Source organism: Pantherophis guttatus, chromosome 3 (assembly GCF_059756535.1).
Source record: "Pantherophis guttatus breed Tessera chromosome 3, ASM5975653v1, whole genome shotgun sequence".
NCBI lineage: Eukaryota > Metazoa > Chordata > Lepidosauria > Squamata > Colubridae > Pantherophis > Pantherophis guttatus.
Window position 1 is genome coordinate 65,551,491 of NC_142065.1, and position 131,385 is coordinate 65,682,875.

The 131,385-nt window shown below is 38.6% G+C and overlaps 1 protein-coding gene and 1 long non-coding RNA gene across 4 annotated transcripts; both read right to left on the minus strand.

Moving 5' to 3' along the window:
• Positions 1–3,521: 3,521 nt before the first annotated feature.
• On the minus strand, positions 3,522–13,848 carry LOC148114620 (uncharacterized). 3 transcript variants are annotated; one of them, XR_015733112.1, is made up of 3 exons: positions 6,286–6,415; positions 5,150–6,185; positions 3,522–3,844 (listed from the first exon to the last, which is right to left on the minus strand). It is a non-coding gene; the product is annotated as an uncharacterized LOC148114620 (long non-coding RNA). The 3 variants fall into 3 exon arrangements; XR_015733111.1 differs by lacking the exons at positions 3,522–3,844; positions 6,286–6,415 and adding an exon at positions 13,662–13,848 and having other exon boundaries at positions 4,059–6,185; XR_015733110.1 differs by lacking the exon at positions 3,522–3,844 and having other exon boundaries at positions 4,059–6,185.
• A 20,016-nt stretch (positions 13,849–33,864) lies between these two features.
• PLPP3 (phospholipid phosphatase 3) lies at positions 33,865–118,486 on the minus strand. Its single transcript, XM_034415168.3, has 6 exons — positions 117,633–118,486; positions 74,676–74,833; positions 58,906–59,189; positions 57,719–57,776; positions 45,705–45,881; positions 33,865–35,827 (listed from the first exon to the last, which is right to left on the minus strand). Exons 1-6 carry the CDS (start codon positions 117,769–117,771, stop codon positions 35,705–35,707), a joined length of 939 nt encoding a protein of 312 aa, XP_034271059.1. The 5' UTR covers positions 117,772–118,486; the 3' UTR covers positions 33,865–35,704.
• Positions 118,487–131,385: the final 12,899 nt, after the last annotated feature.

Below are 131,385 nucleotides of genomic sequence, written 5' to 3' on the forward strand. Positions count from 1 at the left end.
AATATAATAGGATAATGATCAGAAATTATTACTGATTGAATATTAGAATTTTTTAAAAAAAACTTTGAGAAGAGAAGCATATTAAATTCAACCAACTCTTCAGCAGAACATTTTCTCACTTCATGTGTACTATAATGAACATGTTTTATCTCTACTTAGTGCAGTTTTATATTATTTTACAAAGTTTATGATCTATTTTATTTCTTTTTTTACCATAAACCACTTTGATGCACTTCAGCATTGTATAAATATATTAAATAGTAAAAAATAGATGTCAGATAAATTACACCTTCATTTATTTTCATTGTTAACATTGACTATCATCAGGATTTTAGATGATTTCCTTTTCTTGCCTTCTCTTGTAAAAGAAAATGAAATGAATAGTACAATTAACAGCTGTCAAAATCCTTTTATGATATCCTTTTATGAAAGAAGTATTATCTTCAAGTTTCTTATTCTGGAACAGGCATTATCTAATAAATTCATGGGACAATGATATGCATATTCAGTTGCTTTCCCTAAGATTTACAGAGTTTGGAAAATAAAATAGCTTGACTTTCATAGACTGCTGGTACACGTAGTTACACTTGGTAACTGGTTGGTACACTTAGCATTTGTTATATAAAATGAGGACTCTAAAAGGAAAATCCCAGTTGGGTCAACAGACTGCCACTCTGATTTTACTATATATAACCCTAACCTTAACCCTAACCCTAAACCCAAAGAATATTAACCGGTGGAATAATTTGGGTCTCAGTAATATATAACACATGTGGCGATATCATAAGGCTATTCAGAGAAATGGGAACCTTAATTCAATATATGGTAACTCAGTTCTCATGATAATTGGGCATCTGGAACTCAGGGCATAGTTTGGTAAATGAAGTAATGAGAAATGTAGTTATGGCTCTGCTGAAGTCTAAGTTTTATTTTTAGTACTGACAGCTTTAATACAACAATGAATTACATTATACTATCTTTACATCTTCCATTTCAAGGGAGACCCCAAAAGTCTGAGGCTCCGTGAACCAGAAACTATGTTGTTAACCCATGTTTTCACTGATTGAAAATTTAATCCCTTGGTTAATTGCAAAAATGGATTTATTATTATTATTATTATTATTATTATTATTATTATTATTATTATTATTATTTTATTTCTATACCGCCCCTCTCCCGAAGGACTCGGGGTGGTGTACAGCCTATTAAAACAAAAAATATACAAATATCAAAATTTAAAATTATTAAAAATATTACACAATTTTGGCCCAGATTAAAACCCCCAATTTAAAACTCCCAATTTAAAATAATTACATAGTTAGCCCTGCCTGGCGAAACAGTAGGGTCTTAAGGGCACAGTGAAACACATGGAGGTCGGAGATCTTGCGTATTTCCGGGGGCAGTTCGTTCCAAAGGGCAGGAGCTCCCACAGAGAAGGGTCTCCCCCTGGGTGTCGCCAGCCAACATTGCTTGGCCGATGGCACCCTGAGGAGTCCCTCTCTGTGTGAGTGGTCTGGCCGGTGGGAAGCTATTTGTGGCAGAATTCGGTCTCACAAGTACCCGGGTCCTAAGCCATGGAGTGCACCAACACCTTGAATCACACCCGGAAGATGACTGGGAGCCAGTGCAGCTCACTCAGGAGAGGTGTCACATGAGTGCAACGAGTCACGCCCATAACCACCCGCGTGGCCGCATTCTGGACCAGTTGGAGCCTCCGAGTGCTCTTCAAGGGGAGACCCATGTAGAGAGCATTACAGTAGTCCAGTCATGAGGTGACAAGGGCATGAGTGACCGTGCGCAAGGCATCCCGATCCAGAAAGGGCCGCAACTGGCATACCAGGTGAACCTGATAAAAAGCCCCCCTGGCCACGGCCATCACATGCTCTTCTAAAGACAGCCGTGCATCCAGGAGGACAGAGCCCTCTCTGTGGGGGGCAAAGATTCACCTCCAATAGTCAGCGATGGCACCAGCTGACTATACCAGGACGCCAGAAGCCACAGCCACTCGGTCTTGGAAGGGTTGAGCCTGAGCTTATTTCTCCCCATCCAGACCCGCACGGCCTCCAGGCAGCAGGACATCACATCAAGGGCATCATTGGGGTGGTCTGGGGTGGAAATGTACAGTGGGTGTCATCAGCGTACTGATGGACTCTCACCCCAAAACCACAGATGATCTCACCAAGCGGCTTCACATAAATGTTGAACAGAAGGGGCGAGAGGACCGACCCTTGTGGCACTCCCCAAGCGAGGCGCCTCAAGGTCGACCTTTGCCCCCCTGCCAACACAAACTGCGAACGGTCGGAGAGGAAGGAGGAGAACCACCGCAGCATGGTGCCTCCTATTCCTAACCCCCTCAACCGCTGCAGCATGATACCATGGTTGATGGTATCAAAAGCCGCTGAGAGATCTAATAGGACTAGGACAGACGAGCAACCCCTGTCCTGAACCCTCCAGAGATCATCCACCAATGCAACCAATACCGTTTCTGTGCTGTACCCCTGCCTGAAGCCCGACTGGTACGGGTCTAGATAGACAGCTTCATCCAGGTGCTGGGGAAGCTGTCGTGCCACCACACTCTCAACAACCTTCGCCACAAAACGAAGGTTGGAGACCGGACGGTAGTTTGCTAGTACAGCCGGGTCCAGGGAGGGCTTCTTGAGGAGGGGCCTCACCACTGCCTCTTTCAAGTTGGCGGGAAAGGCACCCTCACTAAAGGATTAAGGAGCAATGTTCTTGTATGTCAGTGAGAACATTCCATTTCAACTTTAATCACAGAGCATTTTAAAACATATTTAATGGACAACTTTTTAAATAGTTTCTGGAGATTGCTAAATGACTATAGCTCATTAATTTTCAAGAAGGTCAATAAGACAAAGAGAATAAAGAATGTTCTGTTCAGCAAGACATTGTGGTGCTTGTATCTGACCATGTACAAAGATGGAAAATGAATATAGCCATTTGGTATCCCATATTTGTCAACCCCCTTCTATATCCATGAACACTGCACTGTTAACATATACAAGGAATAATATAAATATATATAAGTAAAACAAATAGATTAGAGACATTCTTTGTGCCCATTTCTTTACTGCAATTTTGCAACGTTTTACCACATTTTATTGTTTTTATATTGTTGCACTCCTTACACCTTAAATCATCTATTACTAATCTGCTGTCTCATAATCTAATAATTTCTTATCTGTTGTTTAGTAAAAACCAGTGCAATTCCCATTCATCAAAGCAAAATAATTTTTTACAGTCTTTCCCCACTTTTTAAAAAAATTTAAAATGATATTTCTGAATGTACAGCATTTGTATTTGGCAATCCTAAGTATTAGACTACATTTTCTGACTTGCCTCTCATAATAGCCATAACCAATTCCCACAAATAAGAATGATGTTATTTGTGCATGTATGTGTCAAATCATGAATTTCTGCTGGCTAACTCAAATTATCTAGAAAGTGGGTTCTGATTCAGATTCTGATGTAATAGGTCACTCAGTTTGTTTGCTGTTCCAAGATTTATATTTTTGTAAAAGTCTTTCAGAGAAGTATTTTTAATAAATCCAGAGAAGTAGTTTCAGTGTGATTTTTAAAGCATTAAAATTTTTATGAAATTAAATAATAATCAACCAGCAGCATTTTAGTTCTGAGAGTAAATTATACAATAATACCGGTTATTGAATACAGAGACAAACCCTTTGAAATCAATATAACTGTATATAAATGTTCTAAAACCCAAAAGGGTCTCAAACTCTCTGGGTCACGTTGCCGTCCCGTGACATTTCACGATGTTTTTCCCATTTGTGGAGCTGGGGTGGGCATGGCCGCCAGTTCGATACCCCTATTTTAAAATAAGGATATGCAGGGAGTGAATTGTCTCAATGTTTTTTTGTTCTTCTTTCCACTCCATACTCTAAGCATGCATACTATCTCTCAAACGTTAAAGAAAAAGATCAAACAGAGAAAGGCATTAATAATGTGAGCTGGAACATGTCTCCCTCTGTACAAACAATCTTCTCCAAATTGAAATATAGGTCCAAATAATGAGTAAAAGCTAGAGTTAACATTTTTTTTTAATTCATCAAAGTTCAACATTGACATCATTCCTCTTCTACAATATTTATGAAATAAATAGTTTTAAGCAGGAAGCATACGTTGGAAATAAATAGGGTGCTTGGCTATTGCTTATGTTATAACACTGGAGGGGATCCAAGTAATCTGGGCCTGCCAGATTAAATGTCATCCATCATGAAATAAAGAAGAAGGGAGCTGATTTTTGGTAATTACCCTTTCCATTCTAACTCTTCCTCAATTGAGGGGGTCCTTGGTGTTTTCTGAGCTTGTTTGTTTTCTTGCAGATGTTTCATTACCCAAAGTAAGTAACATCATCAATGCATGATAGGACTAGCAGTGATGATGTTACCTAATTTGGATAATGAAACATCTTGGGGAAAAAAAAAAAAAGCAAGCTCAGGACCCCTTGTGTCAACCTTGAACTACAAATATTCTCCTTTATTGGTCTTCTTCCATTTCTGCTCCAAAGAGGGTCCCAATTCTCCAGAAGATATTTGAAGAGGTTATAAGGACTGCAGGAAGTCACAGGAAATGTTAAAAGTCATCCTTCCTTCTCTTCCTTTTAAATAGTATTTTTTTTATTAAGAATTAAAATTTAAAAAGATTTTAAAAAAACTAATACAAACAACATAAAATAAAAGAATAAAATGGAAAATAGAAACAGAAAGAAAAGGAAAATAGAAAATAAAGAAAAAGTAAGAACATACAAAAGAAAATCAATATACAATTATTTCCCCCCTCATCACAAGTATAAACAATTGTAGTAATTTAATCATTTCTTAAAATACAACAAATATGGCGTACTTGTTCTATATACCATCTCTTTATCTATAAACAAATTCTTAACGTCTCATCATTCAGTTCTGGTCAGCAAAAGGCCATTAAGGATTACCAGAAACAACAATATAAACTTGATCAAATAAACCAACTTACCTTCCTTTTACCTTCAACAATTTAGATCTTTAATATATTTAAATAATGTCCTATAATTTAATATCTCTTCATTTTCTCTTTGATCCTTATCATAAAATTTTTCAAAACTATAACAAGTTTTCCAGCACAATATAGTTACCTTTTTGGATCACTCTTCTGGTTTGTTCTTTGTATATTCATTTAATTATTAAGACATCAGCTGGTTTCATTTGCATATCCAGTATAGCACCTTTTTCCATATCGTTCTTGCAGCCTGTCATTTTTAAATCCAATTTCAGATGAGTCTCAGTCTTGTCCTGTAAAACTTGTTCCTCTTCCATAACATTTTTTAAACACAGTTGATCTATAGAGCAAACATTTTTTAAAATTAACTTCTGGTATATTGTTCCAAAATAATATTCAATATATTCAGAGTTAAGATATTTTGCTTCATTCTGTATTATTATCCATCTCTCTAAGGAAGATGGGTGGTTAAGGAATTTAAAATATAAATAAAATAAATAAATTAGTAAATCAGATTTAAGTGTTCCTTACCTTTAATTTAAATCTTTAGTTTCTTATGGTTCCCTCTAGTGTCCAACCTTCTAAGACCCATTCCATCATAGTTTCTTTTTAAGAATTTAAAACAACAGCATTTTTCCACAGGAAGAATTCTTATAATGAATTACAAAATCTTATTTCAAATCTATCTGAACCCAAAAACAAAGATCTAATCACCATTTGTCTGTTTATTCCAAAAGAATTTTTTGTAATGTCCTTAAACTTGTTTTTAAAACTTCTTTCACTAAGGATTGAACAAAACTTACCTGGTGCTATAAAATGTATCAACCCAAAAGTTCCTAATAGCTGAAATGCATTTAACAAGCAATTTCTGAAAATGATTAGGCAGGGAAGTATGAGAATCCAGTGTCTTTTTAAAAGATACTGACTGCAGTTTGAATGGAAAGAATTTTTCGTAGACCTGCCAGAGACCTCTGTTCTGAGGTCTTCTCATTAGAAGCAACTGTATAGACTACTTATGGGCAATCTCAGATCCTCTCCTTGTTTGGAGAGGAATTATGAAGAGCTGGTTCACTTGTGCTGGTTCCTCATTCCATTACAGTCTTTGGCTCAATTGTTAGCAGAGCCATGTTCAGTTCTTCATTTCTTCCCCAGAAGTCATTCCTCCTTGTATCCTGTTGAAAAATGTAGAGAGAACTACTCATGTATCATATTATTATAATAAAAGAGTATTCTAATTATTCTGATTGCTTGAAAATTATTTTGTTATCTTACGTTGATTTTGTAAAGAATTGCTTCAGCATGGATTGTGCACCATAATTATAGATACTGTATAGCCAGAAACCAGATTAATATCCATCCACACAATGTGCTTTGGGCCAACTGAATATACAACACACCTTTGTTAGATTTCTCAATTGCAGCCACACCTACCTCTTCAGCTGCTCTAACTTGACAAGACAAAGACTTGCTAAAGGTAGTCAAAACCAAAAGAATGCAGTGTGGTTATTCAAACTGCCAAATCCAAGATTCCCAGAAAAGAAACTGCAAGAATTTCAGTTATTATTGAGCAAAGTGAAAGAGATATTCAAGAAATCCTATGAATCTTTCATAGGCTTCATAAAAGGATTCTATGACTTGTTAATTACACATATATAAGAAAGTTTTCATACATTAAAAGTCTATCAATGCAATCCCTTATATGTCTCCTCAAATATAAACCTATTGAATCCAGTACATACAGTGGAATCGTATCAATATTCACAACATGAGAAAAAACCCCATATTGATAACCCAGATTAATCAATAAGAGTGGGTTAACTCTTGTTCCTACCAGTATAAACAAGATGGGCAGTCATAAGAGATGATGGAAATTGCAATATGGCAATAGCTTGAGAATCAGAAGTGATTCAGAACTGATCCCTTCTTTCAAAAATTATAATCAAGGATGTTTTGAGGTAATATAACTAATAGAGGTAGTTATATGATAATATAATAATACCTAGTTAAAAAGCAATAGCAACTGTCCCTTTTAAGGTGATAGGATGGTTAAACATATTTAGCTTAGAATTTATTTTCAGTGCCACTGGCTCAATCATAAACTATTCAGACAGTCCACAATTATCTGTGATTTAAGAAAGTTGTATGACTGGATTTAATTAGATGCTGCTGTCATTGAAACACAGAGAATCCTGACCAAAACTCATTCTTTTCCTCCACCACTAAAATATCTCATTCCCACAAAATAGGAAGTGAAGATTTCTTAAAGGGGGGGAGGGGAGTAGTTTGCATGAAAATCCAAGTTAAACATGACAATATCTATGCCTTACAAAGAATCATTCCCAAACTTTATGATGTACACATTTAAGTTTTATTCAACACAATAAACTGTAATGCCTGTGAAGTGAATCACAGTAAGAAGCATATTCTAAAACTTTCTGGAGAAAATCACCCTTTTACCAACCAGATGGTTTCCTCCCTTCAAAGAAAAATGAAGAAAAACAGTACCCATTTAATGATAATTACTAGCCTTTCACAACCTGGTAATCAGATTTAGGCTACTTCTATTATTCCACTCAACATGTTTACATGATTTAGGATGATGGGAACCTCAATCTAACACTTTTCATTCATACTTTGTTGGGGGAACCTGGTCACTAATGGGCACTGGGAAACCTATAGTAAATCATGTACTAATCCCACATTAATCTGGATTACTATTGCTATTTATTGCAAAGCCACAAGTTTTGTCTGTTCTTGCTACAATTCTCTGTGAGACACTAAGCTGTCCACAGGCATGACCACCAGTGCCAAATTTGCCACAGATCTTAATAACACAATATACCTTATCCATCTTGTGTAACTACTGTAATCTTTCAGGTGACAATCCTACTCACCCTAAAGGCTGCTGCCACAGCTGCTCCCAATATCCACTTTCTTTTCTTTCATAATGTAAAAGAAAATGCCCCTTTCCTACATTCTCTGTTCTTACATGGTATAGTTTTGGGTTTAATTTTCCTTCCCTTCCCTTTACCTTACCTGGTAGAGTTGGCCGATGTTGAAGATGGGAAAGCAAGTAGATCTTACAAATGGCTGGTTTCATTCACCAAGAAACACAAAACCGAAGAGATGTCTTGGGAAAACTATATGTACTTTATGAACTGTAAATTTCAGGTGGCCTTTCTCATTTGCTTCTTACATTAAGTAGCCTTTATATAATGAAGGCCAGAAAAAGCAGGGTTATGTGCATGCGTATCAAGAAAGATTTGAGTCTACTTTCCAGTTCTTTGAATTTGGGGGTTGAGATTAAGACGGATTATTACTTTCAACATCTTATTGTCATCCATGGATTCTTGCTGAATTCTGTATTCTAGAGGCAATATGCAGATGTCAAAACAAGCTTGTATATCTGCACACTGCTCCTTTGATGATGCTTCACGGGCACTTGCTGGAGTTCTATGCAACATGAAGGCATATTGTCACTGTGTTATTCTGTCATCTCAAAAAAGAACATTTTGTAGTGTTTGGAACCAAGTCTTCTTACGGTATTTAGATTTAAACCTTCAAAACTCAGTTAAAAAATAGCCCATCCTCAATATGTTTTTGTTCTTTTACTGAAGGAAATCATAGGCAAACTTACTATCTTTTGAGTTGTCTCAAAAGCCAGAAGGCTTCTGTCCAAAATGCTCTAAATTTAAACTAGGCCAATAGACAAAGTATTATATTCTCATTTGAAACAGTATACATCATTTTAGATCTTTACAGATATATCTTATAATTTTATCCTACAGTATGTTCCAAACAATTTTGGAAACTAATTCTATATGCTGTAATGCCATATTGACTTCATAAAATTGTGTTGACCAAATGACTGCTACTGTTTTTATTTCCATCTGTCCTCAAAAGGCATAATTTATATTAAGCTTTTTTTTTTAATGCTTCAATTTCTTAAGATATTCACAAAGGAAGAAGAGAAATTTTTTTGTTAAGATTCTCATTGGGAAAAAGTAGAAAAAAGTATATGGCACAGAATGGCTTGGATTATTTTTCTGCGTCTGATGTACATATACAATAGCTGATACTTTTCTACACTTTCTCCAAGTGGTGGACAATTTCAATTCCAATATATATTGGACTCCATTAATCCAAAAACTAATATACTCTTTTGCAATATCCAGTTTTCACAGCTGTATATTAAGGGAAAAGTCAGTGTTTGAATCATTCTGATCTATGATGCTGTTACCATGTCCTTATTATTTACTATCTTATCTAAACTCTTCCCTAGGGTTAATGTCTTTACTTCTCCTGCCTTTACTTTCCATGTTTATTATTTACTTTAACTGAGCTCAAGAAAACAAAATTGCTGCATTCACTTCTTTGTCATCAATGAATTCATTCAGACTTTTGTCACTTTCCATGTTAAATTTCATATTGAGCTCTTTTAAATTTTCTTTACTTTTGGCTTACAAAGTAACTTATTTTATTTTTATTTTATTTATTTATTTTATTTATTTTATTTTATTATTTTATTAACTGCTTGGTTCTTGAAGGACTGCTCTTAACCTTCTTTATGCAATTCATTTTTTTCCCTTTTTCATTGGTTCTTAATTATCTTGGTATTTTCTCATTATAGATTTATATATAGTATTAATTAATGCTAAAATAAAAAATGAGCAAAGATATTTATGATTTGGTTAGGTATAATTTGCTTTTATGAAGCTGCCTTCATGCCTCAATGCTAAATGTTCAAATAGCTATGGACTCCACTATACTCATTCAATCACTTGCAAGTGGACTGTGATCTAGGCTGCTGTGCACCTCCCTATTAAATTTTCAAGGGAAGTATTGCTTTCTATAAGCAAGACTTAAGGAATTGATAGAATTCCATAGAGTTGGAAGGGACCTAGAGTGTCTTTTAGTTCAACCCCATTTTGGGTGTGACTCTTAAAAGATTTTCCATATGGCCCATCCAGATACTAAATACACACATACACACACGCAGGGAGGGAGGGAGGGAGGAAAGGAGGGGGGGAGGGAACTGAATTTTCATGAAATCTCTTACAAACTCTGAATTCCTGTGAAGTTCCATAGGGTGAAGAAGCCATCTGTGCTTTGTATACACTTGATCCAACAAAACGACACAATGTGAAAAGCTCTTTTCTCTTGTTGGCAATGAACGGTAAAAGTAATGTTAGTAATAGCTTCTGCAGGCTGAGGAATGACATAATTGTCACTCGCTTATAGCACAGGCATCAGATACCACCATTTGTCAAAAGCTTTGTTTTGATTCATATCTTCATTTTTAAAAGTAGACCATAACGGTTGGGGGGCTTTCTTAAAAACCAGGTTCCTGCTAGCACAAAGGGGGTTTCTAGATTGCTGTGGAAGAATTTTTTTAAAAAAATCATAATTATTCCATATTATGCAACTCTCTTTTACTAGAAGAAAACATTTGCTTTAGCCATAAGTGCTTGAATTTCAAATTGTTTCAAAATCTTATTGCATGGCTTGCCTCTCAATCATAATCTGTAGCAACTTGACCCGGTATCTGTTATTTAACACAGAGCCGTAGCCATGAAAGACTGGGCTGTAAGCCATTATGCACATATGTTTTTTGAAAGCCTGATATTTTCATTTTGCTTCAGATGACCTTAACTTTAAGGAGCATCCATTTATAGTATCCAGATTTTTCCCCCCGGTAAATATTGTTTTTCATTCTCATTCCATCTTTTCCATTGACTGACTGCAAAGATCTAGAACTTGGTAAAAGAAAGCTTGTTTTAATAAATTCTTTGCTGTGCAGTTTAAGATCTCAATGGGGCCATGCACTTTTGAAAGACTGCCTGCTTACTGGAGCAAATGTTTAGAAAAATAACACCTAACTCCAGCTAGATTCCTTTTTCCACTTCTCCTAGCCTACTGTTTTTATAAATAGGCTGAGCTGAAATGCAGAAGCATGTCATAGTTTGTTTAGGTAAGTACGTGGCAAAACAAATTGGCCCAGTTTCTATATGCTTTATGTATGCTTTGCTCCTTTTTCTTCTACTTGGATGTCACTGGGAATATATATACTAGTTTATGCTACAATGGAATCTGGCTTTACTAGTAATTACTTCATCTAGAAAATCAAGACACCATAATTCATTTGTGAGTGTAGAAAATTCCATTCTATTCATCACATAGAATGAGAATTTCTAGTTATTTCATTAGCAAAACTCAAAATTAGTTTATATGTCTAGCTTTGGCTCAAATCTTAGTTTGTGGTTCATGATTACTAAACTGAAGTCAATTAAAATTCCAATAATCTTATCAAATCAATTAAATGTTTTCATCCCTCTTCAACATGTGAAATTCTATGAATGATCTGGAATATCTTAGAGTTTTGTTTGAGAAATGGGTGGGTCTTCTCCTTCAGATTCTTTTTCAAGGAAGAGAGGAAGGATAACACAGAGACATCAATTGTAGCTTTTCTAGGAAGTAGTAGCTTAAGGTTCTTGGAAGATAATACACATAAGTCCATATGTCATTGTATTGGCAGAAGGGTCAGTAACACGATATTTCTGAAATTGATGTTTATGGTTTTTCTTTTTGCATCAAAGGAGACAATTGGCCAACTTCCACTGGTAACTGGAGGTGCCTAGAAAAACACCACAAAATCCTGCACATGTTAATTTACAAGTTTCATTGACTCAGTAGGAATTATTGCTAAATTGGCTAGATTTATAGATTGTAACCTATGTTCCTTGAAATTATTGCTATATCACATATTATCATTTTGCAATATTCATTCACAGAACAAGACTAACGAATGCTTCCCCAAAAGATCTAGATGGTTTGATCTTTTGGCATTCTTTTCTTCCAGATGCTGGGCTTGCTTTATGTTATTTTATTGTATTACAATTATTTTAATTCAGCTTTTTCTTTTAATGACAGTGGTTCTTTTCCTCTTGTTCATTTCATTTGCTCGGCAATGAGGCTCCATGGATGTGTGCATGTACATTTATCTAAAGAACAAGTGCTTTTTTATATTCAGAGCCAGAAGAAGGAAAAAAGCTCACAATGTTAATGAATTCAGAACTCTTCAGACAGATCCTCATACCATTGATGGTTGAACAAAAGAAAGTCTGTTTTGTTTTCTTCCTTGAGCAAAATTTGGGTCACTTTGCTGATGAAACCGAGTGAAAAGAATAACCAAAGCAGAGACATTTAATTAGGATTTCATTAATATGCACAGAATTCTCTAGAAGTCCTTGAGAGGCAGGCAAATACTTGCAAATGCAGTGGATCCATCCCAGGGGAGGTGGTCACCCTTCCAGTTTTCAATTACTTACTTGCTGAAATGAATGTTTATTTTTCTCTTTACATTCATCTGAAATTATGTACTTTTGCTGTTGCTGCTGCTGACTGACATTTAATCAAGGAGCACAGAATTTGTCTTCGTTTGTTTATTTGCATCTCCCTGGAGTTAAAACCATCATGTATAATCCTCCCTGACTATCTTACCCGCTTAATAACTCTACAAGGAAGTTTTTATATAAAGAGTTAGTGACTAATCCAAGAGCACTCAGTGATTTTAATGGTTCAGTGAAGTTCTGAATCGGGATTTCCCCGAATGTCCTTTGACAGCACATTTGCTGGTTTTTAGATTGCTTGCCATTTATGTAGGCTATATCAATCAAACATCCCTCCATATAGTCACTTCCACTACTGTTTTTAAATTGACATTCTCTGATCCAGTAATCCAGGAAAAAGATCTGATGGCATATTTTTGAAATATAGAGTAAATTAAAGTAAAATGAAACTATGGGTTTTGTTCCACTGTAATGATCATTGTGGTATATATTTTCACCAGCAATTTACTATGCCAGTGGATTACTTGTAAAAACAAATGTCATATTGCTCTCTGGGCTTGCTGTTTTCTTGCAGACGTTTCATTACCCAAATTAGGTAACATCATCAGTGCTAGTTAGGAGTAGGCTGTGCTCTCAGTTTATATTCTAGTAACCTGAGAGCAAATCCCACTCCATACTAGCACTGATGATGTTACCTAATTTGGGTAATGAAACGTCTGCAAGAAAACAATCACGCTCAGACAGCACCAAGGACCTTCCATTTCAACTGTGAGCTACAAATATTCTCCTTTATTGGTAAAAACAAATGCATCAATATATACCAAATAAAGAGAAAAGAAGGGGGAAAGCAAATTACTTTAAAAAACAAAAATAAAATGAAACCAACAACATCATAAACAAAAATTGAGAAAATTAATCCTTCAAGCGGGCAAGATAAGTGATGAGACAATATTTCCACTTGCTGCTCCTTTAGGTACAGAATTCTTCCCTAATATCCTAGGTAATAATTTTATCCTCACTTTATAAAGCTTCTCAGTTTGAACAAACAATGGATATTTGTAAAATAGTAATTTTGAGTGCAAAATAGTAATTTTAATGTTATTGAGGAATGCCAATGTCTTTTTCAGAGGTTTTCCAACTGCATGTTTTCCAGTACGCATATTAATTCAGGAAGCATATATTACTTCAGCTTGTATTAAAATGAGAGAGAAAAAAACACCAACCTAGTCCATCTTTACCTCAGGAGGCTTCACCAGCAATTTATTATGGCTTCAGTGTTGGCTTTTCCCCACATCCTACCTTTCGTTATATTTTTAACTTTTACAGCCGTCTTCATTTTCCTGAGAAGCATTTCAGCAGAGCTTATAAATGGAACTTTCCTTTTCTTTGTGTTGTGGGAGTTCACATCCTCTACCTTTTCCTTCTCACAGATCTATTCTCTGAAAATTCCAAGCCATATGAAAACAGCATTACAAAGAAAGAAGAGAGAATTTTTCACCTAAGGTGTTTTTTTTTTTTTTAAATGTACTAATGGAAGGAAGCTGCTGGCATCAAGGCAGATAATGAAAATCACACATTTCATTAAAACTAATGTAAGCATGCCTTCCTACAGCCAGCCCTCTTCTTAAAAGATCACCTAAACCAGGGGTCTCCAACCTTGGCAACTTTAAGCCTTGGCGTACTTCAACTTTCAAGGTGTTGGTTATCACCTTTAAAGCGCTCCATGGCATAGGGCCTAGCTATCTCCAAGACTGCCTGCTGCTACCGACGACCTCCCATCGACCCGTGCGCTCCCACAGAGAGGGCCTCCTCAGGGTGCCATCAGCCAAACAATGTAGGCTGGTGGCCCCCAGGGGGAGGGCCTTCTCTGTGGGGGCTCCCACCCTCTGGAATTAGTTGGCCCCGGAGATAAGAAGAATCCATGACCTCAATGCCTTCCGTCGTTCCCTGAAAACCTATCTTTTTCAGCAAGCCGGGTTGGCTTAGAAGAAATTTTTAAATTCTTTTAATTAGTTTGTGATTCTTAACTTTCGGGCCAAAATTTATATATATTTTAAAATGTTTTAATATTTGTATTCTATGTTTTTTATCTTGGCTGTACACCGCCCTGAGTCCTCAGGGAGAAGGGCGGTATATAAATTGGAAATTAAATTAAATTAAATTAAATTAAAACTCCCAGAATTCCCCAGCCAGCAAAGCTTGTTATTATTATTATTTTATTATTATTATAATTTATTTTGTATACTGCCCTTCTCCCGAAGGACTCGGGGCGGTGAACAGCCAGCAGATAAAATACAGAAAATACAAAAATTAAAATAATATTAAAAACCAATTTAAATTAATTTGGCCCACAGTTAAAACACCCCCATATTAAAAAACCCATAATTGTTGTTGTTTACCTGCCATTTATTTTCTGGATTTTTTTTAAAAAAGGACAAAAACATTGTTTTCAGACTCTCCTGCTAAGATTCTGAATCTGGAAATTGTAAATGTGCACATGAATATGCAAACTGTTTGTATTTTTATATATAATTTCCACTCTTTCTAAAATCTAAGCATGAATAAGGCAGCAGTTGGTTTAATCAATGGGCTCCTTCAAAGCATTACCATGAAGCAAGCAACATCTCCTTGTCAAGGGGATTCAACCCGGCCACTTCATTTTCCTCAAAAAGCCATCGTTAACAAAGTCAAAGTCAAGTGGCCAAATAAAGGAGATCAGTCCCACGTTGGCTTTGTGCCCATAGAACCCCATCCATCCAGAAGGCATGTGGTCCCAGCAAAGTGATACATCTCCATGATACAAAGATCTTGTTGAAGCGGATCATAGGCCACATATTCATTCCTACAGGGAGGGATGAGTGAATTCTTCAACTCTGTTTCACTCAGCTATTCATATAATCTTCAGTCTATTCCATTCCACTTTCACATATAATTATGTTTTTCTTTTTAAATCTGCACCTCTGCATTTCCCTTAAGATATGCATTTGAATAGACATTTTTCCTCTATAAAAATACATATTTTTATGCTATGTCTTAAAAATAATGCATTGTGCCTGGACCTCCCCAGTGCACGCATTGTTGAATTGGAGAGGGCATTGCAACTTTAGATATCAATGTGCAATGCTTCCTAGTTTGCACATAGGTTTGGGAAATTGGAAATATTTGCAGAAAAAGGTGAATCTAGTAAGATTGGGATCAAATGTCCCACCGTATGTAATTTCTTGCTCCATGTGAATGTACATATGGGAAGCAGCCCTGAAAGGTTTAATTCTTTCCCCAATGAAATTTTTTCTCACACGAAATTATATAGTCATGTGAAAATCTGCTGTTCACTCCAGTCACTTTCATTGTGTGTGTGTCTCAGTAATTTCAGTGGGAAGACAATAAAAGGAAAAGACTGTCAGTTTTTCAATCAAATGATCTTTTCTCTTCCATACGGCTGCTCCCCATAACACCTTTCCCATCATGCAAAACTTGTCCTTGTTGTGTTTGTTTCTTATCTGTACTTTTTATTTATTTAATTATTAAATTTGTAAGGGATGCTCCCCATTGGGGCCCCAAGCCAGTTGGCAAAGCCAGGCTCACAGGTTCTTTTGGTAGGTTAAGAGAGTGGTGGCTGATCTCATTTGGGGGGGGGGCACTTCCATTTCTGTTGCAAAGACAGAGATTTACTGTAACAAAGAGTAATTGATAAATTACTATTAATAATAATAATAATTGATATTAATTAATTAATAATAATTAATTAATAATAATAGTAATAAAACCAATTAAGTATGTACAAGTTTTTTCACATGTATTCCGCATCTTAATTTTCTTCCTTTAACTCAGTTCTTGAACATGCTACTTTATTGCCTCTTTAGCTTTTCTGCCCTTCCAACCAGTGCTATCCTTTCCTAAATAATAATAATAATAATAATAATAATAATAATAATAATAATAATAATAATAATAATAATTTAGGACAACAACAGCTTACGCTTAAATGCCGCCCAACTCTCAAGAACTGTGGGCAGTTTTACAATCACTCTAAGCATCTCACTTTTAACTCATTATCATTTTGTTCCTTTATATCTCATTATTTTCATTTCTTCCTATGTAATCCAACATTATATTTTCTGCTCATTTTATTCTCCTTATTACTTCCTTCGTCCAGTCCCCAGACTTCCTTAAACTCGACTTCATTTTTATTCATTTATTTTACTTCTATCCCATCCACTGGAAATATTTTCTGTGCAATTCTTTAATTTTATTTTATTTTCAATGAAAACCTTCAAATGATACATTCATCTTAATCTGCTTTCCCCCCACTATGACCTCCTTATTTGCAATATATTTGTGATTATTATAATCTTTCATTCAGTTTTTAAAACTCTCAAGACATAAAGGGGTTTGTGAGAGTGAGCTCAGCAGATATACCTCTGTTAATATTATCCCAGTAAGAAATCAAACAAGAAGAACTTGCGTTTTTAGCAGACTATAAAAAAGTTGTGGGTGTTAAATTTGTTTTACCCTAGTAGTGACCTCAACAATGAACACCCATAATAGTCCACCTCCTGATTCCTGGTTTCTGACACCAAGTATTCACTGCCAACTCTTGATTGGTAAGCTCAGGTCTCCCTGGTCTGAGAGAGAAAAAAATAAAATAAAATAATGTGCTCAGCTAGTCCTTTTTTCTCATACATAACCCAAAGAGAAATCCTGGCTACTCATCAATAAGTTCTTATCTCTACTATGTTACAGTAGAGTATATTTATATGGAACAGCTTTATGGTTCAGCTTTCTCTCTTTCTCTCTGTATCTGAAAGCAATTTATAAAGTAAAACAGCAAAACAATAAAAGTATTCCAGTTTCAAATTTCCACTACAGTTTTGTCTACATTCTTTTATAAGATTTTGATTTCATCAGAGAGATGTTATCAACAGATTTTGACTCAGAACTCTTACAGTAGTGGAGGAGATAGAGTTAAACAAATGGGAGAGGAGAATGGAGGTCTACAGTAGCACAAAAAAAAAAAAAAATAGACAGATGTCCAACACATATTGTTCATGGGGCCCAGATTGCACAAAAATTATCCACAAATTATCTATAGCTCATGGTTCTTCAGATTCAAGTGTTTCCAATTATTCTTTTAAAAGTTTACTGAGTAACTTTCAATCGTCAAAATGCCAATCCCAGTTTGTGGATAGAGAAAGGAATGACTGCAAAACAGCACCCTCTGAAAGTTCTATAAGCCAGATCTTTTTCTCAAGCATTTCTCAACAGGCAAGCAAGAGTAGAGCCAGCATTGGAGTCAACTGTGGCTGGTATCCATCACTTTACACCAACGCTCAGAAACTTGCGCAAAACTCCAAAACTTTCTTTAACTTTTTTTTTACCATGGCTACTTATCAAAACAGCCTGTTTCTCGGCTTTTAGCACTGATTGAATCCAGCAGTCCCCAACTGGCATTGTCTAGAGATCTTGCAACTGGACCAATCAGAAAGATCGCAATGGGTGGAAATTTTAGGATTTTTAATCCTCCTATATCTTGGTAGAGCCAGTTTGGAAAAACTGATTTAGTGCTGGTTCTACTTAAGGAGGCTTAAAGCATGCAATATTCATTGTATCGTAGCACATATGATCTTTTTCATTTTGTACAGCCTACATTGTTAAAGTAATTATTGGTGCACAGCAGCTTACAGCAGTATTTGGAGGACCAGGAACTCAGATTCCTGTAGTACTTTGTTAAATCATTTCTGGTACACTGCAAATGCCAAACTATTTACAGAAAAGGAATGCTCACTGGAATCACTGGAATCACTGATGAAGAAAATAAAAATTCACTCCATTATAAAACTTCAGAAAGATGAGAACGTTCAGATGGAAATGGCTGAAAACATGGTTCCTGTCAAGCTAACGTTCACATGTTTTAAAAGAGGATAGGAATTCCATGTGGATTTCAAATTGTGTAATTATGGAAAGAATTCCTCACCATACTTTTATCCACATGTGTGCGAATCAACTTTTCTATTGTTTCCTATTTCATTTTAAGAAAACTGCTCCTCCCAAGGCAATTACAAATGTAAGTCTGTTCTTTGTTAATACATCCTCAGGGCTGAAAGTTTAAAATAGGCAACAGACTGAAAGTTGTGGCTCAGTCTATCATGTTAGGGATTGTACATCAGGGATATAATAATTAGCATGATCTATAGCTACCTTCTCCAATTTAGCATCCTTCAGAAATAGTTTAGTTAGTACAACACACTATTTAGAATGGAGGTAGTACCTATGGAAGAAGATGGGCATGATTGTTCAACATTTAAGAAGGTAATGGTTAAAGAACCTTCTCTGACACAGAGGACTACTGTACATAAAATGCAATAGTGAATAGCACTAGCAATAGCACTTAGACTTATATACCGCTTCATAGTGCTCTACAGCCCTCTCTAAGCGGTTTACAGAGTCAGCACATTGCCCCAAACAATCTGGGTCCTCATTTTACCCACCTCAGAAGGATGGAAGGCTGAATCAACCTTGAGCCTGGTGAGATTACATCTGCCAAACTGCTGGCAGCCAGTGATCAGCAGAAGTAGTCTGCAATACTGCACTCTAACCACTGCACCACCGTGGCTCATGATACAGAAATAACTGTGTTGAATTTACACTTATCTGTAATTTCTTAAGTCTGTGAAGAGATTGTTAAAAACAATAAAATGGATTAACAGCCTATTTGTAAACTGCATTTCTGACCCATATGGAGACTGGGCATTAACTATGTCTTCTTACTCTACTTATAGTAAATGGATATGTATCACGAGGAGCTTGCAAGGAATAATGTACAAAAAAGAACCAAAGAGCATCCAATGGGCATCCATTTTTTGCCCTTCTCTTAAATGAAGAATTCATCTCATTCAAAATGGAAGAAAATTGAGAAAATGCTGCCATGATTTACTTCCCCATTTTTGACTGAGAAAAGATGAAATGAAGTTGGCTTCTCATAGCTAAGTCACTGTGTTGGTGAATTGGCAGGAGGAATTAAAAAGTGAGCTCAACTCATGCAAGCACATGTCTTTTAATAAAATTTATTACCAAATTCCTGAGGTGTTGGTGAAGAAACAGTTTTTCATTCTATTTCTATTTCATTCAATCCTGGCTCTTTGTATCAACATTTTTATATACCTAATTACGTATTTGTGTCCACAAGTCAGCCTTGACTCCTTACAATTGCCTGAACTAACATCTATAGTTTTCTTGCCAATATTTCAGAAATGGTTTGCCATTCTGTTTCCCAGATTTGAGACAGGAGATTGAGGGACCCAAGGTCTCTCAGCTGACTATGTGCCCAAGGAAGGATTAAAACTCTCTGATTCCCAATTTCTAGTCTCTTGACCATCCCAAATGGGCTTAGAACCTAAAACACAGAATCATAGAACTGTAAGGAACTCAGAAGTCTTCTAAACCAACTTCCTGCTCAAGGCAGGAGATTTATACTATCCCAGTCAAATGGTCGTCCAGTATATTTTTGAAAACCTCCAGAGATGGACTACCCACAACTCCATTGATCAATTGTTCTCACTGTCAGAAAATGTCTCTTTACTTCTAGATTGGATCTATCTTTAATAAGCTTCCACCCATTATTTCTCATCTAGCCCTCTGGTGCTTTGGAGAATAAGTCAATCAAGATAGCCTCTCAATTATTGGAAGATACTTATCATGCCCCTCAGTCCTTCTCTTCAATAGACTAGACATACCTAGCTCCCTCAACCATTAATTACATGATATAGCCTCCAGAGTCCAGACCCTTTCTTACCTTTGTTGCTCTTCTCTGCATGGTTTCCAGGGTCTCAATATTTTTTTTGTATCATGGTGACCGAAAAAAATGTTGAGGTCCTGGAAAGTGTGCAGAGAAGGCTTCCAGTCTTCAATAATGCTGACCAATAATTCATTCAAAATAAACATCAGGATAACTGAATGTGAGTTATAACTGAATCAGCTAATTCTAAGTGGTAAAGGTTCATAGTTAGCACCTATTGACATGTTGATCCTTGTTCTTCTTTTGGCCTAGATAACTGATGTTTGACCCATACCGCTGTATTGTTCGCTTTTCCTTATGCCATGAAATATAAATTCCAACTTATATCCAAGCTGAGAGCCACATATAGAGACAATCTTCAAAACATGGATTGAGTTAGAATAAGAACTTGATTTGTACATGTAATTAAGATTAGAAGCTTAATTTTAAAACTAATTAAAATGATTGCAAAAGTTCTTGTGATAGATCTTCCCTACTGGTACATCAATACTTACAGTTTAATGATAATTTTTGGAGGAAGAGGTCACCTTTAGTGCAAAAGGGAGGAAGGGGCATATTCCATCCCAGAAACTCAAACTGTGCACTTTTTCTTAGTAACTGATTGCTCCTGATGTCTTCCCTACATTCCATACAAACAGATGATTTCTTCTAGCTGATGTTGTGCTCTCAAAACATTTTTATTTCAGCAGGCTGGCTTGGCCTAACTCTCCCTTTTAAATTTTTAAATCGTTTAATTTGTTTTATAAATTGGGTGTTTTAAATTTGTTTTCGGCCAAAATATTTAATAATTTTAATGGACTTTTAATGTTTGTATTATCTGTATTTTATCTTGGCTGTTCACCGCCCTGAGTCCTTCAGGAGTAGGGCGGTATAGAAATTTAATAAATAAATAAATAAATAAATAAATAAATAAACAAACAAACAAACAAACAAACAAACAAACAAACAAACAAATAAATAAATAAATGTCAAGAATGCTAATCTTCCATGGGTTACTTCACTAAACCTTGCCTTTTTCTTTCAAACCATCTCCTACTCCCCATATCTCCACTACTGCAAAAGATGTTACAATTGGACTTGGAGATTATAAACTCCCTGTATCAATTCTATGCTGGAGTTTTAAATCTAATTTTTCCTCTTACTGCAGGTCACCGAAAATAGCTACCATTTCTGGATGGCCACAGGAAATGGTCTTTCCTCAACTGTTATAAATATTACTTCCTTGCGTATGTATTTCCCAGTAATGGAAACAGAAGAAGAAATCTTCCCAGGCCTAACTTGATTGGCTTTTTTTGTTTTCCTGAAGTCAGGCTACACCCAGTTTCCTTTCGACTGATCTGATCTGTTTACAGAAGATAGAAGACTATAGAATAGTCGCCTACTCCATATATCCAGGCATGTGAAAAGACAATTAAAAGAGGAAGAATGTCATATGGCAAAAATGAACTTCCAAATCAGGGAGGCTCTCAAAATATATGATAGATAGATAGATAGATAGATAGATAGATAGATAGATAGATAGATAGATGACAGACAGACAGACATATTTTTATTTATATATCAAACTAGAGACCATCTATCTCATTCATAGAGCTGTTCTAGGCAGTGTACAATTAAAGACAAACAGATGGATATTAATATTGAGGCATTGCAACAATCTGTAATTCCATAATGCACATTTATCATGTTCCACAAATGTTTCCAAATTCAGTAATCTCAGTAAGGTCGTATGATTAGATCTTACTTTATAACATTTTTATGGTTCTTGCTCTTAGACAATGGGCAACTGCACACAGCGGCCTTAAATCTCCTGGGCTGACACTAGCTAGAATTGAAGCTGCCTTAAGGAACTGCTTTCTGGATACAAACTTTTATAGTGATGCTAGCCAGGGGGTTTCTATGATTGGTGGATTCCCTTGGTGTTTTTTTTGTTTTGTTTTGTTTTTTTTTACATCTTGGTCAATTACCAAGGGTGATGATTGTGTGAGAATGGCAGAATGATGTAATAGTCAAAAGATGTTGACCAATATTAAGCTTCCTTTGTAGGAAAAAATAGAAGGGAGAAGTGGTGGGAGAAAGGATAGTAGAGTTTTCCAGATCATCAGGATCCATCCTAAGGGAGATGGAAGAGTGATTTCACAATAAACAACTTGTTTGAAAGCACTCTATTTTTCTGAAAAACTAGCTGTTAAATTGGAGATTAAAGAAGAGGTGTACACTGTGCACCCTAAGGACTACAAGCAGATCCCAAATCCTTATTCATGCCTCCCAACCCTCCTTCAAATATGTTGTTAAAATTAAGCAGTGTGATTGTTGAGAATTGGCAAGCGGATGAGAAAAATTGTAACATAATCCATAAATTATAGGGCTTTATGAACCCTATAGTTCATAAAGTAGTTTGCTTAGGGATATGGCTGAGTCCCTTGCTTTGCAGATCTGAGGTACTGCGTCATCTTGAGGGCTTCTGCAGCCATTTCAATGGCTTTCTTGCATTGTGTAAGCTATGTATAGCCACTCATAGAAGATACTTCTTCTGGGATTGTCACTGATGTACTGTTCCTTGACAGCTTTGTCAAGCATCCTTTCAAATGTTGGCAAATAAAATTAGCCAACACAGTCTGAGATTGCCTTTCAATGTTCAAAGATGACTTTTATCTCAACCTATATGGCATAACAAAAGGGATGCGGTGGCTCAGTGGCTAAGACATTGAGCTTGTCGTTTGAAAAGTCGGCAGTTTGGCGGTTCGAATCCCTAGCGCCGCGTAACAGGGAAAGCTCCTGTTACTTGTCCCAGCTTCTGCCAACCTAGCAGTTCGAAAGCATATGAAAAATGCAAGTAGAAAAATAGGGACCACCTTTGGTGGGACGGTAACAACGTTTCGTGCACCTTTGGTGTTTAGTCATGCCGGCCACATGACCATGGAGACATCTTCGGACAGTGCTGGCTCTTCGGCTTTGAAACAGAGATGAGCACCGCCTCCTAGAGTCGGGAACGACTAGCACATATGTGTGAGGGGAACCTGTACCTTTATATGGCATAACACAGTCGTCTTCCATTCTTGTCCTCTGTATTTTGGGCTCCCTACAAAATACCAAGCACCGTCTCTAGGCCCAGCAAGGTTGTTGATCCTTAGGCCACAATTAGTACACGTTTATGGACATGAAAGGATGAAAGAAATCCAAAGAGTGGCTCTGTTCATGTAGACACTTTATAATTAACAGATTGGCATTTACATTTAGGAATAGTTCTAACTTCTTTAGTCCTGGAATAAAGATGCCAATATATATAGTCCTCTCTTACATTTACCCGTGCTACAATTTATCGTCAGTCAAGGATCTCTGCATACAAAAACATCACATCTCTGGAATCTCTAGATAAATTTCAAACTTCCTGGAATGCCATGTATTTTACGAGACATACAAAATTCTTCAAGGAAGTTAGGTAACAATGCATTTTGTAAAGCTAAATTTTATAGGGATAGGAGGCCAGAACAGGACAGTATCTGCCTAGTCATGTTAATAATGCAAAAGAAATGGGGAGAAATGCCATCAGCGTTTATTAGAAATTTTGTCTTAACTAATAAAGAACCAAGATCTGACAAATGTTTCCAGAATAAATATTGAATCTTGGTCTTTTAATCTAAAATGATTTATCTTCTAAACATACTTTTAGGCCGGTATGTTTAGAAGATAAATGAAAAATGCAATGCTCAGAACATAATCAAAATTTAAATATCCTTTCCATCATTTTAGATTGCTCCAAGAAAAATCTATCCCTGCTACATTGCAAATATTGATAGATTTCTGAACTGCTGTTTCTTGGGATATTTGGAGGAGGGTTGGGTTTTTTGGGGGGAAGGGGGGTTGCATTTTTATTATATGTGCAGCTGTGTTTATACTGATTTTTAATCATTCTTACTTACCCTTTTCTTTATTTTCACTGCTGAAATTTACATCCTTACAGGAAAAAAATCCTCAAGGTACATTAATAACAAGAATGAAATTTAATACATTATACTATGCTAAGTATCTTAAAGGTCTATTCCTTACCAATGAATATTTCCCACAGCAGAGTGCAAATGTCCTCAATGTTTGTTAATGGAAATCGGATCTGAATATAATTTTATTGCTCTAATTAATCTGCTATATTCTTTGGCACAATGAGGAATTAGAATCACTCTGTGCTTGCAGGCTTCTTTTAAATATACAGCAGTATTAGATAGGGATCAATGACAAAAATATTATGGATGCAAGGCAAATACTTGTAAATGTAGAGGACCTGAAAAAAAATCACCTTTGGTGTTGACTCCATGTCCCGTTGCCTTCCCCAAGTCTGATGGCATGGGGTAGTTGGCAGCCAATAGAGTTTTCACCATCTAGGCTGACACCAGCCAGACAATAGAACAACTCAAAGAAGTAGTGCAAGATTGAAAGACATGGACAGACCTGGCCAATAGAATTGCCAAGAGTCGCATATGCCAAGTTAATGAATGGATATCATCATCATTATTACTTAAAGTTTTATGTATCTCTGTAGAGAGCCAGGGTGGCACTGTGGTTAGATTGCTCCTGAAAATAATTCTAAATGAGATAAATGAGGATTTGGCCATAAAATCAACCAAACAGCAATTGAGGTGGGAGTTAAAAGAAATTGCTGAGGAATCTTGTTGCAACTTTTTCTGAATAGCATCTTGATAAAGATGCTTTTTCAAATACAGGTCGATCACAATTGGCTCCAAAATTTCTGTTGCTAAGTGAGACAGTTATTAAGTGAATTTTGACCCACTTTATAACATTTCTTGCCACAGTTGTTAAGTGAATAACTACAATTGTTAAATTACTAGTGTGGTTGTTAAATGAGCCTGGCTTCTTCACTGACTTTGCTTGCCAGAAGATGATACCATGACCTCAGGACTCTGAAAGGGTCATAAATATGACCCAGTTGCCAAGCGTTTGAATTTTGATCATATGATCATGGGGATGCTGTAACAGTTGTAAGAGTGAAAAACAGTCATAGGTCACTTTTTTTCAGTGCCATTGTAATAGTCACTAAATGAACTGTTGTAAGTCAGGGACTACCTGTAACATCAAGAGCCACTTTAGTGAGTTGCAATACAGTATTTACAGTGTGGTACAATTTACAGCAGGGGTGTCAAACTCACGTTGTCACGGCGGCATCACGTGACGTATCGGGACTGAAGAACTATAACGGAATTGTTTTGCAAATTGCAACTATTAAAACTATCTGCTACACAATTTTAGTAAGTCAATGATTTGTTCAATAATTTGAAAATTGCCCAGAGTCACTTTGTAGGGGAGATGGCAGCATAGATATTTAATAAATAAAGTCATTTTATGGACATTTCCCTCTTTTCCCCCCACCTCTTCTTTTGGGAAGTGGGGTGAGGGATACATGGACATTTCATTGTACTGATCTTTCCCAGAAATGTCTATCCCAGGGATGGCTAACCTTTTTGCCATTGTGCGCCAAGAGCGGGGGGGGGGGAATAGGGGTAGCGCACACATATGCCTACACCCATAATTCTATGTGCCCTGCCCCCGCGCATGCGCGCGCGACCCCCTCAATTCCCCCCACTCCTGGTATGCGATGGCACGGTGGGCCCAATAGGCCTGTTTTTCTCTCTTCCCTAGGCTCCAGAGCCTTTCTAGGAGCTTGGGGAGGGCGAAAATGGCCTTCCCCACCCCCCCCACCCCCAGAGACCGGAAATGGCCCATTTGCCAACTTCTGGTGGGCCCAGAAGGCCCGAAAATCAGCTGGCCGGCACGCACATGCACAACTGATGTGAGCTCATGTGCCCTCCGATATGGCTACGCGTGCCAGCGTGCCATAGGTTCGCTATCACAGGTCTATCCACTCACCCACCTCTTGCACAACCAGACCACTTGCATGGAAAACAGGCTGTTGGCAACAAATGTTTAATGACAATCCATATGTTTTGTATGCAGAAGATAGCCAGTTCAGTCTGCATCTCTAAGTATGTCTGGGAAAGTTAACAGTCTGAGAGTTTAGAAAGCTGCTGCCAATTAAGGTAGCCAGTTTGAAATGAGATGAAGCAATGATATGTCTGTATAAGATTGCTAAATTCTCTGTGATCTGGGAAGCAAGAGAGCCCACTTACTGTAATATTTATTTGTTTGCACAAAAATAATTTTCAGCCAAAGCCATTTGAAGACAGCTGTGTCGTTTGCTATTTAAGCCCTAAGCAACAGCATCAAGTGGCAAGAATTCTCATTGGGTTAATATTCTTGCACATAGTAGTATGGTTTGCAGTGAGAGGAGAATCTTGTTTCACATTTGTAAATTCCTTGGTGAAAGGGCAGGTCAAACTTTTGATGGCGGTGCAATTTTAGACAAGAGAGACTTTGTAGCCTTAGTAAAATTGTACAATGGAGGAAATCTACAACCTTTTTGTAGGTATCTTCAGGGTAGCAAGGTGGGGAAAATGACAAGATATTCATGTGACTTCATTTTACAAATGGTGTAACTTATGGACTTCCACAAGATGATGGAGCACAAATTCACAATGCATGATTTGCATGATAGCAATAGCAGTTAGATTTATATACCGCTTTGTAGTGCTTTACAGCCCTCTCTAAGTAGTTTACAGAGTCAGTATATTGTCCCCAACAATCTGGCTCCTCATTTTATCGACCTCGGAAGGATGGAAGGCTGAGTCAATCTTGAGCCGGTTAAGATCAAACTGCTGGCAGTTGGCAGACTTAGCCTGCAATATGGCATTCTAAGCACTGCACCACCATGGATATTATAATTGCCCAGGTGTTACTTTGGCATCAACAGGATTTGCTAGAAATAGAATTCCTAATGTCAGATTTCGCTGTTGATTGGAATTACAATCAAAACAACTAAAGAACTCCGGACTGCTTTTCCCTATGTTATAGTCATAAACTTGCCTTAAGAAGGCATATACTGGCATGGTATAGGGCAGTGATGGTTAACCTTTTTGCCATTGTGTGCCAGGAGCAGGGGGAGAAGGGGGGGTAGGGCACACACATGCCCACACTCATAATTCTATGCGCCCCACTCCCATGCATGCGTGCGTGACCCCCTTGCTTCCCCCCGCTCCTGGTGAGCCCGATAGGCCTGTTTTTCTCTCTCCCTAGGCTCCAGAGCCTTTCTAGGAGCTTGGGGAGGGTGAAAATGTCTTTCCCCACCCCCCCCGGAGACCGGAAATGGCCCATTTTCCAACTTCTGGTGGGCCCAGAAGGCCTGAAAATCAGATGGCCGGCGCACACATGCACAACTGATCTAAACTCATATGCCCTCCAATATGGCTACACGTGCCAGCTGTGGCACACGTGCCATAGGTTTGCCATCAAGGGGCATAGGGCATGGTTACTTGAGGGGCCACCTCCCTCCCTTAGTATCTACTCAGCTGAACCTGGCAGGGATGGCATGCTCTGTGTTCCATCAATTAAACATTGCCCTCTATCTGGACCCCAGAAGCACATCTTCTCTGGAGGGGTGCCTGCCCTCTGAAATGAGGGTTCCCCTCCCAAGATTCAAATGGCCCCTAAACTATTGGTATTTTAAAACAGGGATCCCCAACCCCTGTGGCTGTGGCCCATTTGGAACCGGGCCATGCAAGCAGTTGGCAAGCACATGTGTACGCACACTTTACTTGTGTGAGTGGTGGGCAGGCGTGCTCGTGCACTTGCCTGCTGCTCGCAAGTTGCCTCTTTCCTTATTCTCCTCCGGTTTGGGGTTTTGTTTTTGCCATTGTTCTTTTGTCTTGGGCTATTTTTGTGTTTTTGTATTGTTCTTTGTTTTTACATGCTTTTAATAATCATAAATTGCCTGGAGTCATTGGGAGTTGAGCAAGCATGTAAGTTTAATAAATTATTATTATTATTTGGGGGAGGGGCGTCATTTGGATGGGGAGGAACAGGCTCAGGCTCAACCCTTCCAAGACTGAGTGGCTGTGGCTCCCGGCATCCCGATATAGTCAGTTGATTCCATCACTGACTATTGGGGGCGAGTCTTTGGCCCCCACTGAAAGGGCTCGCAATCTGGGAGTCCTCCTGGATAGGCAGCTGTCTTTGGAGGAACATCTGACGGCTGTTACCAGGGGGACCTTTTATCAGGTTCGCCTGATTCGCCAGTTGCGGCCCTTTCTTGATCGGGATTCCCTGTGCACAGTCACTCATGCCCTCGTCACCTCTCGCCTTGACTACTGTAACGCTCTCTACATGGGGCTCCCCTTGAAGAGCACCCGGAGGCTCCAGCTGGTCCAGAATGCAGCAGCGCGGGTAGTGATGGGAGCAACATGGCGCTCCCATGTAACACCACTCCTGCGCGAGCTGCACTGGCTCCCGGTGGTCTTCCGGGTGCGCTTCAAGGTGTTGGTTATCACCTTTAAAGCGCTCCATGGCATAGGGCCTAGCTATCTCCGAGACCGCCTGCTGCTACCGATGACCTCCCATCGACCCGTGCGCTCCCACAGAGAGGGCCTCCTCAGGGTGCCATCAGCCAAACAATGTAGGCTGGTGGCCCCCAGGGGGAGGGCTTTCTCTGTGGGGGCTCCCACCCTCTGGAATCAGTTGCCCCCGGAGATAAGAAGAATCCAGGACCTCAATGCCTTCCGTTGTTCCCTGAAAACCTATCTTTTTCAGCAAGCCGGGTTGGCTTAAGAAGAAATTTTAAAATTTTTAAATCCTTTTAATTAGTCTGTGATTTTTAATTTTTTGGGCCAAATTTTATATATATTTTTAAATGTTTTAATATTTGTATTCTATGTTTTTTATCTTGGCTGTACACCGCCCTGAGTCCTCAGGGAGAAGGGCGGTATATAAATTTGAAATTAAATTAAAATTAAATTAAATTTATCCTATTCTATTTTTTAAAAATATTACAACTAACTCGCCTTTTGAATTATTTACAGCTAACCTTCTGTCCGTCTTTTATTTTTAAGCTATCTTTAAAAAAATCGTTTTCTCCTCTTAGAATTTTGCCAGATGTTAGCCTTTGCTCTGCTAAACAGGTCCAAAAGGGCATTCAACGTCTCTAGCGTTGTTGTTTTTTTTACTCCTAAGCAACTACGACTGATGTATAGGATGTGACAATCCTGTTTGCAAAAGTAAACAATTTATGAAACTCTTTAGTGATAATGGCATAATCCATCATTAGCCAGAAGCTCTGTCTCCAAATGGATCTGCTGATTCTTGGACAGCTTCCTTGATAGGTATTTACAGAGTACTTTAAAGTTCATCTCAATTTCCTCCAGCTTTGGTTGTCATTCTCACTTCTTTACTTTTATTTAAGAACATGGCACATTTTCAAGGTTATTGATAGAAAGGGAAATCAACAAGGATTCATGTCATGGGAAAAGTAGGTGTAATCATTTCACAAATAGCTAAGTAAAAAATACCAGCTCACTAAAAAGATCAGCTCATGTGTGCAACTGAATTCCATGTTGGGGTTATTAAAAAGAAAAGAAAAGATAAAAATACAGCCAAGTTAATATTGTAATTCTTTACAGAAATCTATTTCGTGGTCACACTAAAATAAGGTGCACAGTTTCTGTTTTTAGACAGCAGGAAGAAAATTAAAACAGAAAAGAGCAAACGAAATGATCAAGGAAACGAAAGAACATCTCTTTGAGGTTAAGCTACAATGTTTAGAGCATTTTAACTTTGGGCATATAAATAGGAACATATAAATGATTCCACATAAGGTTACTGAGTAATGCTTTGAGATCTGGAAGTCTGGAAGTCCATTGTAAGCAATGAAGAAAAGATGGACAATGCATGTATTAAAAGTCAGGAGGACAGTAATTTGGCACAAGTAGAGATTAATATTCAAATATGAAAAATTTTCTCCACTAGAAAGAATATGGCTATTCTGTAATGTTATTAACAATGCTAACATCTACGAATAGTAGTAGTTCCTCCAACAACACCTTGTTTCACTAGCAGTAATGCAATATAAAATTCTAATAGTGTAATGCAAAAAATTGCATTATGTGTACCTGATGAAAGAAATGTCTGGACAACAGCGGAAAAATAAAATCCACTCCAAATCTGAGGGGGTTGGAGTACCAATAAAGGAGAATATTTATAGAAGTCCTTGGTGCTCTCTGAGCTTGCTGTTTTCTCGCAGACATTTCATTACTTAAACTAGGTAACAGCAGTGCTAATTTGAGTAATGAAATGTCTGCAAGAAAACAAGCAGTCTCGGAGAGCACCAAAGACCTCTCATTTCAACCCTGAGCTACAAATATTCTCCTTTATTGGTACTCCAAATTCTGCTGAATTATAGCCATTGCTGCCCATTCCCGCTGCAAGGCCAGTCCTCCCCCATAAAACCCAGCTGCAATTCTGTATAGCCCTATCCTAGGCCCCTGATATTTCCACATAGCTCAGTATGGAATCTTCTGCTTATTATTTCATTCCATAAGTGTAACCCCATTGCGGTGATAGATACTGTAATGCTGAAAATTTATATGTAAATTAGCATCCATGGGATTATTCAACCCTCTAAATCTATTGGCAGACCGTACTTCGTAACATGGGTTTCAGCTTTTTCTCGGTTTACCGTTTTTATTAAGAGAATGTATGGATGACTGGCAATGAAGGTACCTAAGACTTTAAAAAGAGTCCCGCTGGCTTATAAAAAGCCCCGTGTCAGTTTTCAAATAGTGGCCACTGAGAAGCTTTTAGGAAGCTGAGCATTAGAGCATGAAGCCATCTGCATCTGGCCTTCTCAAACTGTGGATCAGGGTTATGGGCAATTTAGAGGGGATTCATATTTTTTAAAAATCTGATCACACGGCAGTCCTGTCAAAACATGCTCTGAGCTTTGCGCCCCCTTTTTTGCCGTGGAAACAAAAAGTGGGGTAAGTTTAGACAGCTCTTCTCCTTTGGTTGCATAGGAAAAATGTGAATCTCGACAAACATCCTTCCAGGATTTGCTCCTCACTTGTTTCACTGTGTAAAACAAATGGCTGGGATTCTGTGAAATATGGGAATCCCTAAGACCATGATGGTGAACCTATGGCATGCGTGCCACATGTGGCACGTGGAGCCATCTCTGCGGGCATGCGAGCTGACGCCCAGGTCAGCTCCACTGTGCATGCCTGCACGCCGCCAGCCAGCTGATTTTCGGGTCTCTGCCGGGAAACGCGCATGCATGCGCGGGTGGGTGGGTGGCTCACGCATGCTTGTGCAGGGGCTGGGGGGTTGCGGCGTGCCCCCCACCCCTGTATGTTGTTCCAGGAGGCTTCAGGGAGGCCTGCTAGCATAAAAACGGGGCTGGGGGTGCTGTGGCCCTCCCACTCTGTTTTTAGTTCCAAGAGGCTTCATGGAGGCCTGCTAGCACAAAAATGGGGGAGGGGTGCGACATGCCCCCACCCCCAGTTTTTGGTTCCAGGCAGCTTCAGGGAGGCCTGCTAACACCAAAACGGGGGTTGCACACACACATGCATGGGGGGGAAGGGAAGTCGCGTGCGCATGCACAGGGCCTGCAGGGGGGCATTGCATTATGGGTGTCAGCACGCACGCACACTAACACCCGAGGGAAAAAAGGTTCGCCATCATTGCCCTAAGATATATAGGTGGGCCTTGACTTACAGCCGTTTGTTTAGTGACCATTCGAATGACCACACCAATGAAAAAAAAGACTTCTGGTAATTTTTCACATGTATGACTGTGGCAGCATCACCATGGTCACATGATCAAAATTCAGCAGCTTGGCAACTGGCATGTATTTATGTCAGTTGCAATGTCCCAGGGTCATGCAATCACCTTTTGCTATTTTCTGACAAGCCAAGCCAATGGGGAAGCCAGATTTGCTTAACAACCTTGTCACTAATTTAACAACTGCAATGATTCACTTAGCAACTATAACAAGAAAAAATGTAAAATGAGACAACACTCACTTAATATGTCTTGCTTTCCTCAGGTGTGGTCATATGTTGAGGACTATCTGGATAAATTAAATTTTAATTTAAGGGTTTTTTTTCTTTTTGGCCATGTCTTATTCCCTATGAAATAATTAGTTTTCTTCATGCAAGTTGAGTTACGATTTCACACATTTTTCATTTTAGGCAGTTATGGCATCATAGCATTTGAGATCCTCTGAATTATTCGTTTTTAAACTATTCTCTATCACTTTAGGGAATTGGGAGGTGTCTATATTGTCTGCTCTTCATGTTTCTTTCAGATTTCAATTTCAAAGTAGTTTTCAATTTACAATTTTAAAACAGATTCTGCCACAAATCTACGTTGCGGGAATGGCAGGGACCTCGGCTCCTGAGATAACCGGAGAGACGGCTAACTAACAGACCGGATAGCCACCTTGATCGCTTTTCTGTGATCTCTAAAAAGATTCCCCTTTTTCTTACAGTTTTTGAAGAGAATCCAGGAATTAATGGTGCTGTGAAGCCGTTTCTTTTTGAACATCTCTACTGGCTGAAGACTGAGCCTATCTGGGAGGTCACCAGGTAAGGGAGGCATCACCAAAAAAGATGACAGGCTCAGTCTCCAGGCAGAAGAGAGAGTAACAGCCATTCCTGGATTCTCTCCTCAGCACAATGGAGAACTGGGTAAAATAGGTAACAGAAAATCATCAAGCTTCTGGTATTATTTGTTGCAGTTTTCACCGATTAGCGTCTGGTGCTCAGTGCTCTTCTTTAAACCTCCTTTTCTGCACTGACCAAGTGATAATTGCCTGTGAACTCCAATAAATGATTGATACGTAAATGAAATTCACTTTGATTTGCTTCACTTGTCTGTGCATAGAGCAACTGGATTTGGGTGGCTTGTCCATGAAGTAAAACATGCAAGTCTGATCTGGAAACAGAGTGACATGAAGCTTTTGTCTTCCAAAAAATGAACTAATATGCAGGTATTCCAGGAAGAAATAAGTTGAAAGCTGAGGTGTGTCCTTGATAATACCATGAGTAACATGTTAAAAGTTTTGGAAAAGGCAATAATTTTATCATACTTTTTCATTAACATTGAGACATAGATACCATGGTTTAAACAAAATCAAAAATTAAACTGGTTAACAAAAATTAACCAGTAATTGTATTTTTCTGATGCAAGATTAATGTAAAGCAAGGATGAAGAATCTGCAGCACTAAAGCTTTATGGGAGCCTCAGAATGATTTCCCAACTGCTCAATTCAGATCTCAATTAAGCATGAATGATCCCTATTCCTATTCATTTCCTGTCTGGCTGCAGGATTGGGAGGAAGGAAGAGATAAAGTAGTGGATTACAATAACTAAGAAAGAAAAGCAGAATTATTCTGTCAGAGGGAGACAGAATAGATCCTGTCCCATTGGGCCCAGTATGTCCTACTGCTCTATTCCTGTAGGAGATGACCAGGCTGAGCCTGAGGGAGGGGTCAAATGCATAATAAGTCATGAGTCCCTGTGCACCCGCAAGAGATCCAAGTCCAGTCCAGATTGAATGTATCTCTTATATCCCGCTCATTTCCCTTGACTTTCAGTTGATCAGGTTCTTGTAGAGAGCTTAAGCTTGCAATAAATCTTTATACTCATTTGAACTGCCTGAATTTCCTGATGCTTGACAATTCCACCATCAACATCTGTCCCTTGCACAAGGCCAGCAGCTCCTAACAATGTAGCCCTTAATAGGAATGTAGCCCTTGATTATTTTCCCAAGAAATTGTTATTCTTTCTATAAAGCACATTTATACAATAATATTTTTGCAAATACAAACTTTAATTCTGTACTCTACAAAAAGTCTTGCATATTCTTCTTTTTACAAAAAAAGGAGAAAGAAACATTACAAAAATACAGACAATTTAATACAATTTTATATAATTGCCTTTAGTTGTTATTTTCATTAAAATATTGCTACCAAAGAACTACAATATTTTAATCGACTATATAAAAAAAAATTAAACCAATGCTTTCCTTTTAAGCAGCAACATGTAAATAAACACAGGTCAAAACACAGTTTATGATCATAGTGGATATATCTAACATTGTTTGGAAATAATATTTTACATAGTTAATTTGTAATGTTTTATACATTATTTATATAATATTTATATATTTATATATATATATATATAAAAACATAGCTTGCTAGAATTGAAATGATAGGACGGATTTTGCATGGCAAAGATGTGCAAAGGCCAGTCTGCTTAGTTAGCCTGCTCGGTTTACTTTTTAAAATAAATTTTAAACATCTGTCTTTCAGAATTTCCCCCCAAAGGGCAGAAATTAGTTCTGCTCTCATTCATCTCTTTTTGCCTGCCCTTAGTTTTCTTGAAAGCTGCACCCCAACCTGGTGCCCTCAGTACATATCCTACAACTCCCTCAATTTCATTCAGCTCTGCTAATCATAACGGGAATTGCGGTCCAGTTCACCCCAACAGCGACGAAATGGAGAAAATGGGTGTAATGAATAGCTACAAATCTCCTGTTTTCTTCAGGGCATGGGAAATTCAAGAAGAATTTTAACTGAATATCAGGATAAGACGGCTCTGCCCAGCAGTCCGTCACCCGCCTGGAGGATTAGTGTTCTGAGTTTCAACCCCAGACCTCATAGTGCTAACATACATCAACAAGACTGTCCACACAAAAAATCTTTTATGAGTGGGGACTGTTCAAAATACAGTTCCACCATTAGTGGTAGTGGATAGGAAGATTTACTGGGCCATTGAGTAAACACAGGCCAGAGATACCAAACAGGATTATGGACAATACCTATTAAAGGTATTTCATTCTGGATATCTTGAATGTCCTATAGTTGATTAATCCTATCTATTCTCCAATGTTTAGAGATGTATCACTTGCGAGAACAAATACTGAATGAATCTTACAAACAGGGGAATCAGCTGAGTTCTGTTTACCAAGTCAATTTTGTTTTATGTCTCATCAGATAGAAAGTGGTATTATTGTTCAGGGGAATGTACAATAAGAAAAAAATATTTTCTAATATTTTACAGGGCATGCTTCATCTAAACCAAAGTCACAGTATGGAATGGAAAGAACACAAAATATATAGATATATATAAGAGATTATCCTTAAAAAGTGACCACAATCGATGTCAGTGCTTATTTCTTGTACATAGTGCTATAATTTAGTTAGTGAGGGTTTGTCTCTCTACACCCCCGTCCCACTTTCCTAACAGAAAATTACAAATCTTCATAGGAAGGAAGAAAGGAAGGATGGAAAACCAAAGAAAACAGAGATGGCCAGTTTCCTAACAATTATTTAGTGTTCATTACAGTATGAACAATTTAGCATTCACTACAACATGAACACTCAGCCAATTGCACATTTAGAAATTCCTGCATGTGTTGACTTGTTTTGTGATTGTTGCCTCTGACTTGGCTGAACAACATCCATTTTATGCAAATGTTGTAAAGAGTAAAAAGGCCACAGAGTAAGACCTTGCGGTCAGGCAAAAATCTCTCCCTACATTCTACTGTCAGATGAGATTGAGAGCAGCAGGTAGTTGCTGTCAGCAGTCATTTTGCAAAAAACAAAATAATAAAAAAATAAAAATAAAATAAAAAGAAGACAAATGTCTACACCATGTTGTGATGGTTGTTCCTGTCAATGATGTCCACAGGTGATAAGATCTCCCTCCGAATGGGAGGAGGCTGCAACACCTTGGTTTTCTGCTTGAAGAGGTCTGAGACATAAAAGACCTGTCAATAAAAATAAATATATTTAAAATGAGGGCTTACAAGTTTTACTCCTACTGCATTTGGCTTCAGTCAAGTCTCTCATTCATAAAGTGATGATACCGCAAAAAAATTCCCCAGCCTGGTACCTCTTTCAGGTATGTGAAGTGAATGTTGTTAAAAGAGGCGAAAATAGCTGTTCAGACGTTATAGTGTCCCCAGTTATGTTAGAGAACTGAATTTGTGTAATGGAGAACAAGCAAGATACTTACACAAAACATACAGAAAATACATTTTTGGCAACTGTATTCAACACTGCTCCCTTCTCTATGAGAATTTCCCTTTTCATTCTTGATTTTTTTTTCTCCTTCTATTGGATTAGCCTTTCTTCACAATATAATTTACTATTCTAATTTGCTGCGTGGAAATACCTAGGCAGAGAGTGTACTAAAGTAAGGAATTTTTGGGAAAAGGGTTGGTAATGTGGAAATAGTCCAATTTCAACTTTTACTTTTCTAAATCATCACACAAAATCACAGCCTGTTGCATTCCTTCTGATAATCCAAACTCTGCTATTAATAAATTTTCTTTAAGAGTCAGTTGTCTGCAATTATTAGTCAGGGACTAGTCTGATGTTTCTTCACTTTCCTCTCCCCACTGCTTCCTTTCCTTCACCATCTTTTCCTCTCCATTAATATATTAACACTTACTTAGGATGACTGTTCAGTATTTATAGGGCAGCATTAAGAGAGATTCCCAGCCACTTTTCCCTGAAATAGCCAATGAGGTAAGCATCGTTACGGATGTGAAAAAGTCTTCGTTTAGCTATTCACAGAGGCAGCCGCACAATGAAAAATCCCAGAGAGGAAACTTTAACATCCTCCTCTAATATAGTAGTTGAACATCTTATCAGGCTAACATAATGGGCGTGCTTTTTCTCTTGCAAAATATTATTCTGAGGCCAGAAAGGAAGAGATCCAGACAGCGCCTGGTTCTACAAACAGCAGAATAATCTCTCTTGTACAGTAATATTCCAGTCATCAAAATCTTCGTCATATGGATGCATATGTGCACTTATTTATACACTTCTGCTGAAAGTAGAACTTTTTCTACCTTCTAATTTATGGGAGAATTAGACTGATATTGCTCATCAAATACTATGAGGTCAATAAAGGATCAGAAGCTACAATCCAAGAAGTGACAATGACTTATACTATACATATTTAAAAAATGGCATACAAGATTGACTGGAGTAGAATAAGACAGGAAGAGTCAATTTTGTTCAGATTATATAACTTCTTTCAGGACTAGCTTCAAGCTCTGCCATCCTCAGTATGCCAGCAAAGTACCATTCAATGCTTTCCCAGAATGAAGAGTCACCAAGCACATTATAGATTTAATAAATGATTCATTTTATGGATTCAAATGTTAAATTGAGACTTCCAATGGTCTTACAATATTTCTGCATCTAAATATTGCACTGAAGCATAGTTACTTCACTGAGGAATTACACTTTGTTGAGAAAAAGAAGTAATACAAAGAAAAACCATAGTTAGATTGTAAATTCTTTCTTTCTCACTGTCATCCTAAAACTTGCTTGAAAATTAAGTCAAATGAAAGACCAACTGGACTTCCCCTTTTGCTTTTGAGAAATACGTTTGCTCACAATATTCTAAATGCCATTAAAGAGAGCATGAGCGAGTTCAGTGGCAGAGAAACCCTGTAAGAAAAAGATCTGTGAACAACTCATAGTCAGAATCAATCACAAAAGTTAGCTCTGACTAAATTCTATTGAAATCAAAGCACTTACATAATCATGACCACACCTGCCTACTTACTTTCATTAGTCCATATGCTATTCAGTATTTACACATATATATCCTGCCATTCATTCAAGTTGCTTGTGCTAGACAACTCTGATAGATCTGCATTCTGTTTCCTCCTAAAGTTGTTAGAGCATGAACTGAAGTTAGTGTAGGCATATATTCAAAGAGTAAGCAACTCTCACTATTGGTAACTTCTAAAGAGAACCTTGGTACTAGGTAATTAATGAGGCCAAATGCTCTTTATTGTTCTATTTATTTTTTTTATGCTGTGGCATATTTTGTTTTCTCTAGATTTGCAATTGGAAAAGGTAGATTTCAATCAAATTATAACACAACTGTATTGTATATTTGTACTGTATGTACACAACAGTGGTGGGTTTCAAATTTTTTTTACTACCGGTTCTGTGGGTGTGGCTTGGTGGGCGTGGCAGGGGAAGGATACTGTAAAATCTCCATTCCTACCCCACTTCAGGAGAAGGATACTGTAAAATCTCCATTCTGTCCCCAATCCAGGGGAAGGTTACTGCAAAATCCCCATTTCCTCCCGATCAGCTGGAATTTGGGAGGCAAAGAATAGATGGGGGTGGGGCCCGTCAGAATTTTTACTACCGGTTCTCTGAACTACTCAAAATTTCTGCTACCAGTTCTCCAGAACTGGTCAGAACCTGCTGAAACCCACCTCTGGTACACAACTGTAAGAACCCTGTTGGAGCAGTGGTTAGAATGTAGTATTGTAGGAGAACTCTTACCACAATTTGGAGTTCAATTCTGACAGGGCTCAAGGTTGATTTAGCCTTCCAGCTTTCCAAAGTCAGTAAAATGAGAACCCAGATTGTTGGGGGCAATATGCTAACACTGTAAACACCCAGAGAGTCTGTATAACAATATGGAGCAGCATATAAGTCTAAGTACTATTGGTATTGCTATTTATATTCCAGATCAAATGCTGCTGTAGCTTTTTTGCAGTAGACAGCTGAAGGCCTGCCAAGACTTCATTTAATCTCAGCTATATCCACATTATATATTGAAAACTCCATGACAGATCAATCTGTGGCAGGAGGAATGGTGGTCATGCAGTATAAATGACCGATGGAGAGATTAGATTCTATCTGGCCCAAATTTTATAAATGTGTAAATTATGGAAGGGATATCATCTTGGCTTCCTTAGCCTTTGTTCTGCTGCTCATGGTTTTGTGTGGCTTTAAATTAGATACCGGGTAGCAATAGCATTGATTCTCTTTTAAACTGTATTTTGCTTTAGTGAAGACTTGAGGTTATGCAGACACATACAGAAAGTTTATGTAAGGTCAAACATGACCTTCCAAGGTCATGGAAAAGTTCATACTTTGTATGTGGAGTGCAAAAAACGTAAGATAAATCCACAAGGTATTTTGGATTGGACTTCCATTTCCTGTGGAAGGTGTTCTTTGACCATAAAAAATTGCTATACAAAGTCATTTGAAATAATCAGTAGATATTTTAAAAACTTTTATTGAGTCAACAGTACTTAAAGAAATATCTGAAAATAGTCTGAGATGGAAAGGGAAATGTATTTAGATTCATGACCTCCCTAATTTTGTAACTACATGGGTAATACTGTCTGAATCTAAACTGTATGTTGATTTTAGCAAATTTCAGTATATTTATGTTACAGAGAATTCAAGTATGTTTTAGCTGTTGAAATACAAATTTTATATTGTTTTTCTTTTTCAGTTGTGGAAATCAATCAAACAATCAATTTCACCTATTACTAGAATGTTTGAATACCAACGAGACAAATTCAAATGCTAGGACATCACAACCTTCTTGTTGAAAAACATTACATAACAAGTAATAAATCAGGAGACCGTATCCTATTTATTGGCTTAGCAACATGTGCATAGAGACTGATTTGCATGTGATTGACTGATGGATGAACTGATTACATGCCATCATTATTTTTAAAACTTACCTACCACATAGATTGATTTTCTCCATACCAATCAGCCCCTAAACCTGTTCTTTTAGGTTTCCCAACAGTGTACTAGTCATTGCTACTTTCATTGTATCTATCCACCTTGCTGCTGGCTATCATTTTCTTTTTCCTTCCGCTTTTCCTACTTTTAAAGCCTTATAAATGATCAAATCAGACTTTCAGTGAAGAGACTGCAGTGTGTATTGTCTCAAAGCTCCTACTGTTAAAGTGGCTTCACAAGCCAAGAGCTTACCATCAAGCTGTTTATATTAAGATTCTTGACTTGTTCCTCCAAAACATGCTAGAAATCCAAAGCGGAAAGAATCTGTTTATTTTTTTACTTTAGAAGATAAGTCAAAGAATTTCCGTCTGGATGTAAAATTTAGCTTTTGCTTGAGGGTGATTCTTGGGAGGGGGGGGTGTTAGTTAAGCAACTAAATTTCATTTTATTAAATTTTATTTTAATAAAATAAAATTTTAAATAAAAGTTAATTCGATGTGCATAGTGCAGCAGGGCACTGTAATATTTTATTTTATTTTTTTATTATTCATATTTCTATGCCGCTCACTCTCCGAGGACTCTGGGCGGCTTACACCAAAGACAGTATACTAAATAGCATATTGCCCCCTAACAATCTGGGTCCTCATTTTACCCACCTCAGAAGGATGGAAGGCTGAATCAATCTTGAGCCGATGAGATCTGATCCGCTGAACTAGCAGTCAGCTGAAGTAGCTGCAATACTGCACCCTAACCACTGCGCCACCTCAGCTCTTATACAAGCAACAGCCCAGAATTCTTAAGGTGACCAGAATTCTTAAGGATCATCAATGAAAGTTCCGGTTCAGGTCATAGATCTGATTCTCTATGTAGCTGAACAATAATAACTACAACAAATCTATTCCAAATGACACAAAAACTCTTTTCCATCAAACCCACCCTATCATAAAGGGTTATGGAACAGTAACCCCATATATCTGGATGACACCAGACTGCCAATGTCCAACACTGGTAATGAGATAATTAAGAGTGTCAGATTTTACTTTACTGATTCATTTAGAAAAATAGAGAGAAGTTCTCGAGTTCATAAATCTTCTTCTGCAAAACATTTTGCGTATCAATTTCAGACTGGGAGCAGGGTGAGAGGGAGAGAAGAAAAACAGGGCAAGCAAGAAGTAGTTTGGCTGTACAGACATTTACCAACAGGAGGGAGAAACAGCAAGACAGCCAGTTTTGTACGTGTGTCTCACTCCCACTCAGAATTAAAAAGAATTATAATTGTAATTCTGTATAATTCTATTTTATAGAAGCTAAAGCAGACCAAGAGTAGAGTCACAATCTGGAACTAGAAAAAACCATTTTAAGGCATAAATAAATAAACATACAATGAAGGAAGTAATAATCAGTCTTCAATAAACATTGATGAGATGGGTGGCACATAAATCAAATAAATATATGAATAAAACATTATTCCTACAACAATTACATATTCTGTATCCATGAAATCGGGCGGGGGGGGGGGGGCTAGAAAATTGCTGACCATTCCTCTTCTCAGTTTCCTTTTCTTTGGTCATTCCTGTCATTGCAAGGCTGGGCAAATGGTGTAAATGCTTTCTCCGTATCCTGGCTCAGGCCTGATGTATATAGAAGAGGAGCTGGCGGGGTAAAAAATGATTGGGGTGAAAAAGGAAAGAGCCATACATGTGCTTGATATTGAGCAGACAGCTGTTTCCTCCGGCCTCTACCTCGTCACAGGAAAGTCAAGGCAAAGCAGCCAAACCCTCTTCTGCCTCAGTAAACCAGGCCATCTGTTAATTGCTCAGGAAAAGTATGTTGGATTTGTAACTTGTCCCTGCACAGGAAACAGTGAAACTGTCCATCTCTTCTATTGTCTGCCTAAAGCTGGTTCACTTCTGTGCCATGAGATGATCAATAATTTGATACACCTTGAATTCTATGCTTCATCTACAGCAGAGAACAAAACTATGATTACAAAAAAAAATAAATAAAAATGCCACCTTTTGGTGATATCCCAAATCTGCTGCCTTACAGCGATACTGATAAGGGGCCCTAGGCCCCTGTTTCCCTTCTAGAGGACAATTGGTATCTATTAAACAGAGGATTATTACTACCCTTAGTTACAAATTTCTGGTTCATAAATGCAAAATGGTGGTTCTTCAACTCTTAGTTAACACAATAAACTCCAGAGAGGAAAGAATTAACACATGGAGAGGATGATGATGCACACACTTGTTAATCAGAGTTCTTGATTTAGTGTGTCATATGAACTCAGCCTGGTTCAACTATTTAAATAATAATAATGAAAAAGCCTGAAATTAGTTCAGTGACACAGACAATGCTATCAATTACAAACATGATGTGAATGCTTACACAGCTGCATTCCTTCATAAACAGCTATGGAAAATGGGAATCAAATCATTTCGGGATTGTTGTGTCTGTGAGGAAATTGAATATTTAAATAAATAATTGCAGGGAACTAGAAGCTGAGTTAATGAAGAATGGTGAACAAAGCAAGGCATATTAGTCTTGATAGGAAAAAAAACCTGAGACATATAATGTAATTTTCAAGTATTTGAAAGGATGCTACATGAAATGAGCTACCCCCAGGGATACGACTGATCCCGGACCTCCGGACCTTCCGCCGGGCCCTGAAGACTTTTTTATTTCAGCAAGCCGGGCTGGGTTAAAAATCTTTTAATTGGGGAATTTTATGGTAAGGTGTTTTAAATTGGGGAAGCCAAAGATAAATTTAATTTTGTTTTAAAGTATTTTAATATTTGTATTGTGTGTTTTTAATTTTGGCTGTTCACCACCCCGAGTCCTTCGGGAGAGGGGGCGGTATAAAAATTTAAAAAATAAATAAATAAATAAATACCAAATAAGAGCCTTGGTAGTACAGTGGTCTAAAGCACCCTGTTATTAAAACCAGCTGCCTGCAATTACTGCAGGTTCAAATCTCGCCAGGCTCAAGGTTGACTCAGCCTTCCATCCTTTCTAAGGTAGGTAAATTGAGGACCCAGTTGTGGGGGCAATAAGCTGACTTTGTATAAATATACAAAAGGATGAAGGCTATTGCTTAGTGCATTGTAAGCCGCCCTGAGTCTCTGGAGAAGGGCGTCATATAAATCAAATTTAAAAAAAAAAGTGGTAGACTCCTTTCAAGCAGAGCTAAAAGAAATATCATGGCATAAAATGCTACTTCATTAGCCTTCTTATTTCCTGCTCAAAGCAGCTAGAACAAAAAACCAAAACCAAACAAGTTTTATTCAGCAAAGTTGTTCTGCCTATATGACACACGAGCGGAAAGAAGGAGAAAAAAAGAGCCTCTGTAATCCTTTATGGATTCATCTAGGTGAATTATGGCATGGGTTGTTTGAGCGACCGGCTCTCCCCAATTATCTGTCCCACCAGATCCAGCAGAACAGATATACTATGGACCTCATCTGCTAGTGGGACCCAGGAGACGGGCCTTTTCTGCCATGGCGCTCATCTTATGAAACATCCTCCTCCCTGAAGTGAGGCTGGATCCCTGTTTTCCAAAAGGAAGACCCTCAAAATCTGGTAATGCCAGCAGGCCTGGAGGGTCCCAGCGGCCCCAATGAAGTACTGAGGCTCCATTGTTTTGACATCTGCTGTCCTCTCTGACTGCATAATCACAATTTTGGATAATAATTGTTTGTTATATAATACTGTTTTATGGTTTTTATTCAACTCTCCTCAGAGTCATTTTTTCATGAGATATTAATTTGATGAATAAATGAATAAATAAATAAAATAAACTATGCTGGTAATATGCCCAGTTTGGCACAAATTCAAAGAAAGTTTTTTCCCCCAAACACTAAACATGCCAAACCTCGATCTTTGGAGGGAAATGCAGAAAACAGCTGTTTCACATGAGTTTCAGCATTACACCTGAAAGACTAGAGGTCACTTGGCATTTATATTTCCATTTTCCCAGAATTATATAAAGAAACCCTACATTTGTTTTCTTGGCTTAAGAGTGTCCTTGCCTTTCTTACTTGGTTTTACTAACGCCAACCTAATCCAATCTATTGACAATCTCCTCCCTTTCCCCAAATCCATTCCTGGCTGCTAATGTGTTCAGCTAATATAATAGCTCAATAGTAGTAAGTGCAAGAGAGATCTTGGAGTCCTAGTGGACAGTTACTTAAATATGAGCCAGCAGTGTGCCGCCACTGCCAAAAAAGCCAACGCAGCCCTAGGCTGCATTAACAGAGGAATAATATCAAGATCATGTGAAATGTTAATATCACTTTATAATGCCTTGGTAAGACTACACTTGGAATATTTTGGTGGCCATGATGTAAAAAAAGATATTGCAAATATAGAAAGAGTGCAGACAAAAGCAACAAAGATGATTAGGGGACTGAAGGCTAAAACATACGAAGAACCGTTACAGGAACTGGATATCCTAGTCTAATGAAAAGAAGGACCAGGGGGGGATATGATAGCACTGTTACAATATCTGAAGAGCTCCTATAAAGACAAGAGGGATCAAACTATTTTCCAAAGCACCAAAAGGCAAGACAAGAAACAATGGTTGGAAAGTAGAAGAGAAGCAACCTAGAATTAAGGATTAATGAATTAATTTCCTAAGGGTAACAGCAATTAATCAATAGAACAGCTTGCCTTCAGATGCTCCATCACTGAAGGCTTTCAAAAAGAGACTGGACAACCATTTGTCTGAAATGATATAGGGTCTCCTGCTTGATGAGGGGATCGGACTAGAAGACCTTCAAGATCCCTTCCAACTCTGTTATTCTGTTTGTATTCTTATAATGATATTTGTACCAAGTTTAAAAAAAACAGTACATTGTTTTTCAGTCTGTGCTACTGCTGCTTGATAGTATCTAGGTGTCTCTCCTCATGCAATTCACCATGAACTTCTAAGATTGGGATGCTGTCTATTATCCCAAATTTAGTTGGCAGCAGTATTAATACAAGTAGGCTTATCCCACATTAAAATGAACATGTAACATTTAGATCGGACAAAACAAAAATCCAATTTCAATACTTCATCACTTGAAATGTTGTGCTCTGTTATAATTTTAGCATTTCAACAAATTTAAGTAAACCAATTCTCAACAATCAATCAACACTTTGCGAGAATGTGAATCTAAGATTTTCAGTTTCTTTATAGGAGGGCTGTTCTACCCGGAGTTCACGTCAAGCTTCCAAAAGCCACAAGAATGGCTCTGAGCCCTTCCAAAAGTTGCAACTGAATTACAATTTTAATTTAATGTCAAATTCGTAGGAAGTAATTATGTTAATTGCATTTAATTAATGAAGTTAAATTAAGTAGGTTCCATGTTTTAAAAATGCATCCTAGATTTACACAGAGAAAAGTAGTATTACAAAAGCTAATTTTGAAAGATTCTACCTCTGGGATCCCTTCAAGTGTATGGTGGCAGACACTTTTAAAAACATAAAACAACTTGCAATATAGGTGTCAAAGGGAACACTTTTCCTTACACAAGCATGCTCAAATGATAAGGTTATATGCTGTACTTGCTTCCAGGTACCATCATGATCAGAGATAAGAAAGATAATATCTAGGAGATGGAAAAATCCTGTCCAGGAACATTTGCCAAGAGCTAACTTTATTATTATGTAAAACATGTTCTAATTTCCCGGTCCTTCTAGCTTTGTGTATTTATCTTAGAAATATTTTAAGAAATCTTGTTGGTCACTTCCTTGTTTGCAGATTTTAATCTATTCCATTTCTAAGTGTTATTACTGTTTAGTTTATTTTACTGCTTAGATTGTTAGTGTTTTACTGAGATTCTCAGATGTAGTATAGTATAAAAATCTTCTATATACACAAACAAACCAAGTGTCTCGCTAGCAGCGTCTCCCTCCCTGTTGGATATATATTCCACACACTGTGATGGAGATAAAATTCTTATATATATGGTGCTTGAAGAGAAATGTTTGTTTTATGTGCCAAATTACAATTTGTGGATGTTTTAAGTTAAATGAAGTCCTATCGCAGTCTCTACCATGGAACGGAGTACAATTTTGTTACATGTGACATTTATAGACATTTACTGAAATAATAAGCTGGTAAAATAGAAGACTTACTATGCAATATGCCACCAGGGCTCCTTGTGTAAAACCTGCCAGTACATCTGTGGGGTGATGTTTGTGGTCGGATACACGAGAAAGTCCTGTGTAAAATGCCATCATGATCAGTGTGAACTGGAGCAACGGGCGCAACAGGCGGGCTCCTCTCCAAGTAAATCTGGCTTGCAGGTACAACTGTAATGACAAAGAAAGTAACAGAAAAGCACAATGATACTGTCCTCAAAGCAAATGAGACTGTCAACTTTCTCCAACATGAAGCTTCCAAAATCCTGGTTCAGTGCTATGCTAATGATGGCGGATTAACCAACCTCTGGGCAACCTTCTTCAATTTAGCCAGTTCTCCATGTACAAAAGCTAGTACTAAATATTAGGGTACCAATTTCATCTTGCTACTGATTTCAGGGTGCCTGACCAATTTCATTTTGGGCATATTAGACTATGACTCCCATTGAACCTAGCAAATGTAACATTGGAGAAAGCTGATACAGATGAGCAAAAATACAAGACTGATAGTTTTTTTTCCATTTTCTGTGTGAGGGGTATCTATGCCACTAAGTATCACATCACATGGCAGAGAATTCTTTAACTCGGGGGTTTTCACTTCTGGGTTATGTCAGCCATTGGGAACTGTAGGCCGCAACACCTGGAAAATGACAGGCTCTCCCAATCTTTATGAAAGTTAATTAGTCTTGGAGGGGGGAGAATTGCTTTCCAGAGGCACATTTCATCCTGCTCCAATTTAGATTAAAAATCTGAATGTTCAAACCGTTTATAGCAAATTATCTTGGCTTTCCTGGATCGATGCTAATAAACTTCACTGTGTAACCCTGAATCTCATTCTGATAATTACAAGGATACTGTCTCGCTTTTTCCAGGTTATAATATTTCCTTTTTGTCATTTTTCCTCTTGGACTAAATAAATATTCCACACTTAAGAGCTTCTTCGTAAGAAAGGTGCCCTAATCCTTTTGGCTTCCCTTTTTCTGTGCTCTGTAAAAATCTACAAAGCTCTTTCAAAACTGGCTGCTGGATATCTTAAAATACTATGTAGTCTCTTACACTGTGAAGTCATATGTTTGAATTTCACCTCTTTTCTAGTTTTGCCTGAAATTCAAGTTCTGTTGAGTTGCTTTCGACTTTTAAGGCTTCTTAAATATAAAATTTAGAGTGAAAAATGACATTCCTCCCCACTTATCCTGATCCAGTTTCCTCTCAAAAGCTGAGGGCAAAGCCTATTTCTCAGGTTCCTGTGGGAACCAGGGAGGCGAAAAGGGAAAGAGGCTGCAGGAAACACATAGACGTCTACTCACAAATCAAAGGAGCTGGTAGCTGACCCAACCCAAAAGTCAGGGTGTGGAGAATGTAGGCCCGACTGAATACCTCATCAACTACTGCCTTCCTGTGCATAGGAAGCAAGGAATGGGATGTGACAAGGTCACAGAAATGTCCCATGTAGGATCTGAGCTGTAATACTGATTGGAGGAATTGAACTGTTACGTTACACCTACAAAGAGTGCATTAAAAAATCCTACATATTGCTGAATTGAGAGCTTACAATTAATAAGAAAATATCCAACAAAAGTTTCTAATTCCCTGAACATGAAATGCAATCAGATTCTTTGCTGGAACGTAATTACTGAATGACATGCTTAAATCTTGAGGTTGCACTTGTTTTTTTGTGACTAGGGATCCCTTGTCTGAATCCCAAGCCTCTCAAACTTTCCTTAGAAGAATTCTCTCATTTGATACAATTTTCTGTATCTAAAACTTATTCATATTCAGTCCTGATCAAAGTATCTGTAGTTGAATGCAGTGGGTGTAATTTCCGGGTGTGTGTACAGAATTCAAAACCTTCCCACCCAAGTTCATCTCCTAGATCAGAGGTGTCAAACTCATGGTTGTCACGGCGATGTCACGTGATGTATTGGGACTTTTTCCCCCTTCGCTAAATCAGGCGGGGGCGGGGCTAGCACGTGACGTATCCAGCCCACAGGCTGCGAGTTCGACACCCCTGTCCTAGATTAATGAACATGGTCCCATATCTCTAGAGCAGAGTTGCCCACAGCTGCCCCAAATACTCTCTCCCTGGATTATTTCTATCAACACAATGGGTCCAATTTTATGCCCTCCTCTGACTGCCATGCATTCTCACACTGAAAAGTTATTTCAGCTAAGCCCAGTCCTATATTAGATCTTGTTTTTCTTTGATAATGTTAGTGTGATTAAGAGTGCATTAGCGCTATAAAAAAATGGGAAGAAAGTGCTTAAAAACTTTTTCTAGCAATAACCCAAATGTACATGTCTGACTGACAAAGTCAGGCAGGTTGACCAGCTTGAGGACAAGCCGTGTCTAAATCCCATTTTTGCCAGTTCTTATCTGGCATATTAGAACTGTTTTTGGAACAGACAACATCTACCTATTGTTGCTGGAAAATGGGAATAGTTCATTAATAGCCCTTCCCTGAAATGTTACCGTCTAGTGGGACCTAGGAAGTGTGACTTTTTTTGTAGCAGCTGCTATCTTGGGAAACCCCCTTTCCTTGGGGAGCCATCAGACCTTCACCCTGTTCTCCTTCCAGAAGGCTGTAAAGAGCTGGATATGCCCCCTGGCACTGGGATAGAGTAAGATAGAAAACTGAAGGTGGTTTAGTTGCAGGCAACAAAGGAGAATGACTGAAATGTGTTTTTAAGATGATTTTTACCATTTCTTGGTTTTACCATTATTGTGAACCATTCAGAGTTGTATTCTAAGATGTGAGGTCCTATGTTTCTTTTAGATAAATAGAACCACAGTATTCCACCCATAAGGGCAATTTTGCTACTTAAGTGCTCTGAAAGAGAAAGCTAAAGCCAGTGAAATTTTACTCTTGATGTGTCTTTTAAAATTAAGCTTTAAGTTGAATTTTAAAATTTTAATCAGTATATGCATATCCTTTTATGATGAAAAGATAATGTCTGACTTGTAACCAGCACTTTTTGTATAAGAGTGATACATATACCCATAGAATCAAATTCCCCTCAAAAAATTTAGATATGTCTCAAAATATGACATGGTAACAAATTTGCAAAAAGCCCTCCTAAGAAAACAGAAACAGAAGCTGGCTTTATCACAGATGAATTCAGGCTAAAATCTGCATTTAAATTTGTTATGATCAAATGCTGTAAAAACAGCAGGTTTGTCCAAGACTTTTACTAAACATGAAGGGTTAATTAAATGAGTTCTTGCTAACCAAATCTTCCCGTCTCATTCATGATCCATTTTGACATTGCCATCCTATCCTTACTTCTTAAAGGCTTTCATTATAAAGTGAAACCAAGCTAAAGAAAACAAAACTTTATTTTTTTTAAAAAAAATACTAGTTGTTTTTGTAGCGAATTATATATGGTTTTTTAGTAAAGTCTCCAACTGCTGCAAACTCAATCATAGGAGGTTTACAGAGGCGCCAAGGTGGTGTTTGGATAGTAACAAAACATTGAGCAACTACAGCGCCAGACCAATGGGCTGCCATGGGAAAAACAGCCACCAATAGCATGGACTAGAAAAGTGTGACAAAACCAAAGAGGGAGGGAAGAAAGCAATGACCCAGTGACCATCGAGTGTGAGAGTTGCTGAAAAACCATACAAGTATTAAAATTCTGGCAAGAGCTGCACCACCACATAACCAACAGCTCTGGGGGAATATGCAGCACCGCCATTGCCAGGGGACTTCCAGTGATGTCAGCGGGAATAGACTGTGGTCAGCCAGAAATCCTAAGCAAATAAAAATGAGGTATCCATGTTTCTTCAGCAAGTTACAGAACAGCAGGAGAAAACTATTAATAGTTGCTTATATTTTTACTTTTCGGAATACTTTGTAAAAAAAAATAAAAAGGAGGCTCATTCCAGCCTGTAACCCAAGCCCTGTTTCTAATTTCACCTCCTAAATGTCATTTTTTGCTATTTCCAGTAGTATTAGTGAACACACATTATGAAGCTTGTGCACGTCATATTAACTTTCAGCTTATTTGTCCTGGCTGAGCCAAAGCATTTTTAGATACTCCGTATTATTAAACAGAGATGAATTTGTGCCATTTAAAATTGCTAAGAAGGACAGAGGGACTCAACCCAAACTGGACATCCTCCTTTGACTTGATAACTGAAAATGTGTTGGAACTACAGCTTTTAATCATAATCCATCTGGAGAGTATCAGTTTGGAGCTGGTTAGGAAAAGGAAAAGAAAGATACAACCAACTACAAAGAATAAATACTTTGTGGGCTGAACACTTGAAATTCATATATACCATATCATATATATACTTATTTACACACACACATACAAAAATTAATCATGAGGCTGATGAGGTGGTTTAGTATACAATGTAATGTTGTTTTTGGAGATAAATAAGAAGGCATGTAAAATACTACTTGACTAATTGAAAAGTGGCTATAAAATTGATTCATAGCTTTTTATGATAGTAAAGATTAACATCTTACAAGTGAGTGAGTAGCAGAATTTGGCCTTGCTCAGATCAGTTAGAAAATGCAAGAGGGAAAGACTAAAGTATTTCCTTTGTTGAATTTGCACTTTGAAATCAGACACCAATGTTTATCTAATGAATAATACGCTGGCCATCATCCTACTGAAATATAGTTTTAGGTCTGCTCCGGTAGCTAAGAATAAATATCAAGCAATCCTAGAAATTCAACTATTAAATATTAAAGATATGTAAGAGTTGATGTTCTAATTCATCATGGCACAATTAAAGTTATGTCAGCAAGGCTACATAAGAAAACAATCCAATGACTGTTGGCGCATGCATGGTCTCTGTGGGCAACATTATATACTTGACTTACAGTAGCAAAACTCTGGCAAACATTAAGGCAGTAATTGATATTAAGGAAGACAAAGGGAATATGTAGTGTTTGAAGACTGATACAGTAGTATCAGAACAGGACATTAAGGGTAAAATAAGCTTTGGTCTAACAAATTCTAATATAGAGGTAGGCAACCTATTGATAATTTGCCATATTTCTAATTGTTGAGAGTGCTAAATACCACAATGGCAGAATCTCATTATATGTATGGACATAACTGGAAGTATTTTCCTAAAATATTGAGGGGATTCTCTTTTTCTCTTTATTTTATCAACTATGTTATATCCAACTGGGGATTATATTAATTTCTTTTTTTTTTTTTTTGCTCCACTAAAAAATGACAAGGAACTGTGGGGCAATTATCAGCAACCAGGTTCTGAAAAAGGGGGAACGGGATCAAGGGTTATGTGGTCCTGGAACTTCAGGTTACCCTGTTCTCATTTTTTTCCTCCTTGCTGAGGTAAACCTACAGAAGTTGAGATTTTGAACTCACTGCAGAACTACTGATTTATATAAAGGCACAATGCAACATTCTTTCACGTATATACAGTAGCTAATTGTCACATAATAGGTCTACCATATTTAATCAGTGATGCCTCTGAAAATGAAATTAAGATATTATTCTCTGTAAGAAAAAGTACAATGCTTACAATATGGAGCTGATTCATATTGAGCTAAAGGCACCAGGTTAGCAAAGTTGGCTTATATTGAACCGATCATGGGGAACCATCACATCTGATTCTTCAATCACTGTTCTGTTGTTGAGTTTAGAAAGGTAGTTTCAATTTACAAGTCCCAGATGTAGAAGTCTATTTGCCAAATATTTCCAGTGCATCTATTTACAAGTTTAATATAGACATCCTGGCATGAAATTCTGCAAAAACAGCTAATTTTATCAGATAATGTCTACTTTTTACTTTAGACCATTGCTTTTTTACCATGAAGATAAAGCAAAATCCATGCACCCAACTAAAATGAATTGCAAAGGTCCAAGTGCTGAAAGTACATAATCTTTCAGCGTCTCCTTAGCAACAGTACTGTATCTTTTTTAAAAAAAAGAAAGGATCAAAGAAAGGAATGAATTATCTGTTAGTTGTTGCAGCGGCTGATCGCCTTTCACCTCGCTGTCTTCAGGCTTTCCCTCTATTCCGCGTGGCTCTCCAGGCTCACCGCGCGCCGAGGGGGTCCCCAAACGTGAAAAACTTGGGAACTTAGGAACTGAGACCATTCTCTTTCCCTGCTATGACATCACCACTGGAACTCATCACTATTTGAAAATCTTTTTAAAAATTAGTGTTTTGAGACCACTTCATACATTCCATATTATTAAGTACCATTACAGACCACTGTCATATTTTCCCTAAACTTTTACATATACATATGTAATATGCTCGTTGTTATACTAACTGTGATATATTACATGTATCACAATACATGTCATCTATTCTAAACATGAGATGAATAGCAGAGGCAAAATCTGAATCTTCAAACTATATGCAAACATTTCTTTGAATTTTAAAAATTTAACAGGAACTAAATATGAATTAATAAATACAGAAGCTTTAAAAATTTTAATGTGTCAAGGGCTCTGGGGAACACAGTTTTAATCTTGGTGGAATTTAAAATAAAACAGCCACAATCAGCAACCTTGGCAAATTTCATGAAGATCCATTTCCTGGAGGCCTAGAATGTAGACAAAAGAATTCTTTAAGGAAAATGGCCTCAATAGTAGCTCCTTCCTCACTTTGAGAATGAAGGAAGATTAGTACCTTATGGGAAAGTTTGCCATTAGTCAGCGCTTCAAGTTTCATTTTTTTCAAAATTCTAACAAATGAAAGTAGTATAACAGGTTGCATTTAATTATATGATCAGCTGGGCCAGAAAGTTCTCAGCAGGTTGAAAACCAGCAAGGGCCTTGATTATATGTACTACATATAATAGGGCGGAGGGAGGAAAACATTTAGCAGCACTTTTGTATGAGACAAAACATGCAAAGACAGACCCCAGTACAGCAGCAATAAAATACTTGTTTGAGCATGCCAGTATTTTTAAAAAGAATCCAAACTGAGAGTGACTAATTTAAACCAAAGGTGAATTTTAAAACTTCCTTGCACCTATTTTTTTTACCCATCTATTTCCACAGGCAGCAATTCCAGGATTTACTCTGGAGATTTTCAATGCTGAATCAAACAAGGCGGTACATTTCACAAATTGCTATGCTTCCATTAAATGTGCTTCTGCCTTGGCTTATCAGTACAGTGTGAAAGAATTTACAGATCTTGAGCCTTTTCAGGTACAATCAGCCTGATACCAGTTCAAATCAAAGCTTCATCCCCCTAAGACCCTTTAGACACTAGCAGTGGCAATCCCACTCTCATAAATCCAATGCGATTCTTCAAATAGCTATTTGCTCTTATTAAACTTTTATCAGACTTTTCCCTCCAATGAGATTGTCACATAGGCACTGCCCAGTTACTGGGTTCATACAATGTGCTAATCCTTAGTATAGATCAGGTCTCACAACAGGCTGCAAACAGCCTGCCAAACAGCCTTGTAAGACCCACCAATTTTTTTTTTTAAAGTAATAAATTTAGAGCCACCACTGCTAGATCCAATGTTCCTGCTCCACCATTAGCCACAGAATAGCTGATGGACAATTCCAGTATTTTTTTCTGGCCCTTGAGAGTTTTTAGTTTATCAATGTGGCTCTTTCACCATGATGAGTTGTGCAGGCCAGGTATAGGCTGATTTTCACTTTGTACGTCTAGACCTAGGCACTGTGATTTGCAAACATGGCTTATGGCTTAGCATTTGTGTTTGCACCTAGATCTTTTCGGTTTTTTAAAAAACAAAGAATGGCTTTTTTAAAAAGCATATTTTAATTTGATGTGCAAAGCCAAATTTTAAGAACTTTTCTCCATGCTCCAGTTCTAGGAAGGACCATTAATTTCTTCTGATTAAACAAGTGAAACAAACAAACAAACAAAACAATTCTGAGTATATTCTAAGGATAAGAGGATAATTTAAGAATAATTTAACTGTAGACTGAAGACTGCAAACAATAAATTTTACATTTTCATAAAATCTGCATACCCCAGCACATCTATATCTGGAGATGACTACAGTATTATGATCTGAGTAGAGAAACACCATGCCCTCCTGACTAGAAGATTGTGACCTGCATGCCTCTGCTATGTCACATTAAGATGACCTTTTCTACATACCAATACTGTTGGATTGTCTAACCCAGTGGTTCCCAACCTTTTTTTGGCCATGCCCCACCTAAGCATCTCTAAAATTCTGATGTCCCCCCTGTGACATATAATTATTTGAGTCTTGTCTATGCAAATATTAAAAAGTGTTGCTAAGGTCTAGAGTCTAAACTCTAGACACCACATATTTTCGAATTGCCCCATTAAAAATCAAATTGCCCCCCTGTGGGGCGTGGGCCCCACATTGGGAACCACTGGTCCAACCCTTTAAACAAAAAGGATTCAAAACCATGTGGCTTTCCAGAAGCTGTTGGCACTCCTCTCCATTATTCTAGTTAAGGAAATTAGAAATGAGGGTCTCTCCAGCTCTCAATTAAATAATAATACTACTCTCCAGTTCTCAATTAAATAATGTCTTTAAATAAAGATTTGTTTTCTGACCATTCTTTACATGCAAGGCTGCCTTTTTTTTTTTAATAAAGCAGGATAAAATCTTAAGTTGAAAAAATAGTGCCACGTTGTCCCAGCAATGGTAGTGGTGATGAGTGGTGATGAACACAAATCATTTATCCAAACGTCCAAGAGACGAGCTTCATTGCTAATAACTAAAAGCCAAATTATAAAACACTCCATCTATGCATTGCTGGGAACAAAATCAAGTTCTAACCATTTTTGCATTGCATGCTCGTCCCTCTGGTTCATTGGCCATGTTATTTTAGCATTTCTGAGAGGAAATGGTATAAATGTTTACGGAGTAACTTTGAAATCCTTACAGGATGAAAAAAAAAAAACAGAGAGGAAAATATGAGGAAATAAATTCACATAGTCTATCAAAAAGCCTGGATGTATGGTAATTAAATTACAAAGATTGCTACCAACTTGAAGAGGAAAGAGGAAAGGAGGAGGAGGAGGAACAGCAGTAGGGAGTTGTCCTAATTTATCTTTTCAGGCAGCAACAAGAAGGAATTGTAATAGGAAAGGCCTATTCATAGATATAGTTAATGTTTTTATACCATCATGTCTGCATCCCTCCTTGGTAACCCTATTCCTATTTCATACCTAAGAATATGGCAGATATGAGACCTACGGATCACTGGAAAGTCTCAAAAAGGGGGAAAAAAGGGGCCTTTCCCATGTTATATTTTAATCACAAATCACTCGTTAAATCTCTCCTTCTTCCTTCCAAAGAGTTTAGGGCTGCTCCACCCATAATTGACCTATGCAAGGTTTCTTTCAGGAGTTCTACCCAGCTTACTTCCAGCCAGGAAACACTTTCGCATAACAAGCGGAGGAAAGGAAGGGCAGAGCCATTTTTCATTGACAAAGAAAAACAAGGCCAGAGCCAGAAATTTTGAGTGAAACTATGTGGGCAAGTTAAATCCACCTGCCCTGCTTCCTGGAGTGCTTCCGGGTAAAGGATTTTTTTTTAATTTTTTCCCCTTTTCGCCTAATGAAAGAGATAATTATAATATTCACTCAATGTATGCAAATGCCAGATAAGCAGCCTAACATTATCTCATTATGTTTTCTGTATGTGTAAGGGGTGCCTTTTTTTTTTTTTTTTGCTCTCCCTGTTTTCTACGCTCTTGGTGCTGTTGTAATAAAGCTAGGAATGGAACATCTATGCAGATAAGGATTTCCAAGCATTCCAATCCTTCTGAAGAACGAATGACATCCAAACCAATGGACCCATTTCAAGGATTTAATTTCTCTATCCATTTCTGTCTGATGTCACACAAAAGCCCACGTTGGACACAAAATGTGGGACCAGAGATACTCCTGAAAGCAAAGGATTTTTAGTGATCTTTCAGAGGATTCAAGTTTTGTCTGATGCAGACAAGAGGCTGAGTTGCTGCTTTAGGCTACAACAATGTTTTTAAAGTTAAAATAAAGAGCTTTCATTTTTTTTCTTCAAAAAATGTCTTCCCTTTTCCTAGAAGCTTGAAATTATGCTGTCTTCCTTAACAATTTTTCTGGGCTAATAAATGACAGTTGATGATCAAGATCGACCAACCATAGTTCGTAGATAGTATTAGTTAACCTGGATTTGTTTTAATGCTGGCTAGATAGCCAACTAGGCTGTTTAACAAGGAGCAGAATCTAGTTAATGTATTAAAATCTTGCATCCAGTTAATTAGAGACTTAAAAAATTTTTATTGTCACTTTAAATGTACACTAATCGGCATACATTAAAATGAAATTTCATTACATACGACTCTCAAAGGGTCACCACCTCCAATATACCTTACACAAACGTGACAAAAATATAAATAACTAAACAAAAAGTTTTATATTAAATTTAATTTATATTAAAAAGTTAATATATTAAAATTAGAGTAGAGTTTCTCTTTTAGAATTGAAAGACAAGTCTAATTGAAGACAAATTCATTCATTCATTCATTCATTTTATCCAAATATTCTCTTCTACATTGTAGGAAAGCCTTTCTTGTGTTAACTTTACTAAACATTTTTTATATCAAAAGCAACTTTCACTTTTCCATAGTGAAAGTTTGGGTACACATGATACTTAACCAAACATTACATCTCAAAGTGGAGCTTAGCAATTTTGAGTGGATTTTCATTTAATTTCCTCAGGGGAAGCAGATTCTGGCACTAATTACAGTTCTAATGCCAATCTATTTATTTGTGGTTAGCGGTCACCTTGCTGTAGAGAGTAAGGAAGATGACCTTGATGGAGATATGCAGGGTCCATTGCTAAATCAACAAAGGTAAAACACTGTTAAGTCCAGAATGAGATAACATTCAAAAGCATCTCAGCAGATGCCTTCCGAATTCACAGGACTATAAGGAAGTGGAATTGCAGTACAACTTGCAAGATTCTGGTATTACAGCTAATCTCAATCTCTGCCATCTTTCCAGTGGAGTTGATTTTCTGGTCTGATCTACCTAGTGAGGCTGACACAAGGAGGAGGGACTACACACCTTTTCCACATGGCTTTGTGTTATTACTCCACCTGAACTGAGATATGGTGTTCTTTTTTAAGTGCATCAAGCAACTAATCTGGGCTATCAATTGATATATTCTATGTAGGATTATTGAATCCTTCTTCATTAACTCTTCTTCCATTCTGTCCAATTCATTCTTAATATAGCTTTTTCCACTTTTTAATTTCCAAACATAGTGATTTATCTGCTTCACTTCTTTGATAACAAGAACTTGTACCACATTCATGAACAAACAACATTATTTTTGGACCATCAAACTCATGGTAGTCTACCACTGAAATTCAGAGATCTTCCAGTATTTCAGTCCTTCCTAACACTATCCCACAAGTTGAATTCTGGATCTTCTAGACAAAAAACCTGTATCTCCCTGATTTGAATCTAAGATCTCCTGGATGCAAAACAACTATCAGAAACTCTTAATAGTAAAGAGAGAAACCAGTATTGCAAGATCCGTGCTACATTGTTTTATATGGAAATGACGGCTGGAAGCCAAAATAACATTGTTCACATGACTGCATTTCTTCATGTTTACACTGCTGCATTTTCCAAGCAATTTTATATGTGGATGGATGAACTTGTAAAAGTCAAGTTAGTTTCAAACATATATTCTATGAACTAATAGAATCTAAATTATTGTGTCTATGCTTCTTCATAAATAACAGGATTTTTTTTAACCATAGATTTATTCTTGCATAAACAACACCATAAAGGACCTTGACTGTGTAAACTACACGATTAAGAGACAAGCCCTTGAAGTTATATTTTAGGTTTTAATAAATAAAGCTTTAATCTATGATTCTATTACCTAAAATATATGTAGTAGTGATCTTTTACTTTTTCTGGTTCATAATATTCATTCATTTCCCATTATAAACCTGAGAGAGAGAGGGGGGGAGGGAGGGGGAGAGAGAGAAAGAGAAACAGAAAGAAAGAAATATTACACATGATTTGCTAAGTAAAATAACTTTAGACTTACCACCAAATAAAGCATGGTATAGAGTGAGAAGGAAGCATGTCCAGAGAAAAATGATTTCCTGAAAAGGAAAAAAAATATGAAGCATTGCATTCAATCTGTTATTTGAATAAGTGGTCAGTTACTCTGCTTTCTCATCTCTTAAGGTGAAAAATCCACAGAACTAAAACTTCTCTTTATTCTATCCAAATTCATTTGTAACTATTAATTCAGGATTGAATAATTGTCACAGAGACAGCAGACATCTAAGATGAAATATTAACTGATCTACCACAAATCAACAGGATAACTAGATATCAAATGCTTGTCACTGCAAACATTTATACAGCCACTCCATCTCACACAAGGTGATTCTGGGTAACTTTCAATAATTGATTGAATATCTGTGTTTGGTTTTACTAAACAACTATTGTGAGCCGTGGTGACGCAGTGATTAGAATGCAATATTGCAACCTAACTCACTGCTCACTGCCAGGAGTTCGATCCTGACAGGGTTCAAGGTTGACTCAGTCTCCCAAGGTCGGTAAAATGAGGACCCAGATTTTTGGGGGACATATGCTGACTCTGTAAGCCACCAGAGAGTGCTGCAAAACACTATGGAGCGGTATATAAGTCTAAGTGCTATTGCTATGAAGTCCATTCACATACTATTGAGATGTAGAAAATGGAAACAATGCAATTATCATTGTGCCCAGCATGAGGAAGCACACTTCTGCTTATACAGCATATAATAGGTATTTAGTATGCCATATAGATTCACAGATGGTGTCTTCCTGAGAGAATCTGTCCAATTCACTTTTACAGTTGAATTAAACTGGTATGTATAATCCTATCTAAAATCCTGACTATGAATGGTATGAGTACTCCCTTTCTCCAGTTTCTAGTACAGTTTCTAGTAATAGAGACAGACCAAATATATATATATTTTCATGTATTCTCATGCTGGGTAGATGATCTTCAAGCTCACCTTTGATCACTATATTCTATGCTTTTAGAAAAATAACTCCTTCCGATACATCAATCATACCGCTTCTTAATTGGTTTTTTTAACTTTGATTTCCCAACAATGTTAAATTTCTTTTGCATTCTTCTTTCACATATTTTTTAGCAAGATTTATGAAATCTACATAGACAAAAGGATATCATTTTGGTTGAGCTACAGATGTCTTTTGGAAAAAAAAGACTCTTACCTTGCTTCTTGGACTTTGCTTTCATCAGGATTAAGGCACTGATATTCTTGTATATAACCCTGGGAGCAGTTGATTCTTGTAAAGTCTGGCATACACACTGCAATGAAATTAGGTCTCAGCCGTCCCACCGACACTTTGGCAATATCAGTAAAGGATTGACTGATAGCACAGCCAAATGCAAAGCAGCCCACTTGCTTGTATAATGCTGCAATGTATGGGTTCTGGATAAAAGACCGAGATTTCTCCTTAAGGCAGTGGATCCGATAGAACTCTCCTATAATAATCTGCAAAAAAGAAAAGTGTATCTTTTTTTAAAGGATATTCAGTCATATTGAAGATGGTATAGCTTTAAAACAATAGCTGATCACAGTGTAACTGCTGAAATCTATTCACTAAATGATTTATTAGTAATGAACTATTGGCAGCAACTAGTTGAATTTGGCGGATATCAAAAAAGTAATTTGGACTGGATCCGATATATTTTTGGGGAGGTTACATGGAAATATCAGGCTGTGGAGTTGAGAAAGCATCCAGAAAATGGAAATGGCATATTGTTGCCAAGAAAACAACAGACTGTCTATTTTCACCTCTACTGAAGTTGTCTTGAAGGATATTTTAACTTCACTTTAAAAAAGATGATATGCCTCTTCTATTAAACCACAATTCTACATTTAATATAGTCAATAAAGTGGGAAATATAGTCAATAAAGTGAGGATCATCATAGGCAGAAAAGTAGATAGTAAAAGTAGATTAACTCAAATTAAGGGGTTTGAACTGTTCATTTTGAAATTGGTAGTATATTTCAGAATGTTAAAATGTGCTCATGCACTTTTTTCCCATATAAATTTGCTTTTGAAATATATCATTAATGCTGAGTAGAATTCAATCAAGCCTCACAATGTGGTTTTGAGTCCTTATTCTTGCAGATATTGACACCATAAGCTCACGCTCGTTGCTCAAAAATCTACTTGTATACCAAATAATTCCATGTTACTGCCAGGGTCTGGGATAGTGATGTCTTTGCCTGAACATCTGATGGTTTATCTAATAAGGTCTTTCGAAATGATTTGCATTTACATACCCACTAGTCTAATCTAACCAAAGAGTACTCAATGCCTCAGGCATGATGCACACTTACTACTAATTTTCCAGTTGGCCTACCAGCCAACACAAGAGGGTATTCAGAGCAACAAATTAGCCGCAGTATTTTACAACTTCATAATGAAGCAGCTGTTTTGGGTAGTAGTTTGGAATAGCAGCAGATAATCCTGATCCACTGACAAACCAACTCAATTCCAATAATAGTACCAGTCCATCTGAAATTAAATCCAAACCTTCACCCTGTATATTATAATACATATTATTATGTATATTTTCTAGCTGATATTGAAGGGAAGATGATGTGAAGTGAAGTAACAACAGTTATGGAAGAAGATGAAGATTAACAGATACTTATGTTCACTTCTCAGATATTAATTTATAAATGGGAGTGTCTATTGGCACATGCGTTTGCTCCTCTGATTTTGCGGATTAAACTTGCCTGTATTAGTTACTCTTAAATGCCTTGAGTATCTAACTAGTTGTAGCAGGTAGCTTATGTTTATTAATGTACTGCCAAGCTATCCTATCATATCATCCTTTCTATGAATAAACACAATGTTTTGTTTTTCTCTTCTATGAATCAGATTTTCTCTCTGTTTCTCCCTCTAAGATCTTATATGGCTTTTTTTAATGTATTGACAAAAAGATGTGATTTTAAAAAAATGTTTCTAATTCCATTAAATACTGCTCATATATCAGAAAAAGGGTAACTCATTCAGAGGAACTAGTGTATTGTACTTTGGGCCGCCTATTTCAGCTTCAATATACTTGAACAAATTAACAAGGGGTTACTGTAGTTCACAAGACATACTTTTTTTATTGCTTTCCAAAGGAGTCTGTATGGGACAAGCAATAAAGATCTGCTTAAATGAGTTACTGTCATGCTAGCTTTATATCATCTTGAAGAACAAATCTGTGCTCTATTGACCGATGACATGACAGATCTCCATATTCTTCATATTCGGACTTGCTAAGGCCATTTTTCTCTATGACGATGTGATTATTCTGAATAATAAAATGGAATCCTCCACTCTACCTCTGTAGCTCTAAGTGTGGTTAAAGATGCTACAGGTGTGGTTTGTGGTACACATCATCCAATAGCTGGAATTCTTACATCTACTTCATTTTTGCTGTACCAAAGATTTCTGTGCAACCTAAAACTGTGTGTGTGGGGGGGGGCAGTTGTTCTGTTTTTATATTTCAGGTGTTTATACATTTGAAGAAAAGAGTTCACATGATACAAATGTGGTTGGGTTATTTCCCAGTCACTGAATCTGATCTTGAAAAAAGAACATACATATCAGGATACAGACATACAATACTTCAGAGCAATTTATTGATCCCCAAACAACAAATATGTGGGTTTAATATTAAATCAGAAGGTTGTGTAAGTTACTGTTTTAAGAGTTGCAAACTTTAGGATTATCCTGATATCTTTGTTCCAGGTCTTACCCTACAAGCGATGACAACCCTGGAGACATAATTAGAAAAACTAGTCCAGCTGGTTTCATTTGAACATGCCATGTACTGCCTATTACCCGAAAGCAACCAAATAAAATAAAATCAAAAAGCTGTGGGCGTTTCTGGCATCATTACACCACTTATTGGACAATTGCTCTTCAGACATTGCAAAATATAAGCTTCAGGTGTAGTCGAGAACTGCAAGTAATTCCACAGATACAACAGTTCCTAAACTAATCCTCTGAGTTCAAGCTTGCCTTCTGGATGGAAAGCTTTTAAAGTGCTACTACTATAACTGCACCCATATGTCTAAGCCAGTGTTTCTCAATCTTGGCAGCTTGAAGATGCATGGACTTCAACTCCCAGAATTCCTCAACAATGCCAAGGTTGAAAAACAACAGTCGAAGTCAGAGGTGGGCAACTATGACAACTGTATGACCTGTGGACTTCCCAGAATTCTTGAACCAGCCATATTGATGTAGAAATTTGGGGAATTGAAGTCTACAGATCATAAAGATGCTATTGTTACCCACCCTGGTCTAAGCCACAGGAGATTTATCTTCCATGTATGCCCACGAATGTCATTTATCTTATCTTCCTGTTTAAGAATGTTATGAGTGGTGGCTGTCCTCTCATCTAAAATTTTATTTTACAGTGTTTACAGAAGCACTTTCTTTATAGCTCGTAAATATCTTTAGGTTTACTTTTAATTGATTGTTTTATCACACAACTTATCTAAGGCAAAATTGCAAACTATGCCGAAAAAGACTTCATGGCTGAGTCTCACTTTATTACCACAGGGTAATGGGCCTATTATACCACAGGCCCATTATTATAATGGGAAAAAAATACTCCTGAATTGTTAAAAATGATCGCTCTTAACAATAGTATTGTTTATACTGATTCTGCTTATAAGTATTCTGCCAGCTGAGATAATGGGGATTATAATAATTTAATAATAAACACTAACTTGTATGCGCCCAACCTTAAATGATCATAGGGTGATCCCAACCATCGAAGAAATCACAATAAAGCATAAAAATAAAGATGGAAAGTATGATAAAACAAGAGATCTCACTTTCCCTTGTCAAAGGGCTGGGTGAAGAGTTAGGTATTCACAGCTCATCTAAATAACAGCAGGGTGAAGGCCATCTGACTCTTGGAGGGAACCTTGTTCCAGAAGATAGGCACCAAACTGTCTTGGGAGTACCAGATTAAGGACATTTAAAACAAAACATAGTCATGCTGAATATCGGTGACCTTTTGCTTACCCTGTAATGTACAAGGCTATATGAGTATTTACTCAAACTATCAACAGTAATTTTCTACTAAAAGCATCATTATATGGAGTCATGACATTTAGAAAGGCCATTTCAAAAAGAAATTTGTTTCATGGCATTATTTAGAAAGCACAGTGAAATTAATCAGGCAAGGGCTTCATTTTTTTGAGTGCTATAAATCAGCATTTATAGCTTGCCTCCAAATTATATGCTTATGTCATCCAGTTGCTATATAGTTCTAGATGGAAGACTGGAAATGAAGAGAGGGTCACAAATCTGCAATTTCCTGGAAGTATATAGACAGAAGAGGGAATAGTTACATCAGGGCACATGCTTCAAGATAAGATGACATGATCAATGCAAATGATTGTGCATAAGGATCAAGCAAGCAAGCAAGCAAGCACAGAAATGATGCTAAAATATTTTATAATACAATAAATATGTATTATAACTTGAAATGTAATCAGCATAGGCATATTTGAATAAGAGTTTTCAGGAGCACCTCTTGATTGTATTTACATTCAATTATTAGTGCAATGGTCCTTACAATAATGGATGAGTTCATACTTGCTCATATTTTTCTGTTGCTTCTGATATGTAGCATGCTTTTACTAGCACAATTCACAAGCTTCAGCTAGCTTATTTCCACATCTACCGGAAATGCCTTGGACTTGATAGTAATAGTACATCATCTGTATAAACATGCTTGCCTAGCATCTTCTAATCTCAAAACCTGAAGACAATGTAATGAAAATACACAATTTAATCAAGTCCAAATGTTTATGCTCACTGAAAGAGAAATGTGAGTTTAATTACTTTTTGCCATATTTTCAAAATTGGTTCTCGGAACTCCAATTTTACTAATTGCTTCTAATGAAATTAAAAATAGAACTAAAGAACTAAAACTTTTTAAAAAGTCTCAAGCAAAAGAGAAAGATAATTTTCAAGAACTAAGTCTACTTTCTAGATACAAGTAATGGAATCTATAGATTCCATTACTTCTAGGAAACTATCTGTTTACTATCTGTTATTTCTGAAGGAAACCTATGATTTGGTTTTCAATGTCTTAATTTATAAAGCAAAATTCCAAATATTCAATCATGAAAGAAGAAAAATCAATATAGCACAGAATGATAAAATGAAAATTTTATGCCATTATGCCAAAGCCACAAAAGCCTAAAAGAAACAGAGGAAATAAAACCAAATGTAAAATCTTAAGGCAAATGGAAACAACTTGATGCAAATGAGGACATCATATTGCTCAATAGAGCTCCCAAATTTTCTTTTTAATGCTTAGCACATTGCCTCTACATTCATACCTAAGAACAAAAAAAAATATCCTTCAAAAATCCATTGCTGGTTTTGAGCAGGCTCTGAGCTTAGTGATTGTTGGTTAAGAGTGTCTAATAAGAAACAATTATGGGTCAAAGCAAAAGAAGATTCTTTCTACGATAGCAGTCAGTATACACAGATATAATTCATAGAAGATTATTCTGCCCCGCAAACCCAGTTTGCAGGAGACAAGAGAAGGTTTCAAAAAAGATGGAAGTAAGATTCTAGATTTCTTAGTTTGAGAAACTGCACTGAGGAAAACAGAAGCTGAATCAAGCAATGGATTACCGGTATGTAAACTACAGAATAAGGATGTGAAAGAGAAGACGGGGAAATGGATTAATTTAATTCTGGAGCATTCATGGCTACCTCATGGTATAAAATTTAAGAAAAACATAAAGGTATTTTTAGTTTATAAATAAAACTCCATGCATTATTTGGAGTGCAAAACTGCAGTACTTTCCCAAATGTAAATTGATATGAAAGCTGTGGAGCTTCACGAAAGCTACCTAGGTTTAGGACCTGGCGTGTTCCAAAATCTGCTGGAAATCCTTGAGATACAAGTGCTTCCCAGCTGATGACTTGTCTATTTGCTGGACTACCTTCAAATGCAGGCAGAAAGCCAAGAACTAGATTTGCATACAGGATAAATAAAGGCATCTCTGTCTCAATCTCTTTTTCTTTGGAAGAATGCAATTAATTGCCAGATGGTCTATTGCAGTTATTTACAGGCAACTGAAACATTGTTCCTTTACTGGAAGATGAATCGCTTACAAATCCTCTGTGGTTTCTGTGGACACTTTGGAATGTATTTCCACCACATATGCACAAATATGGCCTGTAGTAAGCCTATATTCAATATATTTGATTAAATACAAGGAAAATATACAAATGTAAGTTGATCCATATGACTGTTTCAAATCCTTCCCTGGGGTATGTATGGGTGAATGGTTAGTGCATAAAAACATGACAAAGCAAAACAAAAAAAAAACATTGAAGTTTACAGTGATTGATACTTCTACCCAATATATCTTATATAAGTCCATTTGTCCTCTGCAGAACTTTGAAGGGGTTATCTTATTGCTTAACGCATTGTAAGCCGCCCTGAGTCTCCGGAGAAGGGCAGCATATAAAAATAAATAAATAAATAAATAAATAAATAAATAAATAAATAAATAAATAAATAAATAAATCTGCTTTGAAGAAAATCTAACTGAATTATTTGAACAAGTCAAATAATCAAATCAATTCAGGGCATCAGATCAGTGGTGGGTTTCAATTTTTTTTACTACTGGTTCTGTGGGTGTGGCTTGATGGGCGCGCCGTGGCTTGGTGGGTGTGGCAGGGGAAGGATACTGTAAAATCTTCATTCCCACCCCACTCCAAGGGAAGGATACTGTAAAATCTCCATTCCCTCCCCAATCCGGGGGAAGGTTACTGCAAAATCCCCATTTCTTCCCGATCAGCTGGGACTTGGGAAGCAGAGAATAGATGGGGGTGGGGCCAGTCAGAGGTGGTATTTACTGGTTCTCCGAACTACTCAAAATTTCCGCTACTGGTTCTCCAGAACTGGTCAGAGCCTGCTGAAACCCACCTCTGCATCAGATCAAATCAGGACCTTTCAAATAACTTCAGAGAGACTTGAAGGCAATGTTGAGATTCAGTTGGCTTTCTGGTTGGCAAGACCCAAAACACTATTGCTGGTTTCTACCCAAGTAGGGGTGGCAGAAGGAGGAGGAGGAAGAAGAATGGTTGAGTTCCCCAACCAATGAATTTGGTCATCTTTGCACAATACCTGATTCTCACAGTGGTCTTGGAAGTATGCTCCTGCTGTTTGGACTTACTTTTCTGATAGACAGTGGGTAAGGGAAGAAAAATAGGGTCTCAGATTTTTTTAATTTTTTAACTCCTCTTTCCTTTATGATACTTTATCTTTTCCCAATCTATTCTGTGATCTTCCATTTTTCTCCAATCACACATACACAATATTTTCAGACTTATTTGTCCTTAATTCTTAAACTTTATCTCAGTCTCTTTCCCCAAACTGCTTGCAGTTCCTAAATCCCTATTTTATCCCCCCCCCTCAAAAATAAACAAAAGTAATTTCTGTTTCCATTCTGCAACTTTTTGTGGCATGGCTTATTTTGATAAATTTATCTTTTTGTCTGCATGGGTGAATTGAGACTGCTTAGCTGTTGTTTCAACTACAGTATATGAACGATACTATTTTTATATTATAGATTTCATAATAATAGGCAGTAGTGATATTAACACTTATCTGCCATTTTTTAAAAGTTTGCACAAAGAATATATAATACATTGTTCCTCCATTGTCAATTAGTTGTGCCAAAGGTAAACAGTTAGGCGGTAGAAACCTTTTTAGGAAAAGTTTTAATTTGGAAATTTTTTATTGTGAAGGAGGATACTTTCTATACTGATAAGGAAAGCTTACTAATATGCCACACAATTCGGGAGCTATCAGTTCCACACACGTACTAACTTTACCTTAAAAGAGGTTCAAAAATTATTTCAGCAAATCCTTGAGCTTAAAATTAAAAATCTCTTCTATGTGTGCTCTTTTCAACTTCACTCTGCCAAACAAATTAAAGCAGCTGCAGAAATGTTGATTTCTCCCATTATAGCCTAGGGTCTAATTTTTTTTAGAGATCAGTTGAAATCAAATATTGATGCCTTAAAATTTCTAATCACAAACTGTAATTGAAACTTTCGACCTTCATTTCTCATTATTTTGCATACACCACCAAAGATACAGAAATAAATTCTGCCTGATATAGCAAAACATCGTAAGATTTAAAATTTACAACACAGACTGGGCACAATCAAACTTAATCTTATGTAACCAGGACAGCTGAATTAGAAGAGAGAAAAAAACAGCAACTACAGAATGATTCTATCTTTGGCTTATACAAAAATATGCACCCTTTAAAAAACTATTAATAACTTGCCTAAGGGACATGTGTGAGTATTTGACAAGATTAATGTTTTCTTTTAAACTGCTGGTGGTCTTGATAATTGCACTAATATAGCATTTTGAAAATTGGAGAGTTTGCCTCCCCAACAGCATGCTATTACATAGCCATGACCCATCGTCCTATAGCCAAAATTGTGGCAAAACTCTTAATAAATTGAAGTAGGAGAATCTTGTTCTTTTGGCAAATGCTGACCCCGGGTATTGTTGTTGTTTTTTTTTTAGTAAGAAGAAAAAAAAAAAAAGAAAGAATGCTCCGGCAACTAATTCAGTACAGATGTGCAAAAGCTGAAACTTCATCCTGAATAAACAAGTTTTAAAGATATTAAGCTCTTCTTCTGACTTGTGTCTCCAGCAAAGAGGATGCATGTGGTGTGAACTGCTGGAAATGTTTAAAGGGGAGAAGTGATGTTAAGAACAAAGTGCACAGCATTTCACTATGCTGAAAACAGGACTGAAAACGGTTTTTAGCAAATACTTGGAAAGACTCTAACAGAACTTGCCTCTCTGATTCCGTCAAGTCACCTTTGCAATTGTCCCTTCCTGAGTAGGAATCTTTAATTTTCAAGTTACTATATAGGTAGTTCTCCATTTACGACCATTCATTTAGTGACCACTTAAAGTAACAACAGCACTAAAAAAAGGTGGTTTAGGATCAAAATTCAACTGCTAGCTTAACCGGCTTTTATGTACAAGGATTACAGCATTCTGTGATCACCATTTGCAACCTACCCAGCCAGTTTCCAATGAGCAAAACCAAGGAAGGAAGTTGGACTTGCTTAACAACTGCAGGGATGGCAAAAAGGTTGTAAAATTGGCCATGACTCACTTAACAATCTCCTTGCTTAGCAACAGAAATTCTGACCCCAACTGTGGTGGTAAATCAAGGACTACCTATATTTTTAAGGATCTAATCAGATAGAAAATTGTAGGATTTCAGTTGAATACAGGTAATCCTCAGTTAAGAATGATAATTGGGATCAGAATTTCTGTTGTTAAGTGATGCAGCCATCATTAAACAAGAATTAACGTGCTCAATTAAGCACGTTCCAGGCAGCTCACAGGCAAGATGGCAGGGAGTTAAGGCACAGTGATAGCACAGCAGGGCCAGGATTGGCTGCTACCGGGAAGAGGAAGATGCAAATGATTTATGATTCGTCATTTACTTTCCTTGTGGGAAGCCAGCAGCGAAAGTCACAAATGGCTATCATGTGGCTGTGGGACACTGCAACCATTGTGTGAGCTGGGTGTCAAATGCCCAGATCACACTTATATGTTTGAGGGGGTGCTGGGACAGCTGGAATGTTGAGGACCAGGCTTAAATCTTGTTTTTCAGCACCGTCATAACTCTGAACAGTCACTGAATGAATGGTTGGTAAGCATGGACTACTAGCACACATATTTATTTTATTTTTAATGCTACCTTTTTATAAATATAACTGTTTCTCTTTCGCTCCCCCCAAATATACTATATTCTGCCAGACTTTGTAGCTAAATATGGGTATATCTAAATGACCGAACTAGCATATGAATAATTGGAGGTGCTATTTTCCTATCCTCTTAAGAACTTCAGTGTAATCTACCATCTAAAAAGACAATTTAAAATCCTGTCCAAGAACGTGCAACATAATTATGTCTATGTATGTTTATTCAGAAGCAAAGACTATAGCAGTGATGGCTAACCTTTTCCAGATCGAGTGCCCAAAGCATGTATGCGAATGCGTGTGCATGCACCTGAACCCCCAAAATGCAATGCGTGCACAGTCCCCGTGCATGCACCGTACCCCCTGCACATGCACACCTGGCCCCCTGCATGCACCCCATCCCCTAGGCATGCGTGGCAGAGACCTGAGAACCAGCTGGCCAGTGGGAGGCGCTTGCACATGCATGGTGGACCTGAGCTGGGGCGACGGCTCACGTGCCCACAGAGAGGGCGCTGCGTGCCACCTCTGGCACGCGTGCCATAGGTTCGCCATCACAGGACTATGCATGTGATCACAAATATGCGTGTGATCTTTACTTCATCTGTGCATCAACTGTCTTTTCTAAAGGTGTCAAACACAGAAGTCAAGAAATGAATAACCCTAGTTACTCAAATATGGAAAGATGAGCCGAGGTGGTGCAGTGGTTAGAGTGCAGTACTGCAGCTACTTCAGCTGACTGCTAGTTCAGCAGATCAGCGGATCAAATCTCACTGGCTCAAGGTTGACTCAGCCTTCCATCCTTCCGAGGTGGATAAAATGAGGACCCAGATTGTTGGGGGCAATATGCTATTTAGTAAACTGTCTTTGGTGTAAGCCGCCCAGAGTCCTCGGAGAGTGGGCGGCATAGAAATATGACTAATAAAATAAATAAATAAAGAGAAAGTCTTTTGTTACAACTGAGACATTTAAGACAGGGTGAAATGCTACCAGTTCAGGCTGGTTCGCCTGAAGCAGTAGTAAAAACTGCTTTAAAAAAAGTTCCGACAATCAGCTGAGCGACGCGCGATTGTCGGAACTTTTTTTTTTTACTACCTAACTACTAACTATTTAGGCATGTTTTTACTACCGGTTCGGGCGAATAGGTAGTAAAAAATGCTTTAAAAAAGTAAAAAAAAGGCTCCGATGATCACAGCTGTGCTGTACGATTGTCGGAGCCTTTTTTTTTTTTTTTTACTTTTTTAAAGCATTTTTTACTACCTATTCGGCCTAGCCGGTAGTAAAAAAATGCTTTTAAAAAGTTTTTTAAAAGATTCCATGCGCGCCACAGGTGATAATCCCCCCCCCCCGCTGTTCTACTTACCTTACCAAGCCTCCTTTAGGCACGCACTGCATGTGTGCACAGCTTGTGTTTGGTGCATGCTGCGCATGTGCAGTGTGCATTTGGTGTATGGCGCATATGCACAACCAGTGAACCGATAGTAAACCTGTTCAGATTTCACCACTGCTTTAAGGGAAACTTTTACAAATCATGACCAGGACTAGTGGATACAATGAGAACCTCAAAAGTTAAGCTGTATCTTCTAAGGTGAAAGAAATACAGACTGGGATAATCTCTGGGAATATATAGGGGAGGTCTGGAAGCATGGTCCCTAAGGCAATTAGTATCTCAAGTGCCTTGTACATTCATATCCTCTCATGCACCATAGGAGACAAAGGTCATAACCTCCAAAGTTTACTTAACAAGAACTTTGTGGATCCTGGAAGCTTCATAAAACATGACCTAGACCCGTGATGGCGAACCTATGGCACGGGTGCCACAGGTGGCACATGGAGCCATATTGGTGGGCACGCGAGCTCAGCTCTGGCACGCATGCGTGCGCCGGTCAGTTGATTTTCAGGCCTTCTGGGCCCACCAGAAGTTTGTTTTGTTTTGTTTGTTTTATTAGATTTATATACTGCCCTACTCCCGAAGGACTCAGGGCAGTGAACAGGCACAAAATAAAATACATAGATACAAAAGTTAAGAACACAGTTAAAACCAGATTAAATAATTTAGCCCGAGACAATTAAAAATCCCATAATTTAAAACAGATTAAAATTTCGATTTAAAAGAATTTTAGAACAGGGAAGAAAATTAGGCCAGGCCGGTTTGCTGGAATAGGAGAGTCTTAAGAGCACGGCGGAAAGTGCGCAGATCCGGGATCCTATGTATCTCTGGGGGGAGCTCGTTCCAGATAGTGGGTGCCCCCACAGAGAAGGCCCTCCCCCTGGGGGCCACCAGTCGACATTGTTTAGCTGACGGCACTTGGAGGAGCCCCTCTCTATGACAGCGTACTGGCCGGTGGGAGGCTGCTTGTGGTAGTAGGCGGTCCCGTAAATAACCAGGTCCTAAGCCATGGAGCGCTCTAAAGCTGGTAACCAAAACCTTGAAGCGCACCCGGAAGACCACCGGGAGCCAGTGCAGCTCGTGCAGGAGAGGTGTCACACGGGAGCGCCATGTTGCTCCCATAACCACCCACGCGGCCGCACTCTGCGCCAGTTGGAGTCTCTGGGTGCTCCTCAAAGGGAGCCCCATGTAGAGAGCGTTACAGTAGTCCAGGCAGGAAGTGACGAGGGCATGAGTGACTGTGTGTAGGGAGTCCTGATCCAGAAAGGGACGCAACTGGCGAATCAGCCGAACCTGATGAAAAATCCTCCCGGTCACGGCCATCAAGTGCTCTTCTAAAGACAGCCGTGAATCAAGGAGGACACCCAAGTTGCGAGCCCTCTCTGTGGGGGCCAGTGATTCGCCCCCAATAGTCAGCGATGGCATCAACTGACTATATCGGGACGTCGGAAACCACAGCCACTCGGTCTTGGAAGACCGGAAGTGGAAACACGCTGTTTCCAGCCTCCGGACGGCTCTGGGGGGATGGGGAAGGCCGTGTTTGCCCTCCCCAGGCTCCTAGAAAGGCTCTGGAGCCTGGGGAGAGCGAAAAATGGGCCTACCGGGCCCACCGTGCCATCACGTGCCAAAAGCAGGGGGAGCATGGGAGGGCGGGGCACATAGAATTATGGATGTGGGCACACGTGTGTGTGACCCCCCCACTCACCCCGCCTTTAGCACGCGATGGCAAAAAAGTTAGCCATCACTGACCTAGACCTTTCACAGATATTCTGTGTTGATAAAAAAAACCAAAACCCACCCATAAAAAGTTCTAGCAATAAAACTGAATGCTTATTTTTCCTCAACCTTTCTATGTTGTTTGAAAACAGAACAATCATTATGAGTAAGAAAAGAATAGGGATGCTGTATATTTCTGAAGAATTTGTATTCTACTCAAATACTCCTGGAACCAAAATTATATCTTTTGAAGGAAACATGTATTTGTCTTTTGGATAGCTGTCTGCAAGTCTAAAATATGGAAACAATGAAATATACCATAATTTGTCAATTTGCCTGGGATTACAGCTACTATGGCTCTATCAGCTATGTAGATCATGTTTATATAAATAAAATTAATACAGAATAGAAATTGTAATCTAAACACATATCTTCTTTTTGTCACTGGGTTATTCATCAATCATTACCTTTTTAAATAAGTAGGTTATGTACACAATAGCAATGTTGCAATGCTTTATTTAGTTGAATTGTTAACAAGACTAGTACAGGGAGTATTAAGCTGTAAATATAGCTGCATTAACTAGAATGAACTTAATAAGAAATGCTGTTTTTAAATTTTGCAGTAACTATTTTATTTGTATCATCTCTGTCTCTACCATCTCTATTTTTTTTAAGGAAGAGTCAGAATTGTATCTCTATTTCGGTGTAACGAATAAAGCTTTCTTCGCTCTCGATAAGTAGTGCAATCATGTGGTTTTTCAACTGATCATCAGGTCACTTAATGGGGTTTCCAATCCCAATTATGTGGCTAAGCAAATACTATCTGAAAAGCATGCAAGAAATCAGAAGCAGATCTTGTTTAGTCTATTAAACTAACTTCTTATAAAATAATTTTCACGCCCAAACTTTCTACCTGAAAATCAACTTGTGGTTTATGGTTGAGATTCTTTAAGCACTGCTCCTCAGTGGCCATTTTGATTTTCATCCCTATCCCACTGCTGTAACCGCTGAGACAAGTGGGGTAGTGAGTAAGGTTTCCAAATGTGTTAAAACTTAGGGGCTGATGACAATTAGATCATATTTTTTTAAAAAAAAAATCTGGAGAAAAAAAAAACAACTGAAAAGGAAAAAGTGAGGAAAGGACAGCCTCTCAGTTAGAAGACTAAAAATATGGCATCTGACCGACCAGTCCAGTCATTCTGTTGGCATTCAAAAATGAATGAATTGCCTGGGAGAGGAAATAACAAAGTTGGCCATTCATGTGAACAAAAAATTCTTCTCATAAGATTATTTATGTAAATAGTTACTGCAATTGTCCTGAAATATGGAAATTCCATTTGTCTACAAATCAGTGGTTTTGTGTAGCCCATCATGTGTAGCCCTGCACTTAAATCTCCTGGTATAATCTGAAACATAACCCAACTTTCCAGCATTTATCGGAATGACTTACTTCATAAGCATATCAAAATATTATTTGTTACTATAAAAATTACCCTTGACTTCATGGACTCTCTCCTCCTTCTTCTTTCTCTTAAGCATTTCAAGGAATTAGTTGCTACTTATTTTAACAAACTAAAGTTTCATCTACTTTGTAGAGCAAATGTAAATCGTAGCTTGTGGGATGACATGTAATAACAAACTATGGTTTAAAAAACATAGCCAAAGAATTATTCTTGTTGCATGTAGTAATTACTTTGGCATCCCATAGGTTGAGGTTGAGGCTCTTGGTGGTTAGTAAAATTCAATTATAAAACCAGTTCCATTTATGTGTCTGTGCATAAAATAGTGTCCATTTACTGCCTATGGTATACTGAGTTCACTCCTTCCAAGATCAAAAATCTTAATGTTTGCAGAAATATCTCCAAGCAAAGGAATATCAAGCTAATTATTATTTCAGAACTGTGATAGGATAGACCCATAGACCCTATATAATATAGACTCTAATTCTCTTCATTTTTTTCAATTTCACATTTAATTTCAAATTATACTTCTTTATTTTTTATCTCTGAAGCCAATAGAGCCAACTGTTGTAACTGACTTACAACAGTTCGTTTACTGGCCATTCAAAATTACAATGGCACTGAAAAAAATGACTTATAACCATTTTTCACACTTATGACCATTAATGACTATTGGTCATGTGATTTACATTCGAATGTTTGACAACTGGTTCACATTTATGACAGTTGCATTGTCCTGGGATCATGTGGTCATCTTTTAAGAACTTCACGTCAATGGGGAAGACAGATTCACTTTAACAATCATGTTATTAATTTAGCAGCTGCAGTGATTCACTTAACAAATGTGGCAAGAAAGTCATAAAATGAGGCAAAACTCACTTAACAAATTTCTCACTTAGCAACATAAATTCAGCACTCAATTGTGGTTGTAAGTCGAGGACTACTTGTACGATGTGAGATCTATTGACATACAATGGCTAATTCCAACAAAGAATATTCTTCATGATTCGTCATGAAATATAGATAAGATACCAAGTAAGAAAACAAAACCCTATCAATCTAGGGATACTGAGCACCAGAATCTTCGAAACTCCTAGCTGCACGTTACTGAAATGTAAAAATGGTATGAACTAAATTTTGTGGGATTTATCTTGTTTGCCTGTTTCTTCTGAAAGGCCATCATGTCCTTACTTTGAGATTATTTGTATATGCTTTGATTCATAAAGTTCTCCAAGTGCTACGTTTTAATCATCTAGTTCCATCCTCAGATATAGGACAATGATACCCTAACTTCATTTACATTATTTTGATCCGTATAGTAGCCAGATATTAAAATATATCAAAGTCAGTTACTCCACAACTTTTTTTTCAAAAGGTAGCTTAATGACTAGCTATTTATGAATAGTACCAAAAGACAGGTACAGTATTTTGTTTACGATCCAGTTGTTGAGTTTAATTTAAGCCCTGGTGTTTAAAAACCAATCGTGGCTGAAATCATGAAGCATGTCAAACCAAAAAGCCAACATTATGGCTTTGCCAATTGTTCTGCTTAAAGACAGAAAACATTTTATTGCAAATATGGTTACAAGATGCCAATTTCTGTTATTTGTCTTACTTACAGCAAGTATGGCAATAAGAATGCCTGCAGCACACAGAACAGCATCGTTGATGGTCTCTCCACTTTTCATAGGATAACGGATGCTTTCATCATTACAGTAAAATCCCCGTGGATAGGGTGCGATTGTGCTCGTTTCAATGATCAAAAATGGCAATCCAGCTAATAGGAGAAAAGCAAAAGAAGAAAAAGTTGTAAGAAACAGAAAACTCGGCCAAATAATCAAGAAATCTTCATTACTAAGAATTCAGTGAAAGCCTGCAACTTCATCTTAAACCAGATCCACAACAGCACAATCTAGCAAAATTATCATCTTTAAAGCAATTTTATTTCAAGACTCATCTACCTTGTAGTAATAGAAAACAAAGGTGGGATGGACATAGTTCTTTTTTTTTCTGCTCAGCAAAAGCTACAGAAATTATGTGCTGCCCAACCACAAATAATCAGAATGAACTTCCTGGTGAGTTCATAAGATTAAACTGAAGATTTTGAATAAAGTTTACATTACCAATAACAAATGTAATCATCTCTAAAACATACTTGGAAAGTTGCCAATCAGAAATATGGTTTCTATTAGTCCATCTATATGAATTACTATGAAATAAGCAACATATCGCTTGATGAAAGAAACCACTGTGCTTAGGAAATGCCCCTTTAACAAAACATAGGGGCCCACAAGTCTTTGGCTTATTTGACAGCCAACCAACATCAACTTTTTCTAACTCAGGGGAAAGGATAGAATTTTGTCTCTTTTGCTTCAGAAATACTAAATTTCAATTGCAGGCATGGGCAACTTTGGCCCCTTTATGACCTGTAGACTTCAACTCCCAGAATTCCATCTGTCTCCGGAATTTTGGGAGTTGAAGTCCATAGATGTAAAGGGGATATAATTGCTTACCCCTGCTCAAAGGGATACTTCAGGAATTACAGGAGAAGTAACTTTTTTTTTCCTCTTTGAAGTGTATATGCATATTCTCCAATGCTCTTGCCAATTTGTTGTCTCAGTGCTCCTCTCCCTTAGAATTGGCAAATTAAAAACCTCCCCATCACCCTGGAACTTGCTAATGGTACAGATTTGATGGCTGCAGCTGGTGCTATTATTGTGCCAGGGCCGACAGTGGGGATTGATATAAAAGGAGAGATCCAGCACTAACATAATTGGCATTAAGAAAGGTGCCGCTTCTCTGTGGATCTAGCAATCAGCAAGATCAGCATTTTATCAGCTTATTTACTTCACTTACATTGTGGTATATGGACTGGGACATATTCTGACATCTGCTGAACCTTGCCCAGTGAGCCAGACTGAGATTGACAAAAGAACTAAATAGGGTCAGAGATAGAATACTACCATTGTGGCTAGTTGGGAATCAAAAGTTCAAGTACTCAAGGCCTTTTATTTACCAAGATCTCACTTAGTCACCCTGGCTTGTGAGCATGTGGATTTCTCAGGACAACTGGTCTTTTTCAAAGCCCTACTTTTGGCTTTTGATGGGAGAGTTTGCTCATATTACATTGTTTATTATCAGCTTCATACAGCTCTTTCATGAACCTGGTGGAAGGGCCTCTCAACTGTGCTTCTAGATGCCAACACTGTACATGGACCTTTCCTGATTTGCTCTAATGGCTGCACACTGCTTGTGATTGGCACAGTTCTCTTACCCATAAAGCTTCTGAGCCTTCTGACTATAGAGTTGGTAAACTTATATAAGCAGGAAGAAAGTACCCATGTTTGGAAGAAAGCACTAGGATCTAAATCCTAATTCCCACAGAATTAGGGTTTCAGTGTGTTAGCCATCATTTATCGGGACACAAGATGGCCGTATCCCTTCAATTTACTGTATTTTAATAAACATATGTTAAAAATGATAATGGAAATTACAATCAGGAAATTTTTGACCTGGAATTTTATCAAGCAGCTTTGTTTATGGAGCTATCTATTTTACAACACATTCATAATTACTGAGCAGCAATATTCTTGTCAATTGAGCCTTCATTTTGCAATCTAAAACTTAGTGTATGCAGACATCCTCTTTCCACAACCTAAATTATGTTGGGAGACAGCCAATGTGGAGACAGAGTTCGGCTTCTGAGCCAAAAGTATGTGATACTAATAATCTTTTTTTTTTAAGAAAAACCCTTTGCATCCCAATATAAATTTACTGCTGAAAAGCTAACACAGCATGATGTGATCTGGCTTCATATGCATAAGCAATAGTTTAATAGTCAAACTTCAGCGATTAAATGCACAATGGTTACGTGGCTTATTGTTATTGCTCTAGTTCCTCTTTTTAACAGTTTTCACATGACAGATCTGTAAAACATATGTTCCATCAAACAATAAACCTATCTGAGAATTAAATAAAGCTTTAACAAAAAGGCAAGCAAATTCTCAAGGAGAATTATATTATATTTTCTTTTCATTAAGGGAACAATTTGGGGGCTTCATTTTTCTTTTTCACTCAGTCAATCATAATAGAAATGGAAGGGACCTTGGAGGTCTTCTAACCCAACGCCCTGCTCAAGCAGGAGACCCTATCCATTTCAGACAGGTTGATATCCAGTCTTTTCTTAAAATCCTCCAGTGATGAAGCACCTACAACTTCTGAAGGCAAGCTGTTTAATTATCCTCACTGTTTAGGAAGTTTCTCCTTAATTCCAGCTTGCTTCTCTCCTTGATTAGTTTCCATCCATTGTTTCTTGTCTTCCCTTCTAGTAAGTTAACTCCCTCCTCTTTGTGGTGGCCCCTCAAATACTGGAATACTGCTATCATGCCACCCATAGTCCTTCTTTTCTCTAGAATAGCCAAACCCAAATCCTACAACTGTTCTTCATATGTTTTAGTTTCTTCATATCTTTTAGTCTTTTCAATTATTCTCATTACACGTGTGTACACACAGAGATAAAAACACACATACATATATACACACACAGAGAGAGAGAGAGATACACACAAGTATACAGGCATGGTTTTAGAAATTCAAGGGTTTTGTTTTTGTCTCCTGCAAACGTGTGGTTTGGTGGGATATTGCCAATTGAGTCTTGACATTTTTCCAACACAGCAGTAACCTCAGATTGCCTATTTTCATATGAGAAACATAAACACACCCACAGAAGCTGAACGGATATTGCTCACAGAACCCATGACATGCCCAGACTCTGAGGCCTGGGCAGAAGCCATGTTTAGAAAGGTTACATCTAGGCCTAGCCACACATTGCCCTCTGAAAGAACATGGTGGTGCCAATGTGCTGGGAAAGGTAATCTTGCTTCTAAAGATTATCTTTTGGAGCCCAGATTGTTTGAAGAGTTGGGTGTCAGTCACCACCCACAATGTCTGGCATCCACCCCATCTTATGGGAATGGTTAGCACTGAGGTTCCAGCATGGATTTAGGCCACCCTGAAAATAAATGTACAGATGAAGCTCTCCTTGGGCCCTAGGGAGAGGCAATTGTGGGGTCACCACAGATGAAAATCACAGAGAAAAAAGAACACAAAGACACTGGAGTGTGAATGTTTTCAGGAAAGGCCCCCAACCAATCTCTGCTTTCAGTTAAACCAGGAATATTAACTGCTTTGCTACTTCTCTATTCCACTCTGTTCTAAATAGACTCCATTCATGGGGCTTTCAGCTGGACTTTAAAGGTTCCCTGCACTGCAGTCTTGATTGTCATCTGGGTGTGAATTAGGTAAAATGAAGCCAGCTTCAGAAATCCCACCCACAGTAATAACTAAATATTTTCTCTGGACTATGGTTAATATGGCTTGCGACTGGTGGGTTCCCGTTTCTTTCCCCTTCTTACTTATTCCAGGGTATCAATCAACAATTCCTTTCCATTCTCTGACTTGGGAGAAAACAACTGTTGTACAGTTCATCTTAACACTTAGACTGGAAGGAGAAATATGATAGAACTTTTGTTAATTCACCAAGTCAAAACAAAATACAACAAAATAAAGAAAAGTCCATCATTTCCCTTTCCACAAAATAAACAGCAACAAACTAAACAACACTAACAACTAATTTCAGGATGGGGGACAAGGGAAGCACCAACTAAAGCACACCCTAACCAACAGGAATGGAGGCATTCACGTAGAATGGAATGAAGCATGGCAGGTTGATTTGAGCTAGCAGATGGGGAAAAATACAGTACTACTCTGTGTATGGAACAAAGAAACTGAGGTAGGGGCCATTTTCCAGCAGGATAGTGCTGAGCATGACAGCACCAATTCCTCTGTTCCCTAAAATGCTAGGTAGTCCCATCCATGGGCTGGGGCAATGCAGAGATGGGTTTGTTCAACCTTCATAATGCTGAAGATATCCACTAACAAGAGCTGAATTACTGAGTTATGATGTTAATTTTGTTGTATACAAAAATCCAAACTGGAGATGATCCAACTCCTTGATGAAGTCTTTGTGAAAGAGAAAGAGCAAGAAAGAGCAGCAAACATAACTTGGCATCAACATCTGAATCAGCTACTAATGCTAATGTTGGTCACTGCATAGATCACTTCCTTGTTCTTCCCCTTCATCTTAAGATTGTGAGGTGCTGGACTCTGAGTAAGAAACTGAGCTTCTATTTCATCCTCTGCCATGAAAGAATCCCATTGGGAGACTCTTGAATTCATGACAATATATTGGCTATTCTTCATTCTTCCATTCTTTAATTGGAGATTCAGCCCTAAAATATTAAGTAACGTGACACAAATCTCTTTCTTTCCAGAATACAATGAAACCCTCTCTGCTTGCAGTGCTGGTTGAAACAAGTGTGAATATTCATGGGTCCAGTTAAGACCTAGAAGAGGTTTTCCAATGGTTAAAGATGAAAGACAAAGAAAATCAATGTCCCTACTGCATGGAGGGAAGTCACAATGACTTTTTGACTCCTCTCCGCTGGTGCTGTCTTATTTGCAAAGGGGCTTTAATGAAAAAAAAAGTTTAAGCTGTTTTCTATATTACATTTTAATTCCGAGTAGTAGAGTTTGGATGAATCCTGGTGGGTTTGAGGCACCAAATGGATCATTTTATCAACATTTTGCTCCACAACCAATTAATTTTTTTACTCTACCTCTGCAAATGCTAACAACCCCAGAACCATAGGAGGTGATTTCTTTTTAAAAAGCATGACATTTTAGGACAGCACGCACTGGGGAGAAAAATCAAAGGACTCATCTGTTAGATTCAATGCTTTGAAATATCAAACGTTTGAAAACTTAACACTTGGGCAGGTTGGGAGGGAATGGGGACTGTGAGAGGATAAACTTTCACTGGCCACCCATCGATGGACTCTCTGTGGTGACCCAGCCAAGTAGCTCTGATCTTCCCAGCTGAAATTTCACCTTTGCACTAAATTAAACACAGTTGCTTTCCCCACCTTTCAAATTCTTCCCTTTGCTTTGTTTTCATACCACCCTCTTCAATTCCCTGTTGATGTTACAAGAGAGAAAGAAGTTTGGGAAAGCACCTGAGTTGATTTCCAGTAACTGTTACAAAAGCTTATTCTCCAGTATATTTATTTATTATTCATGCAACCTATCAACTCTTCATGGACTCTGGGCAGGTTAGTTATTAAAAGAACAAAAGGAATAACATTACATGTTAAGACCTTCAACAACGTCAAGTGAAAAGAAAAGTACTCAAATACTTGGTATGTGAATGTGAATCTTATACATTTACCCAACCACACAATGTCAAATGTCATTCTAGAAGGCCATGAATATAGTTTTACAAACTCTAGTTTTGTTTAGTCAAGCATTTCATTCATGGGTAGATAAACTTGTACACTCTGGATTTTGAGACTAGAATTCTTATTGGATCTAAGCCACAAGACCATTAGAATATTAAGGAAATATGATAAGAAGATGGAATTTTCTTTTTCTGTTTTTAGGTGGCCAACAGTGTCACCATCAAACTGAAGTCCAGAATGAGAAAAGAGGCAAAGCCTAATAAATTTGATACAAATGTGCACTTGGATTTAATAGCATTAATGCAATACAATTAGTATGATTATTCCTCATGCATTTAATAACTTTTCATTTTGTTTCATTAAAAATTAGGTTTGATGGCAACATTTGGAAGGCTAAATCACACTCATAGCTTTAGGAGATTACATACCAAGTTACACAATAAACTTGAATACTGTGCAAAACATCTGGAAGTCATCGGGCAACCTATTCATGATTTAATCTAAAATGGTGATACCTTCCTTTGTTTGGTTTAAAAATCAATAGATTAGATTTCATACAAAAAATAGAAAACTTTTTTGCCCCTTCTGTTTTTAGCTTACAATGACTAGAGAGACAAAGGGTGAAAGAGAGAGCCCGGAATAGCTAGAATTGCGCAAATCCTCTTATTTGCACTATCAAATCTCTCAAGTTGGGATAAGAAGCCAAAATTCCTATTGTTCCTATGTTTGACTCAAGAAAAAGATAAAAGAGGGGAAAAAACCAAAATATTTTGGAGTGTTTTGCATATGGGGTCAATGAACTCTAATTTTCAAATCTTGCTATCTAGATTCACATGTCATACTAGGTAAAACCAAGCTACTAATTTGTGAATCCAGTCATTATGAAATGCTATTGGATAAGAACCATACTATACAGGTAGTCCTTGACTTACGACCACAACATTGCTAAGCAAGAGAGTTATTAAGTGAATTTTGTCCCATTTTATGACCTTTCTTGCCAGAGTTTTTAAGTGAATCACTGCAGTTGTTAAGTGAATAACAAGGTTCTTAAGTGAATCTGGCTTCTCCATTGACTTTGCTTGTCAGGTCACATGATCCCGAGATACTGAACTATCATAAATATGAACCAGTTGCCAAGTGTTCATATGACCATGGGGATGCTCCAACAGTCGTAAGTGTGAAAAATGGTGATTTTTCACCACTTTTTTCAGCGGTGTTGTAACTTCAAACAGTCACTAAATGAACTGTTGTAAGATGAGAATTACAAAAATGTGGCAATCCTGTTTTTGGAGCTGGCTCCCTGACATTCTATCTTGTTTGTTTGTTTTAAAAAGTACTGATTTTAAGGAAACAACTGGATCCCATTTTAGAATTTGTTAAATAAATAAACTTTTTAAGTCAAGGCTAAAATTTAACATTTCTTTCTCTTTCTCCCTAGTCTGTGATGGGAAAATCCCAAAGAAAAATGACAGCAACATAGGTATTCATCCAATTGTACACCTTCCCTTCCTTTCATTTTCACTTCCTGGTGTTTTAAAAAGCAAGAAAAATTAAATAAACTTTTCTTAGTTCAGTATTAGTCACTTTCAAAGAACCTTTCTTGGTTCTACAAATCCACAAACCTGGAGCAAAGCTGTCAAATTCAATTGATAGATTTGACTGAATCTCTCTCAAATTCCATTCTTGTTACAATTTCAATATTAGGTATAGTGTTCTACTACAGGACCATCAAATCAATCTTTATTACAGTTACAGTCCAGCATAAACAAAGAAGAAAATCACTATATTTTATAATATAGATGCAGCAGTATCATTCTACTTCGGTGGTATGGTTGAGTTGTTGAGTAAGAAAAGATCTTCCAGATTGATTGCTTTGGTGCAGTAGAAACTGAAAAAATAAACATGACACTAATACACTCACAGTTTCAAATAATTCTGCATTTAAGGTATCATCTTTTTGTCTCCAGCCTTTATGTTAAAAGGCAAAACAGGATCACAGCAAAAAAGTTGCAGTGCAGGAAGAGCTATTCAAAACTATACTGGCCTTCTAACAATCCTCACTAACATGGACTCTGCATCAAAGCTTGCTCTAGGCTACCAAACACAAAAGTTTATAAGATACTTCAGAAACATTGAACAGGTGGTCCTCGATTTACGTCCATAATTGAATTTGGAATTCGTCGTAAGTCATACTGGTTATTAAGTGGATCACCATGTAACAACCCACATCCAATTTTTCAACCATTTTGTGGTAGTTGTTAAGAGAACATGGAGGTCATAAAGAGAATGCTATGGTCATTAAGAGAATGTGACAGTCATTAAATGAATCAATCTAAGTGAATCTATTGTCCGCAATGTTTTGAGCTGGAAATGGGAAGCAAACAGCAATTTCTGGCAAAAAAAAAAAAGTCATAAATTGAGGTTACATGACTGTGGGATGCTGCAAATACAGGCTGATTGCCGAGCACCCAAAATGTGATGATATGGTTATGGGGACGGGGCCATCAATGCTTCAAATCTGGGTCATAAGTAGCTTTTGGAAAGTCTGTCATAACTTTAAATAGTCACTAAATGACCGGTCGTAAATCAAGAACTACTCATAAACTGGTTCAGTGTTCTAATCTGATTCTTCTAACATTCTCCCGAGACCTTCTTACTTTTGAAATCTCACCTTATAGAATGTTCTCATATTAATGAGGGAAGTCTAAAACATTGCAACTGTGTTCCAGTTAGGAACGTCTCATATTCCTGATGGCACAGATCTCCATATCTCTCATATTTATGAGGTTTGTCACCCACTCAACCTTAAGGATTAATATAAGAAACTATATAGTTAATGAAACCATTAAGTATGCTAAAGGGAATCAATCTAGAAGGAGCAAAAAAAAAATGGAATCAAAATATAGTATTTTAGAAAACCATGCTTTCCCATCAAATTCCAAAGAAGACATATCATAGCAAGTAGTATTTCAAACTGCTAAAGCTCCAGAAGCAAATTACATGCAGCTGACCTTGATTGACCCAGCTGAGACGAGAAAGTTGTAATTCTGAAATTCTAACTGATTGAAGCTTACATAATAATCACATCTGAATTACTGTCTACAGATTTATACACAATGGTTTATGAAGCTGTGGAAAAGTGCACTGGGCACACACTCTTCCCTGTTTTGCTTTAGGGTCCCCCCCTCCCCCCCTCCCCACACACACACACACACACAATCAAAGGGGGGAGCCAGGCTGCCTATTGCAACCAAACTGTGCAATTCTGATTTAGTGTTGATTCAAAACAAGAAAAATATATCTAACTCTAAACACCGGGACTAGACATAGAGGAGGAATTTTTTTTCCATCATTCATATTGGCATTTTTAAAAAAAAACTTTGGCAGCAATATAGGTTGCGAGCTACATGAATATTGTACGTGGAACGTCTCCACAAATCTTAAAAACAGGTACCGTGTTTCCCCGAAAATAAGATCCTGTCTTATTTTTTTTAAAACCCCAAAATAAGTGCTTGGACTTATTTTTGGGGAGGTCTTATTATTTTGGGGCGCGTGGAACAAGATAGGGCTCCTCTTGCCATCTTACCTGATTTCTAGCTCTGCGTTTAAATATTTTCAGGGAGGGCTTATTTTCGGAAGGAGGCTTATTTTAGGGCATACACTCAAAAGCCTGACTGGGCTTATTATCAGGGGATGTCTTATTTTTGGGGAAACAGGGTAATACTCCAAGTATGACCAGAATTGAACATATTCCTGTTGCTAAGCAAGAGTTATCGAGTTGTGCCCAATTTTACAACCTTTTTTGCCACAGCAAATTACTGCAGATTTAAGTGAATCTGGCTTTCCCCCCTTGACTTTTAATTGTCAGAAGCTAGCTGGGAAGGTTACAAATGGTAATCATAGGACCCCAGGATGCTACAACCATCATAAATATATGTTAGTTGCCAAATGCCCGAATTTCAATGGGGATGAGGCAACTGTCATGTGAAAACCAATCATAAATCACTTTTCTCAGTTCTGTTGTAACTCTGAACAGTTACTAAATGAATGGTGTTAAGTCAAAGACTACCTGTATAAATCTTTATGAGCCGTGTATGTGTGTGGGGGGGGGGGGATTTTACATTAGCCCCGTTGTCCACAGTACTATACAGTCACAATAACTTCATGTTGGTCCTTCATCTGCCTTTTATAACACCACTTTTTTGCAGTTTTAGGAAGATTTCTTTTCTTCTTCACTTAATTATGAAAACCTGCTAGCCTAAAAAGTTCATTGTCTATTCTTGCTTTCTGTTCATAAAACAAAATATTCTAATATTCACCTCTTAGTCCTAAAAGACCATTTCTCTGCTCTTGATTCTTCACTTCCCCTTCTAGCAGAATCACCTTTCCCTTTTTCTTAAAAAAAGTTTTCTGCATATGTTGCTCATTTAGATTAGGAATGTACCCTAATCTCTTTGCTGCCAATTACAATTTGCTTGCTTTCGCTAGCTTTCATTGTAGGGAATTCTTACCCTGAAAGTATAGAAAGCTGTCCAAGGGGCTTTCGTTAAGGCCAACCCTTCATTAGGCAAAAGAAAGCAGTCACCCTAAGTGACAGAGGCGGGATCCTCTGATCATTGTGAAACCTACTGTCATTCCTTCTGGTGGAAACATTGCTTATTCTACTGCTCTAAACCTTCTGCTGCCATGGATTCAGTGATGAATGTTACCCCACTGCCAATAGTTTAAAAATAAGATTCAACTGCCAATCCAGTCAGCTTTTGTATAGGAAATGAAGAACACATCCTTTTGCAAAATTTGGTTTTAAGTTTTGGTAGCACAATGTCTTGGTAAGTCTTGACTGACCTACAAAGCAACTAGCAATCAAGATTAAATTCATATATACCTGTGACATTAAAAACCTTCCAGTTAAACAGAATCAGATGCAAAAACACACAATGGCATTCACCGTATTAGGCCCAGATTTGCTACTATGCATCCCTTTTGCTGCATTTGAACAAAGATTGCTAAAGACCATTCCCTCTCGGTCGATTTCTTTCATTCTGGAGTAAGAGAACCCAGATTGGAACAATTCAAAACCTCCAACTCTCATCTCTACTTTCGGGTTTGACTTTGAGCCATGATGTTTTATCCTGTACAATTCATTGATCAAGAACTTTGTCTAAATGGAATTTTCCCAATGATTCCAGAATAATGACAATTTTTTAAAGTTCAATCAGATGTTTAGAGCAAGTTTTAATGTGAGGCTGAAAATACTTCTACTTGCATTTCCAGGGTAGGGTTTCTATAGAATCACTATAGAATGTAATTTCACACAGAATCATGATTGAATGGTTTTAATGGAGGACTTCTCGTTCCGCTGAACATCTTGCGTTCAGAGGAGGGAAAGATGGATAGCTCTGAATCTTCAAAACAGACTGAACAGCCTCACAGACAAGAAATTATTCTGTACATATGCTTCTCATATTCTGCAGTCGAAATCTGAAGCTTGTTCCTAAATCCCCACTGGAACAGATAGTAACAGAGCTACAATTCGCTTGTCCTCTTGGGTCATGCTATATACATGTTCTACAAATAAAAAAAGGATAATGTCCAACTTTCCTGTTCAGACCTCCTGTAACAATGTGGTGCCCTGCGGTCAGGCAATGTGTGAATAAATTGGAGGAGAAAAAAGTGAAAAAAGCCCTTGGGGAATAGCAACCTCTTTTTCTCATTTTTTTTTTTCATTTTATTGCGGTACATGTTAGACAAAGGCTTCTCTGTTCTCAGCACTTTCCGCTCCCCTTAAGGGCTCCGTGCCAAATAATGTTATTCCCTTTCACCATGGCACTGCCATGAGAGCAGGCTGGTATGATTGCCTGAAAATCGTAGGCTTTTCATGGAAAATCCTTTTGCTCAACAACCGCCTTTGTCAAATTAGACATGAAAAGGGAAAAGCAAAAAAGGAGAAGCACCCCGATGAAATCTAATCATTGGGATTGGGAACAAAGCTAGAAGAAAATGCCACAATCACAAAGGGATGGATGAGGGAGGGCGACGCACACACACATACACACACAGCCCCCCAAACAGCAACTAAATTTGGTAGTACTCAATAGAGTACTACCGCAGTCTATTAAAGGAAGGCCATTCCTGCTGTTTATAGAGGAGACAACTCCTCTATAGATAGCAGCATTACCGAACTTTTTTGTAATGTTGCTGTACAGTAATATATCAAGGATAAATGTAATCTAAACAATAGATATAATACAACAGTAGAGCCGAGGTGGCGCAGTGGTTAGAGTGCAGTACTGCAGCTACTTCAGCTGACTGCTAGTTCAGCAGACCAGCGGATCAAATCTCACCGGCTCAAGGTTGACTCAGACTTCCATTCTCCCGAGGTTGGTAAAATGAGGACCCAGATTGTTGGGGGCAATATGCTATTTAGTATACTGTCTTTGGTGTAAGCCGCCCAGAGTCCTCAGAGAGTGGGCGGCATAGAAATATGAATAATAAAATAAAATAAAAATAAAAATAAATAGAGTGTTTCTCAATCCTCATGTGTATCCTTCATCCCTCAGAATTTCATTCTGGAAAGTTCAGTTCCTTTCTTGTCCCCCACTAAATGACACAGGTTCTTCGAAAGGTTGGCTTTAACAATTAAAATCTTATTCCCAATCATTCTTAGAAACAGATGTGCTTAAAAGCTGCAAAAAAATGTTTCTGATGGTTGAGAAAATTGAAGCTTAAAAAAAAAAAACCAGTCCAAAGTCTCCTTCTCTCTTTTCCTACTTTTCTTATACAGGCATTTGAAAAGGCTTGTCAAACTACCCCAACCAGAAATCTATTTCTCTACAGGAATGTATAAACAGACTGCATCTTTCCTGTTGCTAGATTAAAATCTACAAAAAGTTGCCAAGTCTGCTCATTCAGAGATTCATGAATGGAAAAACTTATGAAGTAACCTGCACAGCAAACATATAGTACAAAAGTTTCAGAAACAAATCGGTAGTGTTCCAAAGGAATGTGTGGATATGTGTGCATGTGCACATGTAAGTAGCCCATATATCAGTATTGCAGTATTGCAAGATAGTGGATTTCAGTATCTTGGATATGGTCCTGTTTCAGGCCCACCAGAGTCAAGCTATTCTCAAAGACCGTTCTTTGAGTCGTAAATCTCTAATCCTCAACTTACATGCACAACTGAGCCCAAAATTTATTGCCAAGCAAGACAGTTGTTGAGTTTTTTCCTATTTTGCGATCTTTCTTCCCACAGTTGTCACTGCTGTTGTTAAGGTAGCAACATGGTTGTTAAGTGAATCTGGTTTCCTTATTGACTTTGCTTGTCAAAAGGTGGCAAAAGGTGATCACATCACCCTGGGGCACTGCAACCGTCATAAATACATGCCAGTTGCCAAGCATCTCAATTTTGATCATGTGACCATTGGGATGCAACAACAGTTGGATGAAAAATGGTCATAAGTCACTTTTTTCAGTGCCATTATAACTTTGAACAGTCAAAACGAATGGCTCTAGGTCAAGGACTACCTGTAAATGAAATTTACCTTTGAAGATAAGAGACCAGAGAATGAAAGCATGATAAACTATATTTGACTGCTCTTGCTATGGACAGATGCTTGGATTGGCTGAGGGCTTTAATAGTTTTGGGATTTAGCAGTTTAATGAAGGCTCAACATAGATTGTAATGTTTGCCAACCTTAATCTTAAGCAAATAGTTTAAACAATAGGCCATATGATTCAGGATAAGGGGATTGTAAATGAAACAAACAAAATGTTAAAAAGTTATGTATTTATTTATGTAGTTACTGACCAAGCACATCTAAATTATATTAAAGTAACCAAAGTATCTTTATAATCCGCAAGGTATGTCACAACTTTTGATAAGACGCAATGTTTGGAAATTGAAAGTTGAAAAATTTGACACGCCCTATCAGGCAGACAATTAAATGACTCTAGTTTTAAAGGAATGGCAAATATTAAATAGTCAAGACACGTTTAATTTTTTTTTCAGAAGAAAAATTTAATTATGTTCTTATTTTACCAAAAGGTAATACACATATTGCATATACTTATAGAACTGGGAAATAGCAATGATTTTTTTTCTTCAAATGTGCCTTAAATCCACTGGCTTGCACTAGGCATGTACAACTATTAAACTATAGGTACAATATATTAAGTCCTACAGCACTGCTATTGTGTCTTTGATCAAGGTCTTTTAGTGATCATACCCTGCAGTCCTCTATTCCATATTCTACAAGCAACAGAAGCCAGATTATTATAGTACAAATCGCATCTCAATCACTATCTCTACTGAAAGAGGTTGATGAAGATCCTAAACAAAAGTTGACCTCCCCAAATTTACTTGTAAAGTTAAAAGACTACAATACACGGCTTGTAATTAACCCTATTTAAAATGCCCTGTATTTGATGCTAACCTAAGTTAACTGATGTCTGATAAGCATGTTAAGGCATTATACAATTGGTTTAACATTGGTTCAACCTGCTGTGCAAAGCCAGGCAATTTGGGCATTTTAAACAAATCCTATCTTTGGTTTTATTGTCTTATAAACAATGAGTGAAGCCATACAATAAGTCTCTTTATGAAATGATGAGGATTCTTGGTAGTTTGAGGTGCTACTCATATTTAAGTATCCCACAAAAAAAAAAAACACCTTAAAAGACAAAGAGCCCTCGGGATTAATATTGTCGAGTAGCAGAACATAACACCTCACACAGATCCCCAAAACCTGGAGTGTACCTTTTCACTGCTTTCTTCCTATCCAATCTAAAGCACTTACCTGCGTTTCTGCAATGACTCAGGCAATCAAAGTATATTAATTAAATAAATATATAATATGGAACTGTGGAGATGTTTTGAGTTATACTTTCCACATAATCCTTCAGGTCTAGCCGTGGGAGTTACTGGTGATGCTGACATTGTATCTGGAAGGCATCAAGTATCTGGGCAGCAGTGGGGATTAGATAGTCCTTGGTTTACAACCATTTGTTTAGTGACCGAAGTTACGACGTCACTGGAAAAGTGACTTATGACTGTTTTTTACACTTACAACCATTGCAGCATTTCGATGGTCAAGTGATCAAAATTCGGATACTCGGCAACTGGTTCATATTTATGATGGTTGCAGTGTCCCGGGTCATGTTCACCTTTTGTGAACTTCTGACAAGCAAAGTCAATGAGAAAGTCAGTGTCAACCCTGAAGCTGATCTGACTGAGGCCATTTTGACGCTATGGGTGTATTACTTGGAACCCTGACAATCAGATTCACTTAACTTGTTACTAACTGCAGTGATTCGCTTAACAACTGTGGCAAGAAAGGTCATAAAATGGAGCACAACTCTCTTAACAACTGTCTTGCTTAACAACAGAAATTTTGGGCTGAACGGTGTTCGTAAGTGGAAGACTACCTGCACTTTGACTGGTACATTGTTGGTTTGCTTTCAGGTTTACAAACCGCAGGAAACATGCATACATGTTTAATTAATTAAATTTAATTAATTAAATTTGTATGCTGCCCCTCTCCGAAGACTCAGGGCGTTCTAGATTTTATGTTTTATGTTGTTCTAGATTTTATGTTTTACTTACTAGGAAATTCTAATTCTCTTTCTGGAATTCATTAAAAGCAGTCCCTTACATTTACAATAGTGAGATAGAAACTAGATACAAAATTGGAGTGTTCTTCAGTGATTTAAGGACCGCCCTAAGCTTAAATCCACATGTGTTCTTAATGTTACCAAAAAGATTAGAAAAAGCCTCTAGTGTATGGCTTGCTGAAATCATAATGTCTTTAGTGTAACCAAATCTTTCTTTCCGCCCCCCCCCCACTCCCCTTGTGTTTTAAACATTTCGGCATGCATCGAAGGTGGCAAGTCTTAACCATTCATAAAAGTTTTTTTTTTCATCAGAAATTGTTCAAATAAATTAGGAAAACAATAGGGAAATATGAACTTGGCACTTCACCACTGAGCTTTGGACATGGTTGGCTTCCCCTTAACCCTCCAATTTACATTACAGTATTATTAATTTCTTTAAACAGAATGGTTGCACTCATTTAATAGCAAATGTCATTTTGTTGAAAATTAATGGAGAACCCAAGCATAATGGGAAAGTGTACAGCTATATCAGTGGAATAGAGACATGGAATGATTAATATCCTGCAAACCATTCTGCCTCAAATTAAAAAATAAACCCTGTAAAACAATAGGGTCTATAAATAGAAATAAAAATGTAATTGGCTTTATTCATATAACAGAAGAACTTAGTTACTCCCTGCTTCCTAACACAACTCATCTTCCTCCAATTACTTTCTATAATGTGTATTCCAGTCAGAAAAAGAGGAAAAAATGTGGTACACATAGCAGTAATTAGTGTATTATGTCTCACTGAGAAAAAAATAGAATGGAATTTACACTGTAAAACTAAGCCAGTTCCTTCCACAGAAAAACAACCTACATCTCACATTTATAGGTTGATAGTCTATGTTACATGAAAGACTTCAGTAGAAATTCCTGATTTTTACTAGGTTGTACTCAGACATCCTATGCATCAATAACGTTCTAGGTAGCCAACTCAAGAACAGTTTGAGTAAGGGAAGAGCTGTCCCAGAAGGATGAAGAGAAGCTGAGAAAAAAAGAAGACAAATGAGATAGCTCCCTGAAGCTGACTTTATCAGCTTACATTAAAAGCCATGCTCTGTTAAGTGTCTTTCTACTTCACTGCATATTCCCAATATATTTTGTTCCTCACCAAAGAGTTCTGGGTGCTGCGCCAATCCCAGACAGTTTTCAGCAAAGCCAAACCTCAACTTGGCCACTGAAAAGCTTCTTTGTTTGCTGTTGCCTCCCAACTCAGCAGACCCTGCAAGTGAACCCCTTAATCCTGTAATATAGTTGGTGGGCCTTAGCTGTTGGAAGGATCTGCTTAGCAAGTCGATGGTTCCCCTTAACAGATTTTCAAGCATCAGTGCTAAGACATATTTATTATCAAGAAGCTCTTTCTAGTGCCAATAAAAAAAAAAAACTGGGGGAAGCCACTGAGAAGAGCAAAGATAGCAGAGAACTATTTTCAATGAAAGTTTTCTTTCGTTCCTTAACTAATACCAGAGACCTAAAATTTTCCCACTCCAGGTTAAATCATGAAAAAGCATTGTTTTCCACAAATACCTGGTTAAGAAACACCATAAAGCTTGAAATGGGCTGTTTTCATTCTTTAGTAGTTTGATACTGTAGTCTAAAGAAAATCTAAAGCATGCTATTTTTCCAGCTTTTCTTTGCTTTATCTTTTTTATTTTTTGGGGTTGACCAAAGCTCTTCATATTGAAAGTTTTGGATTCTTTCCTTCAGCTTCTCTGGAATAATTTTCTAATCCGTAACTTACTTGCTAATGTGCACTTCAGTGTTCAAAAAGCCTAACACTTCCAAAAAAGGCCACAACTGCCGTGATTGTCATTTTTAAAATAAATCGGTAGATAAGGTAACAGCGTAAATTAGTGTGTTCTAAAAAAGGTCACTTGTATGAAATTTATTTTTAATAGTAAAGCCTGACTTCAATCCATCTTGTATTTCTGAAGTTACATTTATGAATTTGTTTCTTTCCATAATAGTCTGCTGAACCAATACTATCTGGCAGCACACAGAAAGGCAACTGCCAATTCCTTGCTTATAAAAAATCCAAACATTTATTTTCCTAAATAAATACCAATGATTAGACTTAAAAAGCTCAGTAAGAGCCAATACATACCACCATGCTCCAGTCTGGAGTGCTGATCTTCCTCCACATGCACATACAAATTGTCAGCATGAAATGGCTGATTCATGTCATGGCTTTTAACCTTTTGCCCCCTCCTCTCAAAAATAAATCTAGAATTTCCTATGATACAGCTGCAATTCATATTTTCTATGAATGTGAAAAAATAATTATTTTTTTCTATCAGTTTTTATTAGTTTATAATGTAGCATACAAAGAAAATACAAAAGTACCGTATTTGTTGGACTATAGGATGCACTTTTTTGTCTCCCAAAAGGAGACAAAGCCCCGCCCACCTGCCAGCCGTTTTTTTTGCCTCCGGGTGCCCCATTTTCGGGCCCTTTTTCGGCCCATTTTCAAGGCTTTTTTCAGCCCGTTTTTGAGGCTTTTTTGGCTCGCTTTCAATTATTTTTTTGGCCAATTTTTTCAGTAAAAAAGGCCTGAAAAAAGCCTCAAAAACAGGCCGAGAAAAGCCTAGAGAACAGGCTGAAAAAAGCCTTGAAAATGGGCTGAAAAAAGCCCTGAAAATGGGCCAAAAAAAAAGCCTAGAAAACAGGCCAAAAAAAGGCTGGAAAAGGCCTGAAAAAAAGCCCCAAAAATGGGGCACTGAGGCCAAAAACTTTTTTCTGTTGATTTCCTCGTCTAAATTTAGGTGCGTCATATAGTCAGATGCGTCTTATAGTCCAAAAAATACGGTAAATAATAGGAAAAATAGGGAAGGGAAAAGTGAGGGAATAAAAGAGGGGGGAGAAAAAACTTTCAAATTCCTTTGGTGCAGTAAAACGGACGTTGCTTACCTGAACGTCCCTTCTCGACGCGCAGCTGGAGAATCCAAAGCTTCGGGTTGTTCAGTAGTTGATAGCCTACACTGAGTGTGTTCCTTTAAGAGATTTCTCTTCAGACACGCCCACTTGCTCAACAGAGTCCCAGTTTTGTTCACGAAGTAAGGAGCAGTAGAGCGTCAGGAAGGAATGTCCAGCAGCCAAGTTGGGTGGGTTGGATTCTCCAGCTGCGCGTCGAGAAGGGACGTTCAGGTAAGCAACGTCCGTTCTCCAACGCGCAGCTTGGAGAATCCAAAGCTTCGGGATTTACCCAAGCAAGTTCAGACAGGGAGGGAACCCGGCTGCTGTACGTCGTCTGAAGAGTTGCATACAGCTTGGAGCACCCGGCGGCCGAAGGATGCCTCCGCCGAGGCAAAGGAATCCACCTTGTAGTGCCTGATGAAGGGATTCAAGGATGACCAGGTAGCCGCCCTGCATATGTCGGAAATGGAGGCATTAGTGGCCCAGGCAGCCGTAGTGGCGGCGCTCCTGGTAGAATGTGGAAGAATCCTTTGCGGAACTGGTCTGTTCCGAGCTGAATAAGCCCTGGAGATGCAGGATTTAATCCATCTCCCAATTGTTGTTGAAGAAACCTTCCGGCCCATGGAGGCGGGCAGAAAGGAAATGAAGAGCGATTCAGATTTCCGGAAATGCTCAGTTCGTTTAATATACCGGCGTAGAGCCCGTCGGACATCTAAGAGGTGCCAGTCTGCTTCCCGAGGATGTCGAGGTTCGGGGCAAAAGTCCGGTAGGATTAATTCCTGGCTTCGATGGAATGAGGAATTTATCTTAGGCAGAAACGAGGGGTCAAGTCTCAGAACCACGCGATTGGTGTGAAATATACAGAGATCGCTTCTCACCGATAGGGCCGCAAGTTCGGAAATTCGGCGAGCCGACGTGATCGCGACCAGAAACGCCACCTTTAGTGACAGAAAACGGAGGCTGATGGAGGCGAGAGGCTCAAATGGAGGATGCATGAGGGCCTGAAGGACCAGAGTCAAATCCCAGGTCGGGTAGCGATGTATAACAGGTGGGCGCAGATTGGCCGCGCCTCGAAGAAAATCCTGAATCGTAGGGTCCTGCGAGAGAGGCAGCGTTGCAGAAGCCGAGAGGACCGTACTGAGAGCAGCAACCTGGCGACGAAGAGTGTTAGGCGCAAGGTGCTTGTCCATGCCCTCCTGAAGGAATCCCAACACTTCAGGGACGGAAGCAGACGTTGGATCCAAGTGGGATTTAGCACACCAGGAGCAGAAGGCGTTCCAGGTTGCATTATAAATGCGGCATGTTGATGGCCGTCTTGACGCCTGAATCGTGGGGATTGCGTTGCTAGGCACGTTGGCTCTCCTTAGCAAGATCCGTTCAAGCGCCAGGCGGTCAACTGCAACCACTGCGGGTCTGGGTGCAGAATGACCCCTTGGCTGAGGATGATCCTGTCCCCTGGAATCCTCCACGGCCGTGTTACCGATAGGTCCATCAGATCTGCAAACCAGGACCTCCGAGGCCAGTGGGGTGCGACCAGAACGACGTCTGCCCTGTCTGCTATTATCCTGCGGATCAGACGAGGAAGGAGCGGTAGAGGGGGAAAGGCATAGAGGAGACCCTTGGGCCAGGGAGAGGCGAGGGCGTCGACTCCTTCCGCCTGAGGGCACTGGTACCGGGTGAAGAACCTGGGAAGGTGCGTGTTGTCGCGGCTGGCAAATAGATCGACTAGAGGCATGCCGAATCTGCGAACTATCTCGGCGAACAGATCCGGGTGAAGGCGCCACTCGGCGTGGTCGAGGTGTTGTCTGCTGAGCCAGTCCGCTGTGATGTTTGTAGTCCCGGCAATGTGCTCCGCCACAAGGGATAGGACGTGCTTTTCCGCCCAGATCAGCAGTAGGGTCGTTTCCTCCATCAAAGGACCCGAGCGAGTTCCCCCCTGGCGGTTCACGTGCGCCTTTGCGGTTACGTTGTCCGTGCGAATTAGGACATGGTGCCCCGACACGATCTGCTGGAACCGTTGGAGGGAGAGACGGATCGCACGGAGTTCCAACCAGTTGATCCCGTTGCGACTCTCCTCTGCTGACCACGTTCCCTGGGCAACGTGGGATAGAAGATGACCTCCCCATCCCGTCAGGCTGGCGTCCGTTGTCACCACCAGGCGCTGTAGATTCTGGAAGTAGCTGCCCTGATGAAGGCTCTGGGAGGACCACCAGAGGAGAGATCTTGAGACCTCTGGCGGGAGGGATACTTGTGCGGAAGAGTTGCTTTTCTTGGCTCTCTGAAAGGGGAGGAGGAACCATTGGAGCTGGCGTGAATGGAACCTCGCCCAAGGTACGACTGACAGGCAGGAAATCATTTTGCCGAGCAGTCGGGACAGGAGCAGCAAGGTCACCTTCCGAGAGGAGAGGACCTGGGATGTTAATGACTGGAGACTGGAACACCGGTCCGGTGACAGGAACACCTGGCCCCTTACAGAGTCTATTAATGTCCCGAGATGGAGAATGCGAGTAGTGGGCTGCAATTGGCTTTTCGGGATGTTGAGGGAGAAGCCATGATGACGAAGGCAACGACTCACCACTTCTAGGTCTCGAGATGCCCGGGCCGGAGAGGGGGAGAGGACTAGGATATCGTCCAAGTAGCAGTGGAGGCGGACCGGATGTTGACGTAGATGGGCCGCCACTGCTGCCAGGAGCTTCGTAAAGGTCCTTGGGGCGGAGGAGAGGCCGAAGGGCATTGCTCTGTATTGGTAATGCCCGTTGTTGTAGGCAAAGCGTAGGAAACGGCGATGGGATAGCCGTATGGGTACGTGGAGGTACGCTTCTTTCAGATCGATAGATGTCATCCAGTCCGTTGGTCGAATGGAAGCCAGAATCGATCGGAGGGACTCCATTTTGAACTGATGGTATACGATAAATTCGTTCAGCCTCTTGAGGTCTAGGATGCCCCTGTGACCCCCAGACGATTTGGGGACCAGGAAGAAAATTGAATAAAAGCCGGTCCCGCGATGATGGAGGGGAACCGGTTCGATGGCCCGAATTTGAAGCAGGTGATGGATTTCTGCCTCCATTAGCTGGCGCTTGTCCAGGTTGGGAGAAATAGGGCATTGGACAAAGTGTGAGGGAGGTCTGGAGCGGAGTTCCAGGGTAAGGCCCCGACTGATTGTCTGGAGCACCCAGGCGTCCGTTGTCGTGCTCTCCCACTGGGAAAGGAAATGAGTCAGACGGCCGCCAATGGGAAGATGGATGTAGCCACTTCCCTCTTCTGAAGGTACGGGAGCCCGTACCCCGGAAGGGCCGCTTGGGCACTGGGGCCTTTCGACCACGGTCTCTGAAGGCGGGTCTGTCGAAGGAACGGTCGAATCCTTGAGAATAGGGTCTTGAGGAGAAGGACCCAGAAGGTCCCGCGTCATTCCGAAAGGGCTGCCTGGTAGAGTAAGACGATGATTTACGGTCTGCCCTTTTATAAGAGGATGGCATTACCTTCCGTTTATCCTTGTCCTCGACAAGGATGGGGTCTAAGGCTTCACCGAAAAGACGGGATCCTTTATACGGAGTTGAAGCGAGGCGCCATCGAGACTTGGCATCGGCTCTCCAATTCTTGAGCCATAATAGACGGCGAGATGTGACGGACGACACCAGGGCGCGCGAGGCAAACTTTGCAGCATTGAGCGAGGCGTCAGCCGTGTATTCGGTAGCCGCCACCAGTTTGTTGACATCTTGGCGGAGGCGAGAATCTGCAGAGGGCAGGCGCTCCTGAAGTTGACGGAGCCAAATTAAGCAGGCACGGCTGAAGAAGGATGCCGAGGTGGCCGCCTTAACCGCCCAGGCGGCCGCATTGTGTGTACGCCGGAAGGTAAACTCGGCTTTCCTATCCTCAGAGCGCAACCCGTCGGCGACGTCGTTGGAAATCACGGAGGAAGCCGTTAGATTGGCCACCGGTGTGTCTACTGTTGGCAACTGAAGAAGGTCCTGGAGACTAGGCGCCGAACAGTAAAGTTTCTTGTCTAGCCCCGAAGGAGCGGGCAAGGAAGAAGGCGTGGACCAGGAACGTTGGACCACCTCAGAGAAGAGCTGCGGGCACGGAATAAAGTCCGCCGCCGGTTTAGGCGCTGTAAATAAGGCCTCGTGTTGTTGAGAGGAACCGGGCTGATCCACCTGGGGGGCCGGGTCTGCCATATTTGTGGCCAACTTCGCCTTGTGCAGGAGCGACTTGAATAACGAGGGCCTAAAAAGGCCAGAAAAGGCTGGCTTTTCGGGTGGCATATCTGTATCATCGGATAGTTCCATATCCGATGGGTCAACCTCACCTTCCTCCGGGGACGACTCCTCACCTTGTCCGTAGTCCGACGGAGGACCGGACCCCAGGATCCTTGGTTGGTACTGGATATGGACCGGTTGTGCGCCCCGGGCCAGAGGCGGAGGAGGAGGGTACCGCGGTTGAGTCCAAGCCCCATATGGTACTGCCTGCTGAGAAGTAGCTGCCAGGGTCCGGGAAACGGTGTCGGATATGACCTGGTGAATGTCATACTGGAAGGGTGGGTGGACCGACTCCGATGCACGCAATCCCGCAGCCGTGGGAGTGAAAGTTGCCTCCGGCTGTGGCCGTCGCGAGAGGGAGGCGCTGCGCGAGAGGTCCACTGGTTCCATGCAGTGAGTCGGCATCGTCTCAGTGAAAACTTCCATGGCTGGTGATGGCTGTGACAACCGTAGAGGTGGTTGCGCCACTTGATGGATGGGTTGGGCGGTAACTTCAGCCACAGGTGAGAGTGGGGCTGGTGGCAGCGAGAATGCAGCCTGGGTTGCCTGGCTGCGCGCCTTCTCAAATTGACGCTCCAAGGCCTTGTGCCTTCTGGAGGCATCCTTGTCCGCTGCTGATGACCGTTTGGTCTTTTTAGGGAGTGGAGCAGCAGACGAAGATGAATGTGCTGAGCGATGTCGTGACCTTTTGCGTTGCTTGGTCTGGTTGCGAAGGCGCTCTGGGGAGCTGTTGTCCTCCAGTTCAGACGAGAGATCTCGTTCCGCCATAACTTTAGATTTTTTTACTCTATTAATATTGTTATTAATATCTTTCTTTTTTTTTTTTTTTTTTTTTTTTGAGGATGAAGATGAATGTCAGGTAAGTATCTTATATTTAATTGTTATGTCGATAGGTATCAATATAACTATTTATAGAATTTCTTTTCTTTTCTTTTTTTTTTTTTTTTTTAAAACAGGAGACAACTGATGAATAACAGTGGAGAATGATCAGAGCCAAAGACTGGCAGGTAAGTTCAGGAGGGGTGGGTTGAGGATTAGGGAGAAAAAAACTAGCCAATTGCTCCACAGAGACAAGCTAGTTAAATTCAGCAATGCCAGAAGAGAAGAGGCTTGTCCTCTACGAGTTAACTGCGCCTGCGCGGAAGCGGTTGCTAGGCAGAATCCACAACCGTTACAGTCACAGTCCTTTAAGATCTGGGAATGGCGCTAGGCAAGGCTGCAGGCCAAGGCAAACAATGGAGACAGGAAGGGTTCTCCAATAAATCCACCTTGAGGGGCATTCAAACTAGCCGGCAAGGAAGTCCGATCTGACCGGGAGGCTTGTGGGGGAAGCTGTCAATCAGCGCGAGCTGTCAGTGAGAGTAGCTCCCAGCGCTGAGGCGGTTAAAAATGGCGCGTAATCTGAAACAGTTCAAGCGCCGCCTCCAACAAGCCCCAGTGGAGAAGGAAAGCAGCCGAGACGCCCGGGAGTTCAATGAAGGCTCAAAAGCGCTTTCCGGGCTAGGCAGCGGCAGGAGAGCGCTCCGGGGGTCCAGGGACGCTTGAGGGGCGCTCCGGCGCTCGAGGGGCGCTCCGATGGCTTAATGGAGCGTGGGGGGGGGGGCGCTGATGCCTCTTCGGTAAAACAGCGTGTGATCGCTCATAAGAGATCCCGACGCTAGAAACAGTCTCGCAACGAAGAGGAGAGAGAGAGAGAGAGACGCCGCTGAGAGCAGGGCGTCAATCTCCAGCCGCCAAATTCAAACAGTTCAAAAACGGCGAGGGCGGCAATGCCGGCAGACCGGAAAGCCTACCCACACGCCTGCGGCTATTCAGCGATGTTGAGGAGCAGATAATTAGCCGGCCTCAGAGAGATAAAATAGTCTTGACTGCCTGCCTGAGGGAGCAGGCAGACTCACCCCCTGCAGTAAATAACGAAGACCAGAGAACTGAAGACTAAAGTGGAAAAATACTTGAAGAATCCAAAGCTTCTGGAACAGGTTTTAGTAGGATAACAGAGAAATTTTCAGACAGTGTCACAGGCTCAACTGAGTGAACTAAACTGGGACTCTGTTGAGCAAGTGGGCGTGTCTGAAGAGAAATCTCTTAAAGGAACACACTCAGTGTAGGCTATCAACTACTGAACAACCCGAAGCTTTGGATTCTCCAAGCTGCGCGTTGGAGAATAAGGCATTAACATCAAACCTCAACATTTTACTTTTACATAAAAGTTAAACTAGCCACTTCTACTGTATAACAACAAATCTATCTAATCAGTAAAACCCAAAATCAAAGTTTCATTTTTTTTCGACCTCAAGCACAAAGTTCAAAAGCAGTTTCCAAGTAGAAATAAAAGTATTTGTATTTTTTTTTCTTTGATCAAAGCAGTCAAGTTAGCCATCTCTGATAACTCTATTAATTTTTGTAGCCATTCGTCCATTGTGGGGGATCAAGGTGACTTTCCATTTCTGTGCATGAAAAAATAATTCTTGTGTAGCTTGTGGGTAAAGCGCCAGATTGGTGCACCTGGCTAGGAACTGGGAGATCGTGAATTCTAGCCCCACATCAAGCATAAAGCCAGCTAGTGTTCTTGGGCTCATCACTCTATCTCAGCCTTAGAAAGGAGGCAATGGCAAACCACTTCTGAAAAATCTTCTCAAGAAAACTGCAGGGACCTTAGTCTGGACAGTTGCCTGATTTAAGAGCAATTTTTGCGGAAAGTAAACTGAATCAAGATTTCAATGTGAAGTAACTGGTAAATGTCCTCCTTCTACTCACCTGAATGTGGATCAGAAATTATCCATTCCAAACGAAATCTATTAAGTTAAGGTGACACACAATTTGGTCCTGAAACAGCAGTCTCAATTCAGATTCCAGAGAGACATGCTGAAGATTCACATCAGGAATATTACAGCAGGACAGCTGGGTTCTGGCAATATTATTTTACAACAGGTTGCACATGCATCATTTTCACTGACTGCCAAGGACAAATGATTGTTCAATGATACCAAGATACTCTAGTGTGAGCTTATGAAAGTTCAACCAAAGATCTAAGGATAAGCATTCATAAAGCTCCCGTTGTCACTCAAAACAGTATTTCAGGGTCAGTATGACCCATACATTAATACCAAATGACAACCTGAATACATTTATATAGCCTTTCCCCCCAGACCTAAACTAATCTTGCTGCACTAAAACCATAGGTGGCAGAGCCATATTTTCCATGCTATCAACAATTCTCTGCTTGAAACGCAAAGTTGGAACATTACCATTCAGTGTGGAAACACATCTGAAATCCAAATCAGTGCTTTGAAATAATCTGATTCTCACACAGTGCTTTTAGTTCTGTTGCTGGTGAAGATAACTTTGGAAGCAGATGGCAAAGCTCTTCTAACACTGCAATATCCAACACAGTGGAAAGTTTTTGCCTCAAGGATCAAAGCAGTCATAGTGGAAAGCCAGTTTGGGCTAGTGGTTAAGGCACCAGGCTAGAAAGCAAGAGACCATGAGTTCAAGTCCCTTAACCATGAAAGCAGTGACTTTGAGCCAGTCACTCTCTCTCAGTCCAGCCTACCTCACAGGAAAATTGTTGTGGAGAAAATAGTAGAAAAGTGTGTTGAATACATTTGCTGCCTTGAATTATTTGTAAAAAAAATAATAAGGGCAGAATACAAGTAAATAAATATTAATAATGTAGAGAGTATTTGTTGAGAGTCAAGTTCATAATTATTTGGATCACAACTCGGGGAGGAAAAATTTAAGCTTTCCTTTTCTTGCTCCATTTTAAGGAAAATACCTCTTCCAATGCTGGCATTTATTTCATGGGAGAGCAAGCAAATCATTTTCCAATTAGATGGCAGCTAAATTGTCTTCTATGGAATGTAAGCCAGAGTACTTTTGTTTCACATTACTGAGAGACAATGGGTGGCATGGAGACTCAGCTTCCTAATCAAGAAGTAAAGATTGGGAGACATGCTCCTTAATACCATATACATTTTCTCCCGAAAGAATAATAATGATTTGAAGATGTTTCTGAGCAACCAGACATTTTTGGCTGCTTCCAATGCTCTGCCACAGAAAGCACTATAGCAGCATAAGAGGCATATCTAGCACTAGATGGAAGTTTTTTATGTTTGTTAGGATTCATTCATTGGCACTGGGGGATTTTGACCAAGCCAAACAGCATGGATCAAGATTGGAATTTCAGAGAAAAGACTTGATTAAAAAAATACACTCTGACTGCAAGAAGTCATTTAACACCACCCCAAACTTATCCATTGTTTGTTCACTTTTTACATTGCAAGCAAAGTCCGCGAGAGAGAATTGCCCAAAGCCTACGGTTGCTGGTATACAGTTTGCTATGCAAAATAGAGAAAGAAAAGGGTGGGGAATGTTTTTTCCAAGAAAGGACAGAGCCAAGCCTTCAGGAAACTTGTTTGTAACTTTAAGCATGTAAGGATGCTTCTTTCTCTTCCCTTAAATGGGCCGTTTCCATCTGACTTTTCCATGGATTTGGGTTTGTGAATAATTCATGTCAAGTTTTAAAAAAGGGAAAGATTGAAAGTGTTGCAAACCTTGGGCTTTAGGAGAACAGAGGCTATTGGAAAGTATAATTTTCTAAAAACTCACTCACAAACTAATGCAACCTTGACTGACATTACCACGAAGACACAGGCCAAGAAAGACTCAGCATGAAGTCTTTTAGGAATAAAATAGAGGTGGTGTACAGGCATGTGCAAAAGCCTCAATTTTGAGTAACTCCATTTACCCAGCTGATCATAGATACTACTATAAAAGGAGGTTAAATAATAGATAGGACTTAACCAGTGGTGGTATTCAGTCAGTTCTATCCGGTTCGGGCAAACTAGTAGAGGCGGTAGTAGGAGGCTCTGCCCACCTGACCGGATGTAGTCATGTCCCGTTTTTTGACACTCTGTGCATACATGGAAGGTCCTGCACATGCACAGAGGTGGTGCGTGCGAGCAAAGCGAGCACACACACTCTCACATTTGCGAACCTGTAGCGAAGGAAAGTGAATACCAACCCTGGACTTAACCCATTTGCAGTCCTAAATGTGACTAGGGACACTGATATGAAAGAGTTCCCTATTATGGACAGCAATCTAAAACCCTTTTAGACAGACGTGCACAGACACTGGAACAGAATATTGGAACAGAATTTGTGTGCAGCATAGTTGTCTTTTAGCCCCACGTATGTGCAAGTATCAGGATAAGCCTTCTGAGGATTTGAGAAAAGCTGCAGAATGGATGTACAGAATAGATGTATACAGAATGTTTCCTGGCAGATAGCTGCTTAATGATGAGAGATGAGGAAAAAATGTGTGGTTACTCCATCATTTCCTCCTTAACAAATCTATTGGAGGGAAAAATGGACCTTTGGTTATGAATGAGGTTATATGATTGTACTTATATACAGGTAGTCCTCGACTTATGACCACAAAAACTGAGCCCAAAATTTATGTTGCTAAGTGAATCATTTGTTAAGTGAGTTTTGCCCCATTTTACAACCTTTCTTGCCACAGTTAAGTGATTCACTGCAGCTTTTAATTTACAGTAGTAACATTGTTGTTAAGTGAATCTGGCTTCCCCATTGACTTTGCTTGTCAGAAGGTCATGAAAGCTGATCACATGACCCCTGGACAGTGCAACTGTCATAAATATTATCCAGTTGCCAAGCATCCAAATTTTGATCACATGACCAAGGGGATGCAAAAGTGTCATAAATGTGAAAAAATGTCACTTTTTTCGGTGCCGTTGTAACATTGAACCGTACAGCCTTACTGCTTTACTGTACTGCTTTACTTACTGCAAAAGTGAAGTTTATAAAAGTGTATCTAAGGCAGAACAGGTAATGCTATCCTGCACAACTGTATAATTCCTTTTTAGTAGTTTCCTTTTGCAGTGATATGTTGCAATAATGACAATTCCTATGATCCCTCTTTACTAGAGTTGTGTTGATGGGATGATAGGAATTATAATACAACAAATCTAGAAAGTACTAGGTTGGGTCTAGAAAAAAAAATATGGACAAGTAATGTTCTCCATTCTTCATGCACCGGCACCCCTGCTCTCAAAATTAGCCTTAGCTCCACTCTATGCAGTTGAAGAGATGTCATGTTTAGTCATGTCTAACTTGGCCCTTGCTCCCTGGTTTTGGATTTCACAACCCAGCCATTTAATGAGAGCATTACCTGATGTCTTAGGGGCCTTTCTCCACCTGCTTGAAGGAAACCCAAGTACCAGAGACAAACCAGAACTTGTAAACTTCACAAGATTTTTATAATTAGGCATCAGTTTTCCAGCATCTGAAAAGTGCTGCCACTTTGACAGCAGCGTAAAGACCTCAATAAAATAAATGCAAGGAATACGCCCATTTGGTAAAAGCCTTAGGGATCCTCGTACGAAACTCGGCTTCCCACCTGCTTCTGATTCGTTTTTGCCCCAAACTATAAATAGCTTATTTGTATAAATATGCCACTGGCAATACAATCTAAGCCTTAAAAAATGCAATCAAAGCACCAGGCAGACTACTGATATAATCAAACACAGTGAAAGACACAATTGAATTCTAGGAGCAGACAATGTTGCTGATTAATGGACTACAGCCAAATAATTACATCAAAATGGAAGAGGGGCTTATTGATATCAACTAATCTTGACTAAAAGAGCTGTCATGTGTTCCTTTTCTGATCAACTGGTGACGTCTGAAAAAGGCAATTTTAGAATCCCAGAAAACCTCAGTTCCTCTATTTCTCTGATGAAAACAGAACTCAAGACACATCTCACTCTGAAGATAAAGTTTGATAACATCAGTTTATTTGTTTTGCCTTACCTGAATAAACAATTATTGGGTGCATAGGAGAAGGCGGTGTGTCTGTGATTCATCATTCTCCTTCTTTCTTTAATAACCAACCCACTTAATCTTTGAATAAGACCATTTTCTTCTGCTCTGTTCATCCTAACCAGGACAAAAATATAGTCCAGAAATCAATTTTCCTGTCACAATCTCATGATCTTGCCCTTGAAACACTACTCATGATCTTTCCTTGAAACACTACTCTATTGATCACTGATCCTACCTACCAGTCAACTCCAAGCCTTCTCCATACCTGTTACTTGCCAGCTGGGCTAATTCTGAAAAGCAACTTATTATTCTTAAGGAAGAATTTCATTCCTGTTCAAATAATAGTTCAAACGATAGAATTGGAAGCACCGACTCCATCAGACAGAAGAACTGGCCGTCCCTCTTAGTGCATGCTACGTCTTAGTTGAGTGTCCCACCATTCTAAGCATCTAAACCTGATCTATGCCACCTATCCTTTGTTAGGGTGATTGTCCTGTCAGTGAGTGAAGCTTAATGGGAGGGGAAACAAAAACAGAATCATTTCCTGGTTTGTCAACATGACAAAATAGAAATCAGAAGTGGGGGAGAGGGGTAAATACAATCTTACTTTTCTGCCACTTAAGGAGTGGTAGACAGCCCTTAGGCCATATCAAGATACTAAGAATGCTTCTGCATTTGTTTGTCCAGTATGCTCAGATGAAAGCAGCGTTGTTGCTTAAAATGGTAAATGCAGCAGCATGCTCACTTGGTATCTTGATATGGCCTAAATCAGTGATGGCGAACCTTTTAGGCAAAATAAACTTCCGGTTTCAGCTACTGAACTTCCGGTTTCAGCCAGCTACTCTTCCGGGTTTCTGGCATGCATGCACACGTGACAATCAGCTGGCCGGCACACATGCGCACACAGGAAAACAGAAGACCAACTCTTCTAGTTTCTGGCACTGCCACATGCAAAAAGACCAGCTGACTGTCGCATGCGCATGTGTGCCAGAAACCCAGAAGAGGAATGGGTGACGCCTCACATGCCAGGCGGCATGGCTCCACGTGCCACTTGGGCACACGTGCCATAGGTTCGCCATCACGGGCCTAAGTTATGGTATAGGGTTTAAGTTATAGGGAGAGACAATTTAGCCTTTCTAGTAATGAGTAAAGGGGGTGAAGAAAGAGGAAGGGTCCATGGTGGGCTACAAAGTCAGATGTTTGATTCAGAGCAGTCGTCCTCTAGATGTGTTGGGACTTCACCTTTCAAAATGCTTAGAAATGTTGCCGAAAATTCCCAGAAAGCAAGGCCAAGGAAGTTCCAGGATACAGAAAAGGCCACTTCAAATCTGAACGAGGTCATATTTAACAGCTAAGTATTGATTCTGAAGAAATTTAGTATGATGTCTTAGTGGTCTCTAATGAAGATCCTGGGCAGTGGGAGGAGATGACTTGCAAGGAAGAACGAATTTTTCACTGGGAGTCTGTTTGAGGTTGCTTGGGTGAGAAATACAATTAACTGCATTAAAATTACCAGTTTACCTCAAAAGGCTTCTGAGATGGTGTTATTCTTGCCTGAAAACCATGGCAACGGGGTCTCTTTTGCTAAGAAGACCTTAGCTTGGTGTTCTTGGCCAGTTGCCATGGAGACTAGGCTTGTACAATGCCTACACTGAGCATAAGAGTGGGAAAGACAGCTCAGTCAGGTTTCTGTGCAAATTATGTGCCACAGGAACTAACCTCTGCTAACAGCTTTAGCACTGAAAAAGAAAAAACTAGCAGGAAAATGCCTCTCCACCTCCCTTGTTCTTTTCCCCACACAGAAGAATGGAAACAGCTGACAAAGATTTCAAAGAGCTGGGACACGCATACTTCACGTTCTCTTCATTTTCTCCCCTTTTTTTGAATGCAATGCTTCAGCAAACCCAAGAAAAGAAAGGGTGGGCCTGCCTCTATTGCAGAATGTCTAAACTCCAAGGAAGCCTACAATGGGGGGAGGAAAGGACTCTGGAAAGGGAATTAATACCCATTTTGAAGATGTTATTTTGTTCCTGATCAAACCTATGCAGAATCTTAACTTTTTAAAAAAAAAAGAACAGTTTACTTAAAACAATTGCACTCGAGCCCCATTTTAAAATAAAAGACATTGTGGATTTGTGGCTGGGATGCAATGCTGCCACTGTTTTTCATGAATAGCAATTGATGGAAGCTGTAAGTAGCCTGTTAAAAAAAGTCAGTGCGTTAAATTGTTACTCAAAGTAGCATTCATAGAATTAGGACCTGAAGCTATTGCTTCTAAGAAAATACTGAAACTACTCAGAGTATTCACTGAATTCTAGGCCTGGGGAAAAGGAACCAGAAATAATCTGGACTAAACAGGGGATCCATCATAACTAGTTTCTCTCCATTTTTTTCTGAAGTTTTTTTTCCCAACTGAAGATTCTGCTTTCAGACCTAACCTTATCACCAACCTGTTACAAAGAAGTGCAGACACAGAGAATTTGATGTTTAATTCCAGCTACAGGGGAACAAAAGAAACCTTGCTAATTTCTAAACTGCAGTAAATACCGTAACACCAGGGGTGAAAATCCAGCAGGTTCTGATAGGTTCTGGAAAATCAGTAGCGGAAATTTTGAGCAGTTCGAAGAACTGGTGTGGAAATTTTGAGTAGTTCGGAAACCGGCAAATACCACCTCTGGCTGGTCCCAGAGTGGGGTGGGAATGGAGATTTTGCAATATCCTTTCCCCAGGAGTGGGGAGGGAATGGGGATTTTGCAGTATCCTTCCCCTGGAGTGGGGTGGGAATGGGGATTTTGCAGTATCCTTCCCCTGGAGTGGGGTGGGAATGGAGATTTTGCAGTATCCTTTCCCTGTCATGCCCACCAAGCCACGCCTACCAAGCCACACCCACAGAACCAGTAGTAAAAAAAATTTGGATTTCACCACCGCCTAACACTGTAAGAATACACAAGGCAAATTTTATCCAGCAGGTTAGGTCAATGGGGCAAATTAAAATGTATTTTATACAAATCCAATATATATAATCAATACAATGTAATCTTCAGTAGGGAATTAGCTGCCTTCCCTAAGGTTTGATTGAGGACCAGGTTATCTGCCTTAATTTCTTGATCCCATTTTTCCCCAGAGTATAACAGCCACTAATCTAAATCTGGATTAAAAGATCAAAATGTTTTAAACTGGGGGAAAACCTGTACTTTCTATACACTGGATAGGAATGTAAAAGAAGCACCTATTGGCATTATTACATGGCAGAAGATCCTCAGAGCCTGAAAAGACCTGTTTCATTCTCTAGAGAGGAAGTCCCTGCAGAAGACAGGAGATTGCCACGTGGTAATGAATTAATTCCTTGCTTGGCATATGTATGCAGTATGTTTGATGGACACTTAAATGCAGCTTTCCACAAAGGGCTATCTTCATTTGTGGGAAGCTACAAGTCATCCAAAATAAATTTAGATCCTAGTAACCGACATCCTAATCTTAGGAAAAAAGTAAATCTGGATTTGGGATGCTGAAACCATCATCTAAAAAAATCCCAAGAATAATCCTCTGTGTATTGGAACTTCTAAGCCATGACACTCATGATTGATTTTGCAGATGTTGTTACATTTTAACAGCTTGATGCCTATGGGTATTGATAATAGGAAGGGCAAAACATGACCTGACCTAGTCCCCTGGTCACTGAGTAAGCTCTCTTACTAAGCAAACTGAGTTTGAAAAACCAAAATCAAGAAAAAGGCTAGGAAGAATAGAGGCTTAAGTAAAGGTTGATATCGCTATTTTGCCCTGCTTTTACATTTAAATTTAATAGTCAACAAATATTGTGCTTTTTAAGAACATTAGGTGAGGTTTGATGGTATTCAGCTAAGAAAGCAGTGTATATATCTGTCATGAATTGGTGATAGTGTACTTGACCACAGGTGTGCTAATTGCCACCCCAAATCCATAAAAACTTGGCTGAACAATCCATTTTGTCTTCTGCCTGCCTTTCTCAAAGTGATGACAACCCCTGGCAATTTCACAAGCTACTTTTATTGATTAGAGAGAGACATTACACTTGTAACTAGCCACCAACCCAGCAAAACTTCTATCTTCCCAATATTTTATGGCAGCTGTCAAAACATAAACTGGCACATACAGAAGTCTTATTCACAGACTTCTGATCTCTCCTGATATGTACTGCCTTTGAGATGTGCAAATTTATGGAAAGCAGAAAACAACAAAATTGCCCAATCCCCACAAAGTAGATTAATTTAATCAATATTATCTGAGATTAGCTTCAAATTCTGATCTTTCTACAAATAGGAAGTAGGCTCCAAACCTAAAGATAATAATGTTCTTCTAGATAAGAATGTATGACCACTCAATATCACTTTTCACCACGAGATAAGCAGCATATAAATTTCATAAAGAAATGAATATATTTATTTAATACATTTGTATGGATGCTCATTACATATACATGATTCTGGACAACTGATAATGATAAACAAAATAAAAACGGGATAAAATTGTTAAAAAATCAGGTTTTTTAAAAATCAAAAGCATAAAATAGCTGCCAAAAACATTCATAACATCCTACATACGAATTAGCCATGAAACGGGTTCACTACTATTGCCAGAGCCTCAAGCGAGATGGCAAATCCAAGTTTTTAATGCCTTGTGAAAGGCCAGTGGGTGGATGATACTCCAGTGGGAGAGAACCATGGCAGAGAAGGTTCACTTCTTAGTGTTGCCAGATGGAACTCTCTAGTGCCAGGACCTGGAGCATGCCATTCCTGCCTGCTGGGAACTACTTTCTATGAAATTATTTTCATATGATTCCTTCATTATGGATGTTAAAGTAATACAGAATTTAATTTGTTGATAATGCTGATAATCATGTTGATTTGGCAAAGGGCTCAAGATTCAAAACTAATAATTTTATACGCTGTTTGGACAGATGGTCCAGGTTTAAACCTTACTGTACTGTATATTAATATACAATGAGAGGTGGTATTCGGCTGGTTTGGATGGTTCACCCGAACTGGTAGAGTAAATCACGGGTGGGCCCGCGCCCCCCACCTGCAGCTCTATGCCATCCTATTTAGGCACGTTTTTGAGGCCGGCTGCATGCACGGAAGATGCGCATGTCCGCACATGTGCGGACCAGTAGGGAAAGTAAGTGAATACCACCCCTGAGACAGATATCAGGTGTCTCTTTAGTTTCTGCTTCGTCTTTAAAAGAGAAACTTTAATAATACCTAGCCTGTAGTATACTATCAGAGCTAGTTATGGGATTAGGATTTCAAATAAGGCATTTATATACCATATCTTATGATTTTCTATTTTAGATGGAACTTGAAAAATTGGACCATATGCATTTGGGATTAACTACAGATTTTACCTGCAATACATTCAATGAAAACATGTAGAAGGAGCAGGAAAAAAATGATGAACAACTTTAAGCAATACTAGTTGGGAATTATGTAATCTGCAATCTAACACCTCTGAGTAGCATTTCAAATCTAGTAGTAGATTAGGAAGAATGATGTAAAGCATGCTGTTGATTTCCCAACAGCTTTGATCATATTATATACGAAATAATCTCTTATTGCAAGTTGTTGAATAATAGAATATAGAAGTTATCCTCTGCTCCTGGATTGACAAAAATGCATTTGTTTTCCATTAACTGAGCTTTATAGTAGTGAACAAGCTAGACAACTGTTCTCTTGATTGAATGCGACTCAATTCCACAATAACATTCTTAGAACTGCCAACAGTCATTGTTTTTGGGTAATGCCAAAGTAATACTTCTAGACTTTGCTTATCTTTTTAAAATATCCTTTATGCTGGAAAATATCTCAGATAAAATAAGTGTCTTTTTTTATTTTTAGCACCACTGTGCTTGAATCCACTTCAAAAATGGTTCATAGGATTCACCTACTTGGATAAACTTTACAGAAATAACAAAGGCATTATCGGCTCATCAGCTCCTGCTTGGTCTTAAGTAACTGATTGATGCAACAGAAAAAATCCTCAGTAGTTGAACGTAAGTATCAGTTGCAACATAAACGTAAAAACTTGTGATCTGCCAATCCATAGCATCCTCCGGAGAGAAGCAAGTTTCAATGCTTTTTTGCCAGCAGATACTGAATGTTTTTAAACACTTCATGGATCAGAGTTGTAAAAAGCACAAAGGAGATCTCTGGTGGCTCTCCAATTGATGCTGATTGGACCTGAGATCATTCCTTTCCATTTGTCATGCAAATTAGAGTTGGTGGAAGCTGAAACTTAGCAATTGCAGATAATGTAGCTGCTGATTGCCTGGAGGTGCACAGCATGGCAACTGGGGAGATGCACAAGCTATTCATTCCTACTCCAAGGCCATTTTTCGTATCTACAGTAATCTAATACAGGTACAGGATTTTAAGAAGGATACTGTATAAACTTTAACCTAATCATTAGCTGGTGGATCACACTTCCCAAGGTTTAAATAGTATCTAAATATAATGATTGTACATTCTCACAAAATTGTTAAGCAAACAGGTAAAATGTACAGTCTATTTAATGGTTAATCCTGGCAGGAAACACAGCATTCAGAAATAAAGGCTGTATAACTTGTAAGTAACAAAAATGGGATAAATATCCTTGCCTGACAGTTTATTAATATCTTTGATCCCAATTATTTTTTTCTTCAATTCATCTTTATTGATGAATATGCAATCTCCTTCCCCTTTTTAGGAGTAAGTCCCATTGAATTAGTGGCAACTGCTCTAAAGTAGAAGATATTTAACTCTAGTGTTAATTACTATTCTTCCACCTGTATGCTAAGCAGTTTAGAGAATATGAAAAAAAAATCATAATGATTTACATTGGGTGAAGGGAGAGTTCATACATACTAATTAAATGTATTTCTTTTTGGCATCCAATTAAAACAATTATTTACCATTTTTCCTCCTGTTACTTGGTACATTACACAAACTACTATTCCAATACAGGATATATTTTTATGTTCAAATTTATTTCAGTTTCACATTTTTAAAGAACAAAAAATGGAGTACTTAGATGGTTTCAAGATGCCGAGAAAACTAATTATTGCAGTACAGTAAAAATAAAATAAACCAGTTTCCATTTTCAGTGTTGACATGACAAGGACAGAGACTTCACTAGAAGCTACCTAAGCACAGGATTCTAAGTATATTTATATAAGAAGGGATTTCAAAAATGCATTTTAGTATTTTTAGATACTATACAACATCTATCATCATAAAACTAGAATGTGTTCTAGAGAAAGTAATAAAAAGCATCACACCACTGTTCAAAGTATTTTATGATTCCTACCTCATTTGCCCTCACATTATTATTCTGTCTGGAGACTGGAGAAGTCAGGCTAAGAAACAACAATTTGCCCAAGGCCACTCCATCTGTAACTCAGTTGTAATGTCAATAAACTTCTTCACTGTCCACAGAATCTAAGCTAATATATTTGTTTTCTTTATGGATGTTTTTGAGATTCAGTTTTGTCTAGTAGTTAAGGCACCAAGCTAGAAAGCAGGAGATTGTGACTTCAAGTTCTGCCTTAGTCATGAAACCACTTGAGCAAGTCAGTCACTCTGCTAGCCCAACCCACCACACAAAGTTGTTGTTTTGTGGCAGAAGGTATGTTGGATATGTTCGCTGCCTTGAGTTATTTGTAGAAATAATAAAAATGGAATACAAATAAAATAAAACAAACAGAACTCTTTTAAAGTAACCTTTCTTTTTCAACAAAGTACAGTTTCCTTGTTTTAAAAACCATGTTAAGGTATCATTGGATTAAAATCCCACAGGAATATGGTTGAAGATTCATCTGGTACATACCCAGCAGAGGAAAGAAAAAACTTTGCCCAGTATCTCAGCAAAACACTAATTAATGTTGTTTTTAACCTGCTGGTAAAGTTGTAAACCCTTAGCATAGTAAATCCTACTGAAATCCTAATGACTATAATTGCATTGTTAATTACAGAAACATTTTTGGACATAAAACAGCTATCTGAACCATTCATTCATTTCCATGAATTTAAAATTAGACAATTACCAACTTTCATTATCAACTTTCAGTCCATCATTTATCTTACACCCTTATAAAAAGTGATTTGAAAATTAGCAACTGACAGTAATTGGACTGACAATCTGAATCTACATATTATGTACAAGAAAAGGAAAGCCAATAACAACAACAACAAAAAAAACCGTTTCCTTAATTGTCATCATGGAGTGAAAACACTGGCCCATAGCCAAGCAAAGGATTGTACATGGATATGTGGGAAAATGCACAGAAGCCCACTTTTAAGTGTCCTTAATTGAGTGCTCATAGGAAAAGGTTATTCACTTGCTCTTCCTACATTTACAAAGATCATTGGAAAAGTAAATTCAACTGATGCTTGATAACTCAATAATCCTATCGACCTTTATCAAGAAGCCAGTTCATGCTCAAGTCAGCTCATAAATCTTAATATCATTCATATTTACCCTGAAAGAAGCCTCACTGCTTCCAAGGGTACATGAGTAGCACTTTGCCATAATACTCTGAAGTGATTATTTAATTGGATTAAGTAAATTCCACTAAAATCAATGGGATTTATTTCTTACAGTAGTAGACATGGCTAGCATTAAGCTATGGCTTTTCATTCCAAGTGCCAACATGCTAAATGACACTAAATAGAAAGACCCGCTGGAACACAAAAGGCTTTTTGTTAATTATGTTATGTCACTGATCCCATGACCATGTATTTTGCCAGTCATTACCAGAATCACCATGCAAAAAGTCTGGTCTAATGGTTGAGGCACCAGGCTAGAAACCAGGAGACTGTGATTTCTAGTCCCATGTTAGGCATGAAAGCCAACTAGGTGGTTCTGGTATAGTCACTCTCACTTAGTCCATCTCATCTCACAGTGTTGTTGTAATGGGGAAACTAGTTGGAGGAAGGAGCATTAGATATGTTTGCCATCTTGAGTTATTTATAAAAATAATAAAGGCAGCATAAAACTAAAAAAACCCCCACCCAGAACAATCTTATCCATGTCTATTTACAAACCCCAATGTATTTAGTGAAGCATCTAAGTGTTTGGTGGCTGGTAATCACAAGGATCTTGAGGAATTAAAATATACTTCTTACCACTTTGATAAGTCAACCTCATGAACATTTATTCACAAGTAAAATAATTTGTTCAATGAGAATTATTCCCATAAGTGAATTTAGGATCACATTTTCTACAATATAAATATTCCAAATGCTGATAAAAGTGAAACACCTATCAGGGAGTTTAATTTTCAGTTTAGAAAAGCTGATAGTATTTGTATGTTTTTATCTAAAAAAAATTATGGTGAGTTTATTTCTTCCAGATCCTTGAGGTCCATATTTATAGGGGATAACAAAAAAAAAAAGAGGGGGCAGAATCTATTATCTTTGCCTAATATATTAGCGCCTAATTACAGGAACCAGATAAACAGAGGTCTTCAGAAATTAGGCCAAACTGCCAGAATGACAAAAAATATACTCAAAGCAGAGATCATCTATGTTATGAATGTGGTTATTAAAGTGACATGCTATTGTACTGTATTTTTATGTGAAAGCTAACTGATTGCTACAATATGGAGGAATAAGTAAAGCATTGTTAATATTACCATAACATCAGGATAAAAATTGTAACTGCTACATTTTTCAATAGCTAAGCCATTTTTTTAAGAAGTACCTTAGGGAATATGCAAATGATAGTACAGTGTCTAGCTGGAGGTTTCATTAGAGAACACTGTACAGATAATTACTGTTCTTAAACAAGTGTTGATTTATTGGCCAAAGAGCTCCCACTTCAAGTGTCTCTTCTAAGGCAGAGAAGCTGTCCTGTACTCTGTGCTTAAAATGACAGCCTAACTTCATTCATAAGGATACTATCAGGAATTCAATAGGAATTATTCCTAGGAAGGCCTGAAATAAATCATAAGTGGCTAGGTCAATATATGTTAATTAGACTACAATTTACAATCCATAACAGCTGGGTTCCCAGAACATGCCAAGGTAAAGTTAAATAAACCACAGTATGGCTTAGTTTAATGTATGAACCATGTCAATGTGATGAAGGAAGTATTAGGGGAGAAAACTATGATTAAATGGTTAGAGTGAAACCTATTTCACAGGGCAGCTACATCTAGCTTAATTTTATGACAAATCTGTATAATGACTTAACTGCTCAAACGATATATGTCACCCTGATGATATATTTTTCTGTTTAACATTCATCCAGTAGTATGTTAAAGGCAACGATTCACTGTTTTTCAGTTTTCAGAAATATAAGTGTATGTTTACCTGCTTAGCAAGCTCACAGTGTAAAAAACATTAAAGGATTGTATCTAATCTTAACTTGGCAAAAAGTGTACAGAACAGTGACTTGAGCAATCATTTGTAGAAGGGTTTCTGTATATCACATTACTGAATCTGACATTTGCTCAACAATAATAATAGGGTGCCCACAACCCTCACAATTCCAAGAAACCCAATTTATCTGGAGAGAACCAGCCTCTAATCTCCCTGGTTGGAACAGTGCAATAGCAGAATGACATAAGAAAATATTGTCTATAAAGGATCTGTGCCATAATAATCTACTCTAGATTTGTTTCATTACAAAACATTTTATAAAGTTATATAAAGTGCCTTTCATGAAATACAAAGGGTGGCATCATGAATCTGTGACGTTTTCCAGGAATGTTACCCACTGACAGGAAATTGTACGACCCAGTAGCCAAAATCAATTTGCATACCTGTATCAATGGCTGGGGAATACTGTGGAAGCTGCAATCCCAAAATATACGCCTATTTTAGGTTTAAGAAACAGGATCAGACCTTTAATTGCACCTTATTCAACAGACCATAGCAGCGCCCTTAGTCTCCATTTACAGATATGTTCTTTTTCCTGTTTGCCTCCATAGATTATTATGCATAAGGCAGATGAGGGGGAAACAATGTAAAAACTCTAAGAGGAAAATAAGTCTTGAGATTTGTTTAGCCTGTAAAGAGACTAAGGCATTCACATGTATAAACATACTATTAAATAATCTCTTTGCTTCAAAATGTCATTTTTTGTATGTCAGAAGTCTAATAGTGTATTTTCTGAAGTTAATGAGAAAACATCATTTGAATAAAAAAAGGCATTTATTTTCAGAATCCCTTATAATTACTTGAGTGATACAGGAGCAGATGGCCACTGATTTGCTTACCATAGAATTAACTTTGCATTTAGGAATATAAACACCAATCACAAAGACTATTAAAGTATATTAATTCTTGCTTAATGTTGATTATAATATGCTTAACAATATGATATATTGTCCTAATTGCACAGTATAAGATCACATTCGTGCAAGTTTTATTAAAGTGCAATACTCTGAGTAAGTCACATCAATGTTGCATTTCCAATGGACCATTTTCATTTGTTTCCCAAAAGTTTAATGATCTGGTTTTTCAAATCTCAGAAATTCCAATCACAATGACTACAAATTCTAGAATCATAGTCTTATCCCATTTAAAAGATGTCGTCATAGGACATCAAAATATGGGTATTCTCCAATTAAGGTTTAATTGTTCAACCATCTGATATATATACATCATTATAAACTCATCATAATGTAAGCTGGACAGCTGCAATTAAATTACAGGTCAAGAAAGCCAGATTCTTAATTAGCATAAATGACTAAATTTTCTGTGGTCTGCAACTAATACACTTATCATATGATCTATTCAACATAAGAATACGTATGCAAATCACGTAGTTGATCAGAGCATACATTTACTTTTTTTCCCAGCCCTTTCCCTTTCTTTTTTAACCTTTTTCTTTGTTTTATATTTTATACTTTTCTGAAATTTAATAAAGTTTTGGGGAAAAGAGGCAAGGTTAGTTGCTGCTTTGATAATTGGATAAATTCTGAAATAACCTTAATATAATCCCATTTCAGTACAAACTTGATTATTTTACTAGCTGTAAAATCCCTTCCACCAGCACACCCCAAAGTGAAGAAGTCACCCATACATCTAATATATGAGAATTGGAGAAGCTGAAGGAGTTTGAAAGGAACAATCTTTTAGAATAGATCATGTTATCATAACAAATTTGGAGTGCATCCTTGCTCTTTTCCACACTGGGTTATTTGAACAAACAGCTTGGTACTAGTGTCATATATAATTCATGGCCATCTGTTCAGTTTCTCTGCAGTTATCAGCAGGATTACCTGAAAAACTTTCTTTTTAGTCAAGAAGTTACATGCACCTTTCAATCCTGGATAGTTTGCAGTGTTAATGAAGAGGATCAATGTTTACCAGGGACAGACAGAACTTCTAAACATCCCTTAACATCTGCTTATGTACTGAGCAAGTCTCATCCTCTCCTTTGCATTTATGTGCATTTACCACTTGCCTGTCATTCATGAAAACTAAAGCCACCACAAATAAAGCATAATGAGCCCTTACTATCATCATCCAAAATGTTATCTGGGAGGGTCCCTGTGTCTAAGTGTAACTTTTACGTGCACAAAAGCAGGCTTTCTATCAGATTGTGGCATGTCACACAGTTGGTTAAAACAGTGGAGGTTTTGCAGGGGGGAGGGAATTATTTAGTGTTAGCCCCTTCCCACATGTTGCAGAAGACAACTCTTATTTAAAAGGGATATTGCTGACTTCAAAGTTCTCAATTCCCTCAGAAGTCCACAAAACAAACTTTCAAGCTCACTATGGCTTTGTTGCACTGCCATTCTGTGTAGATTTATGATGGGGTGTGTGTGTATATATACCCCACTCCCCTAAACCCTTCTAACCCCTTTAACAACCTTTTCCGAGTTTGTTACAACGGCTGCAAATAGGACCCTTCCTTGAGATTAAAACACACACACACTTCAGACTGGGACACATGAAAAGGAACCCCCCTCGCCCCAGAAAATTTTAGAAGCTCAATCAGGAGCAACCAAATGAATTTAGCCCACAGAAACGGCGCCTCATTTGCTCAGTTGCCTTTAAAGTTGCGAGTCGGGAAGTGATGCTTTGTTTACACGAGGCTCAGCTCAGTAGTAGGACATCCATTTTTATTTCGAGTCAATCTCGGAGCTAGGTGCTTTCCTACAGTAAAATCAAGTCCATTAAGGGAGAAGAGGGCAAAGAGGGGACATGCCTCAAAATCGAAGAAGGGCTTTGGCCAATAATTTACAGTCACCTGAGGCAAAACAATGGAGAATTTGAGATCTTCCATCCACCCACCCTCCCACCTGGGGAGCCTCTCCTAGGGTCAGTGAGAATAGGGTGCAAACAAGCCCCCAAACAACGATATTCTTGCAGAAAATCAGCGCGAGAAAGTTCAGGCCATCAAAAGTTTGCAGGAAACGGGGGGTTGAAAGGAAAGTTTGCAAAAAAGGCAGAACGATCGAAGAGTGAAAACGGGAGAATTGGTTAGTATTCACAAGGAGGTTGTGGAAAAGGAGGAGAAAAGTTTGTGCAAACGACCGACGCTGGAAGTTTGGGATTGCCCCCCCCTTTTTTTTTTTGAAAGAGATATCCGGGAGAGAAAAAAAAGGGAATTAAATCAGGAGAAAGGATCTGCTCGGTTCAAATCTCACCCATGAAGAGGCAGAAGAGGTCGAGACAAACCAACAAAGCTTTCTTGCTGGAGCTTTTGGTCGGATTGTTATTCAAGGCAGTGCTGCCCCCGTTCTTGCTCTCCGGAACGATCGCCTTGTCGTACTTGTAATTCTGCATGTTTTGGTGGGCAGGGGGGGAACCGAAATCGCCTTTCCAAGCAACGAATGTCTTCGGGCGAGCTGATGGAAAGGGGAGGCAGGGGGAAAAAGGAAAAAAAAAAAAAAGCAGAAAATCCAGGCGTTGGAAACGATGCTGCTAGCTGGCTTTTCGTGTCCGGATCTTCGCTTGCTGGAGGAGAGAGGGAGGAGGAGATGGTCGAGGGGGTCGCAAGCTTTGTTTGGGTCGACTTGCCGCTTAGAATTAAGTTTCCAGATCGCAGAAAGGTCTCCCTTCCCCTCTCTCGATCGTTATGAAGTCCAGATGAAGACTAATGAAAACTCCTTGGAAAGGATGAGTTTCCAAAAGTTGGGAAGGGGGAGAAAAAAGTTTTGCACAAACACACACACACCGTGTTCTGTGATCCGGCTAACTCCCGACCGGCGACTCAAGAGCTCGGTTTACTACCTCAGTCCTTCTCAGCCAGGAGGCTGGTTTGCTTAATGAATGGAGTTGGGGGGCCGGGCAGAGAGAAGGGCGAGCGTCCAGGAGGACCTCGCCCGCAAGCCGAGCTCAAGCTTCCAAAATATGCCGAAGCTGCGCTTTGCCGCTGCTAGCGCCGCCACCGGTACTGTGGGATCAGGCTTGGTTGTATCGCTACTTTTATTTCGTCAGGTCCTTTTTCCACTGTGCGCTCTCCAAGTACAACCCCTTTCCTTAAACTGGCAGATATGATAATTAACTTCGCGGTCGTTTCCCCTCCTCCATCTCCCCGTCCCGTCCCGTCCCGTCCCCGCCCGAAGTGGAGCAAAAAGAGGCGAAAGCGATCCAGAAACTCGGCGCGCGAGCGCCCCCAGCGATGACTCGGAAAGCAACAGCAGGCCGGTTTTAAGGCAGGCTGTTTACCCGCAACCCGCCTGTGGCCAGCAACTATAAGTTCACGCACTTCGGTGGATGTCCCGCCGCTCAAGAAAAGTCTCAGCGCAAAAAAAAAAAAAAAAAAAAAACCGTGAGGGAAGATTTCACGCCTTTATTAAAGCAGCCTTTCCCAGCCTGGTTCCTTCGAGAGGGATAGATAATGGACTTCAAATCCCATTATCCACAGCCAGAGGGAGACCGCGATCACTTTGCAGCAGGGATCACGTGGGCTGGGATTGTAAAGGCGGCTGCTACACATTCCATCGTATTTGGCGGGACGCTGGCTTCAGAATCACTGTTTCACAAAAAACCTAAAGAAATTGGGTTCAAAATCAAAGGGGCTTGCTTGGCCTTTTTTGAGCAGAAGGCTGAAAAGTATCAGCATTAAAGATGGATTATAATATCCTTTCCTCCTTGCAGTTCAGCACCAAGGGTTTGTGGGAGTCTCACACAAACTATTTAGTGGGGGATTCTGGGAGTTGAAGCCCACTCATTTTAAAAGGGATGGCTGAGCTTGAGAAATGCTGGTTTAAACAGGTGGCTTAAAATGTTACTATAGAATCTGGAATCATCCCGGGATATTAAAATCATATCATTCCAAACTAGACTGTGGTTTCTCTGTGTCATATAATATATGTGGGTATATGCATAATTTTGTATTTATTTATTTTGTCATGTTTATGTAGTGTATATTGGAGATGGTGACCCCTTAAGAGCTGTATGCAACGAAATTTCATTTTAATGTATGCTGATTAGTGTACATTCAAAGTGACAATAAAGTCATTCTAAATTTAAGTTTAATAAGAGAAGGAATCCTCAGACAGAAATAATTTTAAATATGTGCAAAATGTCTTTCTTTGAGCATTGTTGCCATACTTATACAACCTCTACAAAATTGGATTTCAGTACGCATCAGCGAGCAATATGCATGTTAATTGATGATTACCAATATTTGTCCTTTTCACTCATGGTTAAGGGTTGCATTTCTTTCAAAATAATGTTCCAGGGATTACAGAACATGGTGGTCATAACGGAGAACGATATTTGCTTCCAGAGGATCATGTCATGTGATAACTGTTGCTTCCTGTTGTTCCGTTCTTTTTTTTTCTACAGCACATGCACAGATACATGGAATAATAACTGGAAGGGTTTCTTCCTCCAATCTGGTGCTTTGCAGTGCAGCCCTGAGTTATTACCATTCCCATCATTTGGCATTCCTGCAAGTCATGGTACCTTTGTGCAGTGTACAACTTGCACACCTGGTTTTGGTGGCCCTGGAAACACCATTGGATGTTAACAGCCTTTTGTGTTTTGGAGTTAATGAAATAGATAATATGAAACCTAGTGGAGTTATGATTGGCTTCTTTCTCTTCTTATTTTTTAATAAAACCATTTTTGCTGTTGCCAATCAGTGCTGCATTGTGGTGGGTAGACCAGAAAACCACTTCACATTTGTTATAATATGTGAATCCAGTCATATGTATACAAGGCTGGGTTCACATATATTTTATTAATATTACCATAGTTTAAAAAAAACCAGGATGGGACTGAATTTGACATTGATTTCAGTTAGCCACCTTAAAAAGATTTTTAAATGGATGTTCACTCAATTGCCTTTGGAAATGAGTAATAAAGGTAAAGGTTCCCCTCGCACATATGTGCTAGTCATTACCAACTCTAGGGGGCGGTGCTCATCTTCATTACAAAGCTGAAAGCCAGCGCTGTCCAAAGACGTCTCCATGGTCATGTGGCCGGTATGACTAAACGCCAAAAGCGCACGGAACACTGTTACCTTCCCACCAAAGGTGGTCCCTATTTTTCTATTTGCACTTTCGAACTGCTAGGAAGTTGGGACAAGTAACGGGAACTCACCCTGTTATGTGGCACCTGGGATTCGAACTGCTGAACTGCCAACCTTTCAATTGACAAGTCTTAGCCACTGATCCACCGCGTCCTTTGTAAAGGAGTAATAGCGACTGTCAAATTAGACTGCCGGTCAGGTATCTTGGGAAAGAAAATGAGATGAAAACTTCAGTTAGGATGATAATAATCAAACAGAGGGAGTTATTTAAAAAAAAATGTTTCCAAATTTTACCATAGCATTCGAATGTTAATATAATGCTTTTCCAAAAACCCATTTGTTGTCTTCCTTTCAGAGAGTCAGCATCCTGGAGCAGAGCAGATTAGTCTAAATAAGGGTTATTTGGATTATCCAGATCAACATTAATCCATAATTATGTTTCTTTAAAGAGGAGACAGAGAGATAATCATAACATAGCAGTATTTTGTCTCCTGTGGCGACAGCCTGTATGTGGCAGGACCTTTGTATGCATCTTTCATATTCAAAATATTCGTCTCTGCACATTATATATCTAAAATAACCCAATAACCTACAAGATATTTGTGTGCAGGAGCTGTCTATGTTGCATAAGAGATTTTCCTCACCATAAATCTACCTTCTTATTTTATTTGATTTGATTTGATTTTAACCCAAACATGGGGACTAAATCATCCATAAACAATCCTTGGTGACATATTTACTTAAATGGTATTTATACATACCAATAGAAAGTTGGTATGCTAGAAAACAAACCACCTTTGACATCCTCTGAATTTTGAAGGATGGCCTTGATAGCCAGATAGGCTGAAAACGTGTCTTAGAAAATAAAGCGGAATATCTCTGCTCAGAACAACAACAAAAAAAGAGACTAAAGTTTAGGTGAAATATTTTAGAAAGCCCAGTATTTTAAAATCTTGCTCATAAATTACCATATTACCATCGCTCCAATAAGACACACTTTTTCCCTCCCAAAAGTCCTTTGCGGTCCTTTGGTGAAAGCAACCGTGCCGCGGCAACGGGGTCCTTTTACAGTGCTGAACCCCGCCTCTTCCATCTTTGTCTTTGCCCACCACTTCTGTCTCTTTTCCACAGTGCAGGAATCAATAGGCAGAGATGGCACATGAGAGGACACCTTTCTGTGGTCCTCTCAGGCTCTGCCTCCTGCCCTCACTACACTGCTACTCCAAATTTTTTTGCTTGTTTTCCTCCTCTAAATCTAAGTGTGTCTTATGGAGCGAAAAATACGGTAATTACAGTTCCAGGAAAACCAAAAATCTCATTTATATAGGATTTGCTGCATAAAATATACAGAGCAGACACAGGCAGCCCATATACTGTTATCCATTGCACAAATATAATTGCCACCATCATTATGAAGTGTATGCACTTATTGAGGCAAAAATATACATCTATGTTGACTCGGTCCAAATACAGATCATATTCACCTGTACTTTGTGGAAGAGAATCAACGTAGTCTATACTGGCAAAAACCAGAAGGAATGTAGCATCACCTTTGCTGCTTAATGTATTTTGCACAAAGATTTAAAATTGATTTCTTTCACTGAAATGGACGGAGAAAGCTTTTCAAGACAAAGCACGGACACCCAAATAGAATAATAATTAAATCAGGGCACTCCTTTGGAGATGTATTGGAAGGGTATGGAACCACTTTTTAAGTTTAGGCATGATTTCTGTTCAGGTATTCCTCGACTTATGACCACAATTGAGCCCAACATTCTTGTTGTCAAGTGAGATATTTGTTAAGTGAGTTTTGCCCCATTTTACGACCTTTCTTGCCATAATTGTTCAGTGAATCACTGCCGTTGACACGTTAATACACAGGGTTGTTAAGTGAATCTGGCTTCCCCATTGATTTTGCTTGTCAAAAGGTTGGATCACATGACTTTGGGACACAGCAACGGTCATAAGTATGAACCAGTTGCCAAGCATCTGAATTTTGATCACATAATCATGGGATGCTACAAAGGTTGTAAGTGTGAAAAATGGTCATAAGTCACTTTTTTCAGTGCCACTATAACTTTGAATGATCACTAAATGAACTGTTGTAAGTCAAGGACTACCTGTATATAGGGGAGAAGAGAACATATTATCCTTGACTGGATTATTCATCTAGCATGTCCCTTAAGCAAAACTCGGTGGTTTGTTCACATGGTACACAATGATTGACATATTAGGATTTGAGTAAGAGCAATTCCCAAATTGTGAGATCACAGATACATTATTCATTTAGGATTATTATTCTTGCTTATTTTTTTAACCTGATCTTTAGAAGGTGCTTGGGAATCATACAGCTTCTTCTACTAAATGCCTGGCGTGAGAATAATTCTGTATCTCCAAAAACAGGACACAGAATTCTTACATTAATAAGATGGATTTGACTGGTATAATGTAATGGCCTAATGCACACTTCGCCTAATGCTTTTAACATACCTGTTCCTTTTTTTTTTTTTTTTTTTTGCCTTAATAGGGGGAATTTGAAAGCGACTAGCAAAATAATTCATGTAATTCATATGCAGTGTTGGCTTACTAACATCTGACATTCACTCTGAACTAAAACCATTGATTATTGATTGTTGTTTCTAGAGGTTTTGACTTGCGGAGTCAGAAATCAAAATCCTCAATGGATTTAGGGAGGAACCGCAGCGTTTTCATTCCAAATTAGGCACCTGCAGAAAAATTATTTTTGCATTTTTTCATACCAATTTCCAGTTAGTTTGATGAGAGAAAATTTCCGTCAAAGAAAAAGAGATATGGTGGTCCTCGACTTACAACAGTTCATTTAGTGACGGTTTCAAGTTAAAATGGCACTGAAAAAAGTGACTTATGACCATTGGAGCATCCCCACAGTCACGTGATCAAAATTTGGACACTTTATGACAGTTGCAGTGTCCTGGGATCAGGATCATTTTGTGACCTTCTGGTAAGCAAAATCAATGGGGAAGCCAGATTCACTTAACAACCATGTTACTAACTTAACAACTGCAGCGATTGACTTAATAACTCTGGCAAGAAAGGTCATAAAATGAAGCACAACTCACATGACAACTGTCTCACTTAGCGGCAGAAATTTCGAGCTCAATTGTGATCATACGTTGAGGACTACCTGCGTTTAATGAGATTCTCATGGGTACTGTATAAATTACTTGCCCATTTGCCTGTATTTAACTGTAACACAACCAAGAGGGATGTGTGTGAATGTTCTGTCCTTTACCTTACAATCATCTCTCTAACTGTCCACATTTTGGTTTCCCATATTTCAATTGCAAGCCAACGCAAGGTATAATTCGGAACTGCCATCACAAGATTTTTCAATGGAGCTGCTACTATCATTACTAAGGGTCATGCTTTTCCTTCAACAACCATCTTTCTGCCAGCCGTTTACTGTCTTCTCCTTGGCATCCCACACTTCAGTTAAATACAAACAGAAGGCATCATCAGGAAGCTCCTTCTAAGAATTTTTTTTTTCAGATTGGCAATTAAAGACGTTTGAGAGAGATGAAAACTGTGTAATAAAAACAGTACCGGCTGCAGCACTCTCCACCAGATTTTGGCTCTGAATTAGATTACATCTGACATAGAAATCAAACCTTCATCAGCCTGGACTTGATTGGTCTATTTTCAGCTTATTTGTGCTAAATGCTGTTACGTTATTGGGAAGACTCAAACTCTAATCCACCTTTGGCCTTCACTAGGTGATTACCCCCTCACTCAAGCTAACTTATCTCACAAGATTGTTGTCAGGAAAAAGTAGGAGAACTGTGTATGCCACCTTAGCAACTTTTAAGACTTGTGGACTTCAACTCCTAGAATCCACATGCTGGCTGGTGAATTCTGGGAGTTGAAATCCACAAGACTTAAAATTGCTAGGGTTGCATACCAGTGGTGGGTTTCAAATTTTTTTACTGCCGGTTCTGTGGGTATGACTTGGTGGGCGTGGCATAGCTTGGTGGGTGTGGCATAGCTTGGTAGGCATGGCTTGGTGGGTGTGGCAGGGGAGGGATACTGTAAAATCTCCATTATCACCCCAATCCAGGGGAAGGTTATTGCAAAATCCCCATTTCCTCCCGATCAGCTGGGACTTGGGAGGCAGAGAATAGATGTGGGCGGGGCCAGTCAGAATTTTTACTACCGGTTCTCCAAACTACTCAAAATTTCCACTATGGGTCCTCCAGAACTGGTCAGAACCTGCTGAAACCCACCTCTGTTGCATACCCTTGACATATGCCCTTGTAAGCTCCTAAATAAATAGGATGGTGTAAATCCAACAAATAAACTTCTTAAATTTTGCATTTGCAATACTCATTTAGTATTGCATAAAATGCAATACTCATTTAGTCAAGGAAATAAAAAAAAAATTGTCCTAGATCCCCAAATGTGTTTCTCAAAATTCAGACAGAATCTTTTCTCAGCTTGTCCAGAAAAGCTGACCTTGGACCAACAGCCATTTGGGTGAAAACTATCCAGATTGACAGTAGCTACAACACAGCATTCCCAATGCAGCTAGATAAGAAGTATAATTCTGGTATGAAGGAACAGAGTCTTGCATCCTTGTGTAGACATGCAAAAGACAATCTGTTTGGTAAATCTACATGTATTAGGACAGGGCATTGCACAAGGAAGGAGACATAAACTCATTTGTTACATCCGTCTTATCTAGCATTATCTGTTCTACAATGGGGTCCACCAGAACATTAATCAGTTTCAACCCGGTATATTTGAAAAACCAATCAGTAATAAAATAAGGCTATCTAAAGAGAGGCTCAATAAGACTATATTTATAGCTACATTACTAGCAGTTTACAGGGTGGAGCAGGTGGGGTGGAGTTGGGGGTAAGATCCTTTGACAAAGCAATCCCACGTAAAGCTCTTAAATCCTTTGTATTCAAGGAAGCTCGCTTCTAGCTTAATACAACATGATTGTAGGCTGAAGGATTGGCCTTCTTTACTAAGGCTAACTTCTCTGTCATAGATGTGGACAATTATTTGTTTACTTGCTAGGTTTATTCCCTACCTTTTGTTCAGGAGCTCAAGGCAGCATAGTTAGCATTCTTTCCTCTTACTTTCCCCTAAAAAATAACCCTGGGAAGGCCTCAGCTGAGAAAAAGTGACTGGCCCAAAGTCATCCAGTGACCTTTCATGAATGAGACTGGATTTGAACTTAGGTTTCCTCAACATCACTCCTACACCTTGACTACTACACCATACTGGGTCTATTTCTGATGTAAAGTGGTAGAGAACATGCTCTGAATAAACTTAGAGTTTATTTATTGAATTAGCAATAAGAAAAGAAAATATTGCTAAGAAGATTCTGACATTCATTTTATTAAAATGAAAAAAAATCCGTCTGTTGGCAGTGGACCTATTTTAGAGAAGACTTCCATCATTCTGACTTTCTTCAGTGTCCCACATGACATTGGTGAAAAGGAAAGGAAAGGAAACTTCAATTTTGCCAAGATCCTAGTAGATTCTAAACAATGTATCTGTTCTGACCTAGGCTTCCTGAGTCAGTAAAACACACAAGTAGACCCATAAACCTCTTTTATTTTAACAGCTGTGAATTCTGTTCATTCACAAATGAGTCCCAAATAGTTGTAAAGAGTCCTTTGGGATAAGACTAATAATCGCCCACCTTTATCTCCCTTGACACGCTGCCAAAGACCTAATTGGCAAAGCCACATGGAATCCAGAATCAAACAGAGCGTCAGACTTTAAACTGCATAGAATTAACAACGTTGCTTCCTGCAAAGGCCCACATGCCTTTATTCCTCTTTTACGTCTTATGGGAGGGATCAATCATCCCCAAGCCCTATTCCCGATTCGTCCCTTTTGTTTTAACTGTTCTTGTCTTCTGGCAGCTCTGCACATGCGCGCACTGGGAACAGGCTCTCCCCGTTCCTCTGCCTCGCTGTGGTCCGACTCTGGAGGCTCCAGAGGCAGCATGTACCTCCCAGATGGCCCTTTCTCTGCCTCGAGCGCAGAGCCCTTGTCCGAGCCTTCCCCAGGCTCCAGGACTGGCCCATGTTCCTCCCCAACCTCCTCACTGTCCGACTCTGCTGCCAGCTCCACAGGCCACTGGCGGACCACAACAGTATCTTCTATTTACCACTAAAGTAGGCAACATGGCAAAAAGAATATTTCAGAATTTTTCTAGCTTACAATTTCTTTTCTTTCAAAAGTTCTATTAATTTTCTGGAAATGATGACCTGTTAGCCTTATGAAGAAAATAGCAGAAAAATCCAGAGCAATTATTAGAAAGTAAGTGCACAATATCAGAAAATGCATTGATGGTTCATAAAAATTCCCTTACATCAATTCAATATATATTTACTGTAAATAGAAAACCAAAGTAGGTTTGCAAGGAAATAGGTCTCTATTATGTGTATTGTCTTGTAGTTATGTGATTGTGATTTGTCATCTTCATAGCCGCCTCCCAACAAACAAAGTCAATTGGGGAAGCTGGATTTGCTTAACTACCACAGTAAAAATAGTTGTGAAATCGGATCTGGTCACATGATGACTTACTTAGCGACTGCCTTGCTTAGTGGGTGAATTTCTGGTACCAATTGTGGTTATAACACAAGGATTACATGTATATGATTATTCATTAAAACTACTCATAGGTTCAAATATGCCTCCAATCAAATTTAGATGAAATTATTGACACAAATGCACATTCAAGATTTGTCATATTTTATTTGTTTGTTTGTTTATTTATATCCTGTCTTTATTATTTTTACAAATAACTCAAGGTGGCAAAACATATTCAAACACAGCTTCTTCCTCCCATTTTCCCCACAACACAACAACTCTGCGAAGTGAGTTGAGCTAAGAGAGAGTGACTGGCCCAAAGTCACCCATCTGGCCTTTCATGGCCAAGTCAGGACTTGAACTCATAGTCTCTCGCTTTTTAGTCTACTGCCTTAACCACTAGACCAAAGTGACTCTACTTATCTTATGGGATACATTCTCATGTTTCTCACATGTGGAGCAGCACCTCCTTTGAATCCCATAAAACATGTGCCTCCCATCTAAAAATAAATGTGCTTCTAGATTCAGAAATTTTTTACACATATGTAAGGACTGTGCAAAAGTGATTGATTAAAACTGTGATCAGTTAGTAAAACTGTCTTTAATCAAGCTGTATTCTTTTCAGCAGTATCTAGTGTTCCAAATGAAAAACAGACTTGGTTAGTAGTCAATGGGCTGAGTGCAGTTTTTTGTCATAAGTAGATTTTGCTTATAGAGATTTTAAAGAGACCTGTCAACTTTAAGTAAATGGCAATAATTTCAATCAATATCTAATTATAACTAAATGTAAATCCAGTACATTGATTTGACATTTTGGAATCCTTATGAAAAATATTTTCATGACATTTGATGGGAATTTTGTCCAAGTAAGCAATGGAAACAAGATCATACTTCGTAACTGTGATCCTATGAATATTTCTTGAGAGCCCTAAACTTTTGGGACAAAGTGAGACAATATCTATAATGTGTCTCATTATCTGGACTTAGATATGAGTCTGAGTGGAACATGGTTAAATGATACGATATATGAAATGAAATACATAATCCTGCATGACTTAATCAAATAGTCAAAAGTTTAATTCATAGTTGAATTTTTTTTAACAGACATCATTATTATATTGTGAGCCGCCCTGAGTCTTCAGAGAGGGGCGGCATATAAATTGAATTAATTAAATTAAATTAAATATACAAGTAATCCTTGATTTACAATCATTCATTTAGTGATTGTTCAAAGTTACAATGGCACTGAAAAAAGTGACTTATGGTCGTTTTTCACACTTAACAACCATTGCAGCATCCCTATGGTCATGTGATCAAAATTTGGATGCTTGGCAACTGGCATGCATTTATGACTGTTGCAGTGTCCTGGACAATAAGTCGTATGTCAAGGGCTGCCTATATGCTCAGAAAAGATATAAAATACAAGACCTGAAGAATATCTTACTAAACTCAGCTAAATTCATATAATTGTATAGGTCATAATTTCCAGAGACGGTCAATTTTACATGTGACATCTTTAAGGGGGTTAATTTTATTAACCATTTTTATTAGCAAACAACCAATGGAACAGCTTGCCTTCAGAAGTTGTGGGTGCTCCATCATTGCAGGCTTTCAAAAAGAGACTGGACAATCATTTATCTGAAATGGTGTAGGGTCTCCTGCTCCAGCAGGGGGTTGGACTAGAAGACCTCCAAGGTCCCTTCCACCTCTATTATTCTATGTTCTATGTCCTCGGAAATGGCATCATGCTATTAATGGTCTCTCCATTTTCAAAATAAAATGCCATTTACTCTCATTCTTTACTATTTCATCTTCAAAAAAAAAAAAAAACACCAACCCCCAAACAAGAGCTGTTACCAGACTGAATGTAGGGCTATCTGACAAAGGAATTCATATACACAGCGATTTGAATAAAGTTTCTTTCTATTTTATGGATTGAATCAGATTGTTCTTCCCTCTTCCCCCTTCCCCCTTTATAGCAAGCTTTTTTATCAACTCAAACAGAAGGAAATGCTACCATCTAGTGCTCCCACATATTAATGCAATCATGGTAAATGTCTTGATTGAATCTTGAATACATTATTAGTCAGGTTTTAAACTTAGCCTCCTAAAAGCATAGGCTCTAAAACAAATCTGAGAAACTTACAGCTTGCTTTAGACTTTGAAAGACCTTTGGAGGAGCAGAATATTGATTTTGGCCTCTCATTTCCTCTTACATTCTTTATGCTCACTGGCAGAGATTCCACATAACCACTCAAACTGTTTTTCTTTAGTCTATTAAAACCAGTAACTAGTAAAATACTTATATATATTTTAATAGATTTGTTATAAGGCCTTGCATTGACTGATATATTCATTGAAAATAGAGAGTACTGAGACCCTCCAGTGGTCATGAGCTTTCAGATTATTTGTTGTGATCTAATTATTTGATATTCTGATGTTTCACCAGAAATTGTGTCTAGCATCTTCCAGAGCTTCAAAATATCCACAATTACCAGGAAGGAGAATGGAAGAGAGAGAGACTAGATTAAAGGTAGAAAAAGAAGCTGTGCAGAGAAAATGAATAGATTAAGAAGAAAAATCTATTTATCTAAGCATGAGATAATGCTACAAAAAACGTATTATTCACCTATTTAAAAAGAGGGGTTGCTAAATTCTGATTTGGGGAATTAACCTGAACCGCACATGTATGTAAATTCTGCTATTTCTCGTGATGCATCTTTCATCCCTGGCTATTGAAGTCCAACAAAGGATCTTCTTAGATTCATCAGTTGGCAACAAGGTGGACTGAATGGAATATAGAACTGAAGGAAGCACTGAAGAACAACATTTACATCTTTTGCTCCAAGGATCTTAAAGAGATGGAACAGATATCACCCCTATGAAATTAGGGAAAAAAAGTCAGTCAATACTCAATCACTCAAACAATCTTTATTTCCTAGATCTTTCTTTCTAACTCAGTGTCTATAAAAACTCAGTAGGATAAACAAACTAAACTATCAACAAAATGTATATTTTTTTTCCCAAGACTATTACTTTTGGATATTTTTTTAGTTGCTAACTATGCTAATTGTCTATGAATGCTAATTTAATCCTGCCAATACTTTTATTGGGTGGTTCCTAAATTGGATCTCTTCAATTTTAGTTTCCAATGTGCAACAGGTCCAAGGACATCCAAAATAATTGTAGCTATATGTGTATTATATGCATTAGTGTAATATAACTAAAACACCAAATCTGTATGATTTTTCAGATGCTCTGTTGTGGCTGTAATAGCTCTTTAATTTACAACACAGTTTATATGTTCAATGAAGAATTTGACTTCAGTTTAAACCAAACACTTTTAGAGTTTGTATAATCATGTTTATAAAATAATTATATTGGTTAGGATCAGTAAGTTCTGGACATATTTGTGTGGTGTGACTTCTTTCCATTCTACAGCCACTATCTCTGATGAGCCACTGTGACTGTAGTAAGCAAATACACAACTCAGCATATTATAAAACATTATCCTAACCAGGGTTTGTTTTAATCATGGTTTTTGAACAAGCATTAGTTCCCCTGCTTAATTCATAGCATTCAACTTTAAATTATGATTTAACAACAATTGCTTGGCTTACAATTGCTGAAAGTGAAAATCTGGCAATAATTACTATGCCCATTGCCCCAAAGTTAAATTTTCATCATAAAAAGAAAGGGTAAAGATATATAGATAAGGTCATGGTGAGTAAATTTTAACAAATGCTATTATCAAACATTTCCAAGCTACAGAAGAATTCAGAATTTTATCAAAATCATTTGTGAATGAAAACTTGTTTATTCATTGTTACATTGCATTTAAAACAATTACTATTCTGCCAGGATAACTAAATACACCTATCACTACTTAAGTCATCCAAAGTTTTTTACCCTCTCAGTTTCTATTTCAAAAATATCTATATTTTGAAATTAATCTCTCATCCAAGATAGTTCAGCTGTCAAATTTAAGTGTCTAGAGCCAAATTAGACTAAATATGGCAGACTATTAATTAAGGCAGAAAGGGGAACAAATTAGTAGACATTGTAGCAGAAATAAACATTGGTAGGTCAAAATTTTGTGTGTGTGTGTGTGTGTGTGTGTGTGTGTGCATATCTCTTTTTCATGTAGTTGTAACTACATATAGAACTACATACAGAACTATGTGTACTCTGCCTTACATTTCAAAATCAGGCTTTTGGTACTAATCTTTAATGAAATAAATAGTAAGTATACAAATGTTGCTATGTTATTATAAAAGCAAAATCTAAAACAAACTAAATTTAAAGGATGAGAATAGAAGATAATAAAA

Excerpts from the sequence above, each read along its gene's own strand:
- PLPP3 (XM_034415168.3), bottom strand. The coding sequence starts at position 117,771 with ATGCAGAATTACAAGTACGACAAGGCGATCGTTCCGGAGAGCAAGAAC. Across the intron at positions 74,834-117,632 it reads CCTCTTCTGCCTCTTCATGG|CTGGATTGCCATTTTTGATC; the intron begins GTGAGATTTGAA and ends TTCTCCTATTAG. Across the intron at positions 35,828-45,704 it reads CCCTGGTGGCATATTGCATA|GTCTTTTATGTCTCAGACCT; the intron begins GTAAGTCTTCTA and ends TTTTATTGACAG.